This window comes from Myotis nattereri (assembly GCF_964212035.1).
Source record: "Myotis nattereri genome assembly, chromosome: 13".
Lineage (NCBI taxonomy): Eukaryota > Metazoa > Chordata > Mammalia > Chiroptera > Vespertilionidae > Myotis > Myotis nattereri.
Window position 1 is genome coordinate 58594366 of NC_138088.1, and position 140614 is coordinate 58734979.

Here is a 140614-nt window from a genome sequence, read left to right on the forward strand (position 1 = left end):
CCTCCCCTCCCCTCCCCTCCCCCACTCCATTCCCCACCTGTCCCCGCTTCCCAGCCGCCTCCTCTCCACACCCCACCTGCTCCCTGTGGAGCTTTCCAGAACATCCCGGAAGCAGACGACTCCACCACGGAACAATGCACAGTCTGTGCAGTCCCTTTGCATCTGAGTCTCGCTCCCAAACTCCATGGGAAATGTCCTAAGTCCTGGACCCAGCTGCTCCGCTGGGCCTTGCATCACACTCACAGGCAGGGAGGTCACTGAAGTGCAGAGAGGGGTCTGGCGCGTGGGTGGCAGGAAGACACGCGGCCACCTGCTGCCCGTGGCTCGCGGACCACGCCACGGTACCCTCCGAGCCTCAACTTCCCATCTGTGACATGGGGAGGATTCTTCTCCCCGGAGATGGGCACGGAGGTTGGTGAGATAGTGCAGGAAACGGGATTGTCATCCAGGCTGGCCACAGCGTCTCTGGGCCCCTCCCAGGCTGCCTGTCTCCAAGCCCAGGGTCTGAAAAGGGCGATGACCACAGCACACCCGCCAGGTGGGAACATGGAACCGTCCTTTGCCTGATGTCGCATCCACGCGGCCCGACGCGGCCCGACGTGGGCTGTGAGCACCCTTCTGAAGCCAGCGCCCAGCTCTGCTCTGCACCTTCCGGCTCTGACCTCTGCGCTCACTCCCAGGGAGCCTCCGCGGCTACCGAAGGGCCCGCTGGCCCGGCCTGGTCGCCAGATGGCGCTGCGGCCCCAGCGATGGTGCTCGGTGTCACGAGGATGGGGAGGGGGCAGCAGGAGGCAGGCAGAGAGGGGTGCAGAGGGGCGCAGGCGGGGACTGCGCCCCCCTCCCCCGCCCAGGGCTGCCACTCAGACTCCCGCCTCTATGACCGAGGAGGAGGGGCTGATGAAGGTGTCTTGATCCTTTGCTTTCAAGAAGCCAAAAACTGGATTTTTGTTTGAAAAGCTGCCAATTCTTGTCATTTAAATTTTTAAATAAAAACCATTTGTGGACGAAAAAAAGGGGTGGGGGTGGTCTGTGGCAGTAACCTCACAGGGTGACTGTATCCTGAATTCCTAACTGGGCAGGTGATGGTGGGCCGTTGGCCCCAGGCCTGTGGCTCTAATAGAAGGCCTGCCCACGGTGTCTGTGCCACGGGGGAGGGGGGGGGGGGCTCGCACACCTTTGACATAAACCCGAGCTCCCAGGAGAGAGTGGTCATCTCGCTGACTCTCCCACAATCGAATCCCCGCCTTGCTTTCTCCCATCTTCTTCCTTCTCTCTTTACTTTCAAATGCATAAAAGAAACTATTTTCCAGAGCATTTGAGATCTTGCTCCCCAGCATATTTCGTCAGTTGGGCTCAAATAAACTCTTACAAAAATTCTCTAGCCCGGCAGGTGTGGCTCAGTGGTTGAGCCTCGACCTATGAACCAGGAGGTCACGATTTGATTCCCAGACAGGGCTGATCCCTAGTAAGAAACATGCAGGAGGCAGCCAATGGGTGATAATCTCTCATCATTGATGCTTCTCTCTCTCCCTCCCCCGCCCTTCCTCTCTGAAATCAATAAAAACATATTTTTAAAAATTCTCTATAGGTTTGGATGTTTCTGACATCTACATCCTTTCCTAAGAGGTGATGAAGGACATGGGGGGGGGGGGCGGCTCCCTCCTTCCTCACACCAAGCCCTGCCTCTGGCCCCTCTCTAGCGGCCCCTCCCCTGCTCACAAGGACACCAAAGCCAGCCTCCAGGCTTCTGTCTCAGGCCACATCAGCCCTGCGGGGGAGGCCTGTCCTGATCCGCCCCCCCCCCTCAGGTCTGTGAGTCACAGACTTTTCACACCCCCTGCCCGCCAGCGGCTTCTCAACTTTCGTTGGGGTTAGGACTGACTTTTAAAGTTCTACTGACTGGAGAACAAGAATTCATAGATTTGTTAAATAAATTGACAACGGAAACTCTAAGACATTAACTGCTAAACAAGGAAATGGCAGAAAAAGGTGACTGTCAGAAAGACGAGATGTTTAAACGGAAAGAAAAGGGCTCCACCTCACAGTAATGTTTAAATTCAAGTGGAAACACAAGCCCAGCTCTGGCGTATCACAGCAGCGGGAACGTGCACATGTGAATGCACATGATGGTGATTAGCTGAATAATTACAAACACGTCATTTGTCCGTTTAAAGCCACGATGCACTCATTTCATGTTAACATAAACAGTTTTTTCTAAGTAGGGAAACGAAGAGCATCGTTTTATATTTTTGCAATTCTCTGTAGTGCCTGATTTAGTAAAAGGCAGCTGGGTTCTCACTTCTGCTTCTGCATTCGGGAAACCCCAGCCTACACCCTGAGAACACGAGAGAACGGGCCCAGAACTCAGGTTGGTGCTATTGCAGAGGTGGTTTCCAGCCCACGGGGTCCCCAGGCCACCCGGTGAGAGCCCCGATGGATGGCCGTGCTCCAAGGGGTGTGGGCGAGGGGAGGGAGGTGACAGGAGGGGCTGGTAGGTTTTGGACCCGTTCTCTTAACCACACGCGGACCCACAGAAGTCCCCCTCCCCCGCCAGGCAACTGGCACCACGGAGAAACCCTGTGGTTAGTTGGCACTCACCCACTGTTGCCACCCACAAGGTTTTGCATTGGAGAATTTTTTCTAGGAGGAAACCATCGTAACCTGCAAGGATAGCAGTAGTGGTTAGGCAAAGGGTGGCTTCCAAAGCCCAATACTCTGCTGCCTTAAAAAAATAAAATAAAATAAAAGGGAAGGATGTGTTCATTACAAATGCAGCCTCCGGGTTTATTAAGAGAAAACACAAATGTAGAACCACGTGACCTGTTCAGTGTGTTTTGGGAAGAAAATAACACATGTATAACCGGGAAACTGCTGATAATAATTGGTTATCTTTGGGGACATACAGAAACTTAAAGAATGTTTAACCTTCCAGCAAAGAACAGCATATTGCGTACAAGTGTTCACTGTACAACTGCATTTGGTCCTTAAAGACGGGGCTGCAAGCGGGGCTCCCGCGCGTTCGCTGTGGCCCGGCGGGGGGGGGGGGAGGGGGGGGGAGCGCCCAGAGCCCGCTTCTTCCGCGGCGCCCGCCCGGCCGCCTCTCTAGCCCCGCCCCGCCCCGGGCCCTCGCCCCTCCCCATTGGTTGGATGCCGCCCCGCCGCGTCCAATCGCAGCGCTTTGCGCCAAATTTGAATCGCTGTTTTGGTTTGAATCGGGGGACGGGGCGGGAGGCTTTCCGCGCCTGCGTCGCCGACGCCGCGCAGCTCGTGGACGCGGCTGGGCGGGCACCGGGCACCGGGCACCGGGGAGGGCGCCGGCGGGGGGAGCGGGCTGCGGCGGAGGTGGGCGCGCGCCCGGGGCTGAGGCCCCGACCCTGTAGCGGGGCGGGCGGTGGGCGGTGGGTGCGAGTGGACGCGGGGCGGGCTCCTCACCGCGCGGACTTGGATTGCGCCCCGACGAGCAGTGGACGCACGGGTGGCGGTGCAGCGATTCGTCGGTGAGTCTGGGCGCCGCGGGGGCGGGGGCCGGAGCCGCGGACTCCCCTCCGGGCAGTGCGAGAGGCGGGGCTGGAGCCGCGGCGAACCCTCGGGGCTGTGCCAGGGGCGCGGGCCCAGCCGCGGTGACCCCTCGGGGCTGTGCCACGGGCGCGGGCCCAGCCGCGGTGACCCCTCGGGGCTGTGCGGGGAGCGCCCCGGAGCGCGGCCGCAGGGGTCTTGGAGGGAACTCCCGGGGGACGGGACCCTGGCGGGCGGCGTCCTGGCCGCGGGTCTTTGAGGGCGATGCTTGCAGGAGGGCGACCGGGGGGCAGCTCAGGGCCTGGCGGGGCTCCCCAGCTGTCAGGCGGGGGCCAGGGCGACCGGGCACCGGTGCATTGCGCAGTGAACCCCAGTCGCCGACTTACAAGCGGCTGCTTGGCTCTTTGCTCTGAGAGTAGCGCGCCCTCCCCCAACCCGCGTTTTCTGTTTCTGTTGTTTGATCCAGTGCGTGGTCCTGCGGGGAAGAGCTGCTCGCTAGGTTTGCTTCCGCCTGACCTTCCCATAAGGATCGGTCGCCAATTCTCGTTAGAAAATGGGCCCGACAGGTCGCCTGGTGACCATCAAGAGGAGCGGGCTGGACGGCCCCCACTTCCCACTGAGCCTGAGCACCTGCTTGTTCGGGAGGTGAGCCCTGCGCACGCGTGAGAGACCTGAAGGCCCCAATTCCAAGTGACCAGGCCGGGCCTCGGCCCCTCCGCTGTCGCCTGGCTGGGCACTTCCCTGTACTGTCAACTCCGGGGAGCGGTTCATTACCAAACAGAATTTCAAGACAATGTTTGTGTGTTAACTGGTGCTTCAGGCAAACATACGTGTTGAAATTGATTTGATGCGCATGTTTAAATGGAGGAAAGTGTAGGTGGTTGCAGTACCCTGACTCCCTTCTGTAGAAGACGGCCGTGTTCATCTGAAAACCCTGGGAACACTGCCGAGCAGAGGCAGGAAGGAGGCTCCTGTCCGGCTAGTGTTGTGAGAGCTTCCCTTCCTGTGTCACCCTGTGGGCGGTGCATGCATCCGTGAGCAGAGAGAGGTCGGGGTGCTGCCACCCGCCCGGCCTGTACCGGAGGGTCCCCACCAGGAAGCATTATGTGGCCGGAAAGGTCCGCAGCGTGAGGTTAAGAAGCACTCGCTGCGGTGATCCCAGTTGGCAGTCTCCTGCCAAACGACCTCTCAGTGCTAATGAGACAGTCTCTCTTCCTGGAACTCTCTCACCTAAAGAACAAATCATCTTTCACTTAAAGTAGCTGTTCACTTTTCATAGCGTTTCTAAAGAAAAGAAAATGTTTAAAAACATGTTGGTGTTGAATGGCAGTAACTGTGGTTATTATACAGCATCGATGAACGTTTTTATGCACGATTTTGTCATTTAGAAACTCATTAGTAAGTGTTTGGTCGTGGGACATGGTTGGGAAGAGAGATCTTAGACTCCAGAGGTTCAGGTTGAGAACAGAGATGAGAGTCTAGAGTTGTTCAAACTCTAGTTACTAGATGGTAGCGGGGACCCCCAGCGGACCTCACCGAGGGCCTCTGATGGGTTTCTGCGGGTTTGGGAAGTCTCCCTCTGCTGGCGCTAGCTTTTTGTGAAAAGACAAGTCAAATCTAGAGAATGTGAGTTGTTGTTTTTTTGTTGTTGTTGCTTTCAAGTTAGTACTTTTAGTGATAGATTTGTGCGTCTGTCAGTAAATGGACTATAGTTTTAAAACAACAGTAACAAGCTCACAAGTAGTAGCATTTACTGTGTGCCAGGCAAATGATGACATGCATAACTCATTTTATTCTCTGAAGAACACCATGATATAGGTGCTAATGTAACCCTGTTTTTGTCTATAAAGAAACAGGCACAGAGAGGTGCTGGCATAAAATACAGCACTTTCGGTGATGATTAAACCTTGAACTATACATGACATTACAAGTGAACATAAGCCTTTTTGTTGGGGAAAAATGAAAGCAGGATTAAAAGTAATTTTCATTCTCAAAACTGATGTAAAATATTCCTTTAGTTGGGTCTTATAAGCATAGATATTTTAGTAAAAGGCAAATCAATTTTATATTGTAACTAGAGGCCTGATGCATGAAACTTGTGCAAGGGCCTTGACCCCTCCCCCTCCCCTGTCTGCCCACCTCTGCCTGGAGGGAGGAGCGGGGCGAGGCTCTGCTACCCCACTGGCTTTCTCTGGAAGGAAGAACATCCTGTCTAATTAGCATATTACCCTTTTATTATTATAGATGTTTTTCTAGTGTAATTATCTTTAAGTACTCTAAGTTTTAAAGATTTAAAATAGTTGCTTATACAATACTTGTAAAAATTTTTGGCAAAATCTAGAGAGCATTGATGTTTACCCAGTTTATTAGTTCTTTATGTCATTACATTTATAGATCATAGAGTCAGATGCTGTTTTATTTTGAAACACTGATGTAATTTTTAAAATGCAACAACCTAAAAAAGTCTTCATTCTTTTCAATCCAGGGGCATTGAGTGTGACATTCGTATCCAGCTTCCTGTCGTATCCAAACAGCACTGCAAGATTGAAGTCAGTGACCAGAAGGTTAGCGGGGCCTGGGGGTCTATTTTAAAAAGTCTTCGCTCACTTGTTACCTAGGCATTACACATTTCCCCCTTTTTCTACTTTCAGGCAGTCTTGTTTAATTTCAGTGCCACAAACCCAACACAGGTGAATGGATCTGCTATCGACGGGCCCGTGCAACTCAGGCACGGGGACGTGATCACGGTCATTGACCGCTCCTTCAGGTCAGTGGCCATAGGGGGCCTCCTGGCGCTCCTGGAGCCAGCCTTGCAGGCCTTCTGCGGTTCTCCTCAGGGTGGGTGAATGTCCAGGTGTTTGAGATGGAATTTCTCCACGCTGATTCCCGATCTGAAATCACAGGGACATATGCGGCCGACGTAATCCAGTTCAAGGATCTGAGAACCCATCATGCTGCCCGGGAGGGGTGACCTGGTCCTACGGGAGTTTCACTTTATTGGAGACTCTGCAAACGTTTTTTAGTTTATTATTTTAAACTAAAAGGTATTCATAGAGGAAGGTACAAAACAAGTCAGGCGTGAACAGCCCTGTGGACATCACCTGTTATGGGCTGAATGCCTCCCCCTCCCCCAAATATATGTGTCGAAGTCCTCACCCCTAGGACCTCAGAATGTGAGGCAGGGCTTAAGGGCTTTTAAAGAGGTGGTTAGGTAAAATGCAGCCGTTAGAACAGGCCCTAATCCGATCTGACTGGTGTCCTTAAAGCAGAGGAGATGAGGACACACAGAGAGAACCAGGGGAGCAGGTGCTCAGAGGGACAACTCTGTGTACAGGTGGCAAAGGGAAACCATAGCAAGGCGAGAAGCCAGCCCCAGAGGAAACCAACCCTGCCGACACCTTCACCTTGGTCTTCTAGCCTCCAGAACAGTGAGACAAGAAATTGTTGAAGCCACCCAGTGTGTGGTGTTTTGTTACAGAAGCCCCAGCAAACTAACCCACCACCTACAGCTTACTCAGAAGATGTCTGAAGCTTCTCTCACGCAACTTCTAATCACTGCTTATTTCTCTGACCTCGCTTTCTGATCGCACGAAAGTCTGGAGTTTTACTGCGTAAGCCTGCATCCCTAACCACTGTGCCTTTGTCTGTCTATTAAACTCCATCAATTTGTAATAATGATGGACATGTTTGTAACTGATTTCTTCCCTTATGGTGGTGGCATTCAGTGCATGGACGTCCTCACTGCATGAGTATTTCTTTGAAATAATATAGGGTGTCCCAAAATTCACGCAAGATTTGCAATTCAATTCAATTGCAACTCTTGCGTGAATTTTGGGACACCCTATATATACAGTTACCTACACAATCTATTCACTTTGGATGGACGTGTGAGTAACTTCATGTTTGAAATGTGTGGGGGTTTGCTTTGTGATACCATAGGGTTAACTTTTTACTAATCTGTGTTTGAAAAGAAGGTGTGTTCTTCAGCTGTTGGGGGCAGTGTTCTGTCTATGGTCTGTGCCCATTAGGTGCAAATTCTAGAATCACAGTCGTTCCGTTCCCCCCCCCCCCCCCCCATCCCCGATTCTTAGCTACTGCAACCAGCGAGTGAAAATCACACATCAAGGGCATTTTGTTTTTCGGCTCTTGTCAGTTTCCTTTCTATGCTTGGTGGCTCTGCTCTCCACGTGTTTAAGTTTAGAATGATCCGGTGGGTGAGGCTCTATCATGTGTCATCTTGACGTGTTCTGTGCCTGTAGTGGTGCTTTTGATTAGGATTGCACACTGCTTTTTTTTAATCACATACTTTGAACTTTTCACAATCCTCAAGGTTGAGGTTGTCTCTTGGAACCAGCTGTTGGGGGCACGTTTGTTATCGTCAGTCTTGTTGTGGGTTTGCTTGGTCTCTGAGAACAATGTTTGTCTGTTTTTTCTGAGTTGGCGTAGCCTCTCCAGCCCTCTTCTGGTTGCTGCTTGCAGGCATACCTTTCCCACCCTTTTCCTGGCATCCTGTTTGTGTCTTTGAATCTAAATTGTGTCTCTTGAAGAGACGTGTAGTTGGATCATTTTTCACCCGTTTTGCTGAGCGGAGCTCTGCCTTCACTATGGCCTTTGGTAAATACTAGTACTGTCTCTTGCGCCTCCTGGCATCCGGGCATTTCTTTTACTGTGCTTGTTGTGAATTTGCTTCATTTTTAAAGGGTATGTTTATTGGCTAGAGAGCTCTAGGTAGGAAGTATTTGATGTGAAGCCGAGGCCAGAACTATTTCCCCAAAAGGAGCTGCTGTTCAAGTTCACATTACTTGAGATGACTGACTACGTCCAACAGTGAGTTGGAAACGGGTCTTAGGAAGAGGACTGGCTCCAGAGCTCTGCTCCCTGAGAAACCATCCCAGAATCCTCGCTGCTCCCGAGGGCACTCGGGTGGCATCTAAGTTTGAATCAGGCCCTTTCACCAGGTACCCAGGTTCTGCCTGCCTTTTACGCGGCTGTTCTGTGATGCGGAGCCCGCGGTTTTGTGAGGGCAACGATGCGTCTTGCTGGCTATCTCTCATCATGCTACGTGCCCGCCTCTGTTCAGACACAGGTGGAATAAGTGGGGGCTGACGAGATCAGAGTGCTTTCAGGGTAGCACATAGCTCTAGTCTCTGCAGGAAGCGACGTCACAGAGGTTCAGGCATCGGCCGCCCCTGGCTTCCTGGTTAGCTTTCCAAGCCATCGGTTGATTTCCTTCAACGTAAACTAGCGGGCACCAATTCTGTTCCCACTGCAGTAGGTCCGCACATAGCAGGTACTCAGGGAGCGTGAATCATACAGGCTGGTCAGTGCTCAGAAATGAATCCGGGTGCCCAGCCTCGGACTCCGGTGTTCTGAAAGAAAGTCAAGGCAATCAACTCTAAATTTATTTCCAGGAATAGGGTAGCATCTTGAAGTTTGCTCCTTATTCCTTGGATATTCATCAGATACTCAGGCTACAGGTCAGTAATCTGAATATGTGTCTGTCATTCTGTGCACTTCAGGTATGAAAGTGACAGTCATCAGCACGGAAGCAAGTCACCTGAATTTCCAGGACAAAGACGTGAACAGGTGACGGGGTGGGGTGGTATCAAACTTCGGGCTCTGATTCTTTTGCATGAAGACAGGAAATCATTTATGTGCACACTGATGACCAGTTTCTCACAAGGGAGGGTGACGTACCAGTTAGAATAGGAGAGTGTAACCAAGGTATTAAAACAAGGTGAACTTAGATTACTTTTTTTTCAATCCTCATCTAAGGATGTTTTCATTGATTTTTTTGATTTTTTTTTTTAATGAGAGGTAGGGGAAGAGAGAGAAACATCAATATGAGAGAGAAACATCAATCGATTGCCTACCATACGAGCCCCAACTAGGAAATAACCAGGAGCAAACCCACAACCTAGGTATGTGTCCTGACCGGGAATCGAACCTGCAATCTTTTGGCTTATGGGACGATGCTCCAACCAAGTGAGCTACCCGGGCAGGGCAAATTTTACTTCATTTTTATGTAGTCATAAGTGTTTTGATCAAGTTCAGGTTGGAAATTAGAAACTGGCCCTTCCCATGGGAAGTTTGAGAAGCCACATGTTAGATATCAAGAAATTGGAAATCGATTAAAGAAAAGTTAAATTATTTGCCTTTGGATATATTTTGTGATATCCCCTCCCTCTTAATTATTCAGATGATATATTTTTCTCCTTCTTGGAAACAATACTGGACTTTATATCTTAAATACATGTCATTCTGTGGTTGCTCCTCGGCCTCTAGAACATTCTCTGGCAGCACTGTCAGGGGTCCAGGTGGGTGTGCTGGGGCTGGTCCTGTGCCCCGAGTGGGTAGTGTCTGCCTTAACTTCTGGGCTCAAACACACCCTAGGTGTCTGCCAGCCAAGAGCACACAAGCGGAGTGGAGCCCACAGGTCCTGTGCTGATTTCTGGTGAAACCGAGTATAAAGTCAGTAATTCTGTGCCTTTGGTAGGTTCACGGGTACTGAGTGTCGGTGATGTTTAAGTTTAACTTCCTTCAGATGATGAAGGAAAAGAAGTCTGAGGAAGTTATAACAACTCACACGCACCCCATCACTATGTCTTTTAAATCAGCTAAGAAATACTTGTATCTGAGCAGTAGCACCTGCAAGTCTCAGGCTCATTTCTCAGTTTCCCAAAGTCATATAAGAACAGTTAGGCAAAGATGCTCATCGATAGATAGGATATTTTCATGAACTTGGCTGTCGGTTTCGGAAAAGGCACTAAATGGCTGTTCACTCTTTACCAATTCACAGGCATCTCCGAGTCGGGTCTCAAGGTCTAGCTTCTCTTCCAACCCCGGTAAGTAGTTTTTCATTCATTCCAGATCTGCAAGGCCAGTTATCTTAGCATAATGACAAGGAGGGGACACCAGTGTCACACATGTCCAACGTCCAGGCTCAGGCAGACCCCGAGTTAACTTTCTTCTCCAGTCATGTGGGGGCTTATTGGAGAATCCACACGTAAATAAATTGTCTTGCTCAGCTGTCTGCTGAATTCTGAGTAGAATAATAGCATTTTATCTCAGATTAGCTACAGGAGACTAATGTGATTTACTTATTTGGATCAGATCATAATATTAGTATCAGAATACTGTTCTTACCATTTTGGGACACTCAGTAACGTGTAGGCTAAGTGAAGAGCTAGGCGATAAGGTAGTTTGAAACAGTTGTAAGATTTGAATACTGCACACGTAACCATTGAGAACATCTGGAACTTGTTTCTTATTTCATGTCTCGCTGTCAAGATGGGAAAGTTCAAGATCCCAGTGCTGCCCGCTCACAAGTCACTGAAGAGGGTGGTTCAGGAGGGCCCCGGGAGCGCAGGGAGCATGTCGGGGCGACCTGCACCCCCTCACGTGGCTCAGAAGGTCCCACTACCAAAGGCACAGCAGATGTTGGTTCCTCAGAGCCCCCTGGAGATAACCACGGAAACGCAGCCGGTCCCCCTGCTGGGGGATTCGGAGCAGGTTCCCGTGTGACCCCCCGGAGCTGGAATAGGGGACAGGGTCTGGAGAAGGACGGAGCAAATGAGTCTCCCTTTCGGAAGCTCTATGAGTCTATGAAGGAAGAGTTAGATGTGAAATCGGAGACTGTTCTACAGAATCGTAGGAAATCGGGAGCACGGGGTCATTGTGCATCAGAAGCCGAAAGCGCTGGCGGTTCACAGAGCGCGATTCAGTCACGGGTCTCGCCCAAGTCCAGGCGGAGATCTGGTCGGAGCAGCCAGACGGAGGCAGAGAGAGCGGGTGAGGGGCCGGGTCAGACTCTCGAGGCCACCGCGAGTCCCAGCATCCCCCCCACAGAGATGACCAAAGCCAAGACCCCAGTCCAATGTCCACAGCCCAATTCCTCCCGGAGACGCCGGAGCGGAGACCTGAGTGTCACCGCTGGGGGTGAACCTGTGAGTCTGCAGCAAAGCGAAGACCTCGGGGCAGGCAATGCGGCGTCTGCTCCCAGGAGGCTCTCGGCCAGACAGCAAACACCCGCCAAAGGAGAAGGCGCTGGCGACCTTGGAAACACAGCAGAAAAAGTCTTTTCCAGAAAAAGGAGAAGGAGCCTGTCTCCCAGTGTCGGCATTCTCACCACAGGAACAGACATTCCAAAGCAGACCCTGCTCTCCCCGCTGCTGGTCCCCGCGGAGCGGAAGGTTCCAGGCAGGGCCCTGGGCACGCCCAGGCCGCAGGGCACCTCCGGGTCACCGGGCCTCGGTGCACTGGATGTCAGCAACGTTGGCGATTCCCTTAGTAAGTTTATTTCACTTTAAATTCATTTTCCCCCGAACGTTCACACGTACCTGTGATCTGTGTCTAGGTATGAATTTGTGACACGCCTTTCTAAAATAACAGTTTGCTCTGTGGCCGAGGAGCCAGGGGACTAAGGGGACAGCCAGGCATCTGTGTCCCTTGTCCACGCCGAGAGCTTTGTCCTGAAGACCTGGCTAAGGGGACAGGGAGTGACGGGAGGTGCGGGTTGTTAGGGAAGGACCGACATAGCAGGGGCGGAAGGCTGCTCCGAACAGGCTTGGTTCTATTCCAGCCACAACCTAGAAAGGAGAATGAGCAGCATCGCTTTGCCCAGGCAGCTCCATTCTGAGGGACAAGCATCTGTGTCCTATGGGCTTGATCCAAGTCAGCGGCGATCCCTTGGGAAGCTGTTATTATAGGGTGGCCCTCGGGTATTTGTTCCCACGAGCTGCTGTGCCGGGCGCTGTTTGGGGAGCTTTCCCGACATCCACACCTTGACCCTCCGTGCCTGCAGCAGGAGCGCCCAGCAGGAGCGTCCGCAGGCCAGGTGGTGGAGATAACGGGCAGTTCTCTCTGTTCTGCAAGTGAGGAAGCTGACAGCCTAATGCCCCCAGTGAGTGGCGGAGGCAGGGCCTCTGTGGCCCCCGTGGCTCCTGGGCAGCCTGCCCTCTGCAGGGTCTCCGGGCATCTGACGCGGCCCTGACCGCACAGGCTGTGCTTCTGCAGGGTGCGTAGTGCAGAGCCGTGCGGGTCTGTAAAACGAAACCTCCAGGTTCACGGTGTTGATTGCTGGTTTGTAAAGATGTGTGTGTCGGGGGGGGGGGGGGGTGGTGCGGGGGGGGGTTGGGGTCCCGTGAATTGCCTGTGAGAGTCACCTGCAGAACTTTGCCAGCTCGTTCTACTCACCGTGCATGTCCAGGTGAGGCCCCAGGATGTGTCTTTTGGGAAAGTTTTCTCGCGTCACTGCTAAAGCATCCATCTCCATCAGCCCTGGCTCCACGGTGAGCGCCCCTGCGTCAGGCCGATCCCCTTAGGAAGCTGTGTCCAGGCAGGAGTTTTCAGCGTTTTAAAGAACATCTCTATACTGTCGAGTTGGGCCAGGCGTTTTAATGGTTTGGCCCCGATCTGTCATTTGCTCTTGAAGCACCTTTAGCTTCCCTGGCGTCACCACAGAATGAAGGTATTTCGGCACCAGGAGTCACTGGTTTGTCTTTAAGATCAATTGGAAACAAGTCATAAGTACCAGGATGGTTTTTCATTCCCTTTCCCGTTTGCATTCATTCCTTTAGATAAGACTGAGGGGAAGCCCTTCAAAAGAAGGCGGGTCTCCTTCGGGGGTCATCTGAGACCTGAATTATTTGATGAAAACTTACCTCCTAATACACCTCTCAAAAGAGGAGAAACGCCGATGACAAGACGCTCTCTGGTCACCCACACTCCGCCCGTCCTGAAGAAAATCATCAAGGTACGTTCCCTAGCTGGCTTTCGCCCTCCTGTCTGATGGCTCACGTCCGGTTACCTTCTCTCTCCTAGCTGCTCCCACGAGTAGAATTACAATTAAACCTCCTTTCTAATATAAAGTAACAATAAAAAGTCTAAACGAGCTCATTCACCCGGGTGTTGCAAACAAACACTTGGTTTCTCCCCGCGGCTGGGAGGTGGCACCGCACAGGTGAGAGCCCGCGGGTAGTCCTGCACAGCCTCCTGCCGGCCGTCTCCAGGGCGGGAGGGCCACTCTGGCTCACAGTGACAACTCCAATGAGAAGAGTCCGGGGACATCAGGACACATGAGCACAGGGCGGCTGCTTGTTCTCCAGGAGTGTAAGGCGAAAGGGAACGCTTGGTTAGGAACACGCTGCGATTCTCACCATCAGCTGCTTAGAGCTGCAGTCAGCTCAGGGAGGCTGGGCTTTCATTGCTGTTCATACGCAGAGGCACACAAGGGGTGTGTGGCCTCTTCCCGTTTTACACCGGCTCCCGATAGCAGCCTCCTTTCCCGCAGGGAGGCCTCAGGAGGCCGCACACCCACAGGTGCCTTCGCTGGGACTCAGGGCACAGCCCTGGCCTCTCCTCGGGCGGTTCCCTCCATCTTTCCTCCTCAAACACCCCAGGGAAGGCTTGTTTGCTGCTTTTTTCTCTCTTTCTTTTTTCTTAAATGGCGGGGGACAGACTCTCACCCCCACCTTGCTCTTGACAGCGGGTGAAATGTTTTGGTGCTTCAAGATTTAAACAGCGAAAATTCTTGGGGTGTGTCTATTCAAATCCAGCTTTGTTACAATTATTCAAGAATTGGGGAGCAGTACAAAGACTTTCCTATGACCACCAGACGTGCTTGTTTCTGGTTTGTGGGGGTTCTTGTGCTTTGAAAGAGTGTCAGTTCTTACTCGGGTGAGTCATCACAGAGGTTCCAGAGGTGCCGCGTTTGTAGGAAGCTAACTTGGGAGCGTTTCCATCTCGCCAGGAACAGCCTCCGCCATCAGAAAAGGGAGGATCTTCAGAAATCCGTTTGGAAGTGACCACGCAAAACATGTTAACGAGCTCCCAGGTGCACAGTCCCCCGAAAATGTCTCCACTTGCAAATGATGGTCGCCGGCGGTCCCTCAAGTCGCCTGCCTCGAATGGCAGCAAATCTCCACATCAAACAGATGCTCCTCAGAGGGGAGGGAGGCGGAGCAGCAGCGGACCTGCCAGGAGGGCCTCTGTGGACCGCGGCCAACATGGAATCCTGCAGACGATTCAATCCCGGCGGAGGAGCGGAGCCTCGGAAGCCAATTTGATGGGTTAGTGTCGTGGGAATGCATATGTTTCGGGGTGAATTTTCTCACTGCTGCCAGCGCTGGGAAGTTTCACCTCCTTTTCCTTTCGACAGTGGCGAGATCGTGGGCAGACGTCGTGAAACTTTGTGCCAAACAAACGCAAACTAAAGTTGTGAGACATGGTCCTCCAAGACCGCCGAGCAAAAGGCAGAGAAGAATGAACACCCCAAAGGTCTGTGTCCATGGTGCATGGCCGCTACCATCATGCTCTCCGGAGTTACCTTCCGAGCGGCTGTGCTTTAATGTTTCGTGCTCTCTTGCCTTTCTTCCAGAAGTCTCTGGGCAGTGTTCACAACGAGTTCAGTACAGGCCATGCTGCCTCTCCCTGCACCATCGTGATAGGGAAAGCTCACATCGAAAAGGTCACCGTGCCAGCTCGGCCCTACAGAATGCTGAACAACTTCGTGATCAACAAAAAAATCGACTTCAATGAAGACCTTTCAGGTAAAATCATAGGCATGTCTCTCTTTTTAAAAAAATATATTTTATTGATTTTTTACAGAGAGGAAGGGAGAGGGATAGAGAGTTAGAAACATCGATGAGAGAGAAACATTGATCAGCTGCCTCCTGCACACCTCCTACTGGGTATGTGCCCGCAACCAAGGCAAATGCCCTTGACCAGAATCAAACCTGGGACCTTTCAGTCCGCAGGCCGACTCTCTATCCACTGAGCCAAACCGGTTAGGGCTAGGCATGTCTCTTTTAACCACAGCCCTTAGCTCTGGGAGGATGTGGATGGGTGTCTGTCTGCAGAGGGGTACAGGAGACCAAACGATCCAGTCAACTTCTTGGGGTTAGGATGGTCCAGGACGAGAAAGCTGCATCTGGGAACAGGGACAGGCCCCTGGCACCTTGGGGATCACGTGTCCTGCATGAGGTAGGCATGCAAGGCAGATGCACACCTTTACCTCAGAGAGCAGCACAGGTGTAAATAAAGCTGGAAGCTGCTCTCGGGAAGGAGATGCTCTTGCTCTTATAATTGTCCCTTCCCTGCACTTATACGAAGCAATTTCCCAGAGTTGGAGCAACTGGTGTGAGCAATGTTTTGCTTCAAGAGTTCCTTTTTTTCATGTCACTTAACTGTTTCATGAATCAAAGGACTGTGAAGTTTTCTTTAAGCGTGAATAATGTTGAGCCAATGTTGCCTTTCTCATTAGAAGAATCCTTATGATTGTAGCAGATCTGAACCATGGCCAGACCCAGGGTTAGGGTTTCATGCCACCAAGTTGGACCAGTGGTTCCCACTTTGGATACTTGTGGAGGGAGATGAGGCTTTAGCCTGTTAGGCGGGCTCTTTTATTTATTTCAGGGCAGGTTGTAACATAGAAGAGTTGTCCTCGGAAAAGATGGGGATGTTATAACCTGACAGTACTAAAATGGACAGCCCTGTGTCATTTTTAAAGTTGGGGGACGTTTCACTTGTACATAATTAGTATTCAGAGTTGCATAACCTCAGGCATTTTGAAGGCAGCACAAGGTCACTAGGTCTCTGGGTGCCTGGCAGAGCAGGCAGTGAGGGCGGCCGCCATCCTCCGGCCAGTGCTCAACTGGGCACAACGTCGGGAGACAGACAGCTTCCTTTGCTTGCTTTTCTTTCCAAGGGGAAAGGCAAAGAAGAGGGAGCACCTATGAGATTTTACCGTCCTATCACCCTCTTTTAACAAAATGATTTTATTATTATTAATGTATCTCCTTCTCCCCGGAGACCCTCTCTCCCAGGAGTTCTAGGGTGTGATTCCTCGGTTGTGTGTGGGGACTGACATGGTTGTTTGCATATATAAGAGTGATCTGTTCATTGTTTTTTCCACTATTTCCATATAACAGGGTTAACTGAAATGTTCAAGACCCCAGCAAAAGAGAAGCCACAAACAATGAACATAGGTCCCACCACTTTTTCAAGTTCAGAGGACTTGCTTGGGAAAAAGTTTCAAGCACTTAATTCAGAAGAAAAAGCTCTGCTCTGCACCCCAGAAAAGTTTGGTTGGTTTACTTTTTTTTTTTTTTCCTAACTCTCTTGATGTCTTCCATAGAACTGCAGATGGGGGTGTTGTTGTTTGTAACAGATATTGTATTATTTCTCTACAACAGGTACTCATGATAAGATACCATTTCCAGCTTCTCTGTTCTATTGCTTTAGGGGAAATCCCTATCCGCGGGTGAACCCGCACTGGCATTCAGTGACTTGAGTGGAAAGGAATATGCCTTTAATAATCAAACCACCTGTGAACACGTTTGCCTTCTTTATTATAAGTAAAGAGGGCACTAAGCAGAAAAGTGTAATCTCTCTCACCACACTTATATGTAAATTACTCAAACTCACAATAATTGCACATTGTCCAAGTGTGGGCGTGAGATGGGAGGAATGAGTCTGTCTTGCTCTCGTTTTGTACCATGTGTTTTAGAGTGAGCTCCTTGCCACACTGCACAGGCTCCCGTAGGTGAAAAGTAGATGTTGCCAGTGTGACGTGGACACTAAGTGGACGTTGCAGCCATATTATTGCATTGGTGGTTCAAAAAGGAAACAGCTGGTTCTCATGTTTGAAGGAAACAGGTCACTGAGATATGGCGGGGCAGCCTTTAGGAGACCCTGCTTTGGGAATTTTTTTCCTGATCTAATCCCTGTGGATTCTAACCACCACCTATGTATGAGCCCACTGTATACCGCCAAATACCATTATTCTTAAACGTGCATGATTCATATGTCAGACAGATTTATAACCACACAAGCAGATTCATATTGTTAGTAAGGTGGAGAGGAGGGTGAATTATTGCCTCATACACAATATTTCCTGAGGGTAAAATACCAAATTGGTTACAACACAATGAAGAGAATATATTTATTGTGCTTTTTTTTTCCTTATAGGAGAAAATGTGTACCTCAGGGTTCAGAATGCACCAGAAGGGCCATGGGATAAACAGTCTTCAAGCCCAGCCTTAACACAACAGTATGTTACAGTAAATGGAAATATGAAAACCCCACGATCTGAGACAGAACCTCCGAAGGCGGCATCCAGTACAAATAAATCCAGGAGGTCCGTGGAGCTCAGAAATATACAGGTGACAAGTGCAGAATGTGAAAAGGATGACAAAGAAGTTGACACTGTTCAGAACATCTTGGGAAGATGTCTGAGAAAATCATCAGTACAAGCACAACTACCAGAGGGAGAGATGAAGGAAAGGGAAAGATCCTTTGAAACATGTAAGAAAAATATTGAACCTAAAGAAAATTCTGAAAAACTAATCACTGTGAGGAGATCAAGGAGATCATCAGAGTTGAAATGTACACCAAGAGCAGGCCTGATCCGCATCCAGAGATTGCAAGAGACAGAATCCAAGGAAGACCTGGAGGGCATCCACAATTTCCTCCAAAACCCAAGTCATGCTGAGGAACCAGTGGGTACAGAAGCCAAAACCATACTGATGCACTGCAAATCTCCACCATCAGTCAGCACACCAACCAAGGTGAACACACATATCAAGACTCCTTCCCAGAGAGTGAATGTAGATCTCTCAGACCTCAGGAAGCCCACACAAACCCCAGGGAACACAACCGATACACAAAAAGAACCAGTAGGTGGTGACAAAAGCATGAAAGAATTTACGGAAGCTCCAGAACAGAAACTGGATTCATCAGAAAATGTAACGAGAAGCAGGAGGACGAGGTCAAGAACACCCAAGAGGAAGGTTCAATCCATAGAAGACCTGGCCGGCTTCAAAGAGCTCTTCCAAACACCAAATCACATCGCAGAAACAGTGATTGATGACAAAACCACCAAAACACCCTGCAGATCTCCAAAACCAGAACCAGTCAGCACACCAACCAGCACAAAGAGACGTTTCAGGACACCTCTGGGGAAAGTGGACGTGGAGGAAGAGCTCTCGTCACTCAGGAAGCCAACACCAGGGGAAACCACATACTCGCACAGAGAGCCAGAAGGTGATGATAAAGGTATCAAAACATTTAAAGAAACTCCAAAGCAGAAACTGGACTCAGCAGAAAATATAATTGGGAGCAGAAGGTCAAGAACACCCAAAAAGAAGGTTCAACCCATAGAAGACTTGGTTGGCTTCAAAGAGCTCTTCCAAACACAAGATCATATGATGGAATCACTGACTGATGACAAAACCACCAAAACACCCTGCAGATCTCCAAAATCAGAACCAGTCAGCACACCAACCAGCACAAAGAGACGTTCCAGGACACCTCTGGGGAAAGTGGACGTAGCAGATGAGCTCTCATCACTCAGGAAGCCAACACCAAGACCAAGGGAAACCACACACTCGCACAGAGAGCCAGAAGGTGATGATAAAGGTATCAAAGCATTTAAGGAAACTCCAGAACAGAAACTGGATTCATCAGAAAATGTAACTAGAAGCAGGAGGAGGTCAAGAACACCCAAGAGGAAGGTTCAACCCATAGAAGACCTGGCTGGCTTCAAAGAGCTCTTCCAAACACCAAATCACATCGCAGAAACAGTGATTGATGACAAAACCACCAAAATACCCTGCAGATCTCCAAAACCAGAACCAGTCAGCACACCAACCAGCACAAAGAGACGTTCCAGGACACCTCTGGGGAAAGTGGACGTAGCAGATGAGCTCTCATCACTCAGGAAGCCAACACCAAGACCAAGGGAAACCACACAGTTGCACAGAGAGCCAGAAGGTGATGATAAAGGTATCAAAGCATTTAAGGACACTCCAGAACAGAAACTGGACTCAGCAGAAAATGTGATTGGGAGCAGGAGGAGGTCAAGAACACCCAAGAGGAAGGTCCAACCCATAGAAGACCTGACTGGCTTCAAAGAGCTCTTCCAAACACCAATTCACATCACAGAAACAGTGACTGATGATAAAATAACTAAAACACCTTGCAAATCTCCAAAATCAAAACCAGTCATCACACCAACCAGCTCAAAGAGGTGTTTCAGGACACCTATGGGGAAAGTGGACTTGCAGGAAGCGCTCTCAGCACTCAGGAAGCCAACACCAAGACCAGGGGAAGCCACACATTCACACAAAGAGCCAGAAGGTGATGGTAAAAGCACTGAGTTATTTAAGGAAACTCCAAAGCAGGAACTGGACTCTGCAGAAAATGTAACTGGAAGCAGGAGGCGGTCAAAAACACCCAAGAGGAAGGTCCAACCCATAGAAGACCTGACTGGCTTCAAAGAGCTCTTCCAAACACCAATTCACATCACAGAAACAGTGACTGATGACAAAATCGCTAAAACACCCTGCAAATCTCCAAAATCAGAGCGAGTCAGCACACCAACCAGCACAAAGAGACATTTCAGGACACCTCTGGGGAAAGTGGACGTGGAGGAAGAGCTCTCATCACTCAGGAAGCCAACACCAAGACCAGGGGAAACCATACAGTTGCACAGAGAGCCAGAAGGTGATGATAAAGGTATCAAAGCATTTAAGGAAACTCCAAAACAGAAACCGGACTCAGCAGAAAATGTAACTGGAAGCAGGAGGAGGTCAAGAACACCCAAGAGAAAGGTTCAACCCATAGAAGACCTGACTGGCTTCAAAGAGCTCTTCCAAACACCAATTCACATCACAGAAACAGTGACTGATGACAAAATCGCTAAAACACCCTGCAAATCTCCAAAATCAGCGCCAGTCAGCACACCAACCAGCACAAAGAGACGTTCCAGGACACCTCTGGGGAAAGTGGACGTGGAGGAAGCGCTCTCATCACTCAGGAAGCCAACACCAAGACCAGGGGAAACCACACAGTTGCACAGAGAGCCAGAAGGCGATGACAAAGGTATCACAGCATTTAAGGAAACTCCAAAACAGAAACCGGACTCAGCAGAAAATGTAACTGGAAGCAGGAGGAGGTCAAGAACACCCAAGAGGAAGGTCCAACCCATAGAAGACCTGACTGGCTTCAAAGAGCTCTTCCAAACACCAATTCACATCACAGAAACAGTGACTAATGATAAAATAACTAAAACACCTTGCAAATCTCCAAAATCAAAACCAGTCATCACACCAACCAGCTCAAAGAGGTGTTTCAGGACACCTATGGGGAAAGTGGACTTGCAGGAAGCGCTCTCAGCACTCAGGAAGCCAACACCAAGACCAGGGGAAGCCACACATTCACACAAAGAGCCAGAAGGTGATGGTAAAAGCACTGAGTTATTTAAGGAAACTCCAAAGCAGGAACTGGACTCTGCAGAAAATGTAACTGGAAGCAGGAGGCGGTCAAAAACACCCAAGAGGAAGGTCCAACCCATAGAAGACCTGGCTGGCTTCAAAGAGCTCTTCCAAACACCAATTCACATCACAGAAACAGTGACTGATGACAAAATCGCTAAAACACCCTGCAAATCTCCAAAATCAGAGCGAGTCAGCACACCAACCAGCACAAAGAGACGTTTCAGGACACCTCTGGGGAAAGTGGACGTGGAGGAAGAGCTCTCATCACTCAGGAAGCCAACACCAAGACCAGGGGAAACCACACAGTTGCACAGAGAGCCAGAAGGTGATGATAAAGGTATCACAGCATTTAAGGAAACTCCAAAACAGAAACCGGACTCAGCAGAAAATGTAACTGGAAGCAGGAGGAGGTCAAGAACACCCAAGAGAAAGGTCCAAGCCATAGAAGACCTGACTGGCTTCAAAGAGCTCTTCCAAACACCAGATCACACAGTAGAACCAATGATTGATGACAAAACCACTAAAATATCCAGCCAGTCTCCACAACCGGAACCAGTCATCACTTCCACCAGCATGACGAGACAACTCAGGACACCTCTGGGGAAAATGGATGTGGAGGAAGAGCTCTCAGCTCTCAGGAAGCCAACACCAGGGGAAACCACACACTCGCACAGAGAGCCAGAAGGTGATGATAAAGGTATCACAGCATTTAAGGAAACTCCAAAACAGAAACCGGACTCAGCAGAAAATGTAACTGGAAGCAGGAGGAGGTCAAGAACACCCAAGAGGAGGGTCCAAGCCATTGAAGACCTGGCTGGCTTCAAGGAGCTCTTCCAAACACCAGATCACATCATGGAATCATTGACTGATGACAAAACCACCAAAATACCTTGCAAATCTCAAAACCCAGAACCAGTCATCATGCTAACAGGTAGAAACAGACGTGTCAAAGCTCCTCAAGGCAAATTGGTTGTAGAAGATGAGGTCTCGGCACTCAGAAGACCCACACGCACACTGGGGAAAACCACAAGGTCCCACAGAGCACCAGAGGTTGCTGATAAAGATACCAAAGTGTTTATGGAAATTCCAGAAGAGAAATCGGACCCTGCAGAAAATGTAACTGAAAGCAAGAGGAGGCCGAGAACACGTAAGGAAAAGGCCCAGCCCCTAGAAGACCTGGCTGGCCTCAAAGACGAACCAGAGACTGTTGTCAAAACCACTGAATTGTCCTCCACATCTCCACAGCCAGAAGCAGCCATGCCAGTGCGCAGGAAGAGGCAGGTCAAGGCCCCTCCCGGGAAGGTGGACAGGGAGGAAGATCTCTCAGCTCCCAGGAAGCCCACACGGACGTCAGCAAAAACCACGAGGTCCCACAGAGCACCAGAGGTTGCTGATAAAGATATCAAATTGTTGAAGGAAATTCCAGAAGTGAAATCGGACCCTGCAGAAAATGTAACTGGAAGCAAGAGGAGGCTGAGAACACGTAAGGAAAAGGCCCAACCCCTAGAAGACCTGGCCGGCCTGAAAGAGCCCTTCCAAATACCAAGTCACACAGAAGAACCAGAGACTGTTGTCAAAACCACTGAAATGCCCTCCAGATCTTCACAGCCGAAAGCAGTCATGCCAGCACGCAGGAAGATGCAGGTCAAGGCACCTCCCGGGAAGGTGGACATGGAGGAAGAGCTCTCAGCTCCCAGGAAGCCCACACGGACGTCAGCGAAAACCACGAGGTCCCACAGAGCACCAGAGGTTCCTGATAAAGATATCAAATTGTTGAGGGAAATTCCAGAAGAGAAAGCAGACCCTGCAGAAAATGTAACTGGAAGCAAGAGGAGGCCAAGGGCACGTAAGGAAAAGGCCCAGCCCCTAGAAGACCTGGCTGGCCTCAAAGACGAACCAGAGACTGTTGTCAAGACCACTGAAATGCCCTCCAAATCTCCACAGCCAGAAGCAGTCCTGCCAGGGCGCAGGAAGAGGCAGGTCAAGGCGCCTCCCGGGAAGGTGGATGTAGAGGAAGAGCTCTCAGCTCCCAGGACATCAGGGAAAACCATGAAGTCCCACAGAGAACCAGTAGACATCAAGGCATTCAAGGAATCTCCAAGGCAGAAACTGGGTGCTGCAGAAAACACCGAGGGCAGCAAACGCCAGCTAAGATCACGGAAGGGAAAGGCCCAGCTCCCAGAAGGCCCAGCCCGCTGCCAACAACCCTTGCAAAGCTCAATTCCGGATGAGGAACTGGGCATAGGAGCTGAGAGCGTTAGAACTCCAATGCAAGCACCCGGCCAAAGCAAAGCTGCAAAGCCCAGAGGAGTCCTCTGGGCCCTGGACGTAAAGCCCGTGGAAGACCAGGTGGGCAGCAGAGACCCTGTAAAATCCCAAAGGGGGAGCAGCGTTTCCCTGCCCCCCAAGAGGAAGCGTGAAGATGGAAGTCCCACCAGAATGAGGAGGCTGCGCACTAGCACACGAGCACAGGACCCTGCAGAGGAGAAGCCGCCACTGAAGAGACAGCGGGCAGCTCCCCAAGAGAGGTGTGAGCTGCCTGAACCCCGGGGCGTGAAGAAGAGGCGGGGAGCTTTGGCAGAAAGCACGGAAGACATGCCCAGTGAGGACATGAAAACTAAGAATAGGGGCCGACGAGCACCGGGGGCGACCTCCCCGGGCAAGGTGAGGCTGGCTGCTGCATAGTGACTGGTTGGTGCTCTGGGGGGGACGTTCTCCGTTTCCCCATAATTGGTAGATCGGAAGGAACCTGAGTTTATGTGGGTGCTCCTTCCGGAAGGGTCTGCCATGAGTGCTGAGTACCTGCGGGCCCAGCGGAGAATCCTTTGGGCACCTCTAGAGAGACTAGGCTAATTTGGGAGAAATACAGCTAAAGTTATCACTGCAGATTTTGACAAGATTTTTCTCGGGGACTGAATGAGCTGTGTTCATCCTCAAAGGTGTAGAGAGAAGGGAACAGCTCGGCCTGTTCAGACCCCACAGCCAGGAGTGCGGTACCTAACCAGTTAGAACCCTGTCCGGGAGGGATGTCCTCAGCAGAATGTAACTGTCAACTGTCAAGGTTTTCAGTAGAGCAGCCACTCCTTAGGGAGAGGAGATTGGGGACTTCCGGCAGCAGGTTTCCCGGTTCTGCCTTAGCCGTCCTTGAAGCCGGAGGCGTTCATTCACTGCCCGTGTTAGGGGCGTGTTCCTGTAGTGCCCTGTGATGCCTGTAACCAGACCTCACATATATGACACTGTGACTGAGGTTTATACCAAACTCCTTATGGTTTATCAGTAGAAGTGGTGATTTCTCCAAAGGAAACAGTAGTTATCTTAGGTTACTGGCGTTTTAGAAGATTAACCCATGTAAGACGTTCAGATGAGTTTCCCTCTGAGTTCAGTTTGGGTTTTCCTCCATGTTGGGTGTTCAGATGTGCATCACTTATTCTTGGCATTTTGTGGATGTCTTTTCCGTTTTTTAGGAAATGTCGCTGCGTTCCAGACTCCCAAATAAAGCCAGCAGCGCTGAGCAGACACCTGAGAGTCTCCTAACAGCGGACAAGGTGCAAACAAAGAGGCGTGGGAAGAAGCCCGTGACGGCCTCCCTGGAGGCCGAGAGTCAAACCCCAGAGGATGGAGCCAGGAGCTCTGCTTCGGGGGACACGGTCCCTGAGAGGAGAACGCGCCTGAGACCCGGGAGACGGGAGAAGGCGCCCTCGCCCAGCGCGGCCGGGGAGACAAGTGTGGAAACCCACGGGAAGACTCGGGAAGAGAGAGGACCCCGACGTGCGGGCTCCACACACGTGAGGGCACGGAAGGTGACAGTCCCTCCCACCGGGGACACTTCAGAGAGTCAGCCCAAACCGAGAGTGACGCGGAGCGCCAAGCGGCCTGCGGAAAAGTCACAGCAGGCAAGTCATTTACTGCTTCACTTTTTAAACGGTTTTTACTTTATTTTTTTTAATAGTTTTTTTTTTTTTTTTAATCCTCACTCGATGTTTTTTCCATTGATTTTCAAAGAGAGTGGAAAGGGTGGGGTGGGGAGAGAGCGAGAAACATCGATGAGAGAGAAACAACATCGATTGGTTACCTCCAGCACGTGCCCCAGTCAGGAGGAGGATAGAACCTGCAACCCAGGTACGTGCCCTTACCTGGACTCGAACCCACAACCCTTCTGTGAGCAGCCTGATGATCTAAGCTTGAGCCATGCCGGCCAGGGCACTGTTTCGCTTTTTAACGAGCATAGAATGCTCCTGTTGCAAAAGCAAACAAACGCGCTGCACGCGCGGGCGGGCTCCGGGTTCCGCAGCACAGAAGCGCGGGTGTGAAGCGTGAGTTTTGTCGCTGTGGCTGTGGCCGGTGCTGTCTGTCCCGGGGATTCCCGTGCCAACAGCGAATTCACATTACGAAGTCGTGGGTCAGCAGCCGGGACCTCGTCCGGCTAGTGCTTCCCGCTGCTCACTGCACCCCTGGTACTGGCATCACAGGTCTCCAGGCTCCCGAGTTCAGGGACTCACCAAGGCCCAGAGGTGGCCCTGTCGGGTCCCCATGGGGTCCCTTTGGAAAGCTAGAATGACTCCACGTCGGGGGTGTCCCAAGGCACCTCTACTCTTAGGAGTCCCTGGTCAGTAGGAAGGGCTGTGTCCTGTCACCCTCCCGAGTCAGGTGCCATCTAAGTTAATGGATGGTGAGTGCCCACCGCCTTCAGACTCACAGCCCGAGAGCTGTCTGCACGGGATTAAGCCCACGAAGCAGGATGGCACCCACTCAGCATTCCTCTGGGGAGCCCTCCATTTTGCTGGGTTCAAAGAACAGGCTGAAAGGTCCCCTTGCTGCGAGGGGGACGCAGTTAGAGACCGGCGTCCGCGGGAACTTCCTGCTTGACCAGCGGCTGTCGGGTCCGGCACCCATTGCATAGGCCCTGACGTGGGTCCACCCACGTCCAGGATGGCACCGAATGTCCCTGCCCCTTAGAGTCACGAGGGAACAGGCACAGAGCAGCTGACGTCAGCAAAGACACAGACGGATCTGGTTCACGGTGGTTTGGTGGCAAATACAATAATTACTAATAACACAAGCGTACGCCTTTCCCGTACTCACTACTGTAAACCTGCATTTTGTCCCCAACCCTGGATTCTAAAACTCATCTCCAACCTCCAAATCCCTTCTGGGAAGGGTCGCCCCAGGGAGGGTTGGGGCTCACAGGGCGGAGGGGGTACAGAAGTCCTCGCTCTAAGTGACCGGAGCTGCATTTCTTCCCAAACAGGAGAACGATGACGCGGGCGGCAAGAAAATAAGGACCCGAAGCCGCCGGGGCCATGACGATGTTTAGCTCAGACGTTCGGGGGGGGGGGGGGGGGGGGGGAGTAGGAATGCAGTTTAGTGGTAAGTTCTAGAACAATGTTTGCTGTGAATTTAAACATGGATTCTGTAAATAATGCTATCCAGGTGCTTAAGGGAAGAAAGCTTTTAAAAAATTTCTGATACTCAATAGTCTATTCAAAAACCCCGCCTGGAGTTATGAAGGGGGACTCCTGGGTCCCCAGAAATAACAACTTAAGGCGGGTGGGGGGTGGGAGGGGAGTTTGAGCCAAGCTGTACCCTTCAACTTTGCCAATGCAGCCCTGAAGTCGACCTCTCCCGGTCAGCCCCGCCCCGGGCTCTAGCACTTGCATTGTAAATGCTTCTGTGTTTGTCTGTGTTTCCGTCAGGACCCCAAAGGCAGGGCCCTCGGGAATAGATAGGAAGGGGTAAGGGAAGACTCCTGGTGCTTCTAGATGTGTCTTCACGGTGCAGAGGCCTGTGTCGGTGCCCTGGGGTTGGGTGTCTGCACAGGGCAGGCTCATCCGGGACTCCAGTCACTCAGGGAATAAACGCGACCCGGAGGATGGCCTGTGACCCCATCTTCAGGGCGCAGGAGTCTGGCAGCCATCCCTGGGCCTATTGGTGGCATGCCTTTTTCACGTGGTATTTGCCTAAACTAGGACTGCGCTCATCTGAGAAGGACCCATCCACCCTCCCATCGGCCAGGGGCTCGGTTCTCAGGCTGACACCGTCTTAGCTCCCAGTGTCAGGCTCCCAGATAGAACGACGGAGCCGAGCAGACCTGAGGTTCTCACATCAGCAGAACAGGTTAACGTTTTCTGAGCTGCTGCTGGCCCTGGGCCAGATCATCTGTGCTTTTTCTGGCTGCACCTGTCGGCCTAGGGTGCTCTGCACCCACCGGGGACAGGAAGCAACACGAGCCATCTTAACGCAAGGCCATTTCTGACGGCAGCAGGCACCAGGGTCCTTCCCCGAGGGCCCGCCCTCTCATTGCGAGGCCGTACCTCCCAATGGAGGGCATACCTCCCAGTGGAGGCTGTACTTCCCAGCTGCAGGTCAAGTCCAGACTTCCTTCCGTTTCAGGCCTAGACATGCATCTAACTGCTGGCATCTCTGTTTTTACGTTCCACTGTGTCCTGTCACCTGTGTGTCCCCTGGTCAGAAAATAGCACATCTCCCGTCCAGTCGCCTCCCCATTCACCCGCCTTGCCGGGCTGAGGAGAGGATGGAAGGAGGTGGCTGTCCCCGAGTGTGAGTGTAAGGGCCGTGTCTGTCTGTGCCCTCCTGTCCTCTGTTTCTGGCGTGGAGCCATGTTCATATAAAAATAAACCTTTGTTAATCAACTGAGGCGTCTGTCTTCATCTGTTGTGCTTTTGGCGCTGCCACCATGCCGTGGTGGGCAGAGTTCAGGGTTGTCTAAGGCCCTAAGGGAGGGAAGGTTGGGGGAGGCAGGGAGAGGGGGTTGAGGGATGACAGGTTGAGCAGCTCACCTGTCAGGGCTGGTGACAGGTGAGCTGGCCTGGGAAGAGGAGTGGCATCGTGCAACAGAAAGGAGAGCCCTAGCTGGTTTGGCTCAGTGGACAGAGCGTGGGCCTGCGGACTGAAGGGTCCCAGGTTCAATTCCAGTCAAGGGCACGTGCCTGGGTGGCAGGCTCCATCCCCAGTAGGGGGTGTGCAGGAAGCAGCTGATCAATGATTCTCTCACTGATGTTTCAATCTCTCCCTTTCCCTTCCTCTCTGAAATCAATAAAAATATTTTTTAAATAAAGAAAAAGAAAAAAGGACAGTCTTGGGCCTCAGAAAGGTGCTTGACTGGAAAGTGAGTCATAAATGTGAATTCAGGGAGGCCAAATTCAAGAAAATGAACAATAACGACTTTTCTTTGATTAGGTTGTTCATGAAGTTCACATATAGAAAAATTTCAATTAGCTGTGTGCCGTGGGAATGGAATATACTGATTAATGAAAAAAACAGTAATTAACGAAACTCAAAAAATTAAACGTGGAACTGCTACTTGACCCAGTGATCCCACTTGTAGGAATCTATCCTAAGAAACTCGAAACACCACTCAGAAAGAATATATGCACCCGTATGTTCACAGCAGTATTATTTACAATAGCTAAGATCTGGAAACAGCCCAAGTGCCCATCAGCAGATGAGTGGGTAATAAAGCTGGTACATTTACACCCTGGAATACTGCGCAGCTGTAAAAAGGATCTCTTACCCTACCCTTGGAGACACAATGGAGGGACCTGGAGAGTATTATGCCAAGTGAAATAAGCCAGTCAGAGAAAGACAAGTGTCACATGATCTCACTCATGTGGAATCTAAAGAACAAAATAAACCAATGAGCACAAAAGATCCAGAGGCATAGCAGCAGGGAACAGAGTGCGAATCTCAGGGAAGGTGGGGGTGGGTGGGAAGAGATTAACCAAATTGCTAGGATGCATAAACGCATGGCCCATGGACACCGTAGTGTGGTGACAGCCTGGGGCAAGGCGCGGGGGTGGAATGGGGGATGACAATGCGGAAGAAGGACATCTGTAATACTTTCAACAATAAAGACAAATTAAAAAACAACCCTTTCGGGTTTAATTCTGACCACAAATCCCACGGAAATAAATGAGCCCACTTTCCCCCCTTCGTAAGCACAGTGTTTCCGGAGCGCAGCCAGCGTTGTGGGTCTGGATGGGAAACACCCACTGTGCATCCTTCACGTCACACTGGGGTGGGGGGGCGGGTAACCATCAACCAGGCTGAGGCTGGGAGCAGGCTGCCGACAGTGCGCCCCGCTTGCTGTGGGTCCGGACCGTCAGCCTCCGGTTCCAGGTGAGGAGCCCCCTGCCCCGAACTTCTCAGGAAATGGAACGTCTCCCCGCTTCCCCTCAAGACTCTGGCACCGTCTTTGCTCAAAGGACCAGCCCGCTCTTGCCTTTAGGCCAGACCCCCCAGCACACACACACTCGCACACATGCACATGCACACCGACACGCGTGTGCACACACACCCTCCCGAGGTGGTGGCTCACTGCTTGGAATCGGCTGGTCCCTGAATGACTGATGTGGCCTGAGGCCCCACACCTCAGGGCGTGTCTGTGCCTCTTCCTCCAGGTGGACGGAGCCCAGGGAAGGCTGCCCCCCACCCAGAGCAGGAGCGGGGGCCACTGCCCTAGGGGACCCTGTCACAGGCAGGTGCAGGCAGACCCCGAGGAAGACCCAGGCACGCCAGGGCCCAGGAGAGCCAACGGCACTTCGCTGCAGGTGAGTTTCACTGCAGGTGGCTTTGGAGAGGGGACTAACAGGTTTCAAATCACCTTAGCAAACATAAGGCTCATGAAATTTATTAAATACAGAGAATAAAAGCATATGCTTGGATCCCAAGTGGGTCTAGAATGCTGAAAGGAAGCTTAGGGAGGGAGGGAGGGAGGGAGGGAGCCGGGCACAGTCAGAGCCATGAGAACGGCAGAGGGCGGCTGGTGGGGTTTTAGATTTTAGGAGGAAAAGCAACATCCAGGACTTTTGAGTCCACCTGGCTGTGGACTTGACGCATCTGTCGTCACCCTTGTCGACCGAGACATCACTGCTCAGAGCTCAGATTCCTGCCTGGACGCCAGCAAAAGTGCTGGCTCCCTGATGGCGAGTTATGACGTGTTTCCTGCCTGCACCTCAGGCCTGAGGACCAGCTGAACGCCCATGCCCACCGTGCCCCCACCCCCCCACACCCACCGTGCCCCCCCCCCCATGCCGGAGAGGTTACTCCTAGCTAAGTCACAGAAGCCCCAACATCAGTGGTCTAGAAAGAACGAGACGCAGGCTGGAAGTCAAAGCAAAGGTTTATCCTTGCGTCGGAATGTTTCCCACCTTGCAATCTGCAGGTACCAAGACGTCAGCAACATTCAGTGGCATCAAAATCAGAACAAGAGCAAATGATAAACGTAAGAAAAGGAGGCAAGATGGGTGAAACCGGAGAACATACATAGAAAGGTCGCACATGAATGAAACACAACGGAGTTACACACAAGTATCAGTAACCAGACATTAAAAACAACAACTCGGGGCATGTCTCCGGGCGCTGAAACGGATGCCAGGCTCATTGTGAAAGTTTTTAAAAACACATAAAAAACACCCTTTAGAGCCCGGCCTGCATTCCTCATGAGCGCACGGAGAGTGAGTGCGTCACACGGTGACCAAGCACACAGGTCAGAACCGGAGCCTCCCGATCGGATTTGGCATTGAATTCAACTGCGTGCAACATAGGGAAACGCCAGGGGAACCAGGCCGGGCGGCGCCCCTGTGCACAGGGGCCTTCTGTGACCGAGGGCGAAGAGCTCCCACGTGGCTGCAGGCAGGCGGTGAGTCCCGAGGGCTCCCCCAGACTCCTGCCCGGGGCCAGCTGGCTGCATTACAGGCCCCCAGGGAGGGCAAGCACAGGCTGCCCCCACCTGGGGAGGGTCTGTGCCCAAGGGACAGTGGCTTCTGCTTTGTTTCTGGGACTGGAAGGACCAAAGGGGCACCCGGACACCTGCGGTGCACACCCGGAGGGCGCAAGGGGCCAGAGGGCACACCCCTGGGGCACTTTCCTGAGGGCGCCCCGGGGGGGTCTCCGTCTCCTCCAGGAGGTGCCAGGGAGCCCATTGGAGGGCATGGAGGATGCTGAGGAAGGCTCCTCGATTTGGACCCAAATCTGTGCCCTTCCACCTGGGCCCCTCAAATAAGTGACAAGCAGCCAGCATCACAGGCAGCCAGCATCACAGGCAGCCGGCATCAGAGGCAGCCGGCATCAGGGGCAGCCGGCATCACGGGCAGCCGGCATCACGAGCAGCCGGCATCAGGGGCAGCCGGCATCAGGGGCAGCTGGCATCAGGGGCAGCCAGCATCAGGGGCAGCCGGCATCACAGGCAGCCGGCTCTAGTTCTAGGATCGGTGGTGAGCGAAGCCCCTGCCTCTTCCCCTTCGGTCAAAGGCAGGCTCTGGGCTCGGGATTTAACAATGAGAACCAACGGAGCCAACCAGCCTGCCTGGCAGCGCTCCCTGCAACTCCCTCCGGGGCCCAAGTGCGGGGTCCGGGTGCCCAGAGGGCGAGGACGGCAGGTGGCATCAGCGCCGTGTGCACAGCCCCGGGCTGCGGCCTGCTGGCGGACGGCAGCCCTCCCAGCGTTGTGCTTCTGTCTTCCCAGCGGGGCACCTGTGCTGGCCCTTGGGCGGGCTCCGGGGAGAGGCAGGAACCGGGTGACCTGTGAGTCTGTGCTTAGAGCCCGGCCCCGCCTGGGTACAGCCTGCGCACTGCCCCGGACACAGCTGTGGGCTTGGCTCAGGCAATGAACACAGGAGAAACAGTGCCATCCGCTCGCAGAGGAAACGTCAAACAAGGCGTGGATATGTCTTTTAAAAAGCAACGGACGTACCGACAATGCACAGGTGAGCTGCTTTCCGTCAGTGAGACCAGGTGTTTGAGGTTGTGCTCATCTGCTAGGCACGAACGGCCATTGAAAGACCACTGCTACCAAATCAAACCTGCCTACCTTCATACCTCCCCCCCCCCCTTCTATTTTACCCCATGAGCCGGTCCTGTCCGGCAGGGGTCATGATCATCCATGTCCAAGGTCTCCGTAGTATTTCCATCCAAAAATAAGCTAGCCTTTCTCTTCTCCAATTAAACACTGCGGAGCGGGACTTTTAAAAAACGGTATAAATCTAGATTTTAGGGTTTCTTTTCTTACAAACTGTCTTGAGTTTTTTACAAGGGGTTTTTAAGTACCAAAACGCTTCTCAGAAAGTTTAAAGCATCGTTACCTGTGGTCGTGCTGCTCTTTCTACCAAGCGCGCGCTCCTGGCTCCCGTGGGTGCGGGGCTTGGGGCTTGACCTGAACTTTTGGGGGAGAGGGAAGTGCTTCGAGGTGGGGCCCCTGGGAGGCCCGCCGCCCACGCTGGCAGCTGCGGCCAATGGGACCAGAGCGAGAAAGGCATTCATCTGCGTCAAACACGCAGAGGGACGGACAGCAGGGGGCGCTGTGGGGGTGCAGCTCGGAAGGATGCTTTGGCTGCATCCAAAGCCAGGGGCGAACCGGACCACCTGGGTCTTCTCCTGTCATAGGGCCCCGGTGGCACGGGCACGGCCCTGGGCACGGCTTGTGTTCCGCTCACTGTACAGTCACTAACTGCAGACCTGGATTCAGGCTGCGCGGCCTTCTTGGATCTTGAAATTGTAAAAGGGAAACCACGTGGGTGGGACCGAGGACTTTACAAAACACACTCTTTATCGCGTAGCTTCAGGAACAGTGTGTCCTCAAAAAAATGCTGCGGCTCAGGCCGACAAATCCGCCTTCAGAAAGCGAATTCCCACCTGATTTCTGAGTCCCCGACTGTTCTCTCGTGAACGCTGTGCTTAGCATCTTGTACACTTGGCACATTACGATTTATAACATTTAGAGGTGCTGAGTGTGAGAAATTAAATGATATGAATCTAATGAGAAATTAAAACATTTACTGGTATTAGCGAAATATATACTTTATGGGACAGTATCTGACCTGAATACATTATTCCAGTTTTTAAAAGGGGGCCTTCACGACATAGTAACTTCATAGCCGGCGGCCTTGAAAGCATCACAAGATATATACAAAGACATTAGAAAGGGGAATTAATGTCAACTATGAAATAAATTAACATGATTTCTTTTTTTACAAAATATACTGACCATTAAATTAAAAAATATCTTAAGGCAGGAGTTTTCATTTGAAATTAGCATAATCAGAAAATATATCAATAAAATCTTGTACCACTTTGTAGCAGAATTCATACTGTTCCTGAAAGAGAAAACCAAGAAGACATTAACACGATATTTTTTAAAATGCTGGAATAACCAGGAGAAGCATTCAGGAAGACACAGGGAGCCCAGGCATGGAAACCCTGCAGACCCGCATGCCCACCGGCTCCCGTTGCAGGTCAGCTCCCCAGGAACCCGCTTCCCCGCCTGGAACAGGCCAGCGAGTCCCGGCCGCCCCGCGAGCCCCCGGCCGCTCCTCACCTGCGTCTGCACCATGTGCGGCCTCTGCAGGCGGAGGCTCTTCACCGCCTGGAACACGTCCAGCAGCCCCTCCGCCTTCACGCGCTCCAGGATGTTGCTGAGGGCGATGAACGTACCGGTGCGCCCCGCGCCCGCGCTGCGGGGAGAGAGGGTTCAGGCAGGGCCCCGCCACTTGGGGGGGGGGGGGGAAGGGGAGGAATGGGACAGCGCCCACCCCACGCATCGCTGCTGCAGCCGGTGGGGAGAATGTGAATGTGGCCTTTTTTTAAAAAAAAAAAAAAAAAAGCCGAAACCGGTTTGGCTCAGTGGATAGAGCGTCGGCTTGCGGACTGAAAGGTCCCAGGTTCGATTCCGGTCAAGGGCATGTACCTGGGTTGCAGGCACATCCCCAGTAGGAGATGTGCAGGAGGCAGCTGATCGATGTTTCTCTCTCATCGATGTTTCTAACTCTCTATCTGTCTCCCTTCCTCTCAGTAAAAAAAATCAATAAAATATATTTTTTAAAAAAATAAAAAAAAATACACTGAGTGGCCAGATTATGATGACCGCCCCATCAGTACAATGAAGTGAATTAGTTATGCAAATAATAATAATAATAATAATAATAAAATCCTGAGAGTATTTGCTTAGGAAGTTTTCAATATTCAGTATTTGGGGAAGTGTCAATGAAGTACCGATGGGGTGGGCATCATAATCTGGCCGATTATAATAATCTGGCCACTCAGTGTATATTTTTATTGATGTCAGAGAGGAAGGGAGAGACGGAGACAGAAACATCAGTGATGAGAGAGAATCATGGATGGGCTGCCTCCTGCACGCCCCCCACTGGGGACCGAGCCCACAACCTGGGCCTGTGCTCTTGATGGGACTCGAACCTGGGACCCTTCAGTCCGCAGGCCGGCGGTCCATCTGAACCGGCCAGGGCAGGGTGGCCTTCTAATGGCCACTGAGATGTGGCTCGGCTTTCCACCAGGAGGAGCAGCTGGGAGCTGGCACAGCGCCCGCCTCATGAAGGCAGGCGGACCGACATTTCCCAGCGACGACAGACGGACACCTCCTGGGCGGGTCAGGACTGTCCCGTGTTTCAGCTGCGGTCACCACTGCCCGTCTTCCTGGGGGAGACTGTGGCTCTCAGAGCGGGGCCAGGAACAGCAGCAGCGCCCTCCCGGGAACTCGTTAGAAATGAGAGCCCTCCCTGTTCAGGCCCGAGGAGGGGTGAGGTGGGCTGACCCGGCCCCTACCCCCCGCAGGGACCTGTCTGGGCCTGCCCTGTCGCGTCACCTGCGTATCTCTGGTGCCCGATTTGTTCTAAACTCAGTCCGGGCTTCGGAGGCAACACACGCAGGGACACATTTCTAGTTTGACCTCTAAGGGCACCTGGGACCCCCAGACAGGGGCGTGTGCGCCCCCTGCGGCCAGGCCAGGAGCGGCCCAGGTGCAGAGCCCTCGGTGGTGCTGGCATCTGGCACGGGCTCCCCTTCCAGCACCCAGAGGACAGGGTGTGGAGGCGGGCCAGCACCGGACGCAGAGCGCCTTGAAGTTCAGGAGCGGCTCTCTCTGAGCTGAGCTTGGGGGTTTTTTTGATGGCTTAGGAGGCACGAGAAATGTGTTTGAATCGGTTCCTAACCCCTCCCACCAAATGCATCCCGCACTGCACGTCTGATGAGGTGGCATTTATGTAAAGTGATGTGTGCGCACGCGCGAGAGAAGGTGAGGATGCAGCCTGGAGACATTCCGCGCTGGGAGCCGCGGCGGGGCGGGGCGGGGCGGGGCGGGGCGGGGCGGGGCGCGGCCAGCAGGGGGCGCTCACCTGCAGTGCACGGTGATGGGGTGGTTGCCCGTCTGCTGCTGCTGCTTCTGCACGGCCGCGATGAGGTCGATCATGCCCTTGCCCTCGGCCGGGATGCCCACCTCCGGCCAGCCGTGGAAGTGGAACTGGCGGACCGCGCGCGTCTGCTCCTCCTGGCGGGCCTGGGGCTGTGGGGAGGGCATCTCAGTGGTGGTGGCCAGCGCCCTTCGCTGCCCCGGGGGAGGCCCCAGGCCACCTGCCTCGGGGACTCAGGCACCACTGGCCGCCCTGAGGGTTCGGTGGGGCTGTGTCCACTGTGGTCACCCGAGGGCAGGCTGGCCGTGGGAAGCAGGACGTGCATGGGGTGTCGCCGGAGCCCCCTGGCAGCTGTGCCTGAGAGGCCAGGCCATCTCTCTCTCCAGAAGCCAGGGCCGGAGTGACCGTCAGGGCTGGGGTGAGCATTTTGTGGTCTAGTTTCTGGGTCGTGCCTGAGTGGAGGGAGCCAGTCTCCCCGGGAGCCTCTCTGCGGTCCTGGCCGCTGTGTGCTCAGAACCAGGTCCCACAGACGAGCCGCTCACTACAGCCGCCCCCAGAACTCGCCCTTGGCCAGGACCAGAGCCCAGGACCCTGTGGGACCAGGACGGTCAGGGGCTCTGAAAAGGCACCTGCACGGAGCCTCGCGAGGCCTCTGGGGGTCACCCGTCCCCTTTATTCCTCCTGTCCCAGTCACCATCCTTTCTCCTGAGTGGGGGTGGGCGCCCCGTCCCCCTTGTCCCTCAGCAAGGAGGCAGGTGACCTTGGAAGTCTGAATGTTATAGAGCTGCCCTGGACAACCTGGCCCCGTTCATCACGCGGGGCTCTGACCTCCACACGAGGCTCTGACCTCCACACGCATGGGGCTCTGACCTCCACATGAGGCTCTGACCTCCACACGGGGCTCTGACCTCCACACGGGGCTCTGACTTCCACACGGGGCTCTGACCTCCACATGGGGCTCTGACCTCCACACGGGGCTCTGACCTCCACATGAGGCTCTGACCTCCACACGAGGCTCTGACCTCCACATGGGGCTCTGACCTCCACATGGGGCTCTGACCTCCACATGGGGCTCTGACCTCCATGTGCCTCCACGTGGGGCTCCGGAAAGGGTGGGAGGAGCCAAGACAGGCGGACCCCAAGGGCTGGTGGTGCTGGGCCACTGTGCACAGGGCCAGGGCGCAGTACCTGATTGCAGGTGACCAGGAAGTCACGGACACTGATGGCTTCGGAAAGGGCATCGCTCTTTATTTCGATGGTTATGTCGCCGTGAGTCACGGAGCCCTCTGTCGGCCAATACTGGTAGCATTTGTCCTTGGGGGAGAAAATAGGATTTAAGTCTCCTAATGAATGGTGTGCTGCCAGGCGTTTTAACTACATGATGCAGGATTGCTCTCAAATGGTTTAAAATATTCTTTTGAATTTTTATAATAATTTGTTTGAGGAGGCAGAGGATATGCCTGGAAACAAGATCACAACAAAAAGAGAAAAGTGTTTCCGTTGAACATGTTTTGTCTGGACAAGAAAATGGCATGAATCTGAACTTGAATGCCCACCAATGCCCGCTGGGCAAGGGAACAGAGCAGACGTGGACCTCGGACACAGGACAGAAGGGGCCTGCCGGGAAGGAGAGATTATTCGATACATGACGCTTGAAAAACGGGTTTTCCGTGGAGCTGGATTCCTGCTCACAGCCAAGAAGGGCTGCTAGGAACGCAGCCCCATCAGCGGGAGTGGGCGGTGAGCAGTTAACCCTCACGGCCCATGTGGCTGCCTTCACATAAACAAACCCACCAAAATGCGCCACCCCCAGCGCTCACAGCAGGGGAAGGGGCACGCGACATGCGGATGGCTGGCTGGTGAAGAAGAACACAATGAAAGGAGGATGAATGAAGCACAGCTTCAGCCGCCAGCACAGAAAAATATCAAAGCAGAATTCAGAGCCGAAACAGCAAGTCCCTGATGAACACGTGCTGAAAGGATACCCTTGACAGACAGCAAGAAGCCAGGAGAGCTGACCGGCCTTGTCTTTAGACGCACACACACGTATGACAGGAAAGTGTTTTTAGAGCAAAGACGCTTCCACTGGATGGCTTTAATGAAAAGACAGACAATAATAAGTGTTGGCAAGGATGGGGAGCACCGGGAACCCTTGCACACGGCTGGAGGGAAGTAAAATGAGGCGGATGCTCCCCAAAAGGGCGGACGCTCTCCCTCCTCCTCAGAGGGAGGTGCAATACAGAGTTGGGACACGGCCCGGCTGTTCCCCCCGGGAATCTGCCCGAGAGAAATGAACACGGGCGCCCAGGTAAAAACCTGGACGTGAATGCTCATAACATGACTCCTAAGAGCCCAAGAGCGGAAACAGCTCAAGCGTCCATCGACGGAGGAACGGACAAAGCAGGCGGTCCACCCGCACAATCAACAGCACCTGCCAGTCAAAGGGGCGGAGAGCTTCTCCGGCCACCGCAGGCTGAACCTCGAAAGCATGATGCGACGGGAGGGGACTCAAGCACGAAAGGTGTGAGACGTCCAGGGCGGGCCAAGCCAGAGAGGCAGGGAGCAGATCTGCGGTGGCAGGGGCTACGGAGAGGGCGGGGTGGGGGTGATGGTTCGTGGGCTCGGGGTTGCCCTCTGGGGTGATGAAAATGATCTGAATTAGTGGAGAGGTTGCACAGGTCTGTGCATAGACTAAAGCCCACTGAGCGGAAGCCTTTCACAAGATGAATTGTACGGTATGTGAATTGTGTCTCAATAAAGCCGGTTTTTAAACAGCAAAGACATCGAAACACAAATTCGGGGTAGTGGCTACACCTTGGGGGGACGCCTGGGTAGATGCACGTTATTGGCAAAAGTTTGGGTTTTCAGCTGGGTGGTGGGTTCAGGAGTCCTTATTATGTTATTAAATAAACACTAATCCAAGAAGGCCATGGATGGGTCTCTGGGAAAACGAAAATACAACTCGTTCAACTTGAGCAGGACAATGCCAAGTGGCATAGGAGTCAGCACCCACAGCGCTATGACTTGCAAAAGTGAATACGTGTCTTTTTCTCCAATAAGTTGTGATCAAATTTGTATTTGTGGCAAACGCCAAATGGTGCAACTTCAAGGCAGGTTAAATAAAATCTAAGAACGAAAGCTGATGGGTGATTATAGTTACCCACCCCCCAAAGGAAGGAAGGACAAAAGGAAGGGAGGAAGGGAGGAAGGGAGGAAGGGAGGAAAGGAGGAAGGGAGGGAGGGAGGGAGGAAGGGTGAAATGAGACCTTTAGCAGCGCCAACCTCTCTCAGTAGCTATGGCTGGACCTCCCCCGCTGGGAGCAGGTGGGACATTTGCAGTGAAGCACCTGCCACATGGGGTGGGCAGGACCCCTGTGTGCAAGCCGCCTGGGGCCCGGGGTGTGGGGGGGGGAGGGGGGCGGGGCAGCGCCTGACCTGCTCTCGCTCCTGCACCTCCGTCAGCATCACGATGGTGTGGCACCGCCACTCCCACACCATCCTCCAGAAGTCCTCCACCGTGTGCGCCAGGGGCCCCTGCGTGGCGATGAAGTAGTCCTTCTGTCGGTAGCCCTGGCGATGGGAGCAGAGGGGACAGTGGCAGGCGGGCTTCCTCCCTGGGCTCCACCGCAGGACCAGCCGGGAGTCCGCACAGCAGGGGCCAGAGGAGGGGGAGCACACCCAGGCTCCCAGGCCCAGGCCCCCGGCCAGCCCCAGGGCAGGACGCCCGCTCCCTCTGCAGAATGGACCTCTGAATGGCGACCGCGCCCCGCCACCCACGGCTTTAATGGAAAGGACAGAAGGCAGTAAGAGCTGGGAAGGATGGGGAGCCCTGGAGCCCTGGCACCTGCTGGCGGGAAAGGAGGATGAGGCGGCGGAAAGGCGACCGAGCCCTGCCACGCGCTGCGGCCCCCTGGGAGGCACCTGGGGGCTTTGACCCGACACGCTGCCAGGTGCTACGGTGAAGTTAGCATCGCGGTTGTGCAAAGAACCGGGCGTAGCGTTAGAGGAAGTGGCTCACATCCCAGTTCCTCCACCGGCCCGAGGGGCCTTCGGCACAGTTTTTCCTTCTGCAAGCAGACATCCCGGCCAGGCTGGGCGCGCGCTGCCCGCCCACCGCGCTGTCCTGCACGAATGAGTCTGAGAAACCGCAGGAGCGAGTCCGGAGGCACCCGGACAGCCGGTGGTGCCACGGGCGGGAAAGAGAAACGGCTCCTCATTTACAGCCGAACGAGAAAACGCTGGGCCGTGGGGCAGGGGGCCGAGCTCCGCTCCCCCGGCTCGTTATTCACTCTTTCTCACGAGGAATTCCCCTGGAGGGTGTGGGTTTGGGGAGGCAGGCGCAGCCTCTCTGATGGTGACGGCGGCGGGTTCCCCTTGGGTCTGGGGAGGGGTCTCCCCCCGCAGCGCAGCGGGGCGGCACTTACGTCGATGAAGGACGCGTTGATGTAGTCCGTGTACTCCTGGCCCCTTTTCATGGACAGGATCACGCGGTTGAAGTCATCTGCAGGGCGGCACGTCCGTGGTGAGGGAGACGCCGTCCCGCCCGCCCGCCCGCTCCCCACGGAAAACTCACTAACAAAGTGGCCGCAAGCCGACCCCTCGGAGGGTTGACTGTAGAACAGGTGGGTGGACGGGGCCCCGGGAGCGGGTGTCGTCAGGTTAACAACCCAGCGATGGGTTTCACGCGTCATGAACGGAGAGAATTCATATCAAACCATGAGCATGACAGACACTGCGTTTCAGGGGCGAAAGGCAGGTGGGCAGGTGGGCAGGTGGGCAGCCTGGAGAAGCCGGCGGGGACGTCCCGGCCACAAGGACGGGAGTCCGAGGCCGGGCAGTCTGAGCCCGGACAGTCGCCAGGCCCTTCCTGCGCAGGGTGGCCTCTAGCAAGTCTGTCCGCACCTGCTGGTGTCGGGGCCGGGTCCCCGGGGAGGTGTCTGAAGGACGGACACGCCCTCTGCTCAAGGCAGCCCGGCCTCTAGGTCCCTCTGATCTCTGAGGTCCATTCCTCGGCCCGCCCTCACCCACGACTGGGCAGACCAGCATCTGGCCCTTTCCCTGGAAGGTCTCCGCTGAGCTCCTCAGGTCTGCGGCCTGGCCTGGGGGCCAGCACTCCTGCTCTGGGTAACGGGGTGCCAGGCCTCGCCCAGGCTGGGGGAAGACTCATGGAATGCAGAGCCTGGAGGCCTGAGTCATGCCCCTCCGCTGCTGGGAAGTCCTCCTCCCCCCCCACCCCCCCCAGCTCTGCGCCCACGTCTGTCCCGGGCACACAGGCCTGTCCGTGGGCGTTCTCTTCCTGGTGGGGGTGGGGAGCTCTAGGCCCAGAGGGGGCCTCGCCCTGGACCCTGGGTAACAGAGGTGGGTGGTCGTGAACCCTCAGGGCCTGAAGCCTCAGGGACCGCCCGCCCCACCCCGCCCGGGGGGCCCCGCCTGCGTACATGGGATGATCTGGATGACTCGGGCCTTCTTCATGTTCGCTGGCAGGTTGCCTGTCCGCATGTTCTCCTTCATGATCCGGACGTTCGTCAATTTCTGCAGCCGCAAAGGACCCAGACACGCGGTTACACGCTGACGCTCCTGGCCCACCCTCCGCTTCCTGCCCCAGGGCACCAGGGCCGCCTCCATCTCCAGACCCCCCGGGCCTCGGGCTGTGAATGTAGGCGGGACACTCTCCCTGCCCCCCCCCCCCCCGGCCGCTGCCCCGCTCTGAGAGCCCCACAGTAGTCCTCCCGCGAGTCACGGAGGGCCAGCCCTCCCTCCCTACCCCTCGCCTTCTCTGGGGTCATCGGGGAGGCAGCTTCCTGGACGCCGCCCCCTCCTTGGAGCCGGGGCGCTCACCCTGAACTCCTCCTCCAGCCCGATCTTGTCGAAGTGCGTGGCGGTGCCCTGCAGCGTCTGCAGGTGCTTCTCCAGGGAGGCCACGTCCAGCTCCGTGTCGCCGTAGAGGTAGTACTCCAGCAGGGCCTGGTAGATGAACGTGTACTGCACCTGCGGACCAACGGGCGGCCTGGAGTCCCCCGCAGCCTCCGCCCGAGCGAGGGGCTCGGCCGCTCCGGCCACAGGAGGAGGTTGGGACAAAAGTGAGGTGAATGGCTGTTGACAGTGACCACTCAGGGCCTTGAGTAAAGATCACGTTACTGAGCACGGTGCCCCCAGGCACTGTCCCCCACTGGGGGGGCAGGGAGAGTGTCCCGCATACATTACAAGCCAGGGCCGCAGAGGCGGCTGGGTGGCTTTGTAAAGCTCAGACCAGGACCTGGGGTGGGGTGTGGGGTGGTGGGGAGGGCTGGGGAGGGGAGGGCAGGGCCAGGGCAGGCGGGACTCACGTCCGTCTGCACCATCTGAGGGCGCTGATTGCGGATTCTCGCCACGAACTCGAAGACGTCCACCTTCTGCTCCGCGTACATCATGTCCATCATGGCATCGATGACGATGAAGGTGCCCGTCCGGCCCACGCCCGCGCTGCGGGGACAAAGGAAGAGGCCGCACCGTGAGCCACGATCCCCCCGAAGCAAATGACAGGGCCTCAGAACACGCCTGCCCACCAGGACAGAGGGACACGCCCGCCTGCCTTGGGAGGCTGGCACCTCATCACTTCACCCAACCTCCTCTGGGTTACAGAAGAGCAAGTCTACGGCGAGGCCGCCAGAGGGCGCCGTAATCCTAGTAAAATTTATCTAGACACTGTCCACGGCTTATCAGAGAGAGCTGCTGGGACAGCCTTGCCCGAGGTTGTTCAGATAAATTTTCCTGTTACCAAGTGTTGCCTTCTCGTCACAACTGGTGTAACTGGCTTTTAAAAAACTGTCACACTGGGCCCGGCCGGCAAGGCTCAGGGGTTGAGCGTCGACCTATGAACCAGGAGGTCACGGTTCGATTCCTGGTCAGGGCACAGGTCTGGGTTGCAGGCTCCATCCCCACTCCCACTATCAGGCCTGGCCTCTCCAGCTTGTCGGTGGTAGATACTGGGGTCCCCCTCACGTGCCATGGGGGACAGGGCTGTGCTACCACGGAATGCACGGGGTGGGGGCCCTGGGCTGCTGCCCTGTGCCTGCGCTGGTATTCACATCGCCCGCCTGCCCCTGTGCCCCCCTGATACCGGTGCTCGCTGGCTGAGTCCCCCCAAGAGCTGCTCTGGGTCCTGACGCACCTGCAGTGTACCACGATGGGCCCAGCGTGTGCGGGGTTGAGCGTCTTCACCTTCTTCAGGAACTTGAGCATCCCAATGGGGGTGAAGGGCACTCCAAAGTCGGGCCAGCTGGTGAAGTGCAGTTGGCACAGGAGCCGCGGGGCCCTGCAGCCATCGGAGAGCTGCTGTGGGGACAGGGGGACGTGCGTGGGACAGCCACCCCCATCCCTGGAGTTGGTCCAGGACTCAGGGCCCCGAGGCCAGCAGGGGGCTGCCTCTGCCTGGGGCCTGGGTAAGTGCCCCCAGCACAGCCCTCTGCTCCCCAGGGCCTCAGGGGGAGGAAACAGTGATGCTGTGGGCCTGGGAGGAGGCTCCTGTGCTGCTCAGGCTCCCCCATGGATGCTGTGACCCAGGGCCTAGGCGCTTGCCCGGACCACAGTGTATCTGTGTGTGTGTGCGCACGTGCATGTGCACATGAATGTGTGTGCACGTTTATCTGTATGTGCGTGTGTGTATCTGTGTCTGTGTAGCAAGTGTGTGTCTGGGGGGATGTGTATCTGTGTGTGTGTGCACGTGCATGTGCACATGAATGTGTGTGCACGTTTATCTGTATGTGCGTGTGTGTATCTGTGTCTATGTAGCGAGTGTGTGTCTGGGGGGATGTGTATCTGTGTGTGCGTGTCAGGTGTGTGTATGTGAGTGTGTGTATGTGTATCTGTGTGTGTGTCTGGGAGGGGGGCATAGGGGGCAGCAAGAATGACAAAGCCCACCTTCCCTTTCTGTGCTGTGGCTTCTAGAAGCTCAGACTCCTATGTTGTGACCTAAGTGTGTGCACCACCTGCCCACCTTCCATTCCCGCTATCACAGCTGTGTCTACATCTCTAGCTATTTCCTCTGCCCTGCACACGTGCAGGAGTCTTTGCTGAGACGCCTTAGAACCTGTCAGGGCACAACTAGCAGGGAGTAAGGGTGAAAACGAATGAGGAAGTTTCAGCTTCATTTTGAAACCGTTAAACTCCCGCTGCGGGATCCCAGTGAGTGAAAGGGCACCGTGACTAAGGGGGCCACCCACCCGGGGCCCACCCACCCCTCCGCCAGACCCACTTCCTCCCACCAGAATGGCCCTGGGTGCCAGGAGCGCCCAGCACTGGGTGGTCCTGGTCCTTGGTCCACTCCCATGCTCAGCCCACTGACCCCCATCTGTCCCTGTCCTGTCCCCACTGGGCAAGTCCTCCAGCCTCAGACCCACTCAGCAGGAGCCTCTGCAATGCTAGTGGATGGGAGGCAGAGCTGGGGGGGAGCAGAGCTGCTGGAGGGGGTGGGGCAGAGCTGGGGGTGGGGGCAGAGCTGCTGGAGGGGGGTGGGGGCAGAGCAGAGCTGGGGGTGGGGGCAGAGCTGCTGGAGGGGGTGGGGCAGAGCTGGGGGTGGGGGCAGAGCTGGGGGTGGGGGCAGAGCTGCTGGAGGGGGTGGGGCAGAGCTGGGGGTGGGGGCAGAGCTGCTGGAGGGGGGTGGGGGCAGAGCAGAGCTGGGGGCAGAGTTGGGGGTGTGGCAGAGCAGAGCTGGGGGTGGGGGCAGAGCGGGGGGGGGCGGGGGCAGGGGGGGTGGGTGAAGCTCTGTCTGTTATGAATCGCAGGCCCCATGTGCTCTGGACACCCCCGGGGAGAGCCGCCTGCCCTCCCGCTTACCGACTGGATGCAGAACTTGCGGACGGTGTAGTCCACCAGCACCACGCAGTCCTCCACGCACACGCGGATGTGTCCGTAGGTCCAGCAGCCCTGGTCCGGCCAGTACTGAAAGCACTTCTCCTGCAGGGATTGAGAGCCACAGGCCTGTGGGCACCTTCACCGGCTCCCAGAGTCTAAACACCTCAAACCCCTGCGCTGGCGGTGGCCACGCCCACTCTGGCCTCTGACCTGCTCCCAGGTGTGGCTGCCCGGCCAGCACCTTCCATGTCACCACTTTCCTGGGCATGCGTCTCTCCTCCCCGCCAGCCCTGCCCCCGGGACCTAGGAGAACAGACTGGCAGCTTCCTGCAGCGGGAAGGAGCAGGGCAGGCCCTGGCTGGGCGGCTCAGTGGGTTGGAGCACAGTCCTGACAAACCAAGGTTGTGAGTTTGATCCGGGTCAGGGCGCACACCGGCAATCAATGAATAAACAAGTGGAACAACAAATGATCTCTCTCTCTCTTTCTCTGCTTTCCTCTCTCTCTCTCTCTCTCTCTCAAATCAATAAGTAAAATTTTTAAAAAGAACACGGAAAGTGTCTGCTTATAGACGGGGAAACTGAAGCCAGACAGCTGCTCAGAGCAGCCCTGAGCCTGTAACTGGGCTTTGCTGACGCCCATGCCTGGACGCATTCATCCATTCACCAGGCCACCGTCTACTGAACCCTCTTGCTGAGCCTGCGCCCTGCAGGGCCCAGACCTGCCACAGGGGCCCCCAGGCCTCGGGCCCGCACCCAACCCCTGGGACTGTGCCCCCAAACTGTTCCCACGTGCAGCACGGGGCCCTGCCCAGCTCCGCTGGCTGAGGAATGCGGCCTGCAGCGGAGGGGAGGGGCTGGTCACTTCATGCCCGTTCCCTGAGGACAGGGCTGATGGCCACCCAGGGCCTGGCCACGTGGCTAGAGGCCCAGGCCCTCCCCCCTCCCCCCCCCCCTCCCAGCCACAAAGGCCCGCACAGCTCCCGGAGGAGGCAGCCTGGGCGCCGGCACCCCCCAGCGGTCAGGCCTGAGCAGGACCCACGGGGGGCGCAGGTCCGGCAGCACCACCTCTGGAGTCACCGCCTCCTGAGCAGGGACAGCCAGTCCCGGAAACGGCCCGGGGGTGGCCAGCGGGGGCCTCATGAGGATTCATCACCTCTCAGGCCCCTGGTGTTTACCAGAGCCCGTGTCTGTGTTATGACACCCACGGGACAACGTCCCTCCCACATCCGGCCCAGGGTGTCCCCGAAGCAGCCGGGAGAAGCCAGCCCCCAAGGCCCTGGATTGGGCCTGGCTCAGCCTCCTGGGCCCCTGGGATCCGCTGAGCTTCTTGCCGGGAGAGGCCGTCCCTGGGCCCTTGGACAGCGCCTGTCCCCAGGCTCCTGTGAGGTCCGCACCCAGGGTCTCCTAAGCCCCCCACGCCGGCCCTCCCTCCGGGCGGCTCAGAAGGTGGCAGCAGCTGTTTCGCAGCCCTGGGCCGGGGCGTGGACACGGGGCCACCGCAGAAGTGGAAGCCGAGAGAAAAAGGGAACTCGGTTGAGAAATGAGTTCATGTGCAGTGGGGACGTGGGCACCCAGGCAGGCTCAGGGTGACACAGAGAGGAAACGACCACCTGCAGGCGGTGGGGGCTGCTCTCAGGACGCCCCCCCCAAGCTCCTAAACTAGCTCCAACCCAGCAAGCTGGTCCCCGGGGACGCCAGGCTCCTGCCACAGCATCTGCTCAGAGCAGGGGGGGTGGTGGGGGGGCAGCTAAGTGTCCCTGGGAGTCCCAGCCTCCTGCAGTCACTCCAGGACTCACACAGAGAAAGGTGGCCGTGCCCAGCCCGGTCCCCACTCCTAAAAAACACCCCCCACCACCACCCCAACCGGAACCGTGGCTGGAAGCTATCTCCTGTGGATCAGAGACAGGGCCCCTGGCTGCAGTGACTCTGGGCCAGCCCTGCCTGTCCCTGGCCCCCCGCCCCCAGTGCCAGCTGAGTGCCATCTCAAAGGGCAGCCCTCCCCGCTAACCCCAACCCCCCCCCCCCCCGGCCCCCGGGGCCTTAGCCAAGCTGCCTGGGCTCCTAGCCCCCTGCAGTGAGTGAGGTGATGGAGGAAAGGCAGGGCAGAGGTCAGCTCCTCAGGCCCCAGACCTGGATCTGCGGCTTCCTTTCCACTGCTTCCACCACTTTTGCCGCGGCCCTCAGGCTAGAATATGCTAGAAGGTTTCCCCACCTCCAACAAGTCTCCCTCCAGCTCCCAATGCCGCCTCCAATCTGGAAGTGAGTTCACTTCCTACAAGACAAGCCCCTGTCGGCCCTCGGCCGGCCCTTGTGCCCCAAGCCGGGCTCCTGGATGCGTTTCTAGCCACCCTGCCCGGCCTGGCCACTGGGGGGAGGGGGCGGGGGCGGGAGGTAGCTCCTGGTTTCCCAAGCATGCTGCCTGCTATGGCTGCTTCTCTGGCTGGAGTTGGTAAAATTCCCTCCAGCACCAGCACCATCCCCCAGGTGAGCTGTGCTGGTGTCCTGGCCTCGCCCCCAGGGCTGTTCCACTTCACCCCCCCCCCCCCCCCCCCACTTTCTGCCAGGAACTAATCAGCTGGCTTCCCCACAGGGTCTGCAACCCACCCACCCGCTGGCTACGGAGAAGGCTGGGAGCCATGACGCTGGCCTGCATTTCTGCACCCTGGTATGTGGGATGTACAGGCCCAGCCTGGCCAGGCCCTCGGGCACCACCGTCCCCTTCACGCCCCATTATGCTTTATGCCACCTCCTGGCTCCATTTGCTGCTGTTTGGTGCCAGCCCTCCCGGTGGAATAGGCTGCAGGAGGCCGATTTGCAGCCGGGTCACTGCACACGACCCTGCACTGGGCGGCGTGTCCGGGAGGCATGAGCTGGCATTTGCCACACGTAAGGAAGGAATCTGTTTAAATTAATTGTCATCGTTATTATCATTTTTTTGGTTAGTCCTCACCTGAGGATATCTGTCCATTGCTAGTTAGAGAGAGTGGAAGGGAGAGGGAGAGACACAGAGAGAGAAACAGCCATGTGAGGGAGACACACCGATTGGCTGCTTCCCACACACACCCAAGCAGGGCAGGGGCTGAGCCTCCAAGCGAGCTCCGTGCCCTTGACTAGACTGAACCCGGGGCTCCTCCGTCTGCAGACCGGTGCTCTCGCCACTGAGCCACACTGGCTAGGGCTCATTTCACTTAAGTCTTTAAAGAGGCGTTGATTCTTACAATGCACATTACTTTTTGAATTAGAAACAGCTAATGACGTGTGTCAGAATAATAACTCGGCATTCATTCACTATGTCTTCCCCTCGCCAGTTTGGCTCACATCGATGTTTCTCTGTCTCTCCCTCTCCCTTCCAATCTCTCTCTAAAATCAATGGAAAAATATCCCTGGGTGAGGATTAACAACAACAACAAATACATATCTTGATCTTCAAATGCGTTTCTCCAGTCTGGCTAATAAGCAGGAAGTCGCTTTTGCTTTAGTGTGAGGCCCACACATGACATAATAAAAATCAAAATGCTGAAACCCACTGCCCCCATCAGGGAGTCAGAGCTGCCCTGCCAGCGGGGAGGACCCTGGCGGAAAAAAGAAAACCCTCCCATCTAGGATCGTCGTCTGGGACAGCGAGGAACGGGCCACGGACTAACCCCGCCGGCTCGGCTCGGGAGGCCAGCCTGCGGGACCCCCCAAACTCGGAAAATAATAAAGATGCTATGAGCCAGGGGGCACTTTTTTAATTTCCTTCTGCAGTGAGAAGGGAGAGAAACAGGAAGAGGAAGTAGTACCACCCCCCCCACCCCCCCACCCCCGCCAACAGCAGCGAAAAGAAAGTATTCCTCATCAGAGGCCGGGCTCACCTCTTTCCTTTCTTTCAGGTTCGTCAGCATGACGATGGTCGCAGACTTCTGCTCCCAGATCATCCTCCAGAAGTCATTCACTGTTTCCTGCTTAGGGCCTGCGCGTGGAGGAGGATCCCAAAGTCAGGCAAGACAGAGGTCGGGTGGGCCCCAGCCCCAGGCACTGCCCGGGCCCTGGACAGCTGCTCCCCCCGATTCTCTGAGGCGCAAAAGGGCTGGTGGGTCCAGTTCACACCCGACAGAATTCCAGACCCCGTGGGGCTGGGAGGGGCCAGCAGGTCCCCGCCTGCCCATTCCATCCGGCCACACTCCCGCTCCCCTCTGCAGCTGGGAACTCCTCAGGGGGCGGAATCCCTGGACCCGGGCAGGTGACAGTCACAGGCAGTCGCCTATCAAAGTGAGAGCTGGTCTGCAGCTACGGGTCCAAGTGGTTTGCAGCCACTCAGTGCTTTAGTCTCAATATCGCACCCGGACGTGGTGTGTGAGTGTGAGTGTGAGTGTGAGTGTGTGTGTGTGATGAGAGGGTAACAATAACAAGCTTACCTTGAGCTGCTATGAATTTATTTTTCTCCTTGTAACCCTAGAAACATAAAACCAGATTTATAATGTCTCCAAATGACCTTTGTATGTCCCTCTCTAATCTTTATTTTCTGGGAATACCTTTCAAGACACACACATGGGTAGACACAGATATATATATTTAATTGGTTTATGCATATAAATTCTCTTATATTGTATTCTTATGACAATTTTATAACTTATATTAAATGATCTTTTAAGGTTCAATTAAAATAGATTCATAGGGGTGTCAGGATGGCCGAGTGGTCTAAGGCGCCAGACTCAAGGGACTCCCTTACCTAAAATAGATTCATAATAATCCATTGTGTGTGGCTTTACCATCATTTATTTAACCAGTCCCATAAACAAAGCCTAATGAACACCCTTGGTATCTATGTTTCTTTCTGATTCTTTTGTTCTTTTTGTTTTGTTTTGTTAATTCTCACCCAAGGATATTTTTCCATTGATTTTTAGAGAGAGTGCAAGAGTGGGGAGGACAGAGAGAAACGTTGATGTGAGAGAAACACATCAATTGGTTGCCTCCTGCACGAACCCTGACCAGGCCCCAGGCCAGAGAGAAGCCTGCAACCAAGGTACATGCCCTTGACCGGAATCAAACCTGGGACCCTTTGGTCTACAGGCCGACACTCTACCCACTGAGCCACACCGGCCAGGCCAGGACCTATGTTTCTGAAAAATGAAGCACAGATGCTAACTCAAAAGGTGTGGATGCTCCCACGCTCTGTGCTGTGGCCACACGGCCTGGAGGTTGTGACAGTTTATGCTCCCAGACCGGTGACTCAGAGCCCCAGGTGGTCGTACTGGGCTGGGGACAGCGACATGGAGGACTCACGTCTATGTATGAAGCATTAATGTAGTCCGAACAGGGTGCTCCATCCACCTGGCTCAAAATCACCCGGGAATGATCATCTGTTTTAAAAAAACACATGATATCAGGAGAAGGAACTCACATCTGCCATCTACCATATCAGACCCTACAGAGTCCTCCCAGCTACCGTCTCAGACCCCGCAGAGTCCTCCCAGCTACAGTATCAGACCCCGCAGAGTCCTCCCAGCTACCGTATCAGACCCTACAGAGTCCTCCCAGCTACCGTCTCAGACCCCGCAGAGTCCTCCCAGCTACCGTCTCAGACCCCGCAGAGTCCTCCCAGCTACCGTATCAGACCCCGCAGAGTCCTCCCAGCTACAGTATCAGACCCCGCAGAGTCCTCCCAGCTACAGTATCAGACCCCGCAGAGTCCTCCCAGCTACAGTATCAGACCCCGCAGAGTCCTCCCAGCTACAGTATCAGGCCCTACAGAGTCCTCCCAGCTACCGTATCAGACCCTGCAGAGTCCTCCCAGCTACGGTATCAGACCCCGCAGAGTCCTCCCAGCCACGGTATCAGACCCCGTAGAGTCCTCCCAGCTACAGTATCAGACCCCGCAGAGTCCTCCCAGCTACAGTATCAGACCCCGCAGAGTCCTCCCAGCTACAGTATCAGACTGCAGAGTCCTCCCAGCTACTGTATCAGACACTGCAGAGTCCTCCCAGCTACCGTCTCAGACCCCGCAGAGTCCTCCCAGCTACCGTCTCAGACCCCGCAGAGTCCTCCCAGCTACAGTATCAGACCCCGCAGAGTCCTCCCAGCTACAGTATCAGACCCCGCAGAGTCCTCCCAGCTACAGTATCAGACCCTGCAGAGTCCTCCCAACTACAGTATCAGACCCCGCAGAGTCCTCCCAACTACAGTCTCAGACCCCGCAGAGTCCTCCCAGCTACAGTATCAGACCCCGCAGAGTCCTCCCAGCTACCGTATCAGACCCTGCAGAGTCCTCCCAACTACAGTCTCAGACCCTGCAGAGTCCTCCCAGCCACAGTCTCAGACCCCGCAGAGTCCTCCCAGCCACAGTATCAGACTGCAGAGTCCTCCCAGCTACAGTATCAGACCCCGCAGAGTCCTCCCAGCTACAGTCTCAGACCCTACAGAGTCCTCCCAGCTACCGTATCAGACCCCGCAGAGTCCTCCCAGCTACAGTCTCAGACCCCGCAGAGTCCTCCCAGCTACAGTATCAGACCCCGCAGAGTCCTCCCAGCTACCGTATCAGACCCTGCAGAGTCCTCCCAACTACAGTCTCAGACCCCGCAGAGTCCTCCCAGCCACAGTCTCAGACCCTACAGAGTCCTCCCAGCTACCGTATCAGACCCCGCAGAGTCCTCCCAGTAACAGTATCAGACCCCGCAGAGTCATCCCAGCTACAGTATCAGACCCCGCAGAGTCCTCCCAGCTACAGTATCAGACCCTGCAGAGTCCTCCCAGCTACAGTATCAGACTGCAGAGTCCTCCCAGCTACAGTATCAGACTGCAGAGTCCTCCCAGCTACAGTATCAGACCCTACAGAGTCCTCCCAGCTACAGTATCAGACCCCGCAGAGTCCTCCCAGTAACAGTATCAGACCCCGCAGAGTCATCCCAGCTACAGTATCAGACCCCGCAGAGTCCTCCCAGCTACAGTATCAGACCCTGCAGAGTCCTCCCAGCTACAGTATCAGACTGCAGAGTCCTCCCAGCTACAGTATCAGACCCCGCAGAGTCCTCCCAGCTACAGTATCAGACCCTACAGAGTCCTCCCAGCTACAGTATCAGACCCCGCAGAGTCCTCCCAGCTACAGTATCAGACCCCGCAGAGTCCTCCCAGCCACAGTCTCAGACCCCGCAGAGTCCTCCCAGCTACAGTATCAGACCCTGCAGAGTCCTCCCAGCTACAGTATCAGACCCTGCAGAGTCCTCCCAGCTACAGTATCAGACCCCGCAGAGTCCTCCCAACTACAGTCTCAGACCCCGCAGAGTCCTCCCAGCTACAGTATCAGACCCCGCAGAGTCCTCCCAACTACAGTCTCAGACCCCGCAGAGTCCTCCCAGCCACAGTATCAGACCCCGCAGAGTCCTCCCAGCCACAGTATCAGACCCCGCAGAGTCCTCCCAGCCACAGTATCAGACCCCGCAGAGTCCTCCCAGCCACAGTCTCAGACCCTACAGAGTCCTCCCAGCTACAGTATCAGACCCCGCAGAGTCCTCCCAGCTACAGTATCAGACCCCGCAGAGTCCTCCCAGCTACAGTATCAGACTGCAGAGTCCTCCCAGCTACCGTATCAGACCCCGCAGAGTCCTCCCAGCTACAGTATCAGACCCCGCAGAGTCCTCCCAGCTACAGTCTCAGACCCCGCAGAGTCCTCCCAGCTACAGTATCAGACCCCGCAGAGTCCTCCCAGCTACAGTATCAGACCCCGCAGAGTCCTCCCAGCTACAGTATCAGACCCCGCAGAGTCCTCCCAGCTACAGTATCAGACCCCGCAGAGTCCTCCCAGCTACAGTATCAGACCCCGCAGAGTCCTCCCAGCCACAGTATCAGACCCCGCAGGGTCCTCCCAGCCACAGTATCAGACCCCGCAGGGTCCTCCCAGCTACAGTATCAGACCCCGCAGAGTCCTCCCAGCCACAGTATCAGACCCCGCAGAGTCCTCCCAGCCACAGTATCAGACCCCGCAGAGTCCTCCCAGCTACAGTATCAGACCCCGCAGAGTCCTCCCAGCTACAGTATCAGACCCCGCAGAGTCCTCCCAGCCACAGTATCAGACCCTACAGAGTCCTCCCAGCCACAGTATCAGACCCCGCAGAGTCCTCCCAGCTACAGTATCAGACCCCGCAGAGTCCTCCCAGCCACAGTATCAGACCCCGCAGAGTCCTCCCAGCTACAGTATCAGACCCCGCAGGGTCCTCCCAGCTACAGTATCAGACCCCGCAGAGTCCTCCCAGCCACAGTATCAGACCCCGCAGAGTCCTCCCAGCCACAGTATCAGACCCCGCAGAGTCCTCCCAGCTACAGTATCAGACCCCGCAGAGTCCTCCCAGCCACAGTATCAGACCCCGCAGAGTCCTCCCAGCCACAGTCTCAGACACTACAGAGTCCTCCCAGCTACAGTATCAGACCCCGCAGAGTCCTCCCAGCTACAGTATCAGACCCCGCAGAGTCCTCCCAGCTACAGTATCAGACCCCGCAGAGTCCTCCCAGCTACAGTATCAGACCCCGCAGAGTCCTCCCAGCTACAGTATCAGACCCCGCAGAGTCCTCCCAGCTACAGTATCAGACCCCGCAGAGTCCTCCCAGCTACAGTATCAGACCCCGCAGAGTCCTCCCAGCTACAGTATCAGACCCCGCAGAGTCCTCCCAGCCACAGTATCAGACCCCGCAGAGTCCTCCCAGCTACAGTATCAGACCCCGCAGAGTCCTCCCAGCCACAGTATCAGACCCCGCAGAGTCCTCCCAGCTACAGTATCAGACCCCGCAGAGTCCTCCCAGCTACAGTATCAGACCCCGCAGAGTCCTCCCAGCTACAGTATCAGACCCCACAGAGTCCTCCCAGCTACAGTATCAGACCCCGCAGAGTCCTCCCAGCTACAGTATCAGACCCCGCAGAGTCCTCCCAGCTACAGTATCAGACCCCGCAGAGTCCTCCCAGCTACAGTATCAGACCCCGCAGAGTCCTCCCAGCCACAGTATCAGACCCCGCAGAGTCCTCCCAGCCACAGTATCAGACCCCACAGAGTCCTCCCAGCCACAGTATCAGACCCCGCAGAGTCCTCCCAGCCACAGTATCAGACCCCGCAGAGTCCTCCCAGCCACAGTATCAGACCCCGCAGAGTCCTCCCAGCCACAGTATCAGACCCTACAGAGTCCTCCCAGCCACAGTATCAGACCCCGCAGAGTCCTCCCAGCTACAGTATCAGACCCCGCAGAGTCCTCCCAGCCACAGTATCAGACCCCGCAGAGTCCTCCCAGCCACAGTATCAGACCCCGCAGAGTCCTCCCAGCCACAGTATCAGACTGCAGAGTCCTCCCAGCTACAGTCTCAGACCCCGCAGAGTCCTCCCAGCTACAGTATCAGACCCTGCAGAGTCCTCCCAGCTACAGTATCAGACTGCAGAGTCCTCCCAGCTACAGTATCAGACCCCGCAGGGTCCTCCCAACTACAGTCTCAGACCCCGCAGGGTCCTCCCAGCCACAGTATCAGACCCCGCAGAGTCCTCCCAGCCACAGTATCAGACCCCGCAGAGTCCTCCCAGCTACAGTATCAGACCCCGCAGAGTCCTCCCAGCTACAGTATCAGACCCCGCAGAGTCCTCCCAGCTACAGTATCAGACCCCGCAGGGTCCTCCCAGCCACAGTATCAGACCCCGCAGGGTCCTCCCAGCTACAGTATCAGACCCCGCAGAGTCCTCCCAGCCACAGTATCAGACCCCGCAGGGTCCTCCCAGCTACAGTATCAGACCCTGCAGAGTCCTCCCAGCTACAGTATCAGACCCCGCAGAGTCCTCCCAGCTACAGTATCAGACCCCGCAGAGTCCTCCCAGCCACAGTATCAGACCCCGCAGAGTCCTCCCAGCCACAGTATCAGACCCCGCAGAGTCCTCCCAGCTACAGTATCAGACCCCGCAGAGTCCTCCCAGCTACAGTATCAGACCCCGCAGAGTCCTCCCAGCTACAGTATCAGACCCCGCAGAGTCCTCCCAGCGACAGTATCAGACCCTGCAGAGTCCTCCCAGCTACAGTATCAGACCCCGCAGAGTCCTCCCAGCGACAGTATCAGACCCCGCAGAGTCCTCCCAGCTACAGTATCAGACCCCGCAGAGTCCTCCCAGCTACAGTATCAGACTGCAGAGTCCTCCCAGCTACAGTATCAGACTGCAGAGTCCTCCCAGCTACAGTATCAGACCCTACAGAGTCCTCCCAGCTACAGTATCAGACCCCGCAGAGTCCTCCCAGCTACAGTATCAGACTGCAGAGTCCTCCCAGCTACAGTATCAGACCCTACAGAGTCCTCCCAGCTACAGTATCAGACCCCGCAGAGTCCTCCCAGCTACAGTATCAGACCCCGCAGAGTCCTCCCAGCTACAGTATCAGACCCTACAGAGTCCTCCCAGCTACAGTATCAGACCCCGCAGAGTCCTCCCAGCTACAGTATCAGACCCCGCAGAGTCCTCCCAGCTACAGTATCAGACCCTGCAGAGTCCTCCCAGCTACAGTATCAGACCCCGCAGAGTCCTCCCAGCTACCGTATCAGACCCCGCAGAGTCCTCCCAGCTACAGTATCAGACTGCAGAGTCCTCCCAGCTACCGTATCAGACCCTACAGAGTCCTCCCAGCTACAGTATCAGACCCCGCAGAGTCCTCCCAGCTACAGTCTCAGACCCCGCAGAGTCCTCCCAGCTACCGTATCAGACCCCGCAGAGTCCTCCCAGCTACAGTATCAGACCCTGCAGAGTCCTCCCAGCTACCGTATCAGACCCCGCAGAGTCCTCCCAGCTACCGTATCAGACCCCGCAGAGTCCTCCCAGCTACAGTATCAGACCTGCAGAGTCCTCCCAGCTACAGTATCAGACCCCGCAGAGTCCTCCCAGCTACAGTCTCAGACCCCGCAGAGTCCTCCCAGCTACAGTATCAGACTGCAGAGTCCTCCCAGCTACAGTATCAGACTGCAGAGTCCTCCCAGCTACAGTATCAGACCCTACAGATACCTCCCAGCTACAGTATCAGACCCCGCAGAACCTCCCAGCTACAGTATCAGACTGCAGAGTCCTCCAATCTACAGTATCAGACCCTACAGAGTCCTCCCAGCTACAGTATCAGACCCCGCAGAGTCCTCCCAGCTACAGTATCAGACCCTACAGAGTCCTCCCAGCTACAGTATCAGACCCCGCAGAGTCCTCCCAGCTACAGTATCAGACCCCGCAGAGTCCTCCCAGCTACAGTATCAGACCCTACAGAGTCCTCCCAGCTACAGTATCAGACCCCGCAGAGTCCTCCCAGCTACCGTATCAGACCCCGCAGAGTCCTCCCAGCTACAGTATCAGACTGCAGAGTCCTCCCAGCCACAGTCTCAGACCCCGCAGAGTCCTCCCAGCTACAGTATCAGACTGCAGAGTCCTCCCAGCTACAGTATCAGACCCTACAGAGTCCTCCCAGCTACAGTATCAGACCCCGCAGAGTCCTCCCAGCTACAGTATCAGACCCCGCAGAGTCCTCCCAGCTACAGTATCAGACCCTACAGAGTCCTCCCAGCTACAGTATCAGACCCCGCAGAGTCCTCCCAGCTACCGTATCAGACCCTACAGAGTCCTCCCAGCTACAGTATCAGACCCCGCAGAGTCCTCCCAGCTACAGTATCAGACCCCGCAGAGTCCTCCCAGCTACAGTCTCAGACCCCGCAGAGTCCTCCCAGCTACAGTATCAGACCCTACAGAGTCCTCCCAGCTACAGTATCAGACCCCGCAGAGTCCTCCCAGCTACAGTATCAGACCCCGCAGAGTCCTCCCAGCTACAGTATCAGACCCCGCAGAGTCCTCCCAGCTACAGTATCAGACCCTACAGAGTCCTCCCAGCTACAGTATCAGACCCCGCAGAGTCCTCCCAGCTACAGTATCAGACCCCGCAGAGTCCTCCCAGCTACAGTATCAGACCCTACAGAGTCCTCCCAGCTACAGTATCAGACCCCGCAGAGTCCTCCCAGCTACAGTCTCAGACCCCGCAGAGTCCTCCCAGCTACCGTATCAGACCCCGCAGAGTCCTCCCAGCTACAGTATCAGACCCCGCAGAGTCCTCCCAGCTACAGTATCAGACCCCGCAGAGTCCTCCCAGCTACAGTATCAGACCCCGCAGAGTCCTCCCAGCTACAGTATCAGACCCCGCAGAGTCCTCCCAGCTACAGTCTCAGACTGCAGAGTCCTCCCAGCTACAGTATCAGACCCCGCAGAGTCCTCCCAGCTACAGTCTCAGACTGCAGAGTCCTCCCAGCTACAGTCTCAGACCCCGCAGAGTCCTCCCAGCTACAGTATCAGACCCCGCAGAGTCCTCCCAGCTACAGTCTCAGACTGCAGAGTCCTCCCAGCTACCGTATCAGACCCCGCAGAGTCCTCCCAGCTACAGTATCAGACCCCGCAGAGTCCTCCCAGCCACAGTATCAGACCCCGCAGAGTCCTCCCAGCTACAGTATCAGACCCCGCAGAGTCCTCCCAGCTACAGTATCAGACTGCAGAGTCCTCCCAGCTACAGTATCAGACCCCGCAGAGTCCTCCCAGCTACCGTATCAGACCCCGCAGAGTCCTCCCAGCTACAGTATCAGACTGCAGAGTCCTCCCAGCTACAGTATCAGACTGCAGAGTCCTCCCAGCTACAGTATCAGACTGCAGAGTCCTCCCAGCTACAGTATCAGACCCCGCAGAGCCCTCCCAGCCACAGTATCAGACCCCGCAGAGTCCTCCCAGCTAAAGTATCAGACCCCGCAGAGTCCTCCCAGCTACCGTATCAGACCCCGCAGAGTCCTCCCAGCTACAGTATCAGACTGCAGAGTCCTCCCAGCCACAGTCTCAGACCCCGCAGAGTCCTCCCAGCTACAGTATCAGACTGCAGAGTCCTCCCAGCTACAGTATCAGACCCTACAGAGTCCTCCCAGCTACAGTATCAGACCCCGCAGAGTCCTCCCAGCTACAGTATCAGACCCCGCAGAGTCCTCCCAGCTACAGTATCAGACCCCGCAGAGTCCTCCCAGCTACAGTATCAGACCCCGCAGAGTCCTCCCAGCTACAGTATCAGACCCCGCAGAGTCCTCCCAGCTACAGTATCAGACCCCGCAGAGTCCTCCCAGCTACAGTATCAGACCCCGCAGAGTCCTCCCAGCTACCGTATCAGACCCCGCAGAGTCCTCCCAGCTACAGTATCAGACCCCGCAGAGTCCTCCCAGCTACCGTATCAGACCCCGCAGAGTCCTCCCAGCTACAGTATCAAACCCCGCAGAGTCCTCCCAGCCACAGTATCAGACCCTGCAGAGTCCTCCCAGCCACAGTATCAGACCCCGCAGAGTCCTCCCAGCTACAGTATCAGACTGCAGAGTCCTCCCAGCTACAGTATCAGACTTCAGAGTCCTCCCAGCTACAGTATCAGACTGCAGAGTCCTCCCAGCTACAGTATCAGACCCCGCAGAGTCCTCCCAGCCACAGTATCAGACCCCGCAGAGTCCTCCCAGCTACAGTATCAGACCCCGCAGAGTCCTCCCAGCTACAGTATCAGACCCCGCAGAGTCCTCCCAGCCACAGTCTCAGACCCCGCAGAGTCCTCCCAGCTACAGTATCAGACCCCGCAGAGTCCTCCCAGCTACAGTCTCAGACCCCGCAGAGTCCTCCCAGCTACAGTATCAGACCCCGCAGAGTCCTCCCAGCTACAGTATCAGACCCCCAGGGTCCTCCCAGCTACAGTATCAGACTGCAGAGTCCTCCCAGCTACAGTATCAGACCCCGCAGAGTCCTCCCAGCTACAGTATCAGACCCCCAGGGTCCTCCCAGCTACAGTATCAGACTGCAGAGTCCTCCCAGCTACAGTATCAGACCCCGCAGAGTCCTCCCAGCTACAGTATCAGACCCCGCAGAGTCCTCCCAGCTACAGTATCAGACTGCAGAGTCCTCCCAGCTACAGTCTCAGACCCCGCAGAGTCCTCCCAGCTACAGTATCAGACCCCGCAGAGTCCTCCCAGCTACAGTATCAGACCCCGCAGAGTCCTCCCAGCTACCGTATCAGACCCCGCAGAGTCCTCCCAGCTACAGTATCAGACTGCAGAGTCCTCCCAGCTACAGTCTCAGACCCCGCAGAGTCCTCCCAGCTACAGTCTCAGACCCCGCAGAGTCCTCCCAGCTACAGTATCAGACCCCGCAGAGTCCTCCCAGCTACAGTATCAGACCCCGCAGAGTCCTCCCAGCTACAGTATCAGACCCCGCAGAGTCCTCCCAGCTACAGTATCAGACCCCGCAGAGTCCTCCCAGCTACAGTATCAGACCCCGCAGAGTCCTCCCAGCTACAGTATCAGACCCCGCAGAGTCCTCCCAGCTACAGTCTCAGACTGCAGAGTCCTCCCAGCTACAGTATCAGACCCCGCAGAGTCCTCCCAGCTACAGTCTCAGACTGCAGAGTCCTCCCAGCTACAGTCTCAGACCCCGCAGAGTCCTCCCAGCTACAGTATCAGACCCCGCAGAGTCCTCCCAGCTACAGTCTCAGACTGCAGAGTCCTCCCAGCTACAGTATCAGACCCCGCAGAGTCCTCCCAGCTACAGTATCAGACTCTGCAAAGGACAGACCCGGGCCCCATGGTGACCACAGAGGGGCCGATGTGGGAAAGAACCTCAGGGCCAGCGTGGGCCTGCCCCCCACACAGAAACAGCACAGCAGAATGTGCGGACCCGACCATGTGACAGCCGTGTTCTCGGCCCCAGTATTGGCACATGCAGGTGTACTTAGGAGAACTTCTGGGGTGACCCTCCCGGGCTTTCCGAGGAGAGGACTACTGCATCTCTGGACAAGTGGGCATCTGGATCTGGGGTTTGGAACCACAGACCCCAATCGCATCCTTCAGGTCTGCCCCAGAGAGGAAGGTAAGCAGGACCCGCACACCTGGGCTGGACGGGCCACCTGCCTGGGGGGTTCCGGCCACGGTGCAAGCAGTGCCCAGAGGGGCTGACCAGGAGTGTTCTGCGTGAGTGGAGTGTGTATGTGGGGTATGTGTGCAGGGGGGGGGCGGGTGGCTGTGGGGGCTTCTCTTGGCAGCGAGGCTGGTTGTGAAGGTCGCCCAGGGGCACAGCCCAGCCATTGATGCCTCTGGACAGATGTGTTACCCCCCTGCCCTGCACCTCCTGGAGCCCACACTCTGTAGCCGGTGGCGGTCCCTAGCTGTCGGGTTAAAACCGGGTTTACCGGGAGCCTTCCCACCACACTGCCAGAGCCCTGTGTGTTTCCCGTTGGTCCTTTCGGCCCTTGGTCCAGGGGACTTGCTGCTGGTGGCCCAGAGCTGAGTGCAACAGCGGAAGGTGCCCAGGGCCTACCGCCGCCGTGGCTGGGGCTCCGGATCTGATCCAGCAGGAGGGGCCCTGCCCGCCAGTGCACGCGGCCCCCGCCAGGCCCCTGGGCAGCCCAGGTCTTAGCGCAGGCTCCGCGGCCAGACCCTCACCGGCCCAGGCGGCCTGTGCCGGGCGGCACACGCACAGGTGCCCGGAGGCCCGGTGCCCGGAGGCCAGGTGCCCGGAGGCCAGGTGCCCGGAGGCCAGGTGCGAGCTCCCAGCAGCTGCGCTGTCACGGGCTCTGATCTCCCAGCACCGGGATCGTCACCGTCACTCAGAGTGACACGCACCGTCACCGCGAGCTGCAGGGGCTTCGGAGTTTAGTCAGAACGCCGCCGACCATGCAAAAACAGGAAAATCTTACTGGGAAGGATGTTGGGGTATCTGTTCTTGTCTCTGTTTTCTTCTTTATTGGCCTGTTCAAACGTTCCTTGCATGTGTCCGGACGGCAGCGACTGGAAGGAAACACAGCGGTGACACTCAATGTGACGAATCCTAGCACTGAGTTCTGTCAGCTTCCCTGGGAGACAGGTCTCTGATCCCACCACTGCCTGTCACCTCATCAACTGCAGCAGATCACCATCGGCTCATCAATTGTAACAAGTCACTGCTGGTTCATCGATTATGACAGATCACTATCGGCTCCACGTAGCGCTAAAGCGATGGCTTAGTCGTTGGGAACTGTGGGCCAGCACCTGCCACTTCCTGACCAATATTCTGTAAAACTAAAACTGCTCTACATAAGTCTATTCAACGTAGTAAATTAAAAAGAAGGGAAAAAAGCCTGAGAAGCCTCCGCCTTCCTCGGAAGGTGAGGCGGCTGCAGGGGTGGGTGGGGAAGGCAGGAGGGGCCTGGGTGGCCAGGATGCTCCTGGCTGACACCCAGCACGTGGCCTGGCATCTGCCCCAGATGGAGACAGAGTGACGCTGCAGCTCCATGGGCGGCACCGAGCATCGCTGGGGCGAGAGAAACACGTGCTCCTGTCGGCACCTAGCACCCAGCCAGGTTCCCGCTGGGGAAAGGACCGCCCGCCCCGCCTGCACTGAGCTGCCCTGCACCCTGCCTGCCCTCAACCTGCCCGGGCCTCCCCTCGCCAGCGGCTCGGGTGGCGCAGGGGACCCGGGAGAGCAGTGGAGGCTGTGCCAGAGCCGGTCAGCCCGCAGCGCCAGGCGTGAGCCGTGCACATAGCAGTTGCTCCATAGCACCTTGTGAGTCATTGTCCGATTGTGTCATTGGCAGAAGAGGGTTTGTTTGTTTGTCTGAGATTTTGTTTCTATGAATGAGCACATGAGCCAGTGTGCGCTCACAGTGCTGGGCAGGTGCCAGCAAGTTGAGGAAACAGACAAGGAGCCAGGGGTGGGCTCCCAGCGAGCCCAGGCGATGGGGCGGGCTGGTGTCCCATGCGGGGACCTTTCCGGGGGCACCTCCTGTGCCTCTACAACAGGACGGCCGGGTCAGGCCCAGCCCCCGCTGGGACAGAGGCGCTGGGAAGAGCGTCTGGAGGGGGCTTCCTGGCCCGGAGGGCACGCACCGGCAGGGGCAGGGGCTGCAGGCCCGGAAGGCCCCCCCAGACACCTCGTGTGCACACTGGGCCCTGCTGGGCACGCCTCGCTTTTTCACAGGTGATGTACAAATACCCCATGGGGGCAGGTGGTGCCCGCATTTCCCAGATGAGGAAACCGAGGCAGAGATGACCTCCAGGCTGGTCAGAGGCAGACCTGGGCAGGTCTCAGGCGGGCTGCCGGCTTCCTCCATGCCCCCCTCAGCCCACTGAACCGGTCCCAGCACCCGCCCCTCTTTATCCACAGCTCAGGTCAGCTCCGCAATACACACGCGCCCAAACTCACTGGGATCCCCTGCTCGGAGACCAACTGTCTCCCTTTCACAGTTTTTGGGAGAGAAGCTCAGGGCAGTGGAGGAGAACAGAGCAAGAAGAGGGGCAGAGCCCACCTCAAGCTTATCCATCTGCAGAGCCAAGAGTGTGGCCCCGCGGCTCTTAGCGGAGGGATGAGGCACGGACGGGCTGAGGGCACGGCCGTCCCTCACTCGAGAGGAGAGCACCCTGGCCAGGGTCTCCTGAGCCAGGACCAGGATCCACGCCACTGGACTCAAGCCCAGCGCTCTCCCCTCTGCCCTCTGCCTACCTGCCCTCGCTGGGCAGAGGGACCCCCCTGGGAAGGCTGCCTATGGCAGGGCGGGGCGGGGTCCAGGAGAGGGAGGCAAAATCGAAAGGTACAAAATTGAAAGGGGCTCCCCCAAGCCTCAAGATTCAAAATAATATGCAAATGCAATATCTAAAAAAAAAATCAAAATAAATGCAAAGAATCCATAATGATAAAATGAAAATTTTAAGTAAGGACACAATCAGTGGATCAGTCACAGTGTGGTGACAAGCCCCGTGGGAGCCTGGAGCAACAGGGAACATTGTTGCTTACAAGTGTCTGTTCTGTTCTGCCTCCATTATGGCCTTCACTTTGTTATTTGTAAAGCTGCATTAAAATGTTACTTTTGCTGAGTGTTTTTGTTTTGGTGGCTCCTTCACTTCTGCCCCTGGGGCAGGGGCCTCACCTGCCTGACCTGATTCCTGTCCCTGCTCCTCCGCAGTGGCACGTACCTGAGGTGGGGGCAGGGCCTGTGGGGCGTGACTCAGAGCCCCACACCAGTCACAACAGGGAGAAACAGAGCCAGGGGGCCGGACAGGGAGGGAGGGATTGGCTTGGTCACTAGGAACTCGGAGAGTTATTTTGAGAATGCAGAACTAACTTCTCTAATCGGTCTGAGAGTTTGCAACACAATATTGCTTGGAGCTATTTTCCAATATGACCCAATTTCTCCAAAAAGGGGACACACGAGGAAACAATGAAAAGGAAGCAAGATCAGTGCAGATGAGACTTGGGCTAAAAAATAGGGAAAGTACATCGAAATGTGTCATCACCTTCCCACGCCCTCATGTGGCTTCTGTGTGGACAGTCGCGAGTCGGCAGTGGGAGTAGCGTCATCTTTCGATGTAACAATTGCACAACGTTCCACTGTGCGCGCAGTCCCTGTCTCAGCCTCACGTGGGAGCTGGAGGTCACCCAGGCACCCTGCGCACCCCTCCACGCGAATGGAGCTGGCCTCGCGGACACTGACTGATGCGCCAGGGCCAGGGCCTGACAGCCAGGGCCCAGGCAAGGCAGCCGCCCTGCGAGGAACCCATCCCATTTCACACTCTACACGCCGCCTGTGGCCACGTGCACGTGGAAGATGCAGAACGTAAAACTCAAGGGATAAACACTGAAGAGCAAAATCTAACACCCGCGAGTGTCTCTCTTTTTGCCCATCCTACATTCATCTACCAACCTACCTACCTACCTACCTACCTACCTATCATCTACCTACCTACCTATCTAGCCAGCTGTCTATTTGGTTCTCAATTCATAGGACACTAAATACAAATTTAACACCCAGCCAGCGTGGCTCAGTGGTTGAGCATCAGCCTATGAACCAGGAAGTCACAGCACATGCCCAGGGCTCCATCCCCAGTGTGGGGCGTGCAGGAGGCAGCCGATCCATGATTCTCTCTCATCATGGATGCTTCTCTCTCTCTCCTTTTCCCTCTCCCTTCCTCTCTGAAATCAATAAAAAATATATTTTTAAAAAAGCTGTTGGGGCAGAGCTGTCCCTTGAGGTGGTCCCACAGGTTTAACTGGCCTGTGATGCTGGCTCAGGCCACAGTTCCCACCGCTATTAGATGCCGGGGCACCCCGAGTCCATGGCTTTCTTTTTTAAAACAATTGCATTTATTGGGGTGACACTGGTTAATAGCCCCGGCTTTCACTGGGAAATGATTACAGTGTGGCCTCTCGGGCCTGGTCCTCCACAGCATCGCAACCACAGCGTCCCTGGCTCTTGGTTTTGGAGCGTGGCACCCGAGCATTTGGGCCAGAAGACTTCACGCACCCCTCTCTGTACTTCTTGTGTCATCAATGAGGAACGGGCGTCGGGAGGGGGGGGGCACGGAAAAGGAGAGGGGTGCCCCGCCAGTCTTGGGGGACGGTGTCCTGATGGAGGCAGGAGTTCTGGGCCTGTGGGATGTTAACAGTAAGCCTGACGGTTTCCCAGTCCTGACTGCGGGGCCAGACGGAGGGCCCTCCACTCACGTGGAACTCCTCGCGGAACATCTTGCAGTCGTCGGCTGAGCGGGCCCGGATCTCCTCCTCCAGCCGCCCCACCGGGATGGGGAAGTACTTCTTGGGCCCCGATGGGGACCTGCTGAGAAGCATCACTCTTTGCTGCTCTGTGGGATCAAAAGAAACACAGGCTGTTCAGCGGGACTCGGGGTGGGGGATGGGGGTGTGATTCATCAACCAGACTGACCGACAGCATTCCTGAGCAGCCCCAGCTGGAGGGACCATATTCCTCTCAGACCTCATGGCCCGGGCCCAGCGGGCCTGAGCAGCTGAAGGCAGAGGTCCGAGTCCTATAGGACACCTGCACCCCTTATGAGGGACAGAGTCCCCTTGACCTGCTCTCAGAAACCATAGATGCCTTCTCTTCCCAGCGCGCCCCCTCCCACTCCTCACCCCCCCCCCCCATCCATCTCGCCTTCCCTCCAGCCCCTGCCCCTTCCACAAAAGATCCGGGCAGCCTCCCCCTGCAGCCTCCAGGCCAGGGAAGAGAGGAGAGTGGAAGCAAGCTCAGCACAGGCTGGGAATCAGCAGGCTACGCCCGTCCTCCATCCTGTTGGTAACACACAGTCCTGCTGGGTCAAACCCCTAGAGCTCCAAGTTTTTTGTTTGCTTGTTTTAATATATGTTTATTGATCTCTGAGAGGAAGGGAAAGGGAGAGAGAGAAACGTCAATGATGAAAGAGACTCATTGATCGGCTACCTCCTACACACCCCCTACTGGGGATCGAGCCCACAACACAGGCATGGGCCCATGACCAGAATTCGAACCTGGAACACTTCAGTCTGCCGACGCTCTATCCACTGAGCCAAACTGGCCGGGGCGGGTTTTGTGTTTTTTGGAGGGAGGTGGGGGCTAGGCAAGGGGCATTGAAAAGGAGACGGGTGCCGGCCGGTGTGGCTCAGTGGTTGAGCATCAACCTAGGAACCAGGAGGTCACGGTTTGATTCCCCGTCAGGACACAGACCTGGGTTTTGGCTGGATCCCCAGTGTGGGGCGTGCGGGAGGCAGCCGATCAGTGATTCTCTCATCACTGATGTTTCTCTCTCCCTCTCCCTTCCTCTCTGAGATCGATAAAATTGTATTTTAAAATAAGAAAGAGGAGAGGGGTGATGAACGAAGGGCACCCACAATTCGGAGTGAGACAGCAAGAACTCATTAGAGGCCACCTCTTTCTGGGGGGGCCGTCTGGACAGGGTCACCCTGGCTACCTCGCTGTCTCCCTGGCTCAGGACCTGTCCCTACCTGCCTGCCTGCAGGGCAGCTGCTCTGAGCCCAGCCAAAGCCTGCCCCAGGCTGTTCCCAACACCCAGGCTGCGGAAGGAGCCTGCCCCCCCCTCCTCCCTCCCACACCCTCCTCCCTTCCACACCCTCCTCCCTCCCACACTGTCCTCCCTCCCACACTGTCCTCCCTCGGGTGGGGGGGGGCAGGAAGGTGGCGAGGAGGCCAGGTTATCACCCGCCAGGGTCACTCCCTGGGCACTAGCCCTGCTCCCTGGCCAGGTCCTGGCTGCGGACGCTCCTGTTGTTACCTGGGGGCTGGGGGGAGGAGGGGGCGCTTTCGCAATCCCCTGTGAAGCCTGACAGGCAGCGCGTTGACTCCCCAAACCACAGAACTTCCGCAGCCGCTGAGCGAAGGCGCCCAGGTCACCCACGCGAGGCCTCACGCCTTTCTCCGCACCTCGAGGTGTGGCCAGACTAGCGACGTGCCTCTGGGCAGCATTTACCGTGAGGAACCCAACGGAGGCCGAGGGAGGTGGGACACGCCCCCGAACCCCATCCTTCCTGTTAGACACCCCCTGCTGGGCTCCCAGCGCGCTGCCAGGAGCCCTCGGAGCGGGGCGCTCAGCTCGGAGCCGCCTCTGGGTAGGGCTGCGGGGACGCCCTGAAACAGGAGTGCAGACCGGGAGGGCGGCGGTGGGGACAGTGTCTCCGGAGCCGCAGCCCACACCTTCCGAAGGTTTGCTCCCACCGGAGGAGAGGCGAGATGTGCCATCCGCGCCCCAGAGGAGAGGAGAGGAGAGGAGAGGAGAGGAGAGGAGAGGAGAGACGGTGCCGTCCGCGCCCCAGAGGAGAGGAGAGGAGAGATGTGCCAACCGCGGCCCAGAGGAGGGGAGAGGAGAAGAGAGGAGAGGAGAGATGTGCCATCCAGGTGGGCAGGGGCGGCCAGGTGCCCTGGAGCGAGCGCGCTGCGGGGAGGGAGCCCCGGGCTCGGCGTGTTGGGGCATCGGACCCTGAACCCCGGCTTGTCCGCATATCGCAACCACAGCCCCCGGCGTGTGGGGCGCATCAGACCCCCCTGGGCGTGTCGGGGCATCGGATCCTCGTGGAAGGGACGCCCGCATGTGGGCGCAGGGGACCCCGCACATCAGACCCACGGGGCGCGCAGGGGACCCCGCACATCAGACCCCGCGGGGCGCGGCGGCGTACCTTGCTCCTCCAGGATCCCGTTGGGCATCTTCCTGTCGCCGGCGCTGACGGTGGCCTTCCGGTGCTTCCTGAACCTGGGAGACAGACGGTTAGGTTTCCGCCGGGGCCGGGGCAGCGCCCAGCCCGCAGCCCGAGGCGCACCCACCAGGTGAGCCGGGAGAAGCTGCTCCGGGAGCTCATGGCCCCGCTGTCCCTCTGCCCGCCGCCCTCTGCCTCCGGGCCCCACGCCCCGTCTCTGTGCAGCCCCGGGCGCTCATTTCCTCCTGCGCGCGACGGGGCGGCCCCGCGGGGGAGGGACACGGGGAGGGACATGGGGAGGGACACGGGGAGGGACATGGGGAGGGACACGGGGGGAGGGACATGGGGAGGGACACGGGGGGAGGGACACGGGGGAGGGGGGAGGAGGGAGGAGGGACGGGGTGGGGCGGGGGAGGGACACTCCTACCGGAGGAAGTAGACGGCCAGGAGCAGCAGGGGCAGCAGGAGCAGCAGGGGCAGCAGCAGCCAGGCCAGCAGCGGCTGGGCGCCTGGGGCCTGAGGCTCTGTAAGGGGGGGGGAGGGGCGCCCGTCAGGACCCGGACTCGGATGAGGACTCCCCCGAGGGGGGCGGGGCAGTCCCAACCCCAGACCGCGCCCACAGGTTACAGCCTCCCACCAGCCTTCTTCCCAGACACACGGCCTCGCTTTACAGTTTGCAAAGTTGCCTCCCATCAGCCAGACCCGGAACGACCATTTACAAATAGGCTCCCCCTGCCTCCCATCAGCCCTTCCTCCCAGACACCCCAGCCCAGGGGTGGGCAAACTTTTTGACTCAGGGCCACAGTGGGTTCTTAAACTGGACCAGAGGGCCAGAACAAAAGCATGAATGGAGTGTTTGTGTGAACTAATATAAATTCAAAGTAAACATCATTACATAAAAGGGTACGGTCTTTTTTTTTTTAGTTTTATTCATTTCAAACGGGCTGGATCCGGCCCGCGGGCCGTAGTTTGCCCACGGCTGCCCCAGGCTGCCCCAGCCCCACCTACGGTTCTCCAGTAGCGCATTCCCCCCCTCCCGCCCCCCCCCCCCCCAGTGCCAGAACCACACTCTACAGTCTGTAATGCGGTCCCTCCCCATCCCATGCACGGTGAACCGCGCTTTACAGCTTATAAACCCTCCTCCGTGAGCCCTTCTTCCTGCGCACAGCCCCCCACTCCACACATGCGGCAGCCCACTCCCTGTCCGAGAAGGCCCCCCCCTTCACACGTGCAGCAGCCACTCCCTGTCCGCGCAGCCGAAGGCCCTCCCTCCCTTCACACGTGGCAGTGTTGACACTAAGGAGAAGTGACTCACTCGAGGTCCCCTGGTGAGGGCGGTAAAGGCACCACGCCCCACAGACCCACATGTGGCCGTGTTTGGGGGATCCAGGGCGCCTGCCTGTCCCCCTAATGGGGAGGTAGAGAAGGGTGATGGTGCCACCACCCGCTGCTCTGGCCCAGGTCGCACTGAGGGGCTCCAGGGCGTCTGATGGGACTTCAGGGCCTGGGGTCAGAGCCTGCAGCCACCCCGTGACCCCACCCCCCAGAGCCCCGAGCTCCAGGTCCCCTGCCCTGGGGAAAGCTGGCCTCCAGGCATGACCCTCCTCTTCCTTGTCTGTCCTTCCATCCACCAGCTTCACCTTCCCCAACTAGAAGGTCCCGCCTCTGGACCCAGCACAGCCGGGACCTACCTCATAAGCCCCAATTCCAAGAGAGTCTCGGAATTGGCTGCCAGCTTCAGTCCCCACCTGCTCCCCAATGTTCTGACGGAGCTCCTGCCTTCCCAGCCGGCCATGTGGTTGGTCCCTCCTCACCGAAATGTCCCTGCTCTCCAAGAACACATCAAAGGCCCCCTCCCCCAGGAAGCCCACCGGGCTTCCCTCGTGTAGGTCCCGAGGGGCTCTGATGCCTCCAGGCACAGACCCCCTTCTCCCGCAGCGGACAGACCTGGGGGGGATGGCGTTCCCCTCCAAGGCAACCTGGGCTGCTACCACTCTGAGTTCACAGAAGCACCAAGCACGAGCCTGAGCCCAGGAGGGCTCCCCAGCCCTGCAGCCGCCCCTCACCCTGCACCCCTCCCTGTGCAGGCTGAAGGTCCTGACCTGTGTCTCAGCCCCTGGGTTGTAAGCGCCTGGGCGCAGGCCATCCAACCCGCTCCCGCCCCGGCCCCTGGGGTGGCCAAGGCCTCTATTTCTCATAAATGACAAAACCCTGCTGCCCAGAGTGACTGTTAGATGCGGCTCCGCTCAGAGGACAGCTGGTCTGTGAGGAGGCGGCCCAGCCACCATCAACCTGGCCCTCCTAGGACACATCCTCGCTCCAGGCTGTGCCAATGCCGCCCCCTTCTGGCCACGTCATGCTGCAGCCTCAGCCTCAGGCCAAGGGGCAGAGCTGGCCCAGCCCTGGCGAGGAGCTGAGGAGGCGGCCGCTCCCTGGGGACTGGGCTCCATCTCCGCCCAGCGCCGCACCCCCAGGGCTCTGGCAGGGCCCCTCCCCTCGCTGCCGCACAAGTGCCCACCTCTCACCGCCCAGGGGCCAGGCCTGCCCGGCTCAGCTTCTTCCTGGGCAGTGACCCAGGGGCGGGTTCAGGGTCCAAGGGCGGTGGCCCTGGCTGAGGATGAGCCTGCCCCGAAGCTTCAGGGGGCACCTGGACCCCAGACAGCCCACCCCGGGGCTCTGGCAGGGGCTCCGGGTCCAGCCTGCACCCTCACGCTGCCAAGTGAAGGCTGGTTTACAGACGCGGCTACCCACAGCTCGTCCTCCACGACGACGGGGCTGACCAGGCCCCGGGAGGGGGCTGCGTCCCCCTCGGGGTGTCTGCTGTGTGCCAGGCGGCCTCTTTGGGGCAGAGGTAGCAGGGGCACCGGTGGGCGGGCCCGGCCGCTTCTCAGCCCCGCCCCCGGGGCCCAGCGGAGAGTGGCCAAGTGCCCACTTCTTCCAATTTTGCAAAAGAAGAAAAATCTACATTTTCCTGTAAAGTTATCTGATTCTTAGACATTGGAAATGATTCAACCCAAATACAACTTGGAAAAACAAATGGGCCAGGAAAAACCTCGGAGGCCAGGCTGTCCCTGCAGGACTTGCTCCCGAGAGGGAGGCTGAGAGGAAATGCCGAAGCCAGTGTCTGCTTCATTTCAATACGGGTGTGGCTCAGACGGGGTGGGGGGCGGGCTGGATGGTCACCTTGGAGCAGCCTTCTCCCCAAACTCAGGTGTGTGCGGTGCTCATGCACATTTTGTGCACATGCGCACCTGCAACGTGTATGTCTTACACAGAATCTGGTCCTGGGAATGGAAAGTTAGGGACCTGAGCCCGGCTGGTGTGGCTCCGTGGTTGAGCATCGACCCATGAACCAGGCGGTCACTGTTGCATTCTGGGTCAGGGCACATGCTGGGGCTGCTGGCTCGATCCCCAGTAGGGGGCGTGCAGGAGGCAGCTGATGGATGATTCTCATCACTGATGTTTCTCTCTCTCCCTCTCCCTCTCTGAAAGCAATAAAAATATATTTTTTAAAAATAGGCGAGAGAACAGAATAATGAACCCGTGGGCCGCCCAGCCCTCTCTTCAGGACAAGGCTGAGCATGCTCATCTGTAGCCCCGCCCACCTCCTCTCCGCCCCCCCCTCCCCCAGCGCCTCCTCCGGACTTACTCTTTTTCAAGTCACTCCTAGACATCCTATCATGTGTAAATACTTTAACATGAGTCTCTAAAAGGTAAGGGTTCTTATTTTTAAAAACAATCCTAACCGGTATACCAATATCTCATCTAAAAATATTAACAAGTCTTTCTTCATCCCACTGTTGTGTCCTTGTTTAAGGACCTGGGTGGCTGCCAGTGTTTGCTCTGGCTGGGGTTGGTCTGAATGGGCCCCCACAGGGGGTCCCTGCCTCCCTTTGCTGAGCCCTAGCGCCCTCAGCAGGGGCTTCTATTTGCTGCCTCCTGAGCCCTGGGCTGGGCTCCAGGCAATGAATGAACCACCGGCTGTCCCAGGCAGCCTGCCTTTCTAGGCGTCCAGGCCCAAAGCACCTCACCCCTCACCCCTCACACAAGCCAGCCCGCCTCCCTCCTCCCGTCTCAGCCAGGCTGGCCCCTGGAGGGCCCTGTGAGCTCCTGGCTGGCGGGCGGCTGTGGGGTGGGGGTGGGGGGACGGCCGGGAAGGGGCGGAGGGCGCTTACCTGAGGTTGTGGAGGTCCAGTTGCTGTCAGCTGGGGTGCTCTCGTTGACCGTGAAAGCCTTGGCGAGCCGCAGGCTAAAACCCGCCAGCAGGAGCGGGCAGAAGGGCTCCATGGCGAACCTGTAAGAGGCAGGGACCGGCTCAGGCGACGCCCCTCCCCCAGGTGGACACGGGTGGGCTGGGTCGGGTGGCAGCGGGTGCTTCGGCAGCACTGATGCCTCAGTCTGAGCTGGGGGGAGGGGGCCCTGAACCACAGGGGCGCAGTCTGTTCTGCACGTGGGCAGGAATTTCTCCCTCGGACAAGCCAGGTTGGCAACCCCCGGAACCCTCCCAGGCCCTCAGGGTCCTGCTGTCCGGGTTAATTTCCTTTTGTGTCTGTGTGTCTGTGTGTCTGTGTGTCTGTGTGTCTGCTCAGGGGGAGAGGGCGGCAATGAGGACGCGGAGGGGCCCAGGAAGAAGAAACTCCCCAAACACCACACGATCGAGGGCTCTGAGAGGCCGCTTCCCAGACCCCAAAGAGGCCTGTCCCCGTTCCTTCTCGTGTCCTCATGACGATCGTCTGCTGACAGCTAGGCACACGGCGCTGTGCCCGCCGTAACGTGGTCCAGTAGTTCTAGTTTGCAGAGGTCGGCCCAGGGAAGACCAGCCCCTGAGGAAGAACCACCGGCTCAGAAAGGAGTGGGGGAGACAGCCGTGTCTCAGCTGGGGGCCAGGCCACCTGCACGGCGTCCTCTCTGCTGTCCCCCGGCCACACCACAGCCTGCACCCCAGCTCTTAGTCTGAGAGCAGGCCTTGCTGTCTCCCTCCAGAGCTGTGCAAACAGGCCCCCAGGCCCCCACCTTCCCCCCACTCCAGAGCCCGAGTAATCATTTGAAAGCCCAGCCCAGTCCTCTCACTGCATTAAAAAAATCTGCTAAGCCCTAACCGGTTTGGCTCAGTGGATAGAGCGTCAGCCTGTGGACTAAAAGGTCCCAGGTTCGATTCCGGTCAAGGGCATGTACCTGGGTTGCGGGCACCTCCCCAGTAGGGGGTGTGCAGGAAGCAGCTGATCGATGTTTCTCTCTCATCGATGTCTCTAGCTCTCTATCCCTCTCCCTTCCTCTCTGTAAAAAATCAATAAAATATATTTTTAAAAATATGCTATTGAATATGGCTAATATATATATATATATTATTGATTTCAGAGAGGAAGGGAGAGGGAGAGGGAGAGGGATAGAAACATCCATGATGAGAGAGAATCATGGATCGGCCGTCTCCTACACGTCCTCTACTGGGGATCAAGCCCGCAACCCAGGCATGTGTCCTGACAGGGAATCAAACCGTGACCTCCTGGTTCATAGGTCGACGCTCAACCACTGAGCCACGCCGGCCTACAATACTTTTAATATGTTTGAGTAAATTACAGAGGAATTGAGTAGGTAGGGAGTATTCATTGGCTTAACACAACTCGTAGATGCAGAATTCCTAGTCACGTGCATTCATTTGAAAAGACCCCTCCCCTAATGTTGACCAATTGAAAAGGAGGCCAACACTCTTGACACAAAGGTCATCACTTATCAGGCACCTAACACCGAGTGATTTTCCTGGGACGGCCAGCAGAGGGCACTGCACCTCGCAGAATTCAAGCCCGGCCCACCATCCAAGTCCCTTTCCTGGAGCAATTATGTTGCCAGACCAACCAACCTGTCAGGCCCTGGACATTCACCCGCAAAGGGCGCTCACCAGCCACCTGACAAGCACAGATAGGAATCAGGACAAAAATAGCGCGTGGGGTAGCAGTGAGCTCCACCGTGAATGCTCACCATTTTATTGAATCAGTTTACCGGACCCTTACAACCCCTACGTGCCGCTGGGGGATAAAATACATCGGCTCTCCGGAACCCAGAAGACCAAAACAGTTTATTTGCAGCAAAGCGGACGTTCCTTTTGCTCCCAGCAAAAGCCAGGCAGCTCCCGTTCTGATTAGAATTGCCTTTTTATTCCATTCGGCGAATTTTAAAATAAACATACTCTTACTGATTTCAGAGAGGAAGGGAGAGGGAGAGAGAGATAGAAACCTCAATGATGAGAGAGAATCATGGATCGGCTGCCTCCTGCATGCCCCACACTGAGGATGGAGCCCTCAACCCGAGCCTGTGCCCTGACCGGGACTCGAACCCTGACCTCCTGGTTCATAGGTTGATGCTCAACCACTGAGTCACACCAGCCAGGCCCATCCGATGCCTTTTTAATACTCGTTGGTGGGCAGCTACCCTGGGGCTGGTCGTGGCCTGGTTCCAGGTGTCCTGGGGGCCCGGTGACTCCCCATCTCTGGAGTGGACGCCCACCCGGCGGGCTCACTGCAGGCGCCCTGTCAGCTGGACAGTGACGGCCCGAGTGCTGCAGAGAAGCCTGCGGCCCGACAAGCGCCCGGCCCTCCCACTCTGTCCCCAGCGGCGAGCAGCCGAGGCTGGACCCGAGGATGCGGCATCGGCTGCTCTCCCTCCCGCCCAGACGTGTAGGTGGCACACGTCACCAGGTGGCTTCGAGACAACGCAAACGGAGGCCCACACAGCCCCCCGGCCAGGCCAGTGAGGGGCCCAGGGACAAGGATGGACAGGACCGGCCTTATTTCTGCTTCTGCGGAGTTTGCCATCAGGAGCCGGAGAGCCCTGTAGGTCGCTAACCACAGGACGGTCTCATAGGGCGGACAGGGGGACGCACATCCCAGGACCACTGTGACCCGAGGGGACATGGACCAGGAAGGGCGCCCCGGGAGGGGCAGAGGCAGGAGGGGGAAAAGCCCAGGTGAGGTGGCCCGGCCTGGGGTGCGGCAGGAGGGCATGAGGGCTGGCAGGACGACAGGCCGATCACAGGGTCTCCAGGTCTCCCAGCGTGGGGGCTCCTGCTTGGGAATGAAGAGACCAGAAGCTGACGGCGGGAACCCTGCCTTCCTGGCGCCTGAGCTCAGCAGGTCACGTGGCCACTCGGGGAGCCAGGGGCCCGGAGCCCAGCACGCTGCCCTCCCGCTGGGCTCGGGGGTGGTGCAGCCGCGTGTGGGGCAGAGGCAGGGCCAGGCAGACATGGTGCTCCTGCTCCCAGGCCTCTCCCGGGGCTGCCGGCCACACTGACCTTTGGAGGTGGCGGAGCGGAAGGGCGGTGACCACTGCAGGGGGCAGGTGTGGGTGAAGTTCCTCTGTGGCTGCTCCTGTGTCCAGAGAGGCCACCTGCCGTGCCGACACCCGCATCCCTACCTGCCCGCAGGTGAGCGCTGAGCCCCGCTTCCCTGCATCTGGAAAGGTGGCTAAGAACATCCCTGCTCCTTTCTGGAAGCGTCTGAGGATAATGTACGTGACGGGCTGGCTGTGAGCCTACAGTGTCCCTGGGAATTCAAGGCTTCCTGGCCTCGAAGCCACCTGTGACGTGTGTCACCTACACGCCTGAGCGGGAGGGAGAGCAGCCCGATGCTGGGTCCTCGGGACCGACCTCCCGGAGCCGAGGGCTGCCCTTTGCGTGGCCACCACTGCCCGTCCACTCTCTCCTCCGGGTACGCACTTGGGTTGCTGCTGTTTTTTCATTATGAGCAAAGCTTCTATGAACTTGGGTCACAGTCTTTCTGTGGACGAATGTTCCTCATTTTCCAGGGACGAATGTCTACAAGTGGACGTGCTTGGGTTTGAGGAGGAGGCAGGTGTGTGATTTTGTTTATTTTTTTTTTTTAAATCCTCACTCAAGGATATTTTTTCCAGTGATTTTTAGAGACACATTGATTGGTTGCCTCCCGAAAGCCCCCCTACAGGGCTGGAAGCCTGCAACCGAGGTCCATGCCCTTGACCGGAATCGAACCCGGGACCCTGCAGTCCACAGGCTGACGCTCTGTCCACTGAGCCAAACCGGCTAGGATGCTTATGATTTTTAAAAGGCTTTAAATTAGTTTGAAATAGTTACAAAAGGGGAGAGGCCATGTACAGGCTGGAGACGAGGCTTCTCTTGGGACACCCGGGTGCAGCCTGCGTGCCTGCGTGGCCGTGGATCGGCCCCTCGGCTGGAACCTGGGCTTGCCGAGTGCCAGGTGACCCCATGCTGCCCGTTGCCGGCCGGGCCGTCCCTCCTGCCTCCTTTATCACACGGCCTGGCCCGTGGCTGCCCCTCCCCGGGTGGACAGGCCTCCGCCACCAGCACCCGCACGCACAACTCAACAAACGAATCTGAAACTGGGTGGGGCTGGTGGTGCTCCAGACTCTGAGAGAAGTTTCAGTGATTCCCAGGGAAACAATTCCTTGTCAGCCCACCGCTACCCACGGTTGGGGAAGCTTTTAATTTGGTTCCCTCTCCCCGAATATGCTTCGGATGCACCGCTTTTAATCTTCTTTTATTAAAAATAAATCCACCTTCCCGCCCAGGCCTCTGGGGTAAACAGCTAATTAGGGCAGAAGCCGGGCCAGCCCAGCCGGGAGGGGCGGGGGGTGTCACTGTCCCTCAAGAAGGAACGAGCTGCCCCCCCCTCCCCCCGGAAAACATTAACTGGGCCAAACAATGAGCATGAATTATTTATAACCAACCTCTGGTTATTTGGAAGAAATTTACCTCCAACCTGCAACGGAGAAAAGAACTCTCCGGCTTCAGGCCCTCCCTCCCCAGACACCCCAGCCACGGTGGGTACACACCCCACTCCTGCCGGAGGGGTCGCGGAGGGGACTCTGCTTATAGGACTGCTCGTCTCAACAGGCTCCACCCTGTAATGTTCACTTCTGTCTAAGTCCTTCCTCCCACCAGCCCCCCGTGGCACTCAGAAATAGGATCCCCCCCATTTCTAAATGACCCCAACAGGTTTCCTAGGAGAGATCCTACCCATTATTTGGCCACAAAAAGTCAGCTCTACAGGCAACTCCGTGATTCCTCTACGCACAGTTTTGCGGGGAGAACGTTCTCTTTGCCCCGTTTGACCCGCTAACCCAGTGGTTGGCAAACTGCAGCTCGCGAGCCACATGCGGCTCTTTGGCCCCTTGGTGTGGCTCTTCCACGAAATACCGACTTCTGTGCATGGGCCACGAAGTTTCAATCACACTGTATGTGCGCGCCCGCACGTGGTATTTTGTGGAAGAGCCACACTCAAGGGGCCAAAGAGCCGCATGTGGCTCGCGAGCCGTAGTTTGCCGACCACCGCGCTAACCAATCAGCTTCCGCCTGGTGCCACTAAACCCCTGCAGTGGCACTTCCGGGGCCGCGGTGCTCCTGGCTGATGCCGTCGGTAAACGCCAATCCGCACCACCCAATTGCAGGAAGTGATGGCAGCGGCGCACCAGAGTCCCCTTTGGGAGGAGACGCAGCCTCGTTCATCAGGTGGTTTGGTCTCACACTGGGAAACATCCCGGCACTCACAAATGTTTAAAGAAACACTGATTTGCTACGGCCAGGAGCCGGTAACAGAGATTTGTTTTGTTCATTCATTCAGCAAATATTTACAGAGTGACTTCTGGACACAGAGCACGGAGGGAGGGCTCGCTTAGTCGAGCGTGGACAGGGGATGCGGCTGCCGTGAAGGGATGTCTGCTCCGACAGGGAGACCAGCCCTCCCTGGTGAGAACGTCTGCGGGTCACAGTGGGGGTGGGGAGCAGCTGGCGTCAAACGACTTGAAAGTTTGTTCCATTCCTTGCTTTCAACACAGATCCTGGGTGCTGGGGATTCCACAGGCAGGAAGTGATGCCTCTTCGTGTCCAGCACATCGTAGGTGCGCAGGACGACCCCTGCGTTGAGCAGAAACCCAGATCACCAGCCTGGCTGTGGGAAGACAGCTGGCTGGGCCTCCTTCCTGAGTGTCCAGGTCTCTGCGTTCCTGCCTGGGGGGAGCTTTTCAGCAAAGCAAGCAGGGAGGGCAGCGTTTGGGCGCCTGGGCTCCCGAGTGATGGTGACCTCAGAGCTGTCCCCAGGGTGCTTACTTACTGTCCTAGAACAGCCCTGGCGACTCCCTGGGAGACTCAGGAGGCAGCCAGCCCGGTGCACGAGACACACGTGTTCACACCTGGGCCCTTCCACCTTCGGGGCAAGTGTCTTGCCTCTCAGCCTCTCTCCTCCTCTGTGATCTGCGGGCTGTGCCTGCGGGGGGGACACAGGTGGCTCCTATGGCCCAGGCTCTGCTCTGAGCTGGTGGGAGGAGCCGCGACAGCCACATTCCTGATGCTCAGGGCGAGGCCTGTTCCTGGCACGTTGGATGCATCTGGACTTGCTGAGCTCCTCCTTGGGCTGGGAGCCAACTGCGGTCCCCTTGGGGGTACAGGGTGTCCCCCGGATGCTCAGAGCCCAACGGGGCAGACAGACACGTGACAACGTGCTGCTAGAAAGAGCAAGCCCCGAGTGACAGGAATATCCAAGAAGGGGGTTTCGCGTGATGAAAGTATTGTCATTGCACGGTTTGTTTTATGGGCTCAACTTGGACCCGAATTTGGAAGGCGACGCGGGGCGGGGCGGACTCTTGTCTCACGCATGCGCTGTCGCGGGAAACCCGGGAGCAATGCCAGAGAAGACCAGCAGGTGGCGCAGGCGGGAAGCCATAGGATCGTCCACTCACACCTGCTGGGACGGGCTCCCAGGCCCTAAACCGTCGTGTTCCTAACTCCCTCCTCCTCCAGAGGCGGCCCTCCCACCAGCATCTTCCCAGGGTCCCTGCAGAAACGCGGCTGCTGGCGCCTGCACCCCTCCCTCCCCCGCCAAGTACCGACCCCACCCGCCAGGACCAACACTAACCATTTCCTTCTCCCTTCGGTAGGTGGAAGCACGAGCTAGGAGCTAGCGTGGAAAGGTGCACCAATCCTCCTAACAGGCACCCTCACGCCCGTGTCCCAGCCTGGAGTTGTATTTTCTAACCTGTGGGTCCATGATCTCCACCCATGTCAAGAAATTCTGCACCCGATGGACTTTGCTGAAGCGAGCGAGAAACTGGAAAGCAAACAGCATCTCCCATTCAGCATCGGGCGCGGTGCCCAGGGCAGCCTTCTTGCACACGCGTGAAAATGAACGCGCTGCGGACTGTAACTCCGAGTGTGCAACGCAACGAGGTGCCAGGGCAGTGGGCGCAGCGGGGCAGCTAATGGCGCGGCAGCCGTCCCGGCCACGCCTGCTACCGCCTGCCTCCCGCGTAACGGATCAGTTATCAGCTGTTTAATAAACCGACTGCTGACAACCGCTACGCTTTGACATTTGCGTTTCGGGAGCCTAAGCTGGGGAGAAAGAAGGAGAAAGAAAAGGAGAGTGCAGGGCAGGGAGGAGCGGAGGCCAGGAAGTGGGGGGAAGGGGCCGTGCACAGCCCTTCCCTGGCGTGGGGACAACACCCCGCTGCCCAGGGAGGGAGCAGGTTTTTAAAAAATATATTTTTATTGACGTCAGAGAGGAAGGGAGAGGGAGAGAGAGATAGAAACATCCCTGGTGAGAGAGAATCATTGGGGATTTCAATCCTAGTGGGGATTGAGCCAGCAACCTGCCATGTGCCCTTGACCGGAATCGAACCCAGGACCTCCTGGTTCATAGGTCGACACTCAACCACTGGCCCGCCCACTTCACACATCACACCCCGTGGCCCTCACCCCCTAGCAGCCCCTGAGAGCTTTGAGGATCAGAGAGGTTATGTCACCTGCCCAAGGCCACACAGCAGGTAAAATGGCAAAGCCTGGACTCAAACCTGGGGATTATTCTGAAATGCGGTCAGACTTTTATCAGGACAAATGGGGTGAACATGGGAGTCGGTCTAAACTGGAAAACATTTCGTTTCAGGACGGAGGGACACAATGTTTGTAAATTCCAAAAAGGTACTGAAAATATTTACTTTAGCCCTTCCTCCTTCCCAGAAGACCTCCGCCGACTGCGTGGGCACTAAGGGTGTCAGCATCTGGCGGGCCTGGGAGTCCTCATCGTAATTGGGTTTTCCCTGGAAACACCCCGCGTCACAAAGCGAGGGCTTAGTGAATATCTGTTCGACGCGTGAGCGAAACGGCCAGGAGCTCTGCCAGAAAGAGCCTGCCATCAGCTTTTTCCCCCAACTGACCAACGCCTCTACACACACCTGCTGCATCTCCTTAAATACCTATCAACACAGTCACAGAACCCGTGGCCTTCGAGAATTCCTAGTTCCAAGAAAAGAAAAGAGAGAAAGGAAGATAAGAAACCTCACAGGAAATGACCGTCATGACCTGCTAGGAAGTCAGGTGAGAAGAACACAGGGCCGTGCGCTTCTGAGATTTTCAGTTCTGTTTAGAAATGTTCGGGGCAGGGAAGGGCTGCGAGGCCGGGAGCTGCGTCCCCTCTGAAGTCCCTGTGGGCCAAGAGCCTCCTGTAGCTGAAACCCGAGGACAGGGAGGGGGAGGGAGCGGCAGGAGAGCCCGTTCCTGGTGAAAGAGCGCTTTGTGGCCTGGGCTCAGCTCCCGGTGTCGGCTTTCTCCATCCCTTCATCCGCCCGTGACTGCTGACCTCCCTGCTGGATGGCGGGGCCATTGAACGCGAAGGAAGGGCAGGTGTCTACCCACTCCGCGCAGGGAAGTTTCAAGTGCAACTCGACTACCCTGCGAGCTTCAAAGACGAGCAACCTCCTGTTTCTGCTCGGCTCAGACAGCAGGACACGGAGATTCTTCCAGTCAAAGGCAGGGAAGTCCCTGAGAGGTGCCGAGCCGCAGTCACGCACATAATCCTTGTGCTCTGGTTAGTTCATTTCATTCTGTTTTTAATGCTCTGATTTTCCCAGCGTTCTCCTAGGTCTGTGACATCGTGACCTGGGAACCTGGGGACGCAGACTCCAGCTGAGGTCAGAACTCCAGAGAGAAGGTGGGTGGACGAGGTGTGGTCTTGGGAGACCCAGCGGTGTAATTGCTGCCCCTAAGGCCTTCGGTGGAAAGGGACGGCCAGCCAACTGCAACAGATGCTGCACGGGGCTGAGCGGCGCTGCCCCCAGTTCATGTCCACCTGGACCCTCACGAGGTGACCTTCTGCCCACGGGTTGTCGCAGGGGTGGCTGTCAACACGAGGTCCTCGTGGACCAGGCAGGACCCTAAATGCAATGCCTGGTGCCCTTATGAGAAGAGAGGCCATGTGTGACACTGTGACTTAGAATCCCCTAGCCGGTGTGGCTCAGTAGATAGAGTCGGCCCACGGACTGAAGGTCATGGGTTCAATTCCAGTCAAGGGCACGTACCTGGGTTGCAGGCTAGATCCCCGGCCCTGGTCAGGGCGTGTGCGGGAGGCAACCAATTGATGTGTCTCCCTCATGCTTCTCTCTCTCTAAAAATCAATGGAAAAATACCCTCAGGCGGGGATTAACCAAACCCCACGAAGTATCTATTTGATCCTCTTCCCGTTTCTGGCGCAGAGCACCTACATCCCTTGGTGTTTCCTAAGTGATAAGAGCACTGAAAGCATCGTTTGTTTTACTGTCTGGCCTTTGCCCCTGTTCCTGAAACCCTTGTAACGGGTGATGGAGTGTTTGTTCCAATGAGGAGACTCCGGGCGGCTCCCGGGTGAGGGCAGGTCACCGTCCCCGGGAAGACCCAGCCCTGATGAGGGGCGTGGGACTCTCAGCACCACCCGCTATGGCCGCGAGGAGGGAGGAGGCTGCAAATGGAGTCACTGATCCAACATGACTACGCGGCGAATCCTCCATAAACCCCCAGAGTACAGGGTCCCGAGAGCTCCCAGATCGCGTGAGCACTTCCATGAGCCGGCGGGTGGCCCCCCCAACTCCCCCTGGCGCATGCAGCTCCTCTCCGGGCCGCCCATCTGAGTCCTTCCTTGCAGCCTTTTATAAACAGAGGGTTTCTGCGAGTTCTGGGAGCCACGCGAGCAAATTACTGGAACCCGAGGAGGGGTTGTGGGAACCTCGGGTCGACAGCCCATCAGTCAACGCACAGGTGACCAGCTGCCGGGGAGTGGCATCTGAAGTGGGCGGGCCGTCTTGTGGGGCTGAGACCTGACCTGTGGGGTGTGATGCTCTCGCCAGTGGACAGGGTCAGAGTGGAGTTAACTTGTGGGACACCCAGCCGGGGCCGCGGGGGATGGCTTGCTGGGGAAAACGCCCAGACATACGGCGGCCCGCGTGTCGGAGGTGAAGCGCTCTGTGTAAGTAAAGGAGACCTAAGGAGGAAGACAGACTGACCTTTTCCAAGACCCCGTGCAAAGACGCCGATGCCCTGACCTCCCACCTCCAGCCTCCCACATGTGGGAGAATAAACGCCTGTGGTTTGAAGTCACCGAGGCTGTGCGTGTGGTTGGCAGCAGCCACAGGAAACCGATGCAGACGCTGAGCTAAGAGAGCTGTGGCGAAATTTCTAGGAGGCCTCTCGTTCCCTGCCTGCCCGTCTTCCCCTTTGTTGACTACGGGATCCTTCCAGAAGCTTGTAGGACCTCCTCCTCCTCGTGTCCCACACCCATCGGTCACCACATCCTGCCACAGTCTTCGCTCAGACAACCTTCGCTTGCTCTGTCTCTTCACCCAAAGTTCAAGGTCTGCTTCGCCTCATGTTGCTGTGCCCAGTACAGCTCCTGGGACACACCCAGGACTGACTAGCGGCAGCCCCATTGCTCCATCATGCTGGCCTGCCCAGCACCTCCCATCGCCCTGCCTCCCATCACACACCCCTCCGCGACCCCTGCTCCGGGTGCCCAGGGGCCCCCAGCAAGTCCTCACAGTCTGGTATTTTCTTACCACCTTCGCAAGCTCTGGAACATCATTCACTCATTTCTCTAAGACAATCAAATACATGTATCGTATTTAAAAGGAAACTCTATCAGTAGTGTAAGGAGAGTTTACCAGCATCACTAGCCACCAAGAGAGATGACCCTGGCAAGCAACTCAGTGAAGATGGGGAAAGATGAGTTTTGAAATTCTTGCTAACCACTGGCCCTGTGCAAGGCTCTTGGGCTAAAGCCTGCTCGTTTCCTGTTAAAAAGCGACATGAGCAGGTGCTGAGACAGTAAAGACGCGCTAGGGCCAAGCCGAGGGCCTCGCCGAGGGTGAGGATGCCTGGACGAGGATGAAGAAGGGAGGACTTTCTCTGCGTGATGCACGTTTCTTCACCGCTTCGCTCCGGTTCCGCCAAAACCTGAAGGACTTTTGTGCATCAGAGGACACCATCAAAAAAGCAAAAAGATGTACCGTTGGCGAATATTTTCTCCCACTCAGTGGGTTGTCTTTTCATTTTGTTGATGGTTTCCTTTGCTGTGCAAAAGCTTTTTTGTTGGGTGTAGTCCCATTGGTTTATTTTTCCCTTTTGTTTCCCTTGTCCAAGGAAAAACAGCAGAAAAAATATTGCTGTGAGAAACGTTGGAGATTGTACTGCCTATGTTTTCTTCTAGGATTTTTATGGTTCCGTGATTGAAGTCTTTAATCCATTTTGAGTTTATTCTGGTGTATGGTGCAAGTAGGTGGTCTACTTTCATTATTTTGCAAGTATCTGCCTAATGTTTCCAATACCATTTACTGAATAGACTGTCTTTACCCCACTGTATGTTCTTGCCTCCTCTGACCATGAAGGTATGTTTTTATTTCTGGGCTCTCCATTCTGTCCCATTGATTTATATGCTTGCTTTTATGCCAGGACCATGCTGTTTTGATGACTACGGCCTTATGGTATAGTTTGATATCAAGTAGCATGATTACTCCAACGTTGTTCTTCTTACTCAAGATCGCTGAGACTGTTTGGGGTCTTTTGTGGTTCAATATAAATGTTCGGAATAGGTATTTGTTCTAGTTCTATGACATATTCCATTGCCATTGTAATAGGAATCTCATTGAATCTATAGATTGCTGTAGGTAGTGTGGACATTTTAATGATGTTAATTCTTTCTATCCATGAACATGGTATATGCTTCCACTTACTTGTATCGCCTCAGTTTCTTTTTTCACTATCCTATAATTTTCCAAGCACAGGTCTTTTACATCCTTAAATTTATTCCTAGATACCTTTTTTGTTGTTGTTGCAATTGTAAGTGGGATTATTTTCTTACTTTCCTTTTCGGATAGCTCATTATTGGTGTATAAAAATGCCACTGATTTCTGAATATTGATTTTGTATCCTGCTACTTTACTGAATTCATTTATCAGTTCCAGTAGTTTTTGGTGGGGTCTTTAGTGTTCTCTAGATAGAGTATCATGTCATCTGCAAATAATGACAGCTTTACTTCCTCCTTTCCAATTTGGATGCCTTTTATTTCTTCTTCTTGTCTGACTGCTGTGGCTAGAACTTCCAGAACTATGTTGAATAAAAGCAGTGAAAGCAGACATCCCTGTCTTGTTCTTAATTTTAAGGAAAGCACTTTTAGTTTTTGCCCATTGAGTAGGATGTTGGCTGTGGGTTTGTCACATGTGGTTTTTATGATATTGAGGTATGTTCCCTCTATTCTCACTTTGCTGAGAGTTTTTATCATAAATGGGTGTTGAATTTTACCAAAAGCACTTTCTGCATCTATTGATATGATCAAGTGACTTTTATCTTTTGTTTTGTGTATGCGATGTATCACATTTATTGATTTGTGGAATATTGTACCCCAAATTTATATAGAACTTATACAACTCGACACCAAAAAAACAAATTAACTCAATTTAAAAGATGGGCCAAAAACCTGAATAGACACTTCTCCAAAGAGGACATACAGATGGCCAACAGACGTTTAAAAAGATGCTCAACATCACTAATCACCAGAGAAATGCAAATTAAAACCACAATGAGCTATCCCCTCACTCTTAGGTACATGCCCAAAAGAAGTGAAATCAGGTATTGAAACAAAAACCTGTGCACGGATGTCCGTAGCAGCTTTACTCACCGGAGCCCAAGGGCCGAAAACCACCACAATGTCTAGCAGCTGATGAATGGCCAGCCCACGAACAAGTGGTCTATACACACAACAGGTCTTGTTCAGCTGCGCAAAGAAGGAAGGATCGACACGTGCTGCAGCACGGACACCTCAAACACATGGCTGGGGGGAAGGGACCAGACCAAGTGTCCATGTGCCGTCTGATTCACTGATGGAGAATATCCAGACGATGTATGTAAACAGAGACAGTGGCGGCCAGGAGCTCGGGGCAGGGGGTGGGGGTGGACCACTTACTGGGTACAGGGTGTTCCTCTGGGTGATGAAAATGTGAAGACAATAGTTGCACAACACTGTGCCTGTGCGAAGCGCCCCTGAACCGTACTCTGGAGCATGGCTCCTACGATGGGATGTGAATTTCACCTCAACAGCGAGAAAGCATCTCAGGACCACAGACTGTGCTTTAGGACAAAAGGCCCCGCCCCCCGCCTGGCAGCCAAGGGATTGGGACCACTATCACCCTCACCGCACGGATGAGGAAACTGAGTCACACACCTGGGCAGAGGACACAGCCTCCTCCCATGGACCGGGCAGACGCTCTGGCATGGGGGCCGGTGGGGTGTTGGAAATGGTGCTATAGACGAATAGTCTAGCAGACACGAGGGGCCCCTACACAGGCTTCCCGTGTCTGCACCTCACCCCTTCTGCAGTAATCACTTCTCTGAGGAAGTCCTAGCCTTAGGTTCTGTGGGCCCCGTTGTGCCGAATGACACGGCGGGTGTACGCTGCAGATCCCGCTATTAGCAGTTACGCGGCACGGTGCAGACCGACCAAGTTGGGTCTCATCCCTTTCGCTCTGAGTTGAAGGCACTGGTGGCCCTCCAGCCCTTAGGCCCCGAGTGGACGGAGTAAAATGTACTTGACTTTCTAGCAAAGTAATTTTACGCCTAAAAGCTGCTTCCCGGCATTAGTGTGCCGCCTTCTACTCCCCTCCCCGCCCTTTTTACACTATTATTAGCTTGAATGTAACGGGATAGTTTTAAAATACCAACCACAGAGCACACCTTTAACATCGACAGTACCGATATATATTTTTAAATATATTTGCATTGATTTCAGAGAGGAAGGGAGAGGGAGAGAGAGATAGAGACATCAATGATGAGAGGGACTCATGGATCAGCTGCCTCCTGCACGCCCCCTACTGGGGATCGAGCCTGCAACCCAGGCCTGTGCCCTGACCAGTGTCTAATCCAGGGGTGGGCAAACTTTTTGACTCGAGGGCCACAATGGGTTCTTAAACTGGACCGGAGGGCCGGAACAAAAGCATGGATGGAGTGTTTGTGTGAACTAATATAAATTCAAAGTAAACATCATTACATAAAAGGGTTCGGTCTTTTTTTTTTTTAAGTTTTATTCATTTCAAACGGGCCGGATCCGGCCCGCGGGCTGGCTAATCAAACCGTGACCTCCTGGCTCATGTGTGAACGGGCGGTGCCAATATTTTTTAATGCATCAGAAAACATCTGGGAGAGTTTGTTTTCCCAGAGCATGGCTGACGTTTTAAATTGGTTTCCCAAATGACTGCTCTCCTGCGGAATCAGGAGACCAGAGGGAAGAGGTAGTGAGGCCGGGGCCTGGGCACGGGCAGGCACACGCCGAGCGCTTTACAAGAGTCACCTCCTCTCGGCCGCTCCGCCCCAGGACAGTCCACCTCACACAGACAGTCACCGTCCCAGGCCTCAGAGCGAAAGGGATGGGCCAGGACTTGAACCCGGTGTCTGAGCCAAAGCCACGCCACTTTTCAGGCGTGTTTGTAGAGAGACAAACATCACACATGAGGTATACTGTCCACTGCCCTCGCTGGTGTGGCTCAGTGGACAGGTCGGCCTGTGGACTGAAGGGTCTGGTTTGATTCCTGGTCAGGGCACAGGCCTGGGTTGTGGGCTCTATCCCCGGTGTGGGGCGTGAAGGAGGCAGCCGATCGATGATTCTCTCTCATCACTGATATTTCTCTCTCTCTCCCTCTCCCTACCTCTCTGAAATCAGTACAAATACACTGAGTGGCCAGATTATGATGCCCACCCCATCAGTACTTCACTGACACTTCCCAAAATGCTGAATATTGAAAACTTCCTAAGCCAATACTCTCAAGGTTTTATTATTATTATTATTTGCATAACTGAGTCACTTCATTGTACTGATGGGGTGGGCATCATAATCTGGCCACTCAGTGTATATTTGAAAAAAGACATATTGTCCACAAATATCACAAAACGAATTGATGTTATGTCACCCATTGGTTCAGATCACTTATTCAGAAGCAACAGCCTGACCACCTGCCATGTGTCAGGCGGGGTGCCAAGTGGGGCGCCAGGCGGGGCGCCAGGAGCTGGGAAGACAGAGATGAACAGGCGAGGGCACCACCTCCTGCATCCAGGTTCCCGTATCCCTGACTTCTCCTGCCAGCCCGCCCACTGCCACGTCTCCCTCCTCGGCAGTTTCCCATCCCGGGGGCCCCTGGAGTTCAGGGCGGGCCCGACCCCCACTTCTCCTGAAGCATCCTCTTACCCAGGTTCCCTTGGGAGCTCTCAGGTGGCCGCCTGTATCCAAGCTTCCTGGAAACCCTGTCCCGCCCAGCTCCTGGGACGGCCGCTCCCCCTGCTCCCCAGCACCGCGAGGTCACACCTCAAACAAACAAGGGGGGACAGTCCGGGAACCGAACATCCAGTCTCGTTCCCACTCAGCTCGCGCTCGGCGGACACACCCGCTCCGGATTTGGGAGCGTGGCCACCGGGGGCACGGCCTGGACGCCCTCCGGGCAGCGCCGGCTGGCAGCCTGCAGACACCGGGCAGGAGGGCCCAGCTTCCTCTGCAAAGGGCGCTGATTCACCGGCAGGAAAGGGGATGGACCGCGGGACGCCTCTCCAGCCCCGGGTCCTCGGTCATGTCCTCTGATGGAACTCCTTCCCTCAGACGCCATCAGGCTGCCTCCTGCTGCTCTGCCAACAGGGGCTGACTTTCCCAGCTTCTCACCGGCCCTGTTCTGAGGGCGTTCCCACGCTGTCTCCCCAGGGCCCCGCACCCCACCCCCAGCCCCGCCCGGGGGTCCAGGGCCAGGACACAGAAGGCACGTTCTCAGTTTGTCTCATCACGAGGTGGCTCCTCAGCGGAGGGGGGCCGGGATTCGGGGCCTGATGTACAGACGCGGGAGCCCCCAGAGGAGAAACGGCAAGAAGACGCCACGGGACCGGGAGCGGGAGGACTTAAATCCCAGGAAACCCAGGGACAACTTCCGAGCTGCGCAGGCGGCGCTCTGCAGGGCGGGGGTGAGATACACACGAAGAGGCTCCAGGCTGCCTTCCCAGGACCCTCTCCCCAGCGCAGCCGCCCAGGCGGGAGAACACAGCGCCAGACCAGCCTCCTGGGGCCTTCCGACGGCCGCACGGAGCCCTCGCATATTACAGGCGAATGCGATGACGTGTTCCCTGAACATGCAGGGAACATGCATGTTCCTAACAGCAAAGAGTTAACTTTTAGCGGAAACACAACAAAGCAAACATGTGAACTCCAGATCTATCCGGGTGTTCTGTGGGCCCGAACGCACAGGCCCCTTCCAGCTGGGCTCAGAGTGACGAGGGTGCCAGCTTCCTGCCCTGGGCACTGTCACCGCCCAGACACAGGGTCTCAACGCTGCTGGGCCTGTGGGGCAGTGAGCCAAGGGGCTGGGGGCATCCTTCCGGGAACGCGGGCTGCCCGGCCGTCGTTGAGTGAAGGGCCGGAGCGTGTGGGGCCCCCTCCCGGGGAAAGCCTGACGTGTGGGGATACACTGGCTAAAAGAGCCCCTTTTCTCACGCAGGCTCCCGGTTTTCTCAGCAGGAGGCCTGCTGCACCGTCGGTTCCAGAAATAACGGGTAGGGGAGCGGTGTCTGAGTTTACCGATTAGCCACGGACAAGTAATCTGAACATCTGCAAACACACGTTCTCCGGAGGACACGGCCGTGGAGTGTGACGCAGCCTCTGGCCACAGCAGCAGCTCGAGAGAGAAAGGAGAAAGGGACGCAGTGAGAGTCCCCCCGTCCGGGTGCCGTGTCGGACGCTCGCCGAGCCAGCCTTGCTGGCAAACGCTTCCCAAAACGCCCGGATAATTTGCAGATGAGGTGAGAGATGCACGTCCAAGATTTTGAGCGTGATCTCTTGGATTCAAGAACATTTAGTTTGCTCAGTGGTTAGAGCGCCGGCCCATGGACCAAAGGGTCTCGGGTTTGATTCCCAGTCAAGGGCACATACCTCGGTTGCTGGCTCCATCCCTGGCCCCCGTCAGGGTGCGTGTGTGGGAGGCAACCAATTGATCTGTCTCTCTCACATCCATGTTTCTCTCTTTCTCTCCCACCACTCTCTCTCTAAAAAAATAAAATAAAATAAAAAATAAAAATCAATGGGAAAAAACATCCTCGAGTGAGGATAAAAAAACACACAAAACATTTAGTTATTGTATTTTAAGCGAAAGAGAAAGTGCTTACACATTAAATAGCAACTTAAGAAGAGGAAGACATAAAAGCAGCCTGAGTCACTTGCACAAAACCACTAACCCACCTCCTGCCTGGATGTTCCCAGCGGGCAGTGTAAGCTCACACGCAAACTCACCGAAGAGCGGACCTGCCCTGCCTCGCCCGCACGTTCGGGGAGGAGCAGCATGAGATATGAGCATTTAAAAGCCTTTGGAAAATGCACTTTTCTCACAACCTAAACCAACGACGGAAGGAACATTCCGGAAGTCCCCATTCGCATCCATGCACACCCCCAGAGCACGGCTTTCGGGGGGCCCCTAGGTGACCGACTCGTTCAAACCCCTGTGCACAGCACGGAGTCTCGCGGGCGGGTAAGACGGACATTTCCACGCAGGCTGTCGCGGGAAGGCAACGCATTATTTACGTGGCGTTTCCTTCGTCACCACCTTCCCGGGCCCGCAGCTGCCGGCCCTCAGGCGATGCCCTTACACACCAGAGCCCAGCATCTGGGGCAAAGCGATTGGACAGATTGCTCATTTCTAGCTGAAATGCAGAACATAAATCGAACGTAAATTTATGATTCGCAGAGGTGGAGTGACTTTTTAAAAAAATATATTTTTATTGATTTCAGAGAGGAAGCGAGAGGGAGAGAGAGATAGAAACATCAATGATGAGAGAGAATCATGGATTGGCTGCCTCCTGCATGCCCCCTACTGGGGATCGAGCCTGCAACCCGGGCATGTGCCCTTGACCGGAATCGAACCCAGAACCCTTCAGTCCATAGGTTGACGTTCTAGCTACTGAACCAAACCAGCACGGCTGTGACTTTTTTTTTTTTAATTTCAAATAAATCTGTGAGAAAGGAGGCATTCGATCCAGTCCGGCTACTGGGAGTCACGCAAGCAGGTCCCTGGCTATTGCTGCCAGCATCCCCGCGGGGCAATCAGGACCCGGGTGCCCTGGGCCCGTGAGGAGGAGGATGGGGGGAGCCACCCAGCACCCACAAGGGCAAGGGCAACCCCAACCCTGACTCCCCTGGCTCCGTGTTTCGTCTTCAAATATAAGTGACAGCTAGTGTTGCACTTTCTAAAAATGCTTTCGAGGCAAAGCTAAGTTGAAATGTAACCTGAATTGAAGAAAATGTAAGGACACCTATTATTACTTCCTGCCCCCAATGGGGTTTAAAGATAAAATTCTTTTGCCCGGCCCGAGTGGCTCAGTGGTTGAATGTCAACCTATGAACCAGGAGGCCAGGGTTCAATTCCCAGTCAGGGCACAGGCCCGGGTTGTGGGTTTGATCCCCAGTAGGGGGCGTGCAGGAGGCAGCTGATCCATGATTCTCTCTCATCGTTGATGTTTCTCTCTCCCTCTCCCTCTCCCTTCCTCTCTGAAATCAATAATACACACACACAGATATAAAAGTCTTTTATTCTTGTTTTTCCTACTCCGCAGAAGAGCCATTCTATTTCTGGCAAGGCCGCTGCTTGGGAGTGTGGAAGTCTCATATCAAAAACACCTGTTTCCTTTTTTCCCACGGCGCTTCCTAAAACATAAAGGGAAACGTACCCCAAGTTCTATGCTCAGGCCTGGTCTCCCCACACTGCAGCCCACAGCTGCCTCTCTACCAGCTCTCCGTCTCTAGGGGAAAAGCGGGAGGTCCTCAACAGCGTCTTTAGTTCGCGTTCAGTGGGTCGAACATCGCGGCAGCGTGGACGCGGCTAGCGGTGCAGGCACCACACAGGGGCCCCGGGCAGACAGACTCGGCGTCAAGTCTGTCCGAAGCAGGCGGGCCTGGAGCGCAGCTGGCGGCAACGCCTGCCTTCGTGTGTGTTTAACGCCATCCGTCCCGCACCAGCCCCAGGCTCTGGCGCCCTCGCTGTCCTAGACTCTGAAGTGCGGTGTCCCGGGCACTTGCCTTGTGCCGAGGACGGTGCTGGGAGAGGCACTTCCTGTCGTTTCTGCCTCCAGGGAAGAGGCACCAGCAACGTCCCAGAGACGGTCCTGTGTGGCGGGACCTCTGTGCGGCTCCCAGCGGCTCCTGGGCCCGACGATGCCCGCGAGGCATCACCCTCCGGTGAGGATTGAAAAACAAAACTAGACAGTGCGTCACAGCAGCTCCTCCAGGCGCCGCCTCCCTGCTCCGTGACGTCGATGGTCACGTCAGTTGTCTGCAAATCCCTTTCTTTTCTCAAGACGTTGCTTCTCATTCATTTCCTGGTGAAGAGGAATTTCTGAAACAATCACCGAAAACCATCTCTGCTGCAGACGGCCGACAAGCTCGCCTGCAACCGGCTCTGAGATCTCTTAGTCCCCCTCCCTGCCTCCGGCCCACCCCCCCGCAACCGGGGCCATTATTCCCCCGTTGCCATGGTGATGCTGCAGCATTGCTGCCCTGTTCTACTGGGTCCCACAGCAGCGCCTCCATCAAACCATTTGCCCCCCGAACACAAACACCTGGCCATGCTACACTTCGTCAGTGAACTCTTAGCTTCCTTCCCCAGTGGTGATGTACAGAGCGATTTTTGTGTTATTGATTTCAGGGAGGAAGAGATAGAAACATCAGTGATGAGAGAGACTCATCCATCGGCTGGCTGCCTTCATCGGCTGCCTCCTGCACGCCCCACACTGGGGATCAAGCCCGCAACCCGGGCATGTGCCCTGATGGGCAATCGAACCGTGACTTTCTGGTTCATGGGTCACTAGCAACTCCAGCCAGCTGTACGTGATTTAGAACAAGAAGAGACATCTTAAAAAACCTTCATTTACTCCCTTTCCTTAACTTTAGGGGAGTTCCTTACTATGTCCAATGGCTTGAGAAACAATTTTTTACAAAACGTAAAAGTAAGAGGCCCGGAAGTGAGGAACTGAACGCATTCATCGTTGAGAGTTCACTTGAACTGACCATTTTCAAAGCAACAGCATAGTTCTATTTTGCTTTTAATTTGTGAGTAGTGTACACACACACACACACACACACATAAATGCACTTATACTAATTCCTGAGGTCTCCAACTTGTGAAGTCCGGATTAAAAATAAAAGACAGATGCCCTCGCTGGTTTGGCTCAGTGGTTAGTGTGGGCCTTGGACTGAAGGGTCACAAGTTCGACTCCTGGTCAAGGGCACACACCTCGGTTGCAGGCTGGATCCCCGGCTCAGGTCTGGCACGTGCAGGAGGCAACCAATTGATGTGTCTCTCTCACATCCATGTTTCTCTCTCTCTCTCCCCCCACTCCCTTCATTCTCTCTGATCAATGGGAAAATATCCTCAGGTGAGGATTAAAAATGAAACCAGACAGACACTGTCCATTGGCGTCCTCAGGCTCCAGGCCTGGTTTCCTAAGGGCTGGACCAGTCGGGTGCTGACCTCGCCCTGAACTCCAGGAGGCCGGTCCCCTGAGCTTCGAGCCTTTGCGTCCGGGTGGTGGGATGGTGTCCAGCCCTTAACAGCCAGCATTGGAGGAGGGACATGGAGGATCACCTCATGGCAGGTGGCAGCCCGTGGAGCGCGTGGCTTCATGGCCTCACCTTCCGAGCACACACAAGCTGACGTGGACACTGGGGGCCGGCAGCCGGCTGTCCTCAGCGCCTGCCGCACACGGTCCCGAGGGCTGGCCTGGCTCCCGGGGAGCCGGCGCCCACAAAAGGGGACTAGCCACCTGGACTGGACTGCAGAGGCCGCTCTTTGGAAAAGGAGGGTCATTTACGAACACCCAACGTCAAGGAAATGACCGATCCACGTGTGGCCCAATTCATGGCGTGAACCTGAGCTGGGGGCTCGCGGCCCGCGCCCTCCGGTCTTTGCTCTGTCCCCGTATTTGCTTGGCTTTTGCTTTGCTTTCTTTTTTCTCTTTCTTCTTTGCTCCCCACGAGGAAGACTGCCAGGCTGGGCGAGGAGGAGTGTTGTTGTCTCAGGGACTGAAAGGGAGATTTCTGTGCGGAGGAAGGAATGCCGTGCCCGTGGGAGCCTCGGCCACCGGCCGCCAGCACCAATAGGCACCCGCTCACAGCACCCACTCCCAGAGAGGGGGGTGCCGGGCAGTTAGGGCCTCCTAACCCCGGGGTCACCCTTCACTCTCACCCCGCTCCTCTGCGGACCCTGTTGTTTCTATCAGGCTGACTCCATGGAGCAGGCCGCCTCCCTGCCGCCCCCCAACACCATCCTGTTGGGCTCTGACTTGCACCATCTCCTGCCCCACGGGACCGCTCCGGCCTCTGCATGCACGCCCATCGCCCCGGTGGTCTGAGCCAGGCTGGGCGGGACGGGTCACTGGCCTGATGGATGGCCGCTCCCCTCCCTCCTCTGAGGGGCGGGCTGAGGTGAGGGGACGCAGAAGTGGGCCTGAGATGAGCTACAGCTCCAGGAGCAAAGGCGACCCCTGGGGGCAACTGTCAAACGAGACTGTGCCTCAGACCCCAGCTGGGCGGACAGCGCCACTCGGAGTAAACAGAGCGGCCGGGAGGAAGCGTGACACACACGGTGTGGACACTGGTTATGTTCCCGGGCTTCCGCTGGGGAAACGACCCACGGCATGACGTGACATGAAAAAACTTTACAAAAATTACACAACTTTCAAAGCCATCTCGATAGAAAGCAACATTGGGGGGTTTGATGGGGCACAGGCTCCTCCAGGGAGAACTCGGGGGTCGCGGGATGAGACCATCGCTGCCATTTCCTAAGAGCCTGGGAACGTCCCCACAGCCCACGCCCCACACGCTCGGAGGACTGCAGTGCTCTGGTTATGATAAAAAATAATTCTTTAAAGGAAACAGGACTTGCCTGGCTGCTGTGGCTCGTGAACCAGGTCACGTTCCATTCCCGGTCGGGGCACAGGCCCGGGGTGTAGGCTCCATCCCCCGCGTGGGGCCTGCAGGAGGCAGCGATGGATGATCCTCTCACATCACGGATGTTCCCATCTCTCTCTCCCTCTCCCTTCCTCTCTGAAATCAATAAAAATGTATCTTAAAAAAATAAAGGAAACATGACTCAATCCTCAGCTCAGAAACATACAGCCCTGGGTAGTGACTCACTCATCAAAAATTAAATAAATCCGCCCACGACGGGAAACTGCATCCCAGAACGTCAGGTGGCTTCGCCCTGGAAGGAAGCAACCGCGGGCCCTGGAAATGGCGAGGATTCTGAATGGATCCCGCTCCCACCGAGAGCCCCCGGGGTGACTCCCTCCCAGCCACGCTCGCGCCCGGCCTGTCTTTCACGGAGAGCTCCCAGGAAGAGGGGGGCGGACGCTGGGGGTTTCCATGGTTTCCGACCAGATGAAGAGATCTGCCTTCCCGGGAGCCACTTCTTCATGTCAAGGACACCCTCCCAGTCCCCCAGACCCCACCCCCCACCCCCCCCCCCCGCCCCTGCCCGCAGGGACCTCAGAACAGTGGGCAAAGCGCCTTCGTTCCATTTACTGATGCGCCTGCTCATGTGTTAACATCAAAGCCCGTGGCCCCCCGCCATCCCTGCCTGCCACATCTCGGAAAGGGTACCACGGCCTTTCAAAACCCTTTCCCTTAGCCAAACCCTCCTCCATCGGTTCCTGCCTCTTGTGGAAGGTGTGTGCGCAAGCACCGGCATCTAAGAAACAGCAGCGAGAAAACGCCCCAGGCGGCTTTCCAAGTGGAGAGTTCAAAAGAGGGACGGTCCACGGACACACGGCACCCCACGAGGGAAGGCGGCAGCACACGGCCCCGGGCACGCCACACACACAGCCGTGGCCGCGTGACCTCAACACCAAGAGACGCATGGCCCGGGGCCACAGAACTCGGTGCCGTGAGGAGACCTTTACATACTCCCCCCGCCTTTCACTTTAGAGCCAGAAGGCGTGACTCGGGACGGTCTACGTCGTTCAGCGCTGGAGAGCGGGGCCCTGTTTCTGTCCACGCCTTTTTCCAGGCTCCGCTCGGAAACACGCGATCAGAACTGGGATCGCGACCTCATTTCTCAAGAGCTTGCACAGCCCCGAGCCTGCGGGGTCAGCGCCGGGCGGGCGGGCGGGCGCACGGACGGCCGCGGGCCAGGCGGCGGGAAGGAAGCCTGCGAGTGTGTGGACAGAGATAGAGGCTGCACTGGTCAGCAGATCGCACGCGGAAATAGTAGGGAAGCCTGGCCAAGATCAACGCGGGGAATCGGGAAATTGTTCCAAAATACAGCTGTCTGCCAGCGAACCGCGAGCGGAAGAATCCACGGGACATGCTCTTTTTTGTGAGCGAGCTCTCGTCCTTGAAAAGCTGCAAAGTCATACTTTTCATAAAGGAAGTTTTATTTTCTTCTGGCTGGCGGGCACCTCCCCTTCGGTGGAGGGAGGAGAGGCCCCGGCGCAGCGCAGGGACCCCCGGCCCACAGCCCACCTGCCTGTGTTCCTGCCGCCGGGTGGAGGTGAGACACGCAAGCACACAGCCCCCCATCGCCGCTGCGGCCCAAACCAGACCGTGAGCTTCCGCGGCTCTGTACTGTCATGTGCTCTACCTGCCGCGTGGGGCCACGAACGCATTTATCTTTCAGGCATAAGGCCTTCCATGGAAGTTATCTGGAAAAACAGGAAAGAGATCAAGTCCTGTTTTTGGTGACTAAATATTTCCACCAACATGGCGTCTTTAAAAAATTAATTTCTCTGCAGCAGCACGGGAACATGGGAGCTTTAAAGAAGTACCATTTCTGATAGCAGATCAATCTTCATAGGGTTGTCTGAACTCATTTGAATACGTCAACATATGGCTTTTAAGTTGTTAGAATTCAGTAAGCCCCATCATAAAATAACACAAATGCAAGTTTTGTTTGTTTGTTTTTTTGTTGTTTTTTCTTATTCTCACTTCTATTCAAAACAAAGAGAAGAAAAGCAACTCAGGGAATCCATCATGCAACTGGCTTTTGTTCAGTAATTCCACAGGGGTCTTCCCTTTCCCCACATTTAAATACTTTACCCTAAACTCTGCATCATAATAAGCAAGTTTAAAAAATATATATACATATGTATATTTATATTAATTTCACACAGGAAAGGAGAGGGAGAGAGAGACAGAAACATCAATGATGAGAGAATCGTGGATCCGCTGCCTCCTGCACACCCCCTACTGGGGATCGAGCCCACAACCTGGGCCTGTGCCCTGACTAGGAATCGAACCGTGACCTCTTGATTCATAGGTCAACTCTCAACCACTGAGCCACACTGGCTGGGCCTAATAAGCAGTTTTAAAAAGTCATTTCCAATCAGCAGTTTGAAGCCGAACGCATCTCATATCCTTGGCTCAGTGTCCCGATGCACACAGGGACGCCCCCTGAGGATGGGGCAGGAGCTGGGGCGAGCCCCTGTAGCCATGGGGATCAGCTCACACACCTTCCCTTTGCCACCAGAACTCATTCCCGAGCCCATGGCTCGGTGGATCTGAGAAACCTTTCTGTGACTCACACTGAAAAGGCTCTATCAATCCCTGCCCTCACGCAGGGTGGATGATGCCGCCTCCTGGGGGTCCGCCGGGCCTGCAGCTGACAGACACCATCTGCTCCTACAAGGTGAGGACAGCCTTGCACCCAGCACGCGGGCCCCGCCTCGTGGCCGTGAACACAGGCTCCCGGGCGACCAGCTCCCTGCCCCCTGCCCCGGCACCTCCCCCTTTCTCACCAGGTCCCAGGAACCACATGCCACTTCCCAAGTCCTGTTGTTAGGGACAATGGGAGGGCGGTCTGGGTGATAGAAAAAGGAAATGTCCGCTTCACAGGGGTGGGGGTTGATGTGCGCGGCCGGCCCAGGGCCCCACAATGGTCGGGGACTGTTTTCCTCCGAGGCGGGCCTGCCCTCGGGTTCCTGGCGGCCTGACAGCCAGCAGCCCAGGCACTGCCTGGTGGAGCCGGGACCACAGGGTTTCCTGCGGCCACGCCCAGATTTCCTGCCAGGGCTGGGCGAGGTTCACCCGCTGCCGCCTGCCAATTTCTCCCTTCCCCAGAGCTTCCCCCGCATCCTGGAGCCCAGGTCTAAATGCCTTAGGGGTGTTACCACTGCAACCCCGACGTAAACCCTCACAAGACGGCTCTCCTCGAGCTTCCCTTTACCTCTCGTGCTCCTGGGGCGGCCCCGGGGAGCCATCCTGGCCGGCGACCATCCATGTTTTCCTGCCTGTGGCTGCCAGGGGTTCTCTGGAAGGAGGATTCCTCCGGCTCTGGGCTGGGCCTGCTGGGAGCTGGGGCCGGGCGTGGGTTTATATCAGGGAGCTGTGTCCTGTGCCTCCGGAGGGGAAACTGTGACGCCCCAGCCCGGGCCCTTGGTGCCTGACCAACCATTACGCAGCAGACTCCTTTCCGGAAACTTCTGGAAGAATGCGGGACTTTCCTGGGGGCGGGATGGAAGTGGAAGTAAAAGGCTGAGTCTGTCTGTCACCGGCAGCTCCAGAAACATCCTTCTAGGTGGCTGGCGGCTTCCTTCTCACCCAGTCTCCAGGCGGCTCCCTGCTCTGGTGGGAGAAAGGCTTTTTGCTCAGAAAGGAAACCGTGGGATCCAAGGATGCTAATAAAAGCCCAGGCACCGGCAAAGGAAGGAAGCGGGAGCCGGATGTCGTGCGAGTCGTCAGATCTTCGGGGCTGCGCGCATCCCACGGGTTTCTGCAGACTCAGCGCAGACCAGACGTGGAGCGCGGTCGGTGGGTCAGCAGGAACGAGCCGGCTGGGGCGGGCGGGGACCGAGTGGCCCCCGGCTGCTGCAGAACACGCTTCGTTGAAAAACTTCCAGATTCTTTTTTTTTTTTTTTTTTTTTGGTCCGGCCATGGTGGGCACTCAGACCAACTCCACGGAAGAAAAATGACTCAGGACAAAAGTCACAGGCGTTGAAACGGGTGGGGGAGGAAGTGTGGAGCGACCGGAGGACAAGGCTGGTGAATGAACATTCCTGGTTGAGTCTAAAATCGAATTCAGTGTTATTTAACAGTCGCCCTTAATTTAGTTTTCTCTTATTCCCTTCGTACCTCCATGAACCAAAGGGAAATAGTCAAGATACCCTTTGGAATGACAATGTAGCGCCTCAGATAGCCCAGAGCACATATTTAAACCTTAATTCTGTGCCTTCCCTACGGTCTTGATTCTGAAGTTCCATCGCATTATTTAAATACCATGCAACCGAGAGCCTCCGACTAGCAAGCAGTCTCCCCGGGAGGGAACTGTGGTCAGATCAGATGATGGGTAAGAAATATCGCACTACTTCCGAAGTTTATTTTTAAATACACATTTTTTTTTAAAAAAGAAAATGATGAGAATGAGTGGCTGTGCTAAAAAGACTCCTCTGAATCCAGCTTAACTGGGAAAATGTTCGACTCTTTAAAAAAATTCAATTATTAGCATAGTACCGGTTTATTGAATGAAAGAGGAGGAATAATGGCTAGGAAGGGAAAGCCCTATTGCTATCCATGGAGTCCCGGCATGCACACCGCTACCCAGGTAAACGCCGTCTTTAAAAGTTGAAAGCAACTGCCACACTTTCGCGGTGATGTTTATAATAGCAATGCTGTATGCTTACTTTGAGTCACCGCACTTCAATGTCACAATAATCCTAGGAAGTGATGATTGACAGGTAGGAGGGACGGAGGCGGGCACAGTTTGTGGGCTCCCTCTGCAGCCAGCCCCCCACGTGGGGACAATATCCATCCTCAGGACACTTACCCTCTCCAGTCCTGCTCAGGGTGAGCTATTTCTTATTTTATTGATTTCAGAGAGAGAGGAGGGGAGAGAAAGAGAGAGAGAGAAACATCAATGATGAGAGAGAATCATGGACTGGCTGCCTCCTTCACATCCCCTACTGGGGACTGAGCCCTCAACCCAGGCATGTGTCCTGACCGGGAATCGAACCTGGTTTGTGGGTCGATGCTCAACCACCGAGCCACCAGCCAGGCCAGGGTGAGCTATCTGACTAAGAAGCAAGTTTCTAATTCCACAAATTAGAAATAAATTCTTTTCTGTGAGTTGAAATCCGGAAGCTCTGGACCAAATGTTTAGCCATGGAAATGCCATGGGCTAAAACCCAGTCTGGTGTTCTGTCCCAACGCCCAGCGGGCAGATTCCAGAGGCGGCGGATCAGGATTCCAGAGAGAGATTCCTGGATCAGGATTCCAGAGAGAGATTCCTGGATCAGGAGCACCTTCGCGCCAGGACCCCGGCTTCCCGAAGCAGAACTTCCCTCTCGGAAATGGAGGCAAAAGACGGCCCGAGGAGAGGGGGTGCAGCCCAAAGCCGCTCTGGCTCCCAAGGGCCTGTGGTGGGAACGGAGGTAAGACGCGGACTCCTAGATGACGCTCAGTGACCTTCGCCCCGTGGACGAACTTGTGAGTCTGTCGCTGGCTTTGAGGTGACGCAGGGAGGTGGCGAGAGCTGGGCGCAAGGGTCCCAGGCTCACAGCCGAGAGAACTGCTGCCCACGCATGGCCACAGGTCAAGGAGCCGAGAGGCCAGGCGGTCCCAGAGGGGGCGGGTGGCAGGGCTGGGTGCGGAGGGGCTGGTGCTGAGCCGAGTGCCAAGGGAGTCAGGTCAGCCCCGGTGAACCATCAGGATCTGCGCCTGCGTTTCGGAAGGAGACGCGTCTGTGGGGCCTGACCCTCAGGATTTTCACCCCAGCAGGTGGGGACCCCTGCTTTTGATGAGCGTGTTAATATCCCTTCAAACCCGCGTGAATGAGCCGGTACCTCTGGCTTGAGACGCGGAGGCGACAGGGACGGCCGACTCCTTGTAACTGAGTCTCTATCCCACGGATCTCATCCCAGCAATGACCCTTCTCTCTGGTCCCACGGCCGACACTTGCCCAAGGAGAGGGTGTCATTCAGAACGGCCAGCAGCCAGCGATGATGCGACAGACGGTGGACAGCACGACCGGCTCAGAGGCAGCACCGGCAGGCTTCCCTGTTCTCTCTCCTGAAATCGCTGACGACCGTTGCCATTCCTTCACCAGAGCAACAGCCCACCGACGAAGAGGCATTTCCTCACCCCAGGAATAGCCATAGTGTTTCTGCCGACGGAAGCGTACCACAGAGGGCTCGCCCACAAGAGAGAGCCGACCAGGGCCAAATAATGGACCCACTGACCGCAGGGTAATTCAGAGCGGAGTTCAGGTACGTCACGCCAGGTGAGGCATTTCAGAAATAAAGATCCCTGGCTGCCCACGTCTGGCTCCCTCACCAAAGGTCTCGCTAAAAGCGAGCGCCCCCTCCACGCAGACCTGGTGCCGCCTGCCCGCGCGCTGCGGCCGCTGCCATAGCTCTCAGATGCTCTTCCTTCCGTCTCTCGAGGGAATGGAACCCCATTCTGTCGGTTGAGTAGAACAAAAAAAAGGATCTGGTGTTTCTTTGTCTAAATATTAGGACATCAAGACCACGCACTGTGGCCTGGACGTCAAAAGGCACACAATTATGTGACGACAACGCCTTTAAAAAACAAACAAACAGAAGTGCAATCCAGAACAGCTCCTTGTCAGCAGTTCTGCCCCCCGCAGAGCATGTGAGGAGCCGTTACCACCGACGCAATTGCGTGCCTGGGCTCCCTAACCGTCATTGAAGGTGCGCCCCCGAGATAAGGCCCCTTTAAGAGTTGGGACAAGGCAGCGAAAGGAAAGCTTGTGGAGACAGTGTTCTCAACAATACATTTCAGGACACCGAACAGCTGAGCCAGATTTTAAACGCAAAAAAAAAAAAAAGTGTGATACGAGCCAGTTCGAGCAAGTTAAGGCATAAAATTCAATTATAACACGCTGCCCATATGGCCTTCTTTCTCTAGAAGGGAATGTTTCTCTCACAATGAAACCTCACACGTTTTTTTTTAGGCAGCCGACGCCACATCAGAAATAGTTTTGTAAATGTGGTACTCACCCAGGCACAACGCTGGCTATAGTCTGAAAAAGAAAGAGAAAGAAAGAGTCAGTTTCCTGGTTAAAACGCTCAGCTGCCCCTTCTAGCCACTTCTTTCTCTACATCAGGGGTTGAACGTGCCCATTTTTGCTTCATTGCTCGGGGTTCCCTGAGGCTTTGCATCTTCAGGACCATACATGCTTTTTGCTGAAATCGTCAGCTTTCAAAAGGGTCCTTCCCCAAACTCTCCTGGACTCTCTGGTGGTCGGTTGATGGGGGAGGTGGTGCTGACCGAGGTCTGAAATGCTTGGCCGCTTGGCCGCTAGCCCCCACGAAGCCCCATCCGTCAGCTGCTCCTTCTGCAGCTTACAACACCTCCCCCTCCCCAGAGGCATCCCCTCAGCCCACCTTCCCCAGAGACACCCACTTAAAACCTGCTTGGGGTATCCCCTCGCCCCAGTTAATCACCGTTCGGCTTCCTCATTCCCCACTAATTTAACTCTAATGTTCTTTTAAAGACAGTTTTATTGAGATATCATTTACACACCATAAAGTCCCCCCGTTCAAAGTATACAATTCAATGGGTTTTAGCATATTCTTGAGTTTCATAGCCATCACCATTGTTTCATTCTACATTTTCATCATCTCCCCCAAAACCCCCATGCCTTTTCATTCATAAACTCCCCAGCCCCACTCCCCACCCCAGCTCCTTTTCTCCCTACCCCATGAGCCCTGGCAACCACAGATCTACTTGCTGGCTATGGATGCGCCTATTCTGGACATCTATAATAATAAAAGCGTAATATGCTAATTAGACTGATGTCCTATCGGACGACCTTCCGGACGAAGCAGGGGCTGCGAGGTGAGTCCAGGTCCTGGAGGGAAGCCTGGGTCCTGGGTGCCAGAGGGAAGCCGGTGCTGGTAGCCGGGGGAAGGAAGGCCTACTCATGCGCGAATTTTGTGCATCGGGCCTCTAGTTTCATATAAATGGGATCCCGCAATATGACACGTTCAGCTGGCTGCTTTCCCTTAGTACACTGCAGGCTGTCCCAGCCCTTCCTTCCTTCTCGTGGGTGAGTACGAGTCCCTTGCGTGAGGAGACCACATCTGGTTTATCCATTCCTCAGGTGACAGACACAACTCCCTTGTTCTTGTGTGAGTGGCCAGGGTGGCACTGCGCCTGCCCTGAGCCTATGGCAGTGAGACGTGCTCGGCTGTCATCGCACACGTGCACTGGGAGACAATGAAATCGATCGTCACTGTTTTTAAATGTCTAGTGCAGTACATGGATTTTCCCACCAAAACAGACTACTTCTTATCTTAGTCATGGCCAGGCCACATTATTTCAAAGCAAAGACAATAAAGACTCTACACAATTGTAACAGGTTGTATTAACTGAAAAGCTGACCCGTGAAATAGGTTTAGAGTGAAAGAAGCAAAAGTAACAGTTCTGGTTACTAAGGAATTTTAAATCTACTTGGGCAAATGCACAGCTAACATTATTCTTTTTTTTTTTAAATATATTTTATTGATTTTTTACAGAGAGGAAGGGAGAGAGATAGAGAGTTAGAAACATCGATGAGAGAGAAACATCGATCAGCTGCCTCCTGCACATCTCCCACTTGGGATGTGCCCGCAACCCAGGTACATGCCCTTGACCGGAATCGAACCTGGGACCCTTCAGTCCGCAGGCCGACGCTCTATTCACTGAGCCAAACTGGTTCCGGCAGCTAACATTATTCTTAATGGGGAAGACTAAATGTCCCCCACCTCCACCTCCACTACTGGGAATAAGGCAAAGATGTCCACTTTCTCCACTCATATTTAACATTGTACTGGAAGTCCTAGTCAATGCAGTAAGGCAGGAAAAATAAATAAAAGACATAGACATTGGAAAGAAAAAAACAATACTACTTTAATTCTCAAATGGCATGAATGCCTACATAGAAAATTCCACTAAAACTACAAAAAAGCAACTGGACATCTATCTGTGGAGTAACATAAGTCACAGGTTTCCCAGCGTGCAATGGAGCCCAGCGTAACACAGCAAGTGGCCGGAAGGTGAGGGGCACTTTGGTGACCACTGGAGGAGGGAGAGCTGCTTTTTTGTAAGAATAACTTATTATAGAGCCTACCCCTACCCACCCCCCAGAAAGAATCCGGGAAGATGCTGGAGAGAGTGGCTTGTGGTGTCTGCCTGGGACCAAGCATGGGACAAGGCAGGAGCGGAAGGAGCCCTTCCTATTTCCGGATCCCTAGAAATGCTAAAAACGACCTTCCACACAACACAACGCCGAGTCACGTCAGCATGGAATGCTGAGTCATGTTAGCATGCAAGAAGACCAGTGAGAAGCAGAAGCCTGCCACATGCAGAAGTAGGGCTGCAGGCTCGAGTCAAGCCAGACTGCAAACCCCAAGGAACACCCCAGTCGCGCGAGACCCAGATGGGCACCCTGTCCACGGCCGGCTAAATGGAGGAACGAGCCCATCGCCATCGAACACAACCCATACTTTTCAATTAAACCTCGAACTCATGCTGCGCTGTTTCCACTTTCTCTCTTTTTTATTGAAGGTAGTGGGGTGACATTGGCAAATAAAATTACATAGGTTTCAGGGGTACAGTTCCATAACACGTCATCTGCACACAGTCTGTGTGTCCACCACCCAACGCCACGTCTCCTTCCACCCCCACGCAGCCTCCCTTTGCCCTCTTCTACCTCCCCACCCCCGGTTTATTTTGTTAAACAACGCGAGAATACACGGAACCGCGGGCTCTACAAATAGATCACACATGGTATGGGCTTGGGGCTCACACATGTCAGCGTGCAACCACAAGCGGCAGCTTCTCTCAGTGGAGAAGTCAAGAAAAACCACCAGGCAGAGGACCCTCTCACGCCAGCCGGGCCCTGGTGCAGATGGCTGCACACAACGGAGCGAGACGTTGAAAAAGGAGAAATGAGCACATTCCGAAATGGGGGAGGGGAGGGGAGGGGAGGGGAGGGGAGGGGAGGGGAGGGTGAGGACACACAGCTCCTGGAGGGGGAGGGGTGGCACTGAGGAGCTTGCACAGTGTCCTTCCGCAACGGAGAGGTCCCTGGTCTTACTGGGGAAGCACCGTCCTCCAAAAATGGGAAGCAAAGAAGCTATTAGACTGATGGTCGGTCAAGTGCCTCAGCGGCCGCTGATGTCTCGCCCACGGCACACAGCCCACAGCCCACGCTGGTTGAGTCCCATTTTTTAAAATTTTATTTTTATGTTTTAAATATATTTTTTATTGATCTCAGAGAGAAAGGGAGAGGGAGAGAGAGCCAGAAACATCAATGATGAGAGAGAATCATTGATCAGCTGCTTCCTGCACATCCCACACTGGGCATCGGGCCCACAACCTGGGCATGTGCCCTGACTGGGAATTGAACCGTGACCTCCTGGTTCATAGGTCAACACTCAACCACTGAGCCACACCGGCTGGAAAAGTTTGAGTCCCATTTTGAAGATAAGACTGAGACTTGATCAGTGTCGCACAGAGCAAGGCAATGGGCAGCAGGGACCCTAGGGCAGGGTTGCTGAGACCCCACGTGGCTGGGCTGAACGGGGGAGTCCACGAGGGAATCCAGCCCACACGGCCGTGACAGTTGTCCGTCTCCTTTCCCCTAAGAGAAGTCCCCTGTCATTCTCCACCTTCGTGGTGGGGCACAGCCTGTTCAGGGCGACGTTGCCCCTGGAGAACTCCTAACTCTAGAAAGGGCTCCCCTGTGGTCTGTGCGCCAGAAAGATCTGGAAAGGCCCAGGTGGGCCACACACTTCCTGTGGAGGTGGTGAGTGGGCGGGAGTGGCCTGGCTCACAGAGGCCTGGGCCAGCTGGCTGCAGAGGTCTGGCCGGTACACAGGCACCATCACTGGCTACCAGAGACCAGACCCGGGAGGATGCCCAGCTGCACCATAGAGAGGTGGTGTGAGGGCACAGAGCAGGGGAAATCCACCCTGGGGGCCGGGAGGCCAGGCCAGGGGGTGGCTGGGGTGGCCGGGGGCGGGGAGGCCAGGCCAGGGGTGGCTGGGGGTGGCCGGGGGCAGGGAGGCCAGGCCAGGGGGTGGCTGGGGGTGGCCGGGGGCAGGGAGGCCAGGCAGTGGCTAGGGGTGGCTGGGGTGGCCAGGGGCGGGGAGGCCAGGCCAGGGGGTGGCTGGGGTGGCCGGGGGCAGGGAGGCCAGGCCAGGGGGTGGCTGGGGTGGTGCTCCTACAGGAAGTGGCCTCGCTGCAGGGTCTGGTCCGGATTCCTCACCAGATAAGGAGAGGCCACGTCACTGTGCAGCCCAGCCTTGCAAAGAACAAAACCCGACTCCAGCACCTAGACTCACCCGCCGGAACTGTCCACGGCGCCGAGCTGTCATTTTATAGCATACACACAGGGCCATCAACACCAGAGAGAAACGGCCGTGAGCATGGAGCAGGGCCTGGCCCGGGAGGCGTCCGGAGCCCTGGGCTGACGGGTGAATGACGTCATGGTGCCGTCAACTGGGAGCAAATATGCTGTGACTCCGAACCTGCTGCTGCCCAAACACGCCCGAGGACCATTCTCTCCTTCCGGCCGATTCTCTGCATCTCAGTCACCCTCGAGGTCGGCGTCCGTATGGAGGGCCCTGGTGACCCAGCCTGAACACACCTGAGTGTCTCCACTGCCTGGGCCGGGCAGGAGAGAGGTGGGCTAGAGGAGCAACTCAGGTGGCAGAGACCTCACCCAGGTACTGCTCTGTCTGCAGGCCCTATGCCTGCTTGCTGACCTGGGCCAGCGCCTTGATCACACTCTACCTGACACTGAATCTCCTCGCCCCGCCTGGGTGAATGGGGCCGAGCGGGAGCGTTTCTGGAGAGCAAGGCCTGCTTCACTCCTCCCACTGGGGTCGCGCTGTGAAAGGTCCCCAGGACGGGCTTTTAGGGCGCATGATGCTCAAGTAATTATTCAGGAGGCCCAGTATTCCCCTACACCCAGAATGAGAGGAAACTCACATCGTGCTTCTTAATTTAGAAATAACAACCGATGCTGTTAATTAAAATGCCAGTTACCACCAACCCTGGACAAGTGGCGAAGGGGCGAGTCCGACCTGCCTCAATGTTTTGGCTTAACGATTCCCTCCACCTAATGGCTGGTCGGACCGATCAGTTCTCTGCTAAGTATCTGTGTTAGATGCAGGAAGAGGAGGCTGGTTCTAAAACGGGGGGTGGTGGGCGGCAGCAGGGGGACCGGCCTGAGCATCACCTGAAGTCACCTGTGCCTGAAAGAGAAAAGCCAAGTGTCTCCACTGAGCAGGGAGCTCACGGGGAAAGGTGAGCCCGGGCGCACGCATCACTGAGCTGTGCACAGACATGGCCCCAGGCTTCGTGACGGGTTCAGCCCCTGGTAGGGGCGCGAGAGGAAGGCAACTGAGTAACAGATGGATGTTTCTGTCTTCCTCTCTCTAAGAAAAACAAACAAAACACACATCCTCAGATGAGGATTAAAATAATAATAATAATAATAATAAAAAAGAAGTGTCCGCAGGCGGACAAGTGCCTATCCTCCCGCCCCTGGCCTTGTCCTGCTCTCTCCTCCACCAGGGGGAACGGTGGAAGGCACTGGGAACAAAACCGCGTTGCAGCACAAACATGCGGCCCCGTCTGGGCAGGCCCCGGCCACAGGCACGCGATGTCTGCTGGCCGTCTGGCCGTCCACCTGCAAAGGTCAGCCGTCCTCTTCCCGGGGGGCGGGGGAGGGGAGGGGCGGTGCGCTCTGCATTCTCAAGGAAAATGGTTTTCTTTCTTTTTTTTCTAATCCTCACCTGGGACTATTTTCCATTGATTTTTAGAGAGAGTGGAAGGGAAGGGGAGAGGCACAGAGAGAGAAACATCGATGTGAGAGGGAGGCATCGATTGGCTGCCTCCCGCACACACCCCGAAAACCCGGGGCCCTTCAGTCGAAAAGCCAACACTCTAACCACTGAGCAAACTGACCAGGGCTGTTTTCTTTCTTCACAACTCAAGGCATCATCTTAGAATGTGTGGATTTGAGCAGCTTCCACAGTCTGCATCATCCCAGGCGTTTGGGTCAACCAACATGCAGATGTCAGAGGGGGCGGGTGTGGGTCTCAGATTTGGGCAGGGGGCACCCTAGGTCCTCACCTGCCTCAGGTTGGCCAGGAGTCTGCCCAGTAATCCAAGTCCGAGGGAGCGAGGAAGGCAAGGAGTGGGTGCTCCCCAAGCCAGAGCCCTGCCCGCTGCCCCCGCGGCAGGCTGTGACCTTGCTAGCTGGTGACCTTGGGCAGGCCCGGCATCCTCCCTGGACTCCAGTGGCCTCTGCACACGAGGTCACGGGCAGCTTCAGAGGTTGATCCGAGGACACAGTGTGTGTGAAGGAGCCTGTGAACTCGGAAGGTGAGTCTGTGAGCCCAGGCGAGGGGCGGGCGTGGCGGGAGGCGGGGGGGAGCCACGTGCCCAGGAGTCAGAGCGGCACTGACGGTCTGCCGGGCGCCACGCTGGCCACACTGCAGCCAGGGGCCCATCCACCCATGACGACCTTTCCTTTCCTTGATGGGAATGCGTGATACCTGAGGGTCTGAGCCTGTCACGCGTCCTCCCTGAGGTCGAGTCCGGGAGGACATGCAGTTACAGCGAAGCAGAAAGAATGCTGGGAAACTGTGATGCCAAGGAGATCAATCCACGGACGTGGGCGCCAGGACCTGAAGCCAGCTGCCGGAGTCACGTGGTCAGTAAGGGGCAGAGCTGGAAACTGCAGCAGCCGACCCCGCGCTCTCAGGAGATGACGCCCAGACGTTAGCGGGCCCTATGCTCTAGTCAGGAATCACTTCCTGGGAGACAGGCTGCGTGGGGAGCAGCGCCGGGCCATGGAAAAGGGGGTGTCGTGGCCCAGCGCCCAGCGGAAGGACACTGGCTGGGACGCTCCCTCACTCACGTGCTCCCCTGGTCACCATACACTCCCCCCTAAAAAGCCAACCATTTATCTAACGTCACAGCCGAGGACACGATATCCCATCTTCCTGCCTCACCCCCAGCTGGGATCTAAGATTCACCAGCAAATTCCAAGACCAGAAAGACTCCTTGAACACAGGCCGGGTCTCCCAAAGGTGGGAGCTCCGGAAGTGGAATCCGGGAACCAGCCTGGAGCTGAAGGCTGCGCCTGCACTTGACAGGAGGCCCCAGGGTCGCTGGTGCACCCTCCTGGGGTCCCCGGCCATCCCGTGGGGTCCCCAACCAGCCGGCACCAGCCACGCCCTCCTGGCCTGCACTGTGGAGAGCGGGGAGTCTCATCCAAGAGCAGCCTCGTGTCTGCCAGACCCCTTCCATTTAAACTAAACCGGCCTGTCCGGTGGCTCCGGGGTTGAGCACCGACCCCTGAACCAGGAGGTCACTGGTTCCATTCCCGGTCAGGGCACATGTGCAGGTTGCAGGCTCCATCCCCAGTGTGGGGCGTGCAGGAGGCAGCCGATCCATGTTGCTCTCTCATCCCTGTTTCTAAATCTCTCTCCCTCTCCCTTCCTCTCTCTCTGAAATCAATAAAAACATATTTTAAACTAAACCAGGAACTATGTTTCTGGAGTTTCCCAGGAACCACCCTGAGAGTAGAAGCAGCCACCACAGGCTCGGCAGGCACCTCCCTACCGGGTGCACCTTTGATCAAAGGTGCCCACAGCAGGCCCTGTGCTACCGAGCAGGGCCCATGGCAAACCCCAGGCGCAGCACCTCGCCGAGCTCTCAGAGTGCGAGCTCAGCACCACCCTCCTCACGGGAGGGGCAGATGGAGCTCTGAGCACGGGGCGACGTCCCCACGTCTCATGTCCAGCCTCGTCCTCAACTGCAGGCTGTGACCGTGAGGCTGGAGCTCCCGACAGCCCCTCATCCTGGGCTGGACAGTCTGTGCCCGAGACCCGCTGCGCAGAGCACATCCGTGGGGGGGAGTGGCGTGCCCACCTGTGCCCACGCGCCAGCCTCGCAATGATCTCAACATCCGGCTTCAGTTGGAAACGCGTCCAGATTCTGGAGTTTCGGGCCGAGGGAGAGGGACATCCACACCTGCCTGACCCAGGCGTGGGGCGGGCTCCTGGCTCTGGACCCCGCGACCGTGAGCCCTCGGGCAAAGGCCGTGCACAGGACCCAGAGCACTGATGACATGAGGCACCAGCTCCCGACCGATCAACCAGTTTAAGCTCACGGATTCTCCCAGTTTACACTCACGGACTCTCCCAGTTTACACTCACGGACTCTCCCAGTTTACACTCATGGACTCTCCCAGTTTACACTCATGGACTCTCCCAGTTTACACTCACGGACTCTCCCAGTTTACACTCACGGACTCTCCCAGTTTACACTCACGGACTCTCCCAGTTTACACTCACGGACTCTCCCAGTTTACACTCACGGACTCTCCCAGTTTACACTCACGGACTCTCCCAGTTTACACTCACGGACTCTCCCAGTTTACACTCACGGACTCTCCCAGTTTACACTCACGGATTCTCCCAGTTTACACTCACGGACTCTCCCAGTTTACACTCACGGACTCTCCCAGTTTACACTCACGGACTCTCCCAGTTTACACTCACAAACTCTCCCAGTTTACACTCACGGACTCTCCCAGTTTACACTCACGGATTCTCCCAGTTTACACTCACGGACTCTCCCAGTTTACACTCACGGACTCTCCCAGTTTACACTCACGGACTCTCCCAGTTTACACTCACGGATTCTCCCAGTTTACACTCACGGATTCTCCCAGTTTACACTCACGGACTCTCCCAGTTTACACTCATGGATTCTCCCAGTTTACACTCATGGATTCTCCAGATGGCAGAGAGGACCGCCCGCCTCACCTCGCCTTTCTAGATGCCGGCGCCAAGAATGCACGGGACGCCAGCTCATCTGTTATCTCCTCCATCCACACAGAGGCCCTGGGGAGGCCAGAGTGTCTCTCTCTCTCTCTCTCTATCTCTCTCTCTCTCTCTCTCTCTCACACACACACACACACACACACACACACACACACACACACGGCAGCCAGGAGCGCTGAGCGGCGAGCGAGGGACCCGTCATCACTGCAGACGTCCCGCCGTCTGCTTCGTGCTCTTGTGGTGAGAGGTCCCCTGGCAAAGGTGGCGAAGGACATGCAGAAGAGGCTCCACCCCGAGCCAGGGCACTGCTGCCCACCTTCAACCCGACTGCCTCCTGCGGGGGCACTTCTCAGTCAGGGGATGAGAACTGCTGCGCAGCCCGGCTCGGTAGCTCAGCTGCTCAGAGCAGTCCTGACGCACCACGGTTGCGGGTTCGATCCCCGGCCAGGGCACAGACAGGAACCAATCGATGAATGGTAACTAGGTGGAACAACCCATCGATGCTTCTCTCTCTCTCTCTCTCTCTCTCTCTCTCAAATCAATCAATAAATAATAATTTGGGGGGAAAACCCGCTGTGGAGACGGAAAGGCGGTTCTCCGTCTTTCGGGGAAAACGCATCCTTGCAAACCTGCCGGCTGAGCCCCTCAGGCCTTCACAATAGAGCACCGTCTGCGCCAGCGAAGCTTCCGGTTCCTGGAGGCTGGGCCGCCTTCTCCATCACAATGCAGCCCTGTGTGTGCATCCCGCCCGCCAGCCAGGAAGCCCGGGCCCAACCTCAGGCACAATGGCCCTCGCAGCTTATCTGGGGGAAATGGAGCGGAGCGGGCAGCATCGAATGGCCACTGTGCGAGGTGCTTCCCCCCAAAACCTGCCCTGGCGGCTGCAGCCCCCGAGCCCTTGTTTTTCAAGCCCACAGAGTGGAAGCCATGACAGAGGGGGGTCAGGCCTGGGGGACCCCGCACCTGTATGAAAGCAGCATCCAGACCAAACCTGCCTCGATGGCCAACCGCCCGGATATAAGGCAGCCTCCCTCCCCGCCCCAAGCGTGTGGTGCAGAGCACGGTTATCCAGGTGGCACCATGGCCCGTCCGCCTGCAGGACACACAGGGTGGACGCCCCCTGCCCTGGGCACGGGGTCAGAGGCGGGGCTCCGGGTGTCAGGGTAAGAAACCTGTTGTTTAGGCTCTGGGGCTGGAGGGTCTCCTCTGGGGGCCACCACAGAAGAGGACGTCAGAATGCCCCCTTCTCCGCGGCCCCCAAACGGACAGCGGCTTCCTCTCCTCATGGCGCCCACTTGTTTGCTCGGGTCCAGCGTGCATTCGGCACACCCCAGCCACACAGAACCGAACTGCCCCGTGGCAGTCACGGTTACGAGGGATTTTAAACGACTGATTTACACGGCGATGCTTCCTGAACACGCAGTGTGTGGGCCGGTCCTGGTCTGAGTGTGGCCGCTGAGGACTGGCTGCTGAGATAACCCTGACCCGCACAGGGACACACACGCATCCCTAGCGCATCCCGGCCCGGGCAGCGAGGCCGCTGGGCGTGCACACAGCGCCCTGGACCTGGGGGTGCACACAGCACCCTGTACTTGGAGGGGGGCGGGGTGCGGAAAACATCAAACAGACGTCACTCTCCCCGTGATTCCGTTGTCCTCATTTCCAAAGCAGGCGAAGCGAACGTGGGGTGCCAGAAGTGGGGGGGTCCCCCTGGAGGGCCAGGGCGGGGGCTCGGGGAGAGGCCACCGGGGGCTGGAGCTGGGGTCCCTGCCCTCCTAGGCTCCTCCGCACTCAGGAGCTGCATGCGCTTTACGGCATGTCTGCTTCAACTTGATCGACTCGTTTGGATCATCGCTGGTACCGCTTTTTATTTTTTATGTTTCTATTGATTTTAGAGAGAGAGGAAGAGAGAAGGAGAGAGAGAGAGACCCCTGCTCAGCAGGTCGTCTGCAGACCACCTGGGGACCAGTGACCAGGCAGGGACGCCGGGGGGCTGGGAGGAGGGCAGTGCAGACCAAGGGGCCAGTGCAGAGAAAAGGGAGAGCCCCGTGTCCAGGGCTGTGCCCACCACCAGTGAGGACGGTGTTCCCTGTCCCGGGGTCCCCTGGGTGAGGTGAGAGATGGCCAGACCCCAAGCCAGCCAAGGTCTGCATGCCCTGCAGTGGGTGTCGGCTCAGCCTCTGCCCCCCGAGGGGGTCGTGTCCCCCCACCCCCCGCTTAGCCCACATCGAGGCAGTTTTGCCATTTAATTTCTGGCCACTGCAGTACATGCGCATTTGTGCTTTAGGGAACTGTGGAGGAATCCAGAACGCAGCCACGTGCGTGTTTGTTTTGGTGGAAAGTGTAACAGGAAGGCAGCGGGGGGCCGAGACTGCGCCCTAAGTTAAGGTCTGTGAGCACTCCCGGTGCGGAGCTGGCTCCCTCCCTCTGCAAACGCCCTCCCGGCAAGGAGTAGGAGAACATGTTCATCGCAGACAAGCCCGCATCCCAGCAGAGAGCACACGCTGCTTCTTTATTTATTTATTTATTTTTTTAGAGAGAGAGTGGAAGGGAGGGGGAGAGACCGAGAGACACAGCGATGTGAGAGAGACACTTGGATCGGCTGCCTTCTGCATGCCTCGCCCAGGACCAGGGATCGGGCCTGCAACCAACGTACGTGCCCTTGACTGGAATCGAACCTGGGACCCTTCAGTCCGCGGCCGAAGCTCTAGCCACTGAGCCAAATGGGCCAGGGCCATCCACACTTCTCGCACATTTCCACAGGGTGCAAATCCACTTAAAGGCTTAAAATAGCCACAGAAAGGAAGGGGGGGGGGCGTGCTCTGTTAGTCACCAGGGGGATTACTGATTGAAGCGCTTCCCGTGTGTGTGTGTGTGTTTGTGTGTGTGTGTGTGTGTGTGTGAAGGGTCCCCTCCCGGCTCCGACATTTAGGGTAAAACCTCAGGGAGGCAGCATCCACTTCCTGCCACTGGATGATGATAAAAACGTCAGAACGGAAGTTCCAATTTCAGAAGCTCCATAAGGAGTGACACCCACATCGTGTGGAGGTGACACACCCACCACGGAATCCACTCTGAACAGAAACCCAGAATCAGGCACACGACCTCCCAAGGGTCCCAAGAAACGGGGGTGGGGGGTGGGGGGGTGCTGAGGCCACAGGCTCCCCAGGCGTCTGGGGGGGAGGGCGCCCCGAGATGGCTGAACGGACCCTGGTCACACCTCCCCCGGCCTCGCTGTCTGGGGAGGCCACTGGGGAAGGAAGCATTTTCATTCTCCACGGGCGCCTGCCAGCAGCTCCGCACAGGCCCGCACTGTTCCCTCAGCTCCCGCCAAAGGGGAGACTGTCACCGCCGACGGGGAGAACGAGGCTGCAGCTGGGGTCGCCCCTGAATGCCTAAGCATCCCCGCCTGTGCGCGCTGAAGAAAGCACTTCTATGCCCCGAAGAAGGCCACACACAGGCCGGGCACATGGGGGGGGCTCCCCACACCCACAGCCCCGCTTCAGAGGCCAGCACGTTGGCACCGGCTGAATGCACGCTCGCAGCAGAGGGGGGCGAGAGGGGACCCCTTGTTTCTCTGTCAGAGAAAGTCGCCCATTTGGGGGCTAATGGAGCTACATGGTCCTGAATTCCGGTGACGCCTGGACGATGGCAAACTCACAAGTGCACGCACTGACGGGACTTACTGCAGGGCTGGGGCCTCCAAGCAAAGCTGTGAATAGACGAGTGGGTGTGCGTCTCCAGGAGCTCGGGGTCAGAGGGGACCAGGTGAAGTTGGGGGTGAGACCCCACGGAGCCACAACAGCTCTGACAGGTGCAGAAGCACAAGGTGAGAAGCGGGGCCAAGGCGTGGGGGCAGGCCCGGGGCCAGGAGAAGCGGATGAAGGACCTTTTGAAAGAGCAGATAAGAAGCCTGTATCCTTGGGTCACATGGATGCAGGGTCTTGAGTGCTCTGTAAAGAAATCCGGCCATAACTGGGACAGAGTGTGGGGGGTAACCTAACAGGTTGGAAAAACGGAACCTAGAAAGTATGAAAAGAGCATCCAGCTAATAAGACTCCCTCCTGGCCACTGCAGCGCTGGTTACGTTCAAGATTCAGCGTCCGTTATCAGCAAGGGAAATAAGAATGAAAACAAGCCCGGCTGGTGTGGCTCAGTGGTTGAGCATCGACCTATGAACCAGGGGGTCACGGTTCGATTCCCGGTCAGGGCACGTGCAACCCCCAGTGGGGAGCCTGCTGGAGGCAGCCAATCAATGATTCTCTCTCATCACTGATGTTTCTAACTCTCTCTCCCTCTCACTTCCTCTCTGAAAACAAAAGATATATTTAAAAAAAATAAAAACAAGAGTGAAAAAAAAAGAAATCTTGGCTACGAGCTCACAGAGGAGGCACACCTTAAACCACAATAAAGACCGTGCTTCAGGCCATTTGAAAAGTGTGGCCTTTAATACAGACATCGTCCCAGTAATAAACTTAATGCTTCTAATCTGTGCGGCAATCACTTTCCGTGTAAATTCAGGAATGAATGAATGAATGAGTGAATGAGTGAGTGAATGCATGGACTGGGTACCCTTTAGGACACCCTGCGCTGTCTTTTCCTGTTTCACTCAGGCCCCAAACTGTAGTTAACCTGGATTTCTCTTTTCTTAAAAATAGAGGACTAGACAAGTTGAATAGGACTGTATCTATTAAAGAAGTTGAATCAAAAATTAATAACCTTCTAAAACAGAAAGTACCAGGCAAAGACAAGTCACTGGTGAATTCTACCCAACTTTAAGAAAAAAATTATTCCAACTCTCTACAATTTCTCTGGGAAGACAGAGACAGAGGGAATATTTCCTAATTTATTCCATGAGGGCAGCATTACCCTAATACCAAAATCAGACAAAGACATCACAAAAAAATCTACAGGCCAATTTCCCTCACGAACACAGATGTAAACATCCTCAACCAAATATCAGTGAATCAAACACAGCAATGTATGAAAAGAATTATACACCATAACTAAGTGGTATTTATTCCAGGTATGCAAAGCTGGCTCAACATATGAAAATCAATTACTGTAACTCATCACATCAACATGCCAAAAAGGAAACATCCCATGAGCACATCAATAGAAACAGGAAAAACCATCTGACAACATCCAACACCTATCCTATCTAATAAAAGAGAAACATGGTAATTAGCGTACGACTGCTACCCTTCCCATTGGCTGATCAGTGAGATATGCAAATTAACTGCCAGCCAAGATGGCGGCCGGCAGCCAGGCAGCTTGAAACTAACATGAGGCTTGCTTGCTTCAGTGACGGAGGACTCCAACGTTCCTCGCCTGCCTTGCCGGCCTCTGAGCTTACAGTTTAAGAAACAATATAACAAATATAGAAGCTAAACAAAACCCCAGAAACCTGTTTTCAGCGAGCTGGGATCTCAGAGCTGGAGTTATACATTGTTTCGATTATAGAACTTCAGCAACAGAGGCCTCAGAGCTGGAGCCAGAGCTAAAGCTGGCCCAGAATAAAAAAAAAGAAAAAAAGGAGCAGTTGGGAGCTTCAGTCGACCTGAAAACAGCCCTCAGCCCCTCACCCAGACTGGCCAGGAACCCCAGTGGGGACCCCCACCCTGAAGGGTGTGTGACCAGCTGCAAACAGCCATCATCCCCTCACCCAGGCTGGCCAGGCACCCCAGTGGGGACCCCCACCCTGATCCAGGACACCATTCAGGGCAAACCAGCCAGCCCCACCCATGCACCAGGCCTCTATCCTATATAGTAAAAGGGTAATATGCCTCCCCGGACCGGGATCAGCGGAGCCACGAGGCCTCCCAGCACCAGGATCAGTGGAGCCGAGAGGCCTCCTGGCACCGGGATCAGCGTGACAGGGGGCAGTGCCCAAACCCCCTGATCGCCCTGCGGCTCTGTGTGTGACAGGGGGCAGGGCCACAACCTCCCTATCCGCCCTGCTCTATTCATGACAGGGGAAGGCGCCCCAACCCCCTGATCCGCCCTGCCCTGAGCGCGACAGGGGGTGGTGCCCTAACTCCCCTATCGGCCCTACTCTGTGAGTGACAGGGGGGAGCTCCTCAACCCCCTGATCAGCCCTGCTCTGTGCACGACAGTGGGGAGCTCCCCAACCCCCTGATTGACCCTGCTCTGTGCGTGACAGGGTACGGAGCCCCAACCCCCCTGATGGGCCCTGCTCTGTGCGTGACAGGGGGCAGTGCCCCAACCCCCTGATGGGCCCTGCTCTGTGCATGACAGGGGGGAGCTCCTCAACCCCCTGATGGGCCCTGCTCTGTGCGTGACAGGGGGTGGCGCCACAACCTCCCCATCGACGCTGCCTTGAGTGTGACAGGGGGCGGTGCCCCAACCCCCCAATCGGCCCTACCCTGAGTGTGACTGAGGGTGGCATTGCAATCTTCCAATATGCCCTGCTCTGTGCATGACAGGGGAAGGCGCCCCAACTCCCCAATTGGCCCTGCTCTGAGCCCAACCAGGGGCTGCACCTAGGGATTGGGCCTGCCCTCTGCCACCCGGAAGCAGGCCTAAGCCAGCAGGTCGTTATCTCCCGAGGGGTCCCAGACTGCGAGAGGGCACAGGCCGGGCTGAGGGACCCCCCTTCCCCGCCCCCCCCCCCTCAGTGCACAAATTTTTGTGCACCGGGCCTCTAGTTTATGATAAGAATCTCAGCAAACTAAGAATAGAGTGGAACTCCCTTAACATTATAAAGAACATCTTCCAGCCCTAACCGGTTTGTCTCAGTGGATAGAGCGTCGGCCTGCGGATTGAAGGGTCCCAGGTTTGATTCCGGTCAAGGGCATGTACCTTGGTTGCGGGCACATCTCCAGGAGGGGGTGTGCAGGAGGCAGCTGATCGATGTTTCTCTCTTGTCGACGTTTCTAACTCTCTATCCCTCTCCCTTCCTCTCTGTAAAAAATCAATAAAATATATTTAAAAAAAAAAATAAAGAACATCTCCCAAAAAGCTATCGCTAGCACAATCCTTCGTAGTGCGAAACCAGATGCTTCCCGACTAAGATCAGCACTAAAGAGAAATGTGCTATCGAGCCATGACAATGCGTGGAGCAACCATAAATGGATATGACTAAGTGAGAGAATCCAATCCAAAAAGCCACACATGTGTATGTGACATTCTGGAAAAGGCAAAGGAGACCGCAGAAATGATCAGTGGTTACCAGGGGTCAGGAGGGAGGGGGAATGAATTGATAGAGAATAAAAAACTTTTAGGGCATTTTCTGAGGATACGCGGTATCACATATACATTTGCCAAATATGGTATCGAGAGAACTGTGGCGTGAACCCTGATGTGGACTATGGACTCTGAGTGAGAAGGCCTCCCCTGCACACGCAGGAGCCCGCCCCCTCCCTGACTATGGAGGGACGCCCAGAAGAAGGACGGCCTTGCTTTACGGCCCTACCCAGCCTCTGTCGGATTCACCAGGTGTTGCTCGGTCGGGTGCCAACTGGCCCACACCTCCAGCCACCTCCCAGGTCGCTGCCGTCTGTGTGGGGCCACCTGCCCCTCGAGGCGAAGCCTCACGCACACCTGGCCTCTCAGGAACCTGCGGAGCCTCCAGGGTGGACATCGCAGTCACGCCAGGTCCGGCAGGTGCTCCGACCGGCCATTTCCTTCCTCTCATCTTCAACTACAGTGTAGGGTCAGGGGGGACCCACCAGTGGCGACCACCTCCCGGGGTCAGCGAGGCCGGAACCCACCAATGGCGACCACCTCCCGGGGTAAGCAAGGCCGGAACCCACCAATGGCGACCACCTCCCGGGGTAAGCAAGGCCGGAACCCACCAATGGCGACCACCTCCCGGGGTAAGCAAGGCCGGAACCCACCAATGGCAACCGCCTCCAGGGGTCAGCAGGGGTTACGAATAGAACAGAGAATGCATTTCCGTCGGTCAGGTGAGGAGGGAGGGGTGGCGGGTGGCGAATCTTGCGGAAGGAAATGCCTCAGTGACAGGAAAACACGCCCTTTGGAGCTTTGAGAAAAAGAAACCCATTCTCAGGCCAAACGCCTCACTCTCGTGGCCCCGGTGCCTCCCGGGGACACAGGGCCCCTTCCCCGAGGCTGTGTCATAACAGCGAGTCTGCTTTATGGACAAACGCGGTTCCGGCGGAGGGAGGCCACACACACGGAGGCCACACCCGCTTCCTCTGCAGCCGGAGGCCACTCAGTGTTTGTCAAGAGCAAGGCCCCCCCACCCCACCCCAAGTAGGAGCCAGAGCAGAGCGGGGAGCAAAAAGGCCCAGGGACGCGGAGCCGGAAGCCGGGGAGCACGTACACGGGGCTGGACAGGGACACGGTCCCCACGGCCGTCCACGCTGGGAGCTTCTCCGTGGCCACCGGCCAGCTCCTCGTCACCCTGCTCTGCCCCGTCCACGTGTCTCAGGAGAAGCACAGACGACGTTGTCTAATCCCAGCTCCATGTCCAACAACATCGCACGGCAGCACGGACCCCGCACGTGCTCGGCAGGGGGTGCCTCCCAGCCCACACTGCCCGCCCTGGCAGGCAGGCCCAGCTCTGGGCATGGCCACTCCCAGCCGCCTGTCGACTGGCTGATGTGAGGCTGGGGAAGCCTGGAAGTAAAAGTCAGGGGAGGACAGACAAAATCCCTGCGTGAAGTGCTGACACCTCCCCACACACACCCTCCCTCCTCCCCGAATAGCATGGTCCCGAGGCCTCCAATCCAGGGCCTGAGAAAAGGAAATCCGGGCGCCTGTCCAGGAGCTTCCAACCATTCAAGGCAGCAAGTGTTTGGGGCCGGGCCGGGGAGGATGGGTCCTCGGGTTGCAGCCCCCAAACTGGGGCTCTGAGGCCACAGGAGGCCGAAGACTGTCCCCCAGCCCCACCCCACCCCGGTGGGATGCGTTGTGACAAGAAGCTTCAGGAATCAACAGAGTTCTGGAAGCCCTTCAGGCCAGAGGGAGAGAGGCCAAGAGAGAAGTAGGGAGGTGTTACTCCTCAACAGTTTCGAGGGGACAGAGACCGGCCAGACCTGGGTCGGGCTTCCCCACAGATAGCTGGGGGGGAAGAATGAACTCATCTCCACAGAGGCCATTCTTAGAGAGGACGCACCCACCGCGGAACTCGGGAAAGCAGACATGTACGCACAGTGACACAGACAGGAGCCACGGTGCTCTGACCGACAGTGTGCGCCCTCCCCCTCCCGTTCACGGGCAAGTTCACGGGATCTTCCCGACAGAGAGCCAGGCGAACGGTAAAGCTATGACAGCGTCCTTGGCTTTGTTAGACGGACGAGGTAAGAAACTCCCTAGCGTCTCTCGGCCTCCTGGTCAGAGATGCAGCCTCAGGTTCCTGCTCTAGCGACATTTTCTTGTAATCAGGGGAAAACACACATAAATGAGACCTACCGCTCAGGCCATTGATTAGTGGAAAAGTTCTGTGGCATGAAGCACATTCGCGTCGCTGTGCCACCATCGCCACCATCATCGCCGAACTCGCTCATCTTCCCAAACGGAATCTCTGTCCCCATTGAACGCCAACTCCTCCTGCCCCCCCCCCCCCCACGGCCGCTGGTGAGCACAGTTGTGATGCCTGTCCCTGTGGCTTTGACGGCTCCAGGGACCCGTCTAAGTGGATCATACAGCACCTGACTTACACCTGGTGTCCTCCGGGTTCACCCACGTTCCCGCGAGCGTCAGACGTCATTCCTGTCCCCTTGGAACCACGACCCTTGGACGGAGGGCTCACACTTGGCTACCCATCCCTGATGGATGCTGCATGACTTTGGTTTGAGCTCTAAAGCTAAAGAATCAAGTTGAGACCCCACAAAGGCATCGGTTCCTAACTGATTGGTTTGTGGGGGTTTTTTTGTTTGTTTATTTGTTTTTTACATCAAGAATTTCAGACAATTTAAAGAAAAATGTTATTTTTATGAAACTGTTTTAGACAGGTGAGTGAACAGCACCCAATCCCTGATGTCCTCGTTGCTTCTGACTGATCTCAAGCCTCCTGATTGGCTGCAGGAGAGCTGTCCTGATTGGCTGCAGGAGAGCTGTCCTGATTGGCTGCAGGAGAGCTGCCCTGATTGGCTGCAGGAGAGCTGTCCTGATTGGCTGCAGGAGAGCTGGCCTGCGTTGGGGCCATGCTGATCTCATTCATTTCTGCGAGATGTAACAAGTCGCTCACCTTTGCCTGTTTTCTTTGCCTTTTTCTCCACTGGTGACACAGCCTGGGCTGCGCTGGTGAGGTCAGAGCGTGACATTCTCACGGTGACCCTGCACTGGGCCCTGCGGGAGCCCTGGGCCACCCTGCCGCCTGGCCTGCTCCCCAGGCTGCAAATCACCCGGCTGAAGCTGAGGGCTCTGGGACCTGCGTCCATGAGCGAAGGGAGCCTGGATGTAGACACAGAGCCTCCGGCAGTGCCATGGGGACTGGCGTGTGCCGTTCTAGTGAGACAGAGGAGTGGAGTGAGGGTGTAGAAAGGGCAGGGGATGGGAGTACAGAAATGAGCCAGAAAGGCATTAATCCGGGGGGAAGCTGACTGCCCAGAGAGCAAATGCAGCCAGGAAACCAGGAAACGTATCCCAACTCGCCAGGTGTAGAAAAAGACATTAAAATAAAAGAAGTGCATACGCACACACACGTGCATGTGTGTGTATATGTGTGTGCAGTTGTTCCCATTTTAAAATTGTATATCTCACAGAAATAGCTTGATGACCAGCCGCTCCTGGAAAAAATCAGAAGATATGTCCCCTGGGCTGCATTCTCTGCATTGGCCTGGGCGCACCCCGAGCAGGGCGCCCCCTGTGGCCGGGGCAGGTCCTTCTCCTCCCGGCTCAGGCCCACCCAGCCCTTCTGGTCCAAGGACCCCACCTGCCTGGCACGCGTGTTTGTGACTCCGCCCAGGGCTGCTGTGCCAGCGCCCAGCACAGAACAGGTGGTACGTGTTCCCCCCACGACTGCTCAACGGCAGCAGCCCAAGAACCCGGGGAAGGGAGGGAGACGGCGGAGGGTTCAGGTTGGAAGGGACGTTTCATCTGACGTTAATCAGAGCACTCTCTGCAGCTTTCAGCAGCTGACCTTGACCTCTCACCCCCTCACTCCGATCTTTCCCACCTGCCCCACCTCTGCTTCCATAGCACACGGCTCTCCGGTTCCTCCGGAAGGAGCCGTGCCTTTGCCAGCGCAGTGCTCCACAGTTCCATGTGCTGCTCAGCTCGGGCTCACGGGGGGAGCCCTTCGTTTCTCCATTCCCCGGGCACGTGCTGGGCCCCTTCTGCGGGCAGTGGCTGCCTGGCACCCAGAGCATTTTCAGGAATGAAAGTCCAGAGCCGAGTCTGCAGAAGAATGTGCCTGGGGAGGATGTGCAAGGGGGGGGGGGGGCGGTCTCAGATCCATCCCTCGGCTGCGGCCCAGGCAGGCCGCGTCCCTGGCCGGGGGTCAGCATTCATGGCCTCGAAAGGCTGCCAGCGACCAACGCTTGGTCATTTAAAAATTTTTAAGCTTTTTAAAAATGCCTTTAAATTAAATCTTGATTGTTGAAAGCATTACATGTGTCCTCTTTTTCCTGCATCAACCCCTTCTGCCTGCCCCCCTCCTGGCCCCGCCCCAGGCCTTCACCCTATTGCCTGCGACTCAGCCATTTTAAACAGAAGCGGAATTAGAAACGAGCAGCCCATTGACTGCAGCACAGGCGCCATGGGAACCACGCTGAGCTGAGCCTCCAGGAGCCGGAAAGGGGCTCCTGGGGGTCAGGACACCAGCCTCAGGTTTGCTCAGGAGGCGTGGGACCCTGCGCCCGTCCACTCCCACCCGCGGGGAGCACGAGGCATCTGGGAAACGGAGCCATCGCCCAGCTGCCCCCCACGGAGATGAGGGCTGCCCGTTCGGGGAGACAGCCGAGCTCAGTTGCAGACAGCATCTCCTTTCTTGGAGGGTGGATTTCAAAGCCGTGTCCAAAGGCAAGTGCGTGTGGCTCTCGCCCTAAAGCCAATTCACACCCTCACACCGTGAAGGACAAGAATATCGTCTCAGCCGCGGTCACACTCGGCTCTCCACGGCCAGTCACCGGCACCAGCGAGCCCAGAGTGGGTCTGCGGGCATGGCCGGCTCTCAATGAATCGCGGTGGTGCTGAGGGAAAGGGGGAGTTGAACCTCATCTTCCATGCTGTGATTCCAAGATTGTCCCCTGCAAAGCGCCTTCATCTATGATGGTCCCAGAATTCACTGGAATCTCTCAATCTCTCTCTCTCTCTCTCTCTCTCTCTCTCTCTCTCTCTCTGTTGTTTAACTAGCAGGTGTCCAGTTCAGCCTGGAGGAGTGGGGGGCTGGGGAGAGAAGAGGGAACCCCAACCCTCCCACCCCACAGGGAAGATCTGTCTTCCCAGGAGGGGGAGGCAGCCCTGGGCAGCCCCGGGAGGATCACTTTCTCTGGGAAATGCCGGGGCACCTTGGGCCCCGTCTTCGCAGCACAATTAAATGGCTTTTCAGCATCAATTTGTGATGACGCTCGCAAGGGGATTCCTAGGAAACTGAAACGATGCCATACGGTGGAGCATGCTTTTGTCTGTTGTGCCTGAGAACGCTCCCAGAATGTAATTTGGCCCACGGTATAAACAGGTCCTCATTTCCATCCACAATGTGTGGCAGGTGGCCATGTTTTCAGGAAAGAGGAAAATCATCTTCATTTACGTAAAGAGTTTCCCTAAAGTCATGCATTATGCAGTCCGCCAGGTGTAAACGCCGAACGGGGAATCTCCCAGAACTTCCCAGCAGGTACCGTCTCGGTCCCGGAACATCCCCCCGCCGCAGACGGGAGGCAGGAAACCCTGGGTCTGGTCACCCTGCAGTTAATGTGTGTGCAGAGGGGGGCAGGCGGAATTCTAAAGCTGTCCTCCAAGAACCCCACCTCTCAGCTTTCTCCACCACACACGACCCCACGTGCTGCTGGGAAGGGACTCTGCAGATGGAATTAAGGTTGCTAATCAGCTGACTTTAGAACAGGGAGATGGTCCTGGATTGTTGGGTGGCCCTGCACAGTCACAGAGGCACAGAGGAGTGGAAGGGTGGCAGGAGGGAGGGCGGAGCTATTCAAAGCAAGAGGTGGACTCCACCCACGGCTGCTGGCTGTGCTGGGAGAGGTGGGGGCCAGGAGCCAAGGAACAGGGGTGTCTAGAACCTGAGAACCACCCTTAGCCGACAGCCAGCATGGAAACAGGGACCTCACCTGTATGACCTTGGAACTGGATTCGTCCCAGAGCTTCCAGCAAGGAGCACAGACACACCGATTTCACCCTTCGAGACTCTGAGCAGAGACCCAGCGAGGAGACACGGACAACGCTGTGACCGTCTGACCCACAGAAACTGTGGGGTTAGAAACGGGTGAGGCTTTAAGCTGCTAAGTGTTTGGGGAGTTTGTCCCAGGAGCAATAAGGGACTGATGCAGGTGAGCGACAGGGGGCCCCGAGCACCCACGTGTGCAGGTGAGCAAAAGCACCTCTTCCCACCCTCTCGCTCTGTGGCCTCAGGGCCGGGTCCACGTGACCTTCGCAGACCGACGGGACCCCACAGCACACCTTCCCAACGCTCTTCTGTCCTTTTCCCTGCGTAGATCTACATGTTTTTCGGAGACGATACACAGCTAGAAGCTAAGAATCTTTCTCAACATCTCCAATTCCCCACACCATCAGCACTTAACATGCATTTTGCATATGCTTGGCCCTAGGGTGCTAAGCATACAATCCAGGGCACCTAGTTATCACCAAGGCACAGTCTCGAAGCAATGATTAACACAGGGCAGAGCTCCGCGCTGTGGCCCTACTTTAGGGGGCAAATTCATTTTCAATATAAATAGTATATTTACTTTTCTTTTTCATTGTTTTCCCTTTCTGGTGGAAAGACAAGAGTCCCCAGGAAGGGCTTTCATTGAGTTAAAATAAAAACGTTATAGCAAGACATTTCCATACCTTATAGTCTTCCTTATGCTCTTAAACAGGAGAAGCACAAAACAAAACTAATCTATTGATCAGAAATAAGCATTATCTTTCCTAAAAATGGTGACCATTGAAGAGCGTACTGAAACCTGACTCACAGCTTCGGTTATGACTAAGTCAAAATTTAGCTTCCCCTTCACAAAGGTTGACAAGAGACTTAAAATATATATCTCAGCCCAGGTGGCCTGGCTCAGTCAGTGGCTGAGCATCGATCTAGGAGCCAGGAGGTCGCGTTCCACTCCCTGTCAGGGCTCATGCCCAGACTGCTCAATCCCCAGTGTGGGGCGTGCAGGAGGCAGCCAATCGATGATTCTCTCTCATCACTGATGTTTTTCTCTTTCCCCTCTTCTCTGAAATAAAAAAATATTTTAAATATATATATATATCTCAAATAGATAAAAAGCATTTTTGTTGGGAATGAGTTCCGATGAAGAACTGTGATAAAAAGTCAGGAACCAGGACAAAGGAGTGTGTCAACCCACAGTGTTGCTAACCGCAGACGACGATCAAACAGGCAGTCCTGTTTTCATCCTGCGTTAAGAAAGCTCCTACCACTAAAGGGGAATAGGCCCGTGCGCCTAGATAGGCTGGCTCACATGTTTTCCTGCAATGAAGGAGCCCTCCCACTTGGGTAAAGAATCAAAGACTGCCAAAGAATTTCCTAAATAAAAATAGAAGAGAGAGAAGGGGAGGGAGGCATACGGAATCCCACCCACACTGCCGGGCGAGGCTCTGAAATCCCGGTCCATGCACACAGAACAGGAAGAAGGAATGATGGGGTGGCGGCTCTCTCTCTCTCTCTCTCTCTCTCTCTCTCTCTCTCTCTCTCTCTCTCTCTCTCTCTCAAGCTGCTGCCCTGGCAAGGGTGCGTGGCAGTCTCTGAGCAGGGCGGACCTGACACGAGAAAGGCAAGCATCTCAAGAATAAAGATATCCTACGGCTAGTGTGTCTCCCGAGGGCTCTTAACCCTTTTGGCGGCTTGGGTCCCGTTGGCCATCCAGTGACGCTTATCCTCAAAACCAGGCTGTTAATTCTGCGCAATAAAATATAACAGAACCAACAACCCGGTGTTTTAAACGGACAAAGAGACTGGAGCAGACACTACCAAAGAAGATAGACAGTTGGCCAATTAGCACACGACAAGAATTTTTATAATAATAATAAAATCTATTTGCCTTACAACTCATAGTTCCAAGTAACTTACTTGAAATACTTTATTGCATTAATATTAAGGATTTCTATAGTAAATTAAACATTTGAAAGGATTTATAACTTTACTATTTGCACAGCACACAGCCTGGAAGACATTAACCTGAGAAATCATAGCTGACAGGAACTAATTACGGAAGCCACCGTGAACGCGAAGTCGCCCCTAATTCTATTTTGTGCACATGAAACGTCTTGCCCCCAAATACAATGGCCTAACGTTGTAACCTGACATGTATACAATCCAAGGTGTAAGTTTGCTTTTCAGATTAAGTGGGACATACGTCATTTCCAAGTGATTTGCAATAGCAATCGGGTCTGTGGGCCTCCAATTAGTGAGGAGTTGACAACTGCAGACAGACCGAATGCACACATCCACTCCCAGCCATCACCGCCGTCCACAGACGTGCCACTGCCCATGGCTGTACAGCCGGTCTTCCTTTTCCAGTGGGAAAGCAGATTCATGGTGAACTTGACCTCTGACCCAGCCCTCAGTGCCCTGTTCCTCTATAAAAGTTGGGCTGGAAGAAGGACCCATGAAACCAAATGCTGTGATTGTTTTTCTGATGTGACATCACCAGCAGCCGTCATCTATCAAATACTGTGCTTTACAAAACGCCACGGTGGGTAGACACGCGTTCCCAGGCCGCATGCGCGCTCAGGCCCAGGAGAGCGTGTGCGCTGTTTACTGAGCCGGCCTTGCAGGCGGAGGCAGGAGGAGTCAGGGTCAGACAAGCCTGCGGATGTCACACACCAATGGATATGGCCCCGGGCAGGCGCTCGGAGGAAAGCCATTAAGGCCGTGAGCAGGAAATGGCTCGGCACTGGAGCGTCAGAAGGTCAGATCCCATCAACACAAACCAACGGTCACATGTGCATTGAACGCCAGTCAAGATAGTGCCTCGTTGGCGTGACGTGTTCCACTAGTTCCTTCCTGCTCAGGAATCCCAGCTCCGAGCAAACAAACAGGCCTGTCGCTAGCAAACACGATTCCCCGAAGGAGGGGGCAGGCCGGGAAGCAACAGATAAACAAAACAGGAGCCACCCGGAGGACGGCTTCCTCGGAATAAGAGGGACTGTCGGTGCCTTCGGACGCTGCCCGAGACACGCTGGACAGACACACGCACACGGCACATGGCACGCGTGGGTGTCGGGTGAACCTTGCAAATACAGCGTCTTGAAGCTTTGCTTTAACTGTCAGCCCAGAGGGCACCGCCAGTGCAGTGCCCGAGCCTGGAGTGAGAAAGCCGCTCGATGGCTGCACCTGGGAAATGAACATTCCCTCTCATGGATTTGCAGAGCGCATCGATTTTCCCAGCCAAACGACGATGATGCTTTTAGTGTTTCTACCTTCATACGACATAAACATTGGGAAAGCCATTTAAAGGGGATAAGGCTGCAGCTCTTTAAACGGTAACGGCAATATAGTAATAGTAAGCACACTGAAATGCCGCAGGTAAGCAGGAAGTATTATTCTCTCTTCAAAGTAAAATCAAGTCAGAGGCGCGATCATGACTCCCTGGACGCCCCCTCCATGGAGTCAGCGTCACTGTGCTCTGACGCTGTCAACGACTAAAATAACCCGCCCAGAAATGTTACTTCCTGGGTTTTCTTTAAAAAAAACACACCCAAAAAAACATTTTTTAATTGATTTCAGAGAGGAGAGGAGAGGGAGAGAGATATAAAAACATCAATGATGAGAGAGACTCGTAGATCAGCTGCCTCCTGCACGCCCCCTGCCTGGGGTGGAGCCCGCAACCCGGGCATGTGCCCTGACCCCGAGTCGAACCGTGACCTCCTGATTCATAGGTCAACGCTCCACCCCTGAGGCACGCCGGCTGGGCTCACTGTGTTTTCTTTGGCCACATATTTTATTCAAAGGTGCGGCCATCTCAGGCTCATGATCTGGAACGCACGAGGCACAAAACGAGCTGCCCAGATCCGCGGTGGGTCCCCCAGCTCCACCTTCCGCCCCGAGCAGCCTGTCTTCCAGGCCTGCGAGACGCTCGGCTTCGGGCTGCCGGACACTAACACCCTCCAGCTCTCCCGTGCCCCCCGCCCCGGAGGGTGTGAGAGCCTCGGCCACGGAGGCCTGCTACGGTCACAGACCTGCCTGTCGTGCTGACTCTGCGGGTATAAAGAGACCAGAGCTTTGTGCACGCCTGGCACACGGAGGCACCTGAATGGCAGCTGCTGTCCCTCTGTCTCTTTGCTTTGCAGATATCCCCCCCCCCCCTGCCCCTGGCACTCCCCCTCTCCCCTTCTCCCATCTCTACTGGATTAGGACAGCGGCCTCCCACGGGTCTCCCTGCCTGCTTCGGGAGCCTCACCTCCTGCCTGTCCTCCCGCCGCGGCCCCAGGCTGTCAGGGACACTCAGCAGCTGCCCGGACCGTGCGGCGGGCAGACAGGCGAGGCCCCCTGACCTGCCCTCCTCGCGCTCCCGCCTGGACCCGCCGGTGGCCTCGGCCCTCTGCACTCGCTTATCCGGGGACATGACAGCCACTCTAGGAAACGGAACCAAACATCTCTGCTGTCACTGAGAGCCACTTAGAGAAGAAGAAAAACACAAAACGACTGCCAACCACGACGTTTCCCAGCGCGACTTGCCGGGGGTAACAACTCAGTGTTTATTCGCCACGCAGTCCGCTGCCCAACACGCCCCGATGGACCAGCCCTGCAGCGGGCACCAGCTCGTCCACACTTCCCGCCACTGCGCTTCCTCCCGGAGACGGGCACTGACGGGGAGGAAGGATGAAACGGCATCGGATGCTGCCGCGAGTCACAAAGCTGTGACGTTTCCACGCAGAGCAGCAGAGGAGGCCAGCCTCGCGGAAACGGAATACAGAGTCCTGATCTTTAAAAAAATAAAAGGTTAAGAAGTGATAATTTATAGGCACTGGCCGGGCAGCTCAGTTGGTTGGAGCGTCATCCCGATACGCCAAGGTTGTGGGTTAGATCCCAGGTCAGGGCACAGATAAGAGTCAACCAACGAATGCCTACCCAAGTGGAACACAAATCCACTTCCTCTCTCCCTCCGTCTCTCTCAGATCAATACAAAGCTGATGACTTGTTCTATAAAAGAATTAGCTGCTTCCCAAAGGGTGATCTGCGGGTTTCTGAAGGTATTAGCCGAGCCAGTGTAGACAACCATGAGTCAAATGAGCACAGTCTTCAGGAACATGTGAGATGGCGGTGCTGGGTCTGTGTGGGGACAAAAATGACCTTCGCTCAGGACAGACCAGGGAGGCTGAATGTCTGCAGTTTGGGGGTTCCCTCTGGGCACCCCCGACATGTCCCATGTGTGGCACCTCTCCATGGGGGACCCACCTCCGTGCCACCTCCATCTGGGGTTCGGACTCTGCATCAGAGGCAGAGCGTGACTCCAACACCGGAACCCGGACAGAACTTTTCTCAGAGCAGAAGCCCTCGGGGAGCCCTTACAACAGTTTGAAGTGGTTTTCAACCAGAGCAGCAGGCCCCAGTCCATCGCTCGGACCCTCCCAGCTGGCCACACTCAGCCCTGGGCGCTAGGGTCCCTGGGGCCTAAGTTGGGGTGTCCCTGAGTGGCCCCTGTGGTAGCGCCAGTTCCAGGAAGGCTGTCCCCCCCTTCTCGTGATGGAACAATCAACCCCCTCCCCCTTGAGACGAGGCCAACACAGGGAGAGAACACTGGGCAGTTCTTGAACCAGCTTTGCCGTGACTCATCCCAGAAGAATGGCCTGGGGCGCTCTGGCCAGGCAGCCACACAGGGTGGGAAAGCTACCAGGGGCACTTGGGGCCACGGGCTGGTGCCTGGGGTCAGAACCAGTGTAGCCCCGCTGCTAACAAGGTGATGGTGCGATGGTGGTGCGGAGAGTGTGTGTGTAGGGGTGGGGGGTGGGAGGAAGACAGGCTCATGGCTCTGGGCTTTCCCAGAGAGGGGGCACCTCTGTGGGGACCCTCAACACTTAGCCAGAAGCCAGCATGGCACCAGGAGCGGGTCCTGGGTCTTTCCTCTGAATGCCCTGAGCAGCTGTTCCCACCCCTCCTGCTGGGAGGCTCGCTAAGACGCAGGTTCCCAGCTAAGACCCGGGTTCCAGGCTAAGACCCGGGTTCCCGGCTAAGACACGAGTTTCCGGCTAAGACCCGGGTTTCTGGCTCACCTGCACCGAGGAGACTCGCTGCGCGGTCCCTGGCTGCACCCGCTGGGAAAAGCGCTCTTCCTACGCGGGGCACGCGGGGGCCTGGATGAGCGGCTGCTGGGGGCGTGCAGGGAAGAGCCTGCCGCGGGAGGGGAAAGGAGGCCTTGATGGCAACGCTGGGCATCTGGACCCCGCGTTCCTGACCTGCGTCGCATAAACCCACGGAGTCCTCATGACCTCGAAAGAACTGACTCCTGTTTCCATCTTTATGTCCCTGAGACCCCTGACACGGAGCGAACCCCTCCCAGTGTCTGCGGTGACCTCACGACCTTCCTGTGCACCGAGGTCCCCCCGTCACCCCGGGCGACCAGGGAAGCTGGTGGAAGCAGAGCTTAGCTCTAGACCAGGGAGACTCTTTCAAGGACCTTCCCACGATGGCACCTGGCGGGTGACAGCTGAGGCAGTGTGGGTTGCTCCCTCTGCCGGGACCCGGGGCGCCCCAGCTGCGTGCTCTGTGGTGTGGCCACATGGGGAGCTGCACACCCACCAGCTCCCCTGAGGCACGCACCTGGCTGGGGGTGGGGAGCCCAGGGGACCCCAAACCAGACTCAGAGTAGAGGCAGCAAGGGCTCAGCCCCCACAGCAGGCCCCGAAGGCTCTGCCCCTTCCCAGCGGGGCCCGAGGGCCTCCTCTGTCTCAAGGCGGCTTCACCGACATCTCACATGTTTGGGGTCGAGGCTCCGGGCCCTGCTCAGCTGGGGTGCGCCCCGTCTAACACCGGGAAAGCCTGGCTCTCCCTAGGGAAGCAGACGAGGGTCTCCCACAAAACGTGAGCAGCGTGTTGGACACGGGTAGGGGTCAGTCCGTTGGGGCAACGAGAACAAGAAGAGGTTCGGTCCAGGGGAGGACAGCGGGCCGGGAGCAGGCAGTGTGGCCCTGGGCGAGTCTCGGGCCCCTGGGTCCCAGTGGGCAGTGCACTTGGTTTTAAAGAGAGAGATGGAATCATCCGCCAGAGAGAGGACATCCAGAGCGAGAAGGTAGCGCTCGGCTCTGGCTTCTGGCAGACAGACAGACGCACACAGAAGACACACGTCTCGTCACGGTCAAACATGTGAGGGGGGCTCCTGAGCAACTGGACATGAGGAAAGCGCTTTCCTTTCCATCGGACGATAAGAAACGTCAGGGCGGCTCTTCAGTGTGCCGTGAACTCAGCTCCTGAGCACAAAAATCCAGTCGAATTGAGCCAAGCCTTGTGTCAGCCCCAGGCTGTGTCCTACCCAGAGCGGTGCCTGGGGCAGGCTGGGCTTGTACAGTAAAGGGAGAAAGGAATTTTATACATGTCTGCTTTTATTGATTTTAGAGAGGAGGGGAGAGGGAGAGGGAGAGAGAGAAACATCGATGATGAGAATCACCTATTGGCTGCCTCCTGCATGCCCCACACTGGGGATGGAGCCCACAACCCGGGCATGTGCCAAGACTAGGAATGTAACCGTGACCTCCTGGATCACAGATCGATGCTCAACCACTGAGGTGTGCTGGCCGGGCCAGCCTTACATTTAACCCCCCTGGAAGAGACGAGTTCCACCCTCCAGGGGCGTGGGGCAGCCCTAGGACAGCATGGTGACTTTTGGGGGGTAACTTCAGTTCTAAACACGGGGCGTGTAGACCGCAGGCACTCAGCAAATGTCTAGCATCTCCGTGTCCTTGCACATGATCTTACAGACTCTTAAATACGACCCACGTTGGATGAAACCACACTCCCGTGAAAGGACCCGCTAGGAGCGGCAGAGGCCGGCCGGGCTCGCCAATGCCAAATGTGCGATCTCAGGCGCTTGCATCTCGATGCTTGCTACTCTGGGCCAACATCGGGGACTTCGCTCACAGGATGTGAGTGGGCACAGGGACACCATCTCCCACAGCGGAGCAGGCTGAGGGCCTGAAAGAATGGGGCTCCCAGGGCACCCCTCTTTTCGACCAGCAAACCGCAGACCGCGGCAGGGACTGCAAGGCCCATTTGCAAAGGCAAGACGCTCAAGCAGTTTGACTCTGGGAGAGCAGGCTCCTGTTTCCTAGCCATTCAAGCACCGCCCTCAGGCGACCTTTTGTGACCCCAAAATTGGGTTTCTGTAAATCCCTGGCATAGCAAAAGGGCACACATATTCCGGCGCTTTGCTCATTCCCACTGCTCTTCCCCCGCCCGCACCCCCTCACTGGCACAGCTCCTGCCCCAGAGACACGGGGAGTCTGGTCTGAGCACCCGCCACGCGACCACGTGAAGGGGCAGGTGTCACCCCTCTGCTCCCCCACATCGTCCCAGGCCACGCCCTGGCCCCTCTGTTCCTCTCGCCCCCAGGGGCCCGGGGGTCAGAAACCCCACTCGGGGCTAAAGGGAGCATGGAGGCATGAGGGTGGCCCGGCATTTAAGCAAACTCATCCATCACTGGTCGGGAGGGCCTATGAGAGGGGCGAGGGCTTATGGGAGTTCTCACCCTCTACCTCATTCCGGGGGGCCCACGGGAAGAACCCCGTGTTCCTAGTAAAGCCCTATCGCTCTGCCCTGCCCCTCAGCTCCGTTTCCTCCTGTCGACACCCCCACGTTGGCACGCAGGCCGCAACCCTCTCTTCTCCCCAAATAAACCCTTTCGGTGATGAAACGGCCAGCCCATCCTGCTCCCAGTCGACAGAGGCCTCCTCAGATGGCAAACACGGGGGGATAAACCCTCCGCAGCCAAGCGTCCCAGCCCGTCTCTCTCTCTCTGTGCGGCTCTCTCCTCTCCCTCTCTCTGCCATCTGTCTCTCTCTGTGTCTCCCTGTCTCCGCCGCCCCCACCCATCCTCTGACTTTCCCTCGGGACGCAGAGCGGAGGGAAACTGGGCTGAAGGCAGGAGAGACCTGGAGAGGCGCATGAGCACCTGCCGGTGGAATTCTGGGCCCAAACCCACCTCTCAGCTTCCTTCACTGGCAGATCTTTCTGGAATCTAGGACATGGGCGGGGCATTCTCTAGGGAGGGCTTACTGGGTCTCCTGTAGGCCCGCCCCCTCTAGAGGCCCACTCTGTCCTACCACCAAAACCCACAGCCTTTCTGTGCTCTGTGACACGGGGCTCGGTCTCGAATGGCTGAGAGCAGGCCAGTCCTGGGGACAATGATGAGGAAGCTGGCCCTGGGCGTCCCCAAGCCCTCTGAGCCCTGCTCCTCCTCTGCCCGCCCCCCACCCCCGTACCCTTCACCCACACACCCCCAACAGGAAGCAAGGCAACAGCAGACTCGGATGTGAGCGCCCCCTGACCCCAGCACCTCATAGAGGGCTTTGCACCTGTGCTGTAGTTCAAAGAATGAAATAAAAGCTGTATCCCACGCCCGACGCCAGACAGACAAGCTGGTGGGGGAGGTGGGGCAGCCCCAGGCTGTGACCTCAAATCGTGCAAGTGCACGTCCTCCTTTGAGGCTGGCCTTTTTGAACCGGGGAAGAAAGAGAGGCCAGAGCTCCCGGGGTTTAACGAGGAACCCGCCGGGGAAGCGCTGCCACTTGCCCGGGCTCTGCTCCCGCGGGGCGCCCTGCCCGCCACGGGACCTGTGCGCGGTGGCAGAGGAGCCGGCCGAGTCTCGGAGAGACGATCGGACTCCGCCGAGCCGGCCCGCGGAAGTCCTGCTCCAGGGACAGCGGGGACGCCAGGTTCTCTGCAGTGAGAGGCCAGCGAAAAGGCCAGGACAAGGCCACTGGGAGTAACACACTGTGGTCAAGCCAAGAAGGAAAACAGCTAACCTGCTCCCTCGTCCAACAACTGGTGACCGACGTCCAGCCGCAAACATCCGAGCAGATTGAAGGACGTGAATAACCAAGACCGGCCCGGCCACGGTGGCTCAGTGGTTGAGGCCTGACCTATGAACCAGGAGGTCAGGGTTCGATTCCTGGTCAGGGCACAGGCCTGGGTTTTCGTCTCCATCCCCAGTGGGGGGCGTGCGGGAGGCAGCTGATCAATGATTCTCTCTCATCATGGATGCTTCTCCCTCTCTCTTTCCCCGTCTCCCTTCCTCTCTGAAATCAATACAAATATTTTTAATAAAATAAAGACTGGGAATTCGGTGACTTGCCCTGAGGGCAGGGAACCAACTGGCGCCCAGAGCACTCGGGCCTGGGTGGGACTCTTCCCTGCCCCCTGGGCCCCTGACATGTACCAGGCTGGGGTCTCTAGGCCCCCCTACAACCCACCCACCCGACACCCTGATGGAAAGGGTCATTGTCGCCATTAGGATGACAAGGGATCGCCCTCGATTGTCTGACACTGTACATCAATGGATTATACTAACTGGACAACTATTGATTGTATTTGAAACGTTTAAAACAGGCATCCTTTTACGTAAAATACCTATCCGGTCCCTATTTCACCGGGAATCACTATGAAAGGATACGCATATTGTTTTCATGAAACATCCTGGGGACACTTTTTATTTCATAAGCGCAGTCAACCCCTTTGAAGTACTTGTGCAGTTGAAAGAAAGACAGGAGGCCCCCGTGTCTGCCTCTGATCTGGCTGCCGTGGAGTTCAAAGGGCTGAGAACCACATCAAAACTCCCCACACGGCACCTGGACGGGCGGGCCTGGGTAGAGATTTGGGGAACAGCAGCCAGACCCCGGGAAGAAAAGGAAGCTGGCCTGGCAATCCCCAAAGCCGGGATCTCCCAGCCCACATCCGCCAGGAGCCCCTCCCCCGCGTGCACCTGCCCCGCCGGAGGTCAGCTCAGCTCAGCAAAGGCCCTGTCCCTGCCTGTGGCGGGTCTGAAACCCCAGGCCCTAGAAGACCAGCCACACTCCGGGTCCGGAGAGAAACGCAAGTGACAAATCAGGAAGTTAACCTGCAAAACGAACTCCTGGTATGTCTGGGGCCCACTCCTAAAGTTACTGGCTGCTGAAGCACCCACAGCCGTCTTACCTGGGTGACTCGGTCGGTGCCCAGCGCAGAGAGAGACAGATGTGCCCACGGGGTGAACCCAGGACGGGAGCCCTGGATTGGGCCGTGCCCAGACTGCCTGGACAAGCTGGGGGAGGGCGGCATCAGTGGGCACCCCGGAGCTGGCACGATGCCATACCTCTTTAGCGCTCAGCGGAGTGAAGCTCTGAAGATTTGGGGGGCAGTCCGTAGCTTCCCAGCTGTTGTGCTGGAGTCTAGAAGCCATTCCACTGACCGGGGTCCACACAGCAGTGGGAGCCACGCCGCCTCCCGGCGCTGGGTCTGGCTCACTTTGGTGTTTTCGGGCGCACAGCCTGTTTAATTCCGTCTATGAGCCCACGTTAACGTGCACGAAATCGTGCATTTCTGTCTTAGAAGCCACTCTAACTCTGAAGGGTCAACCGTGTCAAAGAGTGGGCACAGGTAAGCGGTAACTTCTGAGATTAAAATACTTAGTCATACAAATTCTGCAGTCATTCAAATTGCGCTGCAAAAAAGGAAGTTCCCCATCATGTCACACAGTATCGATCTGACCCAGCACTTTCGATGGCCAGGCCTGCAAAAGGGATCTACCTATTAACACAGATTTTGACTTTACTTATCTATTCGTCCGAACCTCCTGGTTCTTAATGCACGCGATTCACAGCCTTAGGCGATGCGGGGTGTGGTGGCCACGGTGCATGGCGCGTCGGGCACGGGCCTCGTACTTGGCACGTGTACCTGCCACCCTCACGCAGCCGTGCGCTGTACAGCTCTCACTCCCACTGTGGCGAAGCACTGAGGCGTGGATTCTGAACAGCCGGCCCAGGTCACTCAGAGCTGGGGCTATGGGAATCCACACCTGAACCCCAAGTCCGAACCCCCAGACACACCTTCCATCCTAAAGCACGAACCACCGGACAGAGCAGACAACTACGTCAACAAGTCAACCGGAAACCAGAATAGAGTCTGGCCCGCGCTCTGGGACCGGCGCTAAAAGGAATGAAAGCAAGAGCGATGCTCTTAGGCAGAGGGAGGCATTGGAAGTGGGCATTGAGGTATGAGTAGGAGTCCCTAAACTGGAGATAAAGAGGAAGGCGATTCTGAGCAGGGAGCTGAGCGGGCTCCACCTCGGAGGACCTACCGGGGTGTCCTCAGGGTGTAGCGAGCCGCTGGCTCGCCAGGAGATAGCACGCTAATGGCTGGGGGTGACCTTGGGACACAGTGTTTTCCCGGCGATAATCGCACTAGAAGGCCAGGCTTTATCCTAATGGACACAGTCGGTCCTGCTGTAACAGCAAAACCTCTGGGAGCGTAACTCCGATGTTATCAATGAAAATGACGCATCAGGGAAGGAATGGAGGGCAGCCCAAGCGGGGTCCCCTCGCGGCTCCCAAACCTGCCTCCTTGGACGGTCCCCTGGTCCAGCTCAGTCATTTTAGCAAGTCTGTTCAGCACCCCCCGAAGATCGGGCAGTGTAACCCCCACACAGACCCATGTAACATCTCCACGATCCAGTTCAATCCACATCAACGCAAATGTATGGCTGCCTCCCAGCCACGCTCCCCTCCACTAAAAATACACCCGCCCGTCCACTCCAGCAGATGCGCCCCCAAACGCTTCGCTCCCTCCCGCCTTCATCTGTCCAACGGCCTCGTCGCCGGCCTCCTGGCAGGTCCGTGGCACAGCAGGCTGGAAGCCGGTGCCCTGAGGCAGATAAAGGAAACATCGGGAAAGTGTTGGGCTGAATGTAGGGAGATCACAGTGGATTTGGGGCAGGCTGAATCGGGCGCATCTGATTTGCCAGGAGGAATGTTGGCGTGGGGGGAGGGGGGGGCGGGAGCTGAGCACGTGAGCATGACAGGTGCAGAGGAGTGGTCTGGGCTAGCAATACGCCTCTGACTTGGAAGGAGGGACTTTGGTTAAGGGGGTGCCTTGGACTGCGAGGAGGCGGTAGAAACAGCCAAAGGGACCAATGGGGGCCTGGTGTGGAGGAGACCTGCTGACCAATTGAAATGGACATTTCAGCTCCATGACCCACCGACTGTCAACTACTGTTGATTCCTCACACATCCACCTTCAACGTGCCCCCCATGGCCACCCCCATGCCCCCTGCAGCCCCTGTCAGGGGCTGACAGACGTACACAGGGACCCCTGGAGGGGAGGGATCGCTCGCTGGAGCGCAGAGCCCGGGACCTCCCTCAGCGGCCATGGAGGCACTGACCCGGGAGCTTTCTCGGCCAGCGGTCCCTCTGCGGGAGCGAGAGTGGCCTCCATGGGTTTGTTTTTAAACCTAAACCCATCCAGGTTCATCCAACAACCTGCACTTCTCAGAGGCAATCCAGCTCCTGGCTCACGTGGACACGCGGACAGTCTGGGTCCGGAGGAGTGAGGGTGCTGATTCACAGGCGTCACTAACACGAAGCCCTCTGGACCGGAGGCCGCGCTCAGAGGCGGTGCCTCACCTGGGGGAGCTGGGGACCCCTGCAGGCCCTGCTCACTGGGAGCCAGCGGACCCCTCCTCCCGGGCCTGCCTGTCCCCGCAGGGCTGTCTGCTCCCTGAAAGCTTAGAGCCTGTGCTCAGGGAGCCCCAAGCCCACCCTTGCTCTCCCACAGAGCTCTGCCCACACCTGCCTGGCCACACAAGTGCCCGCCCCTCAATGCACTGGTTTTACACACACACACGCACACACACACACACAGGAGTCTCTGTTTTGCAGAGGTAGAAGCTCACCCACCTTCAGGCACCCGGGGTCAAGGGGCACCTGAGGTCAAGGGCAGACTGGACATGGACACAGCGACTCTAAAACCCGGGACCATCTTTGCTGGTTTTCAACCATCTTCCCTCCAAGGTATTAGCACAGAGCGCGCTCCCCTTTCCCCGCCGGGATTGGGGCTCTGATGGAGCCAGGTCCTGTCCCAGCGAGTCAGCGCCACAGCCGGGCAGTGTAAATGCCCAGCCTTTCTAGAAAGGCTCGCGGTGCCAGGAGGGAATTAGGTCAGCCCAGGGGTCACGCAGGGCTTGGCTCTGCCTCTCCATCCTGTGGGCTGTCCTCGGGCTTCCCCGGATGGCCCCCAGGAGCCCGCAGGCTTGGCACCGCGCGGACTTTCACCCACCGACCCTGCAGATGGCGGCGGCCTGGCCCTCCCGGGCCCCCAGCTGCACCCCACTCGGCTCCCCTCGCCTGGAAGGCGCGGGGCGCGGGGCCACCGGGCGGCATCCCATGGCAGCCCCCGCCCCTCCGGAGTTGGCGCAACTCCGAGCCACTTTCTCAAAAGGCTCCTGTCTCGTCCCGGCGAGCGCGGAGCCCCCAACACCCCCGCGGGCACCCCCTCCCGGTCTCGCCCGCCTCCACGCGCGTCCCTGTCGCCAGCCCCCGGCAGACACACGCTGGCCCGTGCGCCGAGCGCGAGCGCTGCCGATGCCAAGTTGGGCTGGGGGTCCGGGGCCGGGGCCGAGGCCCGGGTCGCGCGGTCCCCAGCTGCTGGCACCCGGCGCGCCGCGGGCGGACAGGGACCGGACCCGGCACCCGGCACCCGGCGCCCGGCGCCCAGGGCTCGGCGCGGCCCCTCCCTCCCGCGGCGGCGGCCTCCGCGCGTCCCCGGCCCGCACCGGCCGCCCTGGGCGCACGGCCCGAAGCGCCCCGCCCGCCGCACCCGCGCGCTCACCTCGGGAGGGCCGGGCCGGTGCGGATCCCGGCGCCGCGGCGACTCCGCATCTCGGGGCGCTGGCCCGCCGCCCTCGGGCGCCCCTCTGGCCCCGCCGGGCGCGAAGGCGGGTCGCGAGGACGCGCGGAGGCCGGGGCTGCGGGGCGCTCCCCGCGCCGCCTCCCGCCGCCTCCTGCCGCCCGCACCCGCGCGCCCGCCGCCCGCAGCCGAGCAGGAAATTTGTCCGGCCGGTCGGTCCCGCCGCCTCCTCAGCTGCGGCTCGGGCTCGGCTCGGGCTCGGGCTCGGTGGCGGGGGCGGGGGCCGGCGCTGCGAGGAGCGGGGGCGACGCCTGGTGTCCGGCGCAGGGAGCGCACCCCGCCGCCCGCCCCACCTGGGCGGCGGCCCCGCCCCGCGCGGATGGCGTGAGCCCGAAGCGCCCAGGCCCCTGGGGGGGTCCTTTATCGACGCTAATGCGCCCTCATAGACCCCTGGCCCGGCCCCCACCGCCCCTACCCAGGCGCGCAGGAGGGTGCCAAGACGTGCCAGGCGCTCTCACAAGTGGGCAAGGTCCTTCCCACCTAGCCTGGCCCTGGGCACCAGGAAGTGGCTCGGCCGGAGGTCATGCGGTCAGTACAGGGCATCCGGACCACTCCTGCTGCTCTCTCAGGCGTGGGCACCTGCCTGGTGTCGGTGAATTACCCCGGGCTGTGAGCTCCCAGGCCCTGCTCCTCTCCATCACAGCCCCCAGGTGCTCGGGAGGAGCTGCGCTGAGGCCTGTCTCCCCGGAGCCAGCAGGGCAGGCGCCTCCCCTCTGAGCGCGCCCCCACGATCTCCCAGGGTTGGGGGCCCAAGTATCCAGGTAGGTCACCAGCTCTGGATTTTCCTGCGCGGCCGCCGCAGAGCCAGGCCTCTGCGGGGAAGGCTGTCATGGCAGAGCTCGATGAGCACAGTGAGCTTGTTGGCCCCGCAGGTGCGGAGGCTGAGCCTGGGACACAAGCGGGAGAGACAAGTCAGACATCTGCTCTGGGAAGGCAACCGCGCTGGTGACATGATGCGGGGCAGATGGCCCTTCCCTCCAGTCATGTCCTCTCTGTGGGACCCGCAGAATCTTCCAGGAATTGAGCAATATCCCTCCACCTTTTCCAAAGTCTAAAGAGATTCATCCTTGTCCCACAAAAGCGGGGGCGTGTTGACCCATATGGAGGCCTTGATCCTCCTTAACCACCTGCCTTCAGCCTCTCTTAGGCTCAAGGCCCCTGAGACATCCGGTCCATTTCCCTCTTCTGGTTCTAGGCCTCCGGGACCTGCCCCCGCCTCTTGCCATCCTGCTCTTTTAGGACCTGGGACCAGCCCCCAGCTTCCTCTTAAGCTCCTTGCACACCTGAGAACCCCCCCCCCCCCAGCCTCGCTCTGCCACACCCCCTCCCACTTTCTCTCCACCAGCCCGCCCAGCTCATGCCGGAAAGCGTGGCTGGGGGCCGTTTCCTGTGACCGGGAATGTGTCTTGGTTTTCATGGCACTCGAGGCCTGGCCATTTGGATTTCCTCAAGGGAACCCCGAAAATGTTCATCACCCTTGAAGGGCTCAATAGACATCAGTGAAAATCAAAACGCTCAGACCAGACATGCTGTCTAGGAGGCCAAGCAAAACGGCAAAATTGGTTTGTAAGAAAGCCAATCGGAGTTGCTCTTAAACCGTGTTACAGGCACACGGACATCAAATTCCTCTGGGGGATAAATCAGAGGGCTCATGGTGGGTGGGCTGGGGGGCGCGGCAAGCAGGGGAAAACCGACGTCTGACCGGTCCCCACAAAGGAAACTCGCGATGGCTCTTCTGGTCTCAGGATGGACCAGAACGGATGCGTCTACTGGGCCCAGAACGTTCTGTGTTTACCTTACACCATCGTCCTGCCCCTCCCCCGTTTCCAAGCCATGCCCAGGTGTGAACACTTACTGATCAATGAAGCCAAGGGGACGGGCCCTTTGCATAGCTTCCTGCATATCCCGGGAGACAGAGAGCTGCTTGCCCCTCCTCATCCTCACGGCACCCTAACTCCTAGTTTCCCTTCTGGGATCACTTTTCATTGTGGATAATATGCGTGCGTTGTCCAGTGCGGAGGGCACAGTTTAATGAATAAAGGCAAGTGCAGACCCTATCAGGAGACTAAACATTTCCCTCTCCCCAGAGAGTTCCCCCATGCCCCAATGAATGGAGCCATACGTGTGAGCGCTTTCACTTCTACTTTCCTTCCCACGTCAACATCTTCTTGACATTCGTGTTTTACTACCTACATCGAGAGCTTAGGCAATGTGTCTTTTTTCTCTAGTTGTTTTTAAGGATTTTCTCCTTATCGTTGCTTTTTTATATACATGTGATTAACATGTGGATTTGTGTGGTTTTCCTTGTGTCTGTCATACTTGGGATTAGTTGTGCTTGTTTGCTTTATAAGTTTATACTTTTCATCAAATTTGGAAAATTTTTCAGATACCATTTCTTCAGAAATGTTTTCCACCTTTCTCCAGTGTCTGGGCCTCCAATTATATGTACACTAGTAGCCCCGCGCACAAATCCATGCGCCAGTAGCTCGCTGCTGCCCTCCTGTAGCTCTCCGCCCCCCCTTGTCCCCTCGCCCCCCATCATAGCTCACTGCCCCACCCTCCTGCTGATCCGTGATCTGGTCGTTACCCAGTCTGTCACTACGCTTCACAGCGTAACGACCATTTGCATATTACATCTTTATTACATAGGATGATATCACCGGCCATTGAGCTGCAGACCACTGAAGCTTTTTACTTTTTTTTTTATTATTTTTTAATCCTCCCCTGAGGATATTTTTTCCATTGACTTTTAGAGAGAGTGGGAGAGTGAAAGGGAGGGAGAGAGAGACATTGATGTAAGAGAGACACATTGACTGATTGCCTCCCACACACATCCTGACCTGGGCAGGGGATTGAACCTGCAACCCAGGTATGTGCCCATGACTGGGAATCGAACCTACGACCTTTCAGTACTCAGGCCGACGCTCTACCCACTGAGCTCACCGGCCAGGGTGGCAGCTGAAGTTTTTCAAATGTTTAAACCTTTTTTTTTCTGCTTCAGTTTTGATTGTTGCTATTGCTATCCCTTTCCATTTACTGATGATTCCTTTTGCTAAGTTCACCTGGTGGAAATTCTCATCACAGAGAAGGAATTGTAACTGTGATGATGCATGGCAACCGGGCTTCTTGCCGCGATCGCCTCCCAGGATGTACACGTGTCAAATCATTCCGCTGGACACCCGAAACTGACCGTCTCTGTCTCTTACTTCGGGCGAAGTGTTAAAAACCATGCGTGGCTCAGAGAGGTGGACACTCCGGCAAAAGTATACCCCCCCTCGCCTTCTTTGAGAAGCTGCAAGACCTTCGAGAGATTGAGGACGGAATGAACTGCCTGCGTGTCTTTCATTCTCACCAGGAGGTGCGGCCTGTAATCCCGAACGCTGTCACGTGTGGAATGACTTGCCCTTCACCCCACTTTGCCTCGGGCCTAGTTCCGCTGTGCTCTAGGAATTGGTGGGAAAGGGGTAACAGGATGTGATTGCAGGGCGAGATCCTGAAGAAACTTGGTAAACAGGATATAGGCAGCTATTTTTTTATCAGTGATTAAAACAAGATAAAATCTAGTTTTTAAAGGTTTGGTTTCCGAAAGCAATGGGAGGTTGAGAAAGGATTTGTGTATTAAAAATTGCCTCTTTCCTGGAAAATGTTGTCCTTCTTGAGGTAGTTTTCTATTAAAATGATCCCAATATATATATAAACCACGTATGTTTTATAGCAAGAGCACACATACATGTGAGTTAATTAAAAAGAGTAAAACAAACTCTAGCATATCTCTAGAGCTCTCTGTGTGATGCGATAAATACTTGTGGTTTTTAAAAACAGCCCTCTGGTGTTTCACAGCCCACATGATAAACAGGAGACATCAGCAGCCGCCAACTGTGGTAAAAAAGAAAAAGGGAGACAGCTTGTCCCCGTGCGTTTTGGCGACACGGGGACATTGTCTCTCTTCGTATCAGCATCTTCCAAGGGAAGAGTCCCGAGAGGCAAGTCCGTGGAGCAGGCGGGACAGGACGGTGGACAGTGGGTAGCACAAGGACGGCCATTTTTAATTTCATGTAGAAATTGCATCTTTATGATCATGTATTACACAAACACTAGGTACCTCATCTGAGGTTTTCATTACAACTAAGCTCCTGGAGAGAGTGTCACGGCCAATTAATGCAGAACACATAATGAAGGACACAGAGGTGGTAATCACATAGGTAAACATTGCAACGATGGCACCCAATGACTGGGTCTCGGGACGTCCCAGGCAGAGCCACCTCCCAGCTCTGGCGTCCCCTGCACCCCGGGGGGAGGTCGTGCGGTCCCCTGCACCCCGGGGGGAGGTCGTGCGGTCCCCTGCCTGTGAAGGTTCGCGCTGCCAGCTGCGTTCTGTCTGCAGTGGCCTCCTCACCACAGGCTCTGACGTCCCTTCCCGATGCCGCCCACACCCAGCCGTGGTGTGTGCCCCAGCCCGTCCTGCCTGCTGGCCGCTCCCGGAGGGGGGCCTGGCCTCCTTTGACTCCTAACCAAGGGGGGAGACCGTCCCCCGTGCCAGGCCCTGGAATAGTCCCACACCTGGATGGAGAGGGTTCTGGACTTGACGTGTAATCACAGACCTGCCTCCCCAAACTAAAAATGAATAAAAAAATAAATTTCAATGGCCAGCAATCCTCCCCCCAACTCAAGATCTAGGGATGTGTTACTGTATTAGTTCCAGGCACGGATGCCTTCTATGAGCTCAGGACAG

General features: G+C 56.3%; 2 protein-coding genes and 2 long non-coding RNA genes across 6 annotated transcripts; 1 reads left to right on the forward strand and 3 right to left on the reverse strand.

Moving 5' to 3' along the window:
- The first annotated feature begins 3982 nt into the window (after positions 1–3982).
- Positions 3983–27440, forward strand: MKI67 (marker of proliferation Ki-67). Of its 2 annotated transcripts, XM_081104746.1 has the most exons (14): positions 3983–4161; positions 6002–6080; positions 6168–6283; positions 9036–9102; positions 10316–10361; positions 10807–11805; positions 13095–13270; positions 14267–14585; positions 14675–14793; positions 14894–15065; positions 16446–16601; positions 17485–23456; positions 24257–24685; positions 26041–27440. In XM_081104746.1, exons 1-14 carry the CDS (start codon positions 4070–4072, stop codon positions 26104–26106), a joined length of 8808 nt encoding a protein of 2935 aa, XP_080960872.1. In that variant the 5' UTR covers positions 3983–4069; the 3' UTR covers positions 26107–27440. The 2 variants fall into 2 exon arrangements, with proteins under 2 accessions (XP_080960872.1, XP_080960871.1); XM_081104745.1 differs by having other exon boundaries at positions 24257–27289.
- Positions 5865–14677, reverse strand: LOC308528881. Its single transcript, XR_013996739.1, has 3 exons — positions 13179–14677; positions 12712–13015; positions 5865–6407 (listed from the first exon to the last, which is right to left on the reverse strand). It is a non-coding gene; the product is annotated as an uncharacterized lncRNA (long non-coding RNA).
- A 2473-nt stretch (positions 27441–29913) lies between the features above and the next one.
- PTPRE (protein tyrosine phosphatase receptor type E) lies at positions 29914–95684 on the reverse strand. Of its 2 annotated transcripts, XM_081104747.1 has the most exons (20): positions 95254–95684; positions 69924–70042; positions 66176–66272; positions 65731–65804; positions 63274–63410; positions 59495–59585; positions 49046–49122; positions 48178–48214; positions 47635–47732; positions 43763–43882; positions 42099–42262; positions 41275–41410; positions 40787–40936; positions 40387–40480; positions 39373–39449; positions 38384–38518; positions 36137–36262; positions 34934–35100; positions 33124–33259; positions 29914–32902 (listed from the first exon to the last, which is right to left on the reverse strand). In XM_081104747.1, exons 1-20 carry the CDS (start codon positions 95301–95303, stop codon positions 32828–32830), a joined length of 2160 nt encoding a protein of 719 aa, XP_080960873.1. In that variant the 5' UTR covers positions 95304–95684; the 3' UTR covers positions 29914–32827. The 2 variants fall into 2 exon arrangements, with proteins under 2 accessions (XP_080960873.1, XP_080960874.1); XM_081104748.1 differs by lacking the exons at positions 66176–66272; positions 69924–70042; positions 95254–95684 and adding an exon at positions 65876–65998.
- A 2775-nt stretch (positions 95685–98459) lies between these two features.
- On the reverse strand, positions 98460–135910 carry LOC308528883. Its single transcript, XR_013996740.1, has 3 exons — positions 135805–135910; positions 99042–99064; positions 98460–98481 (listed from the first exon to the last, which is right to left on the reverse strand). It is a non-coding gene; the product is annotated as an uncharacterized lncRNA (long non-coding RNA).
- Between the last annotated feature and the right edge of the window lie 4704 nt (positions 135911–140614).

Coding starts and splice junctions, on each gene's coding strand:
- MKI67 (XM_081104745.1), top strand. CDS start 4,070: ATGGGCCCGACAGGTCGCCTGGTGACCATCAAGAGGAGCGGGCTGGAC. Junction 4,162..6,001: donor AGCACCTGCTTGTTCGGGAG/GTGAGCCCTGCG, acceptor TTTTCAATCCAG/GGGCATTGAGTGTGACATTC. Junction 14,586..14,674: donor CTCGGAAGCCAATTTGATGG/GTTAGTGTCGTG, acceptor TCCTTTCGACAG/TGGCGAGATCGTGGGCAGAC.
- PTPRE (XM_081104747.1), bottom strand. CDS start 95,303: ATGGTCGCCGGCCAGGATGGCTCCCCGGGGCCGCCCCAGGAGCACGAG. Junction 47,733..48,177: donor TAAATTCATAGCAGCTCAAG/GTAAGCTTGTTA, acceptor CTCCACGCGCAG/GCCCTAAGCAGGAAACAGTG. Junction 42,263..43,762: donor GCAAGTTCTGCATCCAGTCG/GTAAGCGGGAGG, acceptor CTGTCCCCACAG/CAGCTCTCCGATGGCTGCAG.